This window comes from Amblyomma maculatum, chromosome 4 (assembly GCF_055883805.1).
Source record: "Amblyomma maculatum isolate TAMU_Amacu chromosome 4, ASM5588380v1, whole genome shotgun sequence".
In the NCBI taxonomy this organism is placed as follows: Eukaryota; Metazoa; Arthropoda; class Arachnida; order Ixodida; family Ixodidae; genus Amblyomma; species Amblyomma maculatum.
The window spans coordinates 15,258,979-15,373,962 of NC_139347.1; the positions used below are offsets into that span (position 1 = coordinate 15,258,979).

Here is a 114,984-nt window from a genome sequence, read left to right on the forward strand (position 1 = left end):
TATATTGAAGAAAGTCTTTCGTGAAAGTTATTTTTCCATGTTTAAGACACTGCTGGCAATTTCTAATTTCTCTTTTTTTTTGGCCCATTATGCAAAGCAAAAGAAAAACTACTGTGATACAGTGGTTTTTCTTTATTTTGTTTTGATAAAACAAAATTTGATAAAACATAAATCAGTACAATATTTCACACTACACAGAAAAGCACCATTGTGTAGAAAAATTCATAGTGGGTGAATGATAGCTTTATTTTCAAGCAATGAGGGCGCAGGGGGGCATTGTAAAGTCTCATGCACATTATAATTTTAAAACTTGAATTCCTTGTACTTCTTTGCTGCTTTGGTGGTGTCTTGTTGCTGCTTTTTCCTCTTGTTCTGCAAATGCACAAGAACAAATCAGGTAAGCGTGCATGGCTGCGTTAGCTCTTGTAGCTGGTCAAGTAAGCACATGAACGTAGACTGACATAATTGCATCACACGTGTTTTTGTGTAAATATTGCATTTGGTTTTGTTTCATCAGCTCTTTCTTTCCTTGAAAGCCTGGAATCAACAACACGGTCATATGAAAATCAAGGCAGTGAAATCAATTTCATAGTCGTGTAGCAGTGCGTGCCCTTCTAAGGCTGCTATGATGGCTGCATTGGTGCACCCATTTCTTTGCTGTCCATCATTAACAGCGTACACAGTAAGATGGAGTGCCCTTCCACATTCAAACTCAATGTGGCCGCTGTTTTTTGAAACGGGCAGTAAAGAAAGTTACAGGGTTTTCTTGCGCTAAATATTTCAAAACAGTTTCAGAAGTGGATAAGAACGTGCTCAAAGAGGGTCTAATAATTTTGTACTTGCACAATTTCGTTCACTCAACAAACCAAACAGGACAAAATTTTAGAATATATTTGCACACCTCTAGAAGCATTAGATGAATTCTGGAAATGTGGGTGGCTAGTCCGAAACATATGAAAAGTTCCCCCATCCTCCTTTTTCTGCTCACTAAAGCAAGGAACAATAAATGGCCATTTACTCACAGTCGCTCGGTCCTTATTTGGCAGTGTGCGAATATTTGAATATGAATCGAATATGTTTGTCGCTCGATTCATATTCGAAAATTACCGAATATACCGCAGGTTTCCCGCACTGTATGACCACAAGGGCTGTGCAGTGAAGCATCCTCAAAGTCGGCGCAGCACTTTCTTAATTATTTCAATTTCGTGTCAAATGCAGACAACCATCGTGCTCATCGGATAAAATTGTAGTGCGATTCAAACGGTTGTTGCCGGTTTTTGTCAGGCCTATTGGAGCTTTCAGATAATAGGGACATTTATCTTCTGGTTCCTTGAAGGCCGTATTAAAGTTTACTGTATTAAGCAGCAATATGACAGCTCCACTTAGTTTCTTGCAGGTCCGTCCTATGCGTACAACTGGTATACAGAATCTTGTATGAAATTTGTATTTGATCTTTCAGTAGGGGATGCACTTACGTGCAATTCTAGTTTACTTTTGTTTACAAATACCAATTCTGAAATAAACAAGATTTCTTATTTTAATTTTTCATTTCTTTTTTCCTTCCACTGATCAGGTAATAAAAGGCATTTGCCCCATATTAGTGTTAGAAAATTCCAACATTTGCAGACCCCTATCGAAATCCCGTGCAAAACCTTTTGGAAGTTCACCAAAACTTGAGAGAGGGACACAGAAAGGGTCTCTCACCTTCTGGCGTGCTGCATGCTCGGCCACCATGTCGCTGAGGTCCTCCTTAGCAAGGTGCGATTGCTGCTCACGCAGAGTTTGCTCGTAACGGGCTGCCATGGCTGCGGAGTCCATCTCCAGTTCACTCGGGTCCAGGGCAATTTCCACCCCACCGGACTGCTTGGCTGCCACAGCTGATCCAGCCACTGCTGTTGGCATCTTGGGGCCCTTGGCCATGGCCTGAATGGAATCGGCATATCTCATTGTACCCCAACTCAATTCTCAAGTCACAGAACCCAACATTGCACTGGTTATGGGCATGGTTCAGTGGGAATGCACTGTCCATGGACATGTAAATGGCTGTGCTGGAAAGGTACAGAGCTCTTCAGTTCAGCTCTGTTCAGCATTGATCATGCCATGCTGACATCAATCTTCTGCGAATCCTAGTCACATTTCAAATGCTTGGGCCCACATTGAGAAATGTCCTTAACATTTTTACCATTAGTTTATTTCTCTTATCCACCACTTGTGGAGAAGATTAATGGACACACTTTGCAATGATGATTCCACAAGCGTTCATTGCCTGCAGTTTTTGCTTCTTCACTATCAAAATTAGGGATGCAGGGGTCCTTGGCTGACATGTCCCATGACTAGGCACACTGCGCACCGAACCAATGATAGTCTCCCAGGCCCGTTTCAGTACATCTACAGACACCACCATTCCAACTTTTTAGGTACAAATGCTCAAAGAAGAATGCAATGGGGAATCTGACACCTGAAGAATTAAGCTCTTCCAACAACGGCTGTCACACAGTGCATGTGCAAAACAAACAAGCTCTGCAATACACTGAAACTAACCAAAAGGACACGACGAAAAACAGCTTGTGGTAAATTCAGGTGGAATGGTGCAGAGGGGGAAACATACCGCGCTCATATCATACACATGTGTTGATCCCATCATGGCAGCGCCCACCCTCTCAGTCTTCTTCTCAGGCAGGATGGTGTACAGAGCTGGGGTGTCTCCACTGCGGCCAAAGGAAATAAAAGTGCACTCTTTCAGGGAATCGCACGGCTCTAACAATGGCAGTGGTCCTCTCTTGAATGGCCTCATGTCAAATTACAGCCTACATACTAGGCAAGGCATGCAAGTGGTCAAGCACAAACATCAGCAATGCCGCTGCTGTGATTTGGCTTCTTAAAAAGAGCTCTGATGAAGCATCTTGAAAGAGGAATGAGAAGTATTCACATCCTCTGTAACTATCTTTAAATTGTCGACTACCTTTAAATTACTGAAGGTGAGGAAGCCCTTGTTGCCACTCAACCACCTCAACTCTCCCAGGCAGGTAGCTACTGTGGTACAAAGGATAGTATGCTCGTTATGCAATGCTCAAGCACGAACCTGTAGATGTGGTGAAAACAACCTCTAGTTTTAATTGCCAGTGCTAACCTTTAAGCGTTCACTTTCAGTGCTAAAAAGCCACCCTGAAAACTGATTTCGTGCTGCCCAAATTAATGCTTCTGTAGTACTGCAGTAGAAGTTTGCTATCCACGTACCCTCAAAATAAAACGTTTCTCCACCTCTGCTTTAAATCTAAGCTTAAGAATAAACATTTTTTCATGGCATAATCTGCGATTTCCAACATCTTTGGCACATTTCCTGCATACCTAATTTAGTAAATGACATGCACACTTGAAGGAAAGCCTCCCTTCTCATTATAGTTCTGTTTTTGCTTATTTCGGCCACTTTCTTCACATGTCACACACAACACAATTTAGAAAAAAAAAGTTTTACTAAGGCATTTTACTTTTAATACTGATAGTGACGCATTTGTCATTCAAGGGCATGATAGCAGATAGCTGTGACAAACATAATATACAAAAAATGCACTCAGACCATGCGCAAGTAATTCTCAAAGAACTGTGTCGCAAGAGAATGCTTCCCAAAATAAGTACTTCAGTGAAATGAGTGAATATATGGAATTTTAAAGTTACAAAATTTTCTGGCAAGCAAAGCCTAGCTGCAAACAGCAACTCGTTAATTATTCTGAACTACCACCAAACAAATGGCGCACCTTCACTCAACTTATGAAAGGCAAAAGTAATAACCCTCATTGCAAAATATAATTAAGAATTTGCCACGGAGTGTGCCAGTTCAGCATGCCATCCTTACCCTTCCATCTCGGACTCGATCTTGCGCTTTCGTAGCTCAATCATGTCGGGTGTCTCAACTCCAGCTGGTATAGAGCTGAACCCGCTGGGTGTCACCAAGCCCTCAGCCGGTGTAACCAGGCCAGTCTCATCTTCCACACCCTCTTCTTCCTCCTCGTCCTCATCTTCTTCCTCCTCGGAGGACTCACTCTCGAGTTCACCCCACAAGGTGCGGTCTACTTCCTCCTCAACCATGTTGCTCTGGAATACAGTAGGAGATAAAAAACAAACAAACGAGGTTTTGTGTTCAACACTCATACAGCACTTGTGAGATTAATGCTCTATTTAACATGAACAACAGACAGCATGTGTGAAAAGCTTCAGCCAAACAGACTCCAAATGCATTGTACAAGTCCCCTCAGTCTGATGATAAACATGAAGGCTGGTAGTGAAGTCTTTTTGGAAGGCTACACTTACACCTGTATATCACAAAATTGAGAAAAATCTGCAATATTTCGTTATATGTGCAGCTATCACGCGAGGGCTCGAAAGCAAAATGCAGAATACAAATCAAAATGAAAAATAAATGATGAAACCTCCAAGCAAATGCTCACCTAAACCATGTTATTCAAAGTTGTAAACTCAAAGAAATATATTTCGCTAACACATTGATCACGTGACAGCATCAGCAGCCACTACTGTAACTGCTATGGCTTGCACGAGTGAAAAGTCGGAAGCATCACCTCCTCCTATGCGTCCTGTTTCGGAAATGAATGTTTGCCTCGTGTCACTGGCACCAGAACCGCATGGAAAACTGAGTAATGGCCGCAGGTGTGCAGTGCTTCCTTCTGCTCTTTTATGTTGCAGTCAGACAAGAACATTTGTGCCGTTTAGTGTCACACTGCCAAAGCAAAAAGCTGTGGAGATTGCTACATTTGCCACAAAGAGGTGCCATTTGTGCCAGAACATGGTGCACTGCGTATCAAGTGTGTTTGCTCACTGTGTTCGTAGACATTCCCCTCACTGAGGTTCATGTTTTGTTGTCCAGAAACTTTCAAGTGATTTATTGAATTCTGAAGTAATGCACTGGTAACTAACAGATATCCCCTTCATGGATCACTGCCTTGTCGTGGCGGAGGGGCTTCGTGAGCTCTGCTGTGTAGGGCCACCCAAGAGTTCTGACAAAATGTGATTCACAGGAGAAGGTAATGGCAACCCACTCCAGTATTTCCTGCCAAGAAAACCCTATGGCCAGTCACAATACCATTAATGATATGGCGCCGGATGATGAGCCCCCCAGGTTGGAAGGCGTCCCACATGTTACTGGGGATGAACAAAGGGCGATTCCTAGTAGCTCCAGGACGAATGAAGCGGCTGGGCTAAAGCCAAAAGGACGCTCAGTTGTGGATGTGTCGGGAAGCGACCGGAAAGTCCGATGTTGCAGGGAGATATATCACATAGCAACATGGAATGTAAGATCTATGACGCAAGGTAAACTGGATATCGTAAAGCGAGAAATGGACAGATTGAACATTGATATCTTGGATATCAGCGAGCTCAAGTGGACCGGAATGGGAGAATTTAACTCCGGCGACCATTATGCCTTTTATTGTGGGCACAAATGCAAGAGAAAGAATGGGGTCGCTCTCATAGTAAACAGAAGAATGGGCAAAGCAGTGCTAGGGTACAACCCCAAAAACGACCGAATGATTTCACTTCGGATCCAAGGTCACCCTTTCAACATAACAGTTATCCAAGTCTATGCACCGACCACTACTGCTGAAGAAGCTGACGTTGAGAGATTTTATGCGGACCTACAATGCCTTTTAGACCGCACCCCATCATCAGACGTCGTTTTTCTCATAGGAGACTGGAATGCTAAGGTAGGGAGTGAAGAAATATCCGGAATTACAGGCAAATTCGGTCTTGGTGAGCCAAATGAAGCTGGGCAAAGGCTAGTAGAGTTTTGTCAAGAAAACAACCTGACCATAGCGAATACTCATTTTCAACAGCACAAGAGGCGCCTGTACACATGGACTTCACCGGACGGTCTGTACAGGAATCAGATCGATTATATTATTTGCCGGCAGAGATGGAGAAGCGCGATACAAGCAGTAAAAACAAGGCCTGGGGCCGATTGTGGCACCGATCATCAGCTTCTTGTTGCCAAAATTAAACTTCGATTGAGGAAAACACAGAAAACTAGAAGGCCTTTCAGGTATGATCTGGATCAAATTCCATTAGAACATGCTGTGAAAGTGAGGAATCGATTTCAAGAATTAGATCTAGAAGACAAAGAGCCCGAAGAGATGTGGACTGATGTTCGTGATATAATACAAGAAGTTGCTACTAAGGTAGTTCCAAAGCAAAAGAAATGCAAGAAAGCAAACTGGTTATCTGAAGAGGCTTTGCAAATAGCTGAGGAAAGGAGGATGGCAAAAGTTATGGGGGAAAGAGAAAGATACAAGGTTCTCAATGCGGATTTTCAGAAAATAGCAAGGAGAGATAAGAATGCCTTCCTGAACATACAGTGCCAAGCAGTTGAGGACAACAGCCAATTAAGGAACACAAGAGCTCTGTATAAGACAATCAAAGATATCAAAGGAAGCTTCTGTGCTAAGCTGGGCGTGATAAAAGGACAAATAAGGCAAGGACCTCACTGAAGCCTCAGAGATAAAGAGGTGGCAGGAATACACAGAAGAACTGTACAAGAAGGACCCGAATGTGTAAACCCAACATAAGACGGTTGTGATCACTGATCTCGAGCCGGGCATCCTGAAGAGTGAAGTTGAATGGGCCTTAGCCAGCCTTGCTAAAAACAAAGCTAGCGGAATTGATGGCATTCCAAAGATCATGGCGTCTTGCCCTATCAAGTCCTGGAGCATCAAGGGACAAGAAGTGGAAGCTGTGACAAATTTTCTCTTCTTGGGCTCCAAGATTACCTCGGAAGGAGACTGCAGCCATGAAATTAGGAGACGCCTGCTTCTGGGAAAAAGAGCAATGGTTAGCCTTGACCGGCTAGTAAAGAGCAGAGACATTAATCTGCCAACCAAGATCCGTATAACTCGTGCTATGGCCTTTCCAGTTGTGATGTATGGATGCGAGAGTTGGACTGCGAAAAAGGCTGACCGCCGAAGAATTGACGCGTTTGAATTGTGGTGCTGGCGAAGACTCTTGAGAGTTCCTTGGACTGCCAGAAGATCAAATCAGTCGATATTGTCGACTATAAACCCTGACTGCTCATTGGAGAGTCAAATTCTAAAGTTAAAGCTCAGCTACTTTGGTCATCTGATGAGAAGAGAGGAGTCGCTGGAGAAAGATGTGATGTTGGGAAAGGTTGAGGGTCGCCGGAGAAGGGGTAGGCAGCGAACGCGATGGTTAGATGGCATCCTCGAGGCACTGCAGATGAAGTTATATGATGTTAGGAAGATAGTGAGAGACCGGAAAGCGTGGCGTGACATGGTCCATAGGGTCACGAAGAGTCGGACACGACTGAACTGAACTGAACTCAACTAACAGATGGCTGGCACAGCAATTTTGTTGTATTGGTCAACCGCAGCAAGGCCTTTGTTATGTGGAATTCATGAATATGCGTTTTAACAGGGCTGATGTTTTGTAGCCAAAAAACTGCAGCACAATGATGGCACTAAAGAGCCATGAGAAATTAGTAAGTTCTGCCTTTGTTGAAAACATTATGCATAAATACCTACAACCGAACATTACGAAAGCATCGATTTACTAAGCTTCCCAAATAAATCAAATTCAACTTCTGCCCTACATGTAACAACCATAATTTGCTGTGCCATCGGATACTAATTTAGATGCTATGTATCTTGCATCAGTTAATTCAAATGAGCTCTGGCCATGTCTATGCATGATTGGTTGGCACGCCATTTTGCCCCTCCCTTCCCCCCTCCATGCTCTTTTGGTAGCATTCACTTGTGCCTGTACAGTTCCACTCTTCTAAGACACTGTAGCTACACTTGTCACACACTGCTCCACTGCACTGCACTCCGAAGTATGTGGGAAGCCCTTATGAATAGTTCTGCTTCGATGATACCGACAGTTTGCACACATTAAAGCATCGATAGCGATGTGAAAGTGGTCATTGTTCCAATAACCTCAAAATCAGGCTACCATTGCCCTAGTCTTTCAAGAAATAAACTTACCATGATGTAAGCAGTTCTTGAAGTTTTTAACAAATCATTCAATAATTCAAACATTTGTTCCAGTCCCTTGAGGTTCTTACTAACAAGCTTTTACTTTACTAGAAAGCAAGGTTTCCCGCCCCTATCCTCCAGCACCGAATTTACTGTCTGCATAATGGTGCCATGCAACATGAGTCCTGCCACTTTCTTACGTGCAGTGTAGAAAAAAATAAAACAATAAAAGCATTTCCAGGAAGACGATTTTTTTATGACACAGATGAAATACAAACGTTCATCAGTCTGACTCCACCCACTGCAGAACAAAGGCCTCCCTTATAGCATTCAAATCAACCCTATCCCATGTCAGCTGCAGCTAATTCTCGTCAAGTCTCAATTTCACCTGCCCACCTAACTTTTTTCTGTCCACTGATACACTTTCCTTCTCTTCGAATCCAAACAGTTATACTTAGTGGTTGTCATTTATCTTACCTTCACATTACATTCCCTGTCGATGTCCATTTTTCTTCTGGATCTTGACTACAGTGTCATTAGCCCGCAACTGTCTCTGACCCACTCTTCTTGCTTCCGGTCTCTTGACGTTACATCTATTATTTTCTTTTCCACAGCTTGCTGTGTTGTCTTCAATTCAGGCTGAACCCTTTTCATTAGACTTCACGTTTCTGGCCTACACGTGAGTAAGATGCAAACTACTTTTTTCTTGAAGAATACTCGTTAACTGCCACTCATGATTTCAGAGCACCTGCCAAATATGCCCTCACCTGCCGTCACTAGCTGCCCTTTGCAGAAGTATTCCCTCACCATTTCCAGCGCCTTACTATCTGTCATAAACTACTGTTCCCTTCCGAGGCTATTGAACATTAATGTTCAGCATATCAATTTTCAGACTGCTCATATTAGCTAACTTCCTGTTGTCTGAAAACATGCAAACATGCATGTGACCATGTTTCAAGCTACCATGCTGAATAGTATTAAGACCAAGGTCAGTTCCAGAAGGCCTAAATGACAGACGTGATTAACTTTGACATACCATAGAGTCTGTAGACTGTGTACCGAAGACGTCACCATACAGTGGTCTGCCCATCTCGTCAACAGGTGGTTTTCCCCAGCCGCCAGCATGGTATCCGAAGGAGCAACCCTGGAATAAAACAGGACACACAGCAGTATTTTCTCCCACGGTTCAAAACCAACAAACAGTAAAGCTACATAGTAAATGAACAATAGCCTTAGAAAACAGGAAAAGTTCAATGCCACAACTCAAGATTGTACATCAGACAAAAAACAATCAGGCAGCTTATTTCTGATTAAATTTTAGACACTGCAACCACATTACGCTCTTTGTTTTGAAGATAACTACTTTAATTAGGCATAAGGTATATGAATAATTTGGAGAGAGCATTATTTGTTATGGCATAACTGCACATGGGAATTGTTCCCCAAGTCGACAAATAAAAATGAACAGACTTCTCTACAGAATATGTAGAACCATAGCATATAAAACAAACCTCCCTGAAGCTCAAAAAAAGAGATAATGAAAGAAATCTCCATAATTGATTTCTACCAACTACATACTTACACAGCACTAACCTCTAAATACCATAACAATGATTACAGAATACAGTCGAACCCGGTTATATCAAACCCGGATATATCAAATTTTGGTTATATCGAACTCGTGGAATATCCCCTTGAAAATCCTATGTAAAAGTATAGGAAAGCCGCGTCATATATCGAACTAAATTTCACCGGTCGTTCGATATATCGAACTCCGCACGACGCACCGAAAAGTGGGCCTTCCCCAAAGACGATCGCATCACCCTTGGCCGTTTGCCGCGTGACGTTTTCGAGCCACGCGCGGAAGGAATGAGAGGGGACAGTTCGGCGACGGCTGCTCTGGGCAGCGCCACGCCCATTCCCCAAAGGCGCGCGCATCTGCAGCCATCGTTTCCCGCGCACCAGCACATGACGTTTGCAAGCCATGTGCGTGGGTGTGCCCATTCTTTTGCCGAGCTATCTCTTTCCTTAAGTACGCGCTACGCATGCGCCAAGCCAGCTCAGCCCGTTTTCAGACAGACGTCAGACGCTTTAGCGTGTGCTGCAAACCCCATGCGCGCGGCGGCTGACATGGCTCTCTCTCTCTCTTTTTTTTTTTTTTGCGAGAGTCATTCATTTTTATCAGTGTGCTGTATGGGCGGCGTAGCGTAAGATATGGCGGCTGCGGACGTTAAGAAGCGGCAGGGCTTTTTCTTTTTGGCGGGAGTCGTTTATCCTTGCATGTATGAATCAACGAAAGCGCACGGTCAGCTGCTGCGATCATGATGCCCGCTCCAAGTGCGGCGTGATAAATCGAACCAGGCTTGTGCAATCAAGCCATCACGGGCACTCTGCCAAGTTCGCTCCCTGTCACCGCAGGAGCTATCAAAAGATAAACGCAACCTGACGTTATCGCTGCGCAGCATCTTGGCACGCTGCCAAGAAATGAGCTGCGGATGAGAGGACCGAAACGGAGTGACACGCGCCATCGACATGCAAGCGAAAATGCTCACGATTTAAACCTTGTTTTGAGCTGCCGCGGTGCCTCGAGCGGCGAGAGTTTGAAAATTTTCGCTCTGTCGCTGCCGCATCGTCGCTGAGATCGCTCAATCGCTCGCATGTGAGCGAGCTGGCCTTAATGCTTTTTTTTTTTCTTCATATTCTCGGGTGCAAAAGTGGAGGGTGAGTATATTATGCGAGTGGGTTGATTACGCGACAAATGCGGTATCGTTTTTTTGCATCGTAAGTGCCGTCACAAGCCGATTTTTGTATATCGAATTATCGATATATCGAACTATTTCGCGATCCCCTTCGAGTTCGATATATCCGGGTTCGACTTTACCAGTTAAAAAAGAATGACCGTTGAGGGAAACAGAGAGATACCATATTCCAAGAGTGTACACTACGGGGAAATGATGAGAAATTACTGCATATTATATATTTTTAACAAGCTACCTAAAGGATACATGGAGTACACTAGTATCAAAGAGATGAGAAGAATGCTAAAATAGTGGTGCATGTCCATTTCATAGTGTATGTAAATTTGTCTACATTTTATGCTTGCTTTGAATTGAAAAAGAAATTAATCATATTATTCTGAATTTAGTCTTACACCAATTTATTGTATTTGTTATGCTGCATGCTGCAGCATCTTTTTTTTTAATTTTTTGATCAAATCTTGTTGTATTCTGTTATACTTGCGTTTGCATCTGCCGATCTGCCTCCCACCCACAAGAATGGCATGCTTCGGTGGGGCAGAAATTGTACCAAGAAAAGAGAAGGGCAATAAAGATTATTATTATTTCCTTTTATCCAGAAAATGTAATTCTGTATTAATAAATGGCACCAACCTACAACAAAAGTTTTGGGGACATTTACAATATATTGCTAGTGACAAGTCGACCTTTTCTTTTTTCCTTTTCTTTTTTTTTCTTTTTCGGAGAATGGCCTCCCAAAGTTTGGTATTCAACTTGTAATTGGAGTCGACCTAGGCACGGAGTCATAAATTAAACCTATATGCGGGGTCAAAAGTAGTTTCGCCCAAGCTGTGGGTATATAACGTGCATTTATGTATAATTCTACAATAGTTGTCACATATACAGTCAAACCTCGATATAACGAACACGCATATTACAAATTATTGAATATATCGAACTCTTCCGAAATTATTTTGTCAAACCCATGTATTTTTAACTTCCCATAGCGAACGCGGTTCGGCATAAAACTGATATTATGAACTTCGCGACGCCAAGCACTACCTCACTTTAAATGCAGGAGGCAGGCTTCGTTGCACTACATTTGTGTTGTGCGGCGCAGCAAACGTTCAGGACTACCTCGCAGGCGCTGACAGCGCCACAGATGCCACGACGGCATTGGGAGTTGACAGCCAAAGAAATCCATGGCCTCCAAGATTATCCCCGCGCGCCTGTTTGTGCGCCCGGAGGTGATCTCGGAGGCCATAAGAAATCGTTCGCATCTCACAATCGCTGACAGCGCCGCATCAGCAGCAGCGGCAGCGGCGCGATCGAAGGTTGCTTTTGCCTTTTTGGTTTTTGCGTCTTTCGCGTTTTTAGTGCTAGCAGCGGTGTCGCGGCGTGGCCGTCGTAGTGTTCGGCGGAGGCTACGCCGGTCGTCGTGTCGAGTGTGGTGCGCGGGTGTGCGTAGTGCTGTGATGGTGGTGAGCGTGAAAAAAAGAGCAGCACTGACGTTAAAGACCAAGCTCAAGACAAAATCAGGGCCTTCAAGGCAGTTTACAAGAGGAGACTGATTGACACTTTTCTCGTGAAGCTTCTTATAAAGCAGGACTTGATCGGACAGCGTGAAAGGCGAAACGATTGCCAACTACTTTCGGCACGCAGGTTTTGTTCCAGCAGAGGCCTGTGCATCAAGTGACGATGGGGACGATCCCGACGAAGCAGAAGCAGAGCTTCGCGAGCTCGATGAGCCTGGAACGATTTTTCGCGTTTTGTTGGTGACGTGCCCGCAGCAATGACTGTAGAGGACTTTGTAGGCAGCGACGACATCGCGGCGACTACGGCTGTACTGACAAACGCCGAAATCGCTGTGGAGGTTTCTGAACATCCCGCAGACGATGAGAACATTCAGACTTCACAAGAAGCGCTTGCTGCATTGGATTTACTGCGCCGCCACTGCAGTGCTATTGAGAGCAGTGGGTTTGCCCTTGTTGAGTGTTTGCAAACTATGAAACAGGGCGTGAACGCGATCAACACAAAAAAGCAGGCCACGATAACGCAGTTCTTTGTGCGTAAATACAGTCGAACCCGGATATATCGAACTCTAAGGGGATCGCGGAATAGTTCGATATATCGATAATTCGATATACAGAAATCGGCTTGGGACAGCACTTACGATGCGAAAAAACGATACCGCATTTGTCGCGTAATCAACTCACTCGCATAATGAACCCACCCTTCACTTTTGCACTCGAGAATTTGGAAAAAAAAAAAAAAAAAAAAGCGTTAAGGCCAGCTCGCTCACATGCAAGCGATTAAGCGATCTCAGCGACGAGCCGCAGCGACAGAGCAAAAAATTTCCAACTTGTTGGAACTGTGTCCCTCTGCCGTTCGAGCCACCGCGGCAGCTCGAAACAAGGTTTCTGTGTCGCCGCGGCAGAAATCGCCAGCGTTTTCGATTGCATGTCGCACTCCGTTTTGGTCGTCTCATCCACAGCTCATTTCTTGGCAGCGTGCCAAGATAGCGTGCCAAGATGCTGCGCAGCGATAATGTTGCGGCGTGTTATAGCTCCTGCGGCGGCGGGGAGCGAACTTGGCAGACTGCCCGTGATGGCTTGATTGCACAAGCCTGGTTCGATTTATCACGCGGCGCTTGGGGCGGGCATAGTCCACTGTCACAAAATATTGGAAAGCGTGGTACAGTAGCTGCAAATGCTGTTTGAAGTGAAAAATGCTAAAAGCCGGTGTCATGATCGCAAGCTGACCGCGTGCTTTCGTTAATTCATACATGCAAGAATAAATGACTCCCGCAAAAAAAAAAAAAAAAAAAAAAAAAGCCGCTTTGTAACGCCATATCTTACGCTACGCCGCGCGTACAACACAACGATAAAAATAGACGACTCTAAAAAAAAAAAAGAAGATAGATCTGCCGCTTGTTAACTTCCGCAGGCGCCATAGCCACATCAGCCGCTGCGCGTAGAGGGTTCGCAACACACGCTGGGGAAAGCGTCCGACGTTCTGTCTGAAAACTGGCTGAGCTGGCTTGGCGCGTGCTACTGCGAACAAAGGCCGGGAAAGAGAAAGGAGAGAGATAGCTCGGCAAAAGAATGGGCACACCCTTGCGCTTCGCTCTGTCGCGTTTTTCCCCACTCGTTCCCACCGGTTCTCTCTGGTTCATTCACGCACATGGCTTGCAAATGTCACGTGCTGGTGCGCGGGAAACGATAACTGCAAATGCGCCCGCCTTTAGGGAATGGGCGCGGCGCTGCCCTAGCCGAACTGTCCCCTCTCATTACTTCCGCGCGCGACTTGAAAACGTCACGCGGCAAACGGCCGAGGGTGATGCGATGGTCTTTGGGAAAGGCACACTTTCCAGTGCGTGGTGCGGAGTTCGATATATCGAACGACCGGTGAAATTGAGTTCAATATATGACGCGGCTTTTCTATACTTTTACATGGGATTTTCAAGGGGATATTCCGTGAGTTCGATATAACCGAAATTCGATATATCCGGGTTCGATATATCCCGGTTCGACTGTAAATGGATGTGACCCAAGTAGACACCCTCCGAGTTGCTGTGCCTTCTCTGATTGAATTTCACTGCTCTTGCGTGTATTTTCTACGAAATTTTATATTACAAATTATGGATAGAGCGAACTATTTTTCGATTTTTTAACTGTTCGTTATAACGAGGTTTCACTGTGGTATGAAAGCAGGCTGCTGAAATAACAGGGCTATATCTAGAGATATGCCCCAAATTTTTGTGTTCATGCAACAGAAATGCTGCGAAGACGAAATGCAGGCAATCCACGTAAAAACTGGCAACATCGTGTCTCAGATCCAATCCAAACCAAACCCAGACCACGTGACCAGTCACATGCTATCAAACGAGTGTTTGCAAATTTTTTTCATGTCTAGTCGCCATTCTGCCCTTCATTTTGTTGGTATCCGATTACTGATTATCAGCGGTGTGCATGATTTGTGTGCCCGATGGACACTAACATGCCACCGCAACTTCGGCAACAATACAAGCGCGCCTTTCAAACGGCAAGTGATCCTCCATGCAGAGTCGGAAAACAATGTCACGGCAGGGTGGCAGTTTGACGAGCCGGAAAAGTTTCCGAGGGAACGGAGAAGCCAAAGAAGTAAGATCTTTGCATGCGCTGTTACACGCCATTCCTTTTGTGGGCTGAAATGTGGACGATACCCGGCCATTGAAGAGCAATGGCTCAGGTGACTGCAATTGCGCCCTTCTAGCAGGGACGACGAATTGCAAGAGGCATTTTGTGTACAAATAAACATCTTTGAATGACTCGGTCCTCTGAAAACTTACTGACGAGCTATGGCCACAGCACGATTTAGTGATGACCTACATTCGGGGTCAAACTTTTTTTTGCTAAGGAGGTTTCACGAGTTGGGGGTTCAACCTTTAATCAACAAAATACCGTATTTACTCGAATCTAACGCGCACCTTTTTTCCGATATATCGTGTCCAAAAATTGGGTGCGCGTTAGAATCGAGTACGACCCTAAATCTCCGATATCATATCGCCATCGGCATTTCAAAATGGCCGCCTGGTATGCACTTCGAGCCTACTAGCTGGTCTAGCTGTCTATGCCTAGCTGCAGTAGCGTCCTTCGTGTGCTTTGGTACATGTGCTTTGGTTAGCCTACCCGTTTTCTGCGATTGACCGACCAGTATGGACGTGCCGAAGATTCGTCGAGTTCATCATGATGCCGCATTTAAAAGGAAAGTCATCGTGTGTGCAGAGACGGACGGAAATCGGGCCGCATCACGCGCATTCGGAGTTCCGGAGACATGCGTGCGGGACTGGCGCAAGCAGAAGGAAAAGATTTTCGGCAGCAAGGCTACACGAAAAGGTTTCAGTGGACCGAAGCAGGGCCGGTTCACCGAAATAGAAGAGCGGCTCGCAGAATATGTTCTAGAGCAGCGAGCGGCGCAGCGGCCAGTGACGACGGACCTGCTCAAAGTCCGGGCGATGCAGCTAGCCCTACAAACAGGGCTAACGCGGAGCGACTTTAAAGCGAGCAGGTGCTGGCTGTCTAATTTTATGACGAGGAAAGGCTTTTCTCTTCGAAGGCGGACAGGGATATGCCAGAAGTTACCTGAAGAGTACGAAGAAAAGCTGCACAGTTTTCAGCGGTTCGTTCTAAGTTTGCGCCGCAAGTACGGCTACCACCTCGGCCAGATTGGAAATGCCGATCAGACACCGCTGTACTTTGACATGCCTGCCACCACAACCGTTGAAAAGAAGGGGGCGAAGCAAGTGCGCGTGTTGTCTTCCGGCCACGAAAAAACACGCGTCACCGCAATGCTTTGTTGCACCGCGGATGGACACAAGCTGCCCCCGTATCTCATATTCAGGCGCAAGACGCTCCCGAAAGGAATCGTGTTTCCGAGTGGCGTGATTGTGCGCGCCAATGAAAAAGGTTGGGTGACAACGGACTTGGTCGCCGACTGGATCGATAACGTCTGGCGCAAGAGACCCGGCGGCAGTTTGGGCCTGCGTGCGATGCTTGTGCTCGACGCTTTCAAGTGCCATCTCGACCAACGCATCAAGGACAAGCTCGCTGCGTGCAACACCGACCTTGTCGTGATACCAGGTGGCATGACATCGCAGCTCCAGCCGCTCGATGTTTGCTTGAACAAGCCAGTGAAAGATAGGATTCGGGCGCTCTACACCGAACGGCTTGTGAGTGGCTGCCATGAATTCACTCCCAGCAACAGAATGAAGCGTGCCTCGCTGCAAGAGTTCACTGGATGGGCGAAAGATGCGTGGTGCACGATACCGTCTGCCATGGTCATCAAGGCCTTTAAAAAATGTGGCATATCGAATGCCATGGACGGCACCGAGGATGAGATGCTTTGGTCCGTCAGCAGTGACAAGAAGTTGTCTGACAGCGACGACGAGTGAACCTTGTGCCGGCATAGTGACAATCTTGGCAAGATAAGCCGTTTCCTTTTGTGTGTGTGTTTTTTAGTGCACCGAGATTAAATCTTTGCTTTTCCAAACGAGACGAAGTTGTATTGCTGTATGAAAGCGTTAGGTGCGCGGTACTCTCTTTCGCGGAGAACGGGTGCGCGTTACAATCGGAGCTTTTTTTTTTTTTCGGGGGTGGGGGTCACGAAAAACGGGTGCGCGTTACAATCGAGGGCGCGTTAGATTCGAGTGAATACGGTAGGTAAGCTCCGGTATGATAAGACAGCATTAATGGCTCCTGTTTGCGACTCTCCTTGCAAACCCTTGTCCATGTACATGCACTTTGCTGCTCGCTTAATCACTTATCCCCTAATTTGTACCTTTGTTATCTCACACATACTCTCAGTACATTTCCTCGCAACACTGCAGGGCTTTAGAAAATGAGGTTTTCTATGTTTCAAAAGTTGATATGGAATCATCTTGTTCATGGCTTCCAACTTCCCATTGAGACTGACCACCCAACTGTGACAACTAAAAAGTTAATTGGTGGGTTTTGGTAATTAGATGAATAATTAGAAGTTTTGCAGCATATTGTGTCTGCCACGGCTGAGAGCTTGTTCCTGCCAATAACACTATTTTGCCATTTTTAACTCACTATATTAAGGAATCTTTGAAAGTGTGCATTGAAACACCCAGTACCAATCCAATGAGGACTAGAAATATGAGACACAAAACATGTCACAGCAAGTTGTACAGTTGTAAACAGCGTCTTGAATGAAGATCTTGATAGCATCTGAGCACTGACAACAGCTCAAGTTAGAAATCAACTGTTGCAGCCTACTCTGTTTTCTTACAACTCAATAGACGCAATAAGCCAAGCCACCACTCTCCTCTCATTAGATCAAACAGCTGAAATTAAAATTCAAGTAAGTACTGATCAAGTGATCGCTATCAGTGTAGTGATCACTGTGAGAGAGAGCGAGCCCACAGGGCTCGCCATCGCACCACTTACATCTGGAATGGGCGCGTTGAGGCCAGGGATCTTGAGGCTCGGGTATGAAGGGGGTGGTCCATATCGTTGCATGGCAATCAGCCATGGCGGAGGACACCGGTGACAGTTCTAGAAGAAATGGAAGAACAAGCACAGTTAGGCAAAGGTCAGGCACTGAAACAGGCCATAGCTTACTTCAAACTTTTTCCTTTCAAGTTCTCATCGACCTGAACCCAAATATTATTGCTCATATCGAACAGTAAAATACTATTCCTTTTCAAAATCCCGTGCAAAGATACAGCACTGCTGACTGCATCTATCAAACTGCCGTAAACGAAACAACTGGTATATCAAATGTTATGCTGTTCCCTTGCAAGTGGTGCTTCTCCTAACGGTGGCACTCCCATGAACACTTATTGCACGCAGAGCAGTGTAGGAAGCAGCCTTGGGTACCTACTTGCCACCCTAACCACATGAACACGCCTTCAGCGCTGTAAAGTTGCGGGACGTGAGGCACATGGAACATAACTGGCGGTAACCTTCGGTCTGGCGATGTCATTTTCCATATGACACTGCCGCCTTGTGGAGAAGCCAGCATCTGGTGATGCAATGAAACTAACCTGGCTGATCGAAGGTGCAGCCGCCCTTGCCAAACTTGCTCTATGTGCCTTGCTGCCGAAGGCGTTACCATACACCACATTACCTTAATTTTATTGAAATACCAGTTTTTTGTTTCTAAGTAATCGTAGAAAAAAACTACGTTTTCTCCAAAATTTCAAATGTGGCTGAACGAACCTTCTTTGCAACGCTGCGAGTTTAACAAGTTCATCAACTGCAAGTTACAGTGGTCAAAAACATGACTGGCCAATTTTTCCTGCCTTTTCGTAGTGTCTATACAAGACGCTGACTGGATGTCAACCAGCAACTCACGGGACCAGTCGGCATTCCAAGGGCTATCCGCAAGTCATCAGTCAGGTCACCAGGCTTCTTCTCCTTGAGGCGCGTCTCAAATTCCTTGCCCTGCCACACAAGGAGAACAGGCATGACAATTTTGCAATTAAACCCTTTCCAAACAGTCACTGCTCATCTTAGTCCCCACTGCAAACAAATTCTGTACACTATGGTTCACTGCAGCAACAGTTTGAGAATGGCAAGCCGGGCTGGTTGGTCATGGTTCATTCTGGCCATAATGAGGACAAAACACTATTGCAACGAAAGAACAAAAGGAAAGAGAAAGCCATAAGCAAGCACAAGAGATATAAGATTTAATCCACAAAGCTCTTGAGAAAAGCATGCGACTTCATGTGCAATTACAAATATGGCTTGCCGACACACCGCGACCGTCTTTGCCACAATGAAGGAAAAAGAGAGAAAAACGTTTTTGTCAAGTTTGATAAAAGTTGCTGAATTCACTGGGCTGCTTCTCGTGAGGTGGACAAGAGTCCTTGACTCTCGGAGACCTCCAAAGCCCAGGCAATGGCCTGCAGTTGTACCATAGGGCCCAAGCTAGACGCTGTAGCCTCCCAGTCCAAAATGTTTAGGTGGAGTCCCGCCCTAGGCTTTAGAAATTGGGGCAGTTGCTGAGTGTCTGTGCAAGATCTGCTTTTGGAGCATTGCAATTTTTGCATTTAGGCAGGAGTAGCATATTTCTCTATTGCTTCTTCAATTAGATTCTGTATCCGCTGCTTTGTCCTTTCTTCACAGAATTCATTTATTAAAATTTTTTTTCATTGAAATCATAGTTAAGCTGTAGCACTGTGTAGCCAACATAGTATTCTTTCGTTCGCAATGTTTCTGCACTGTTTTTATGAGTGACTGTAATAGCCATCTTTTTGTTATAGATTCTTGCCTTTTGCTTTTTTTCTTGCTTCGGAATACACGGAAAACAAAAACTAAATCAAAAGATTAATGTTATACTCTGGCAATCTGCCACATTCATATCTCCAAAATCAAAGGTGGACTGTAAAGATGGATCAAGCCCAGAGAGAACTCAGCTGTCCCGTTTCTCTCACCTCGTAGTACAGGTCGCCATGCATGGTCATGCGTGGCTTGGTCTGCCACTTGAAGAAAGCATCGTGCAGCTTCTGGTAGTCGATGTCAATCTTGCCCAACTTGGGGCGCACTTTCTCACGCATCTTGGCCTTCATGGTCTTTTGGTCTTCCTACAAATAATAAAAGGGTAAGGAAAAAAAGAAAGAGAGCGGGCTGAAGGTCCAAGCCAGCAAACATTTCACTGGCAGAGAACATGTAGTGTGGTATTCAAACTTGGTGTTTCCATAGAACACCATGCATCTTTAGCTTTGGTATATAGTGAAGCAAATTTTGCCACACTTTATATGCAGCAAAATCTAATTGATCGAAACGAACCGGAGAAAACACTATACCGCAAGCTTGAAAGGCTGAGCAGGGCATTTATGAAACGCGCACTGGAGTGCGCATGAAAAGCGGACTCCAGTGCGGACATGAAAAGATGGATGAAAAGCGCATGGCAGATGTAAATGCAGATGGTGGTGCTGCTGCCTGCTGCGACACCATCTGGGTAGTACAGGTGAGGCTTGCGAATGTAACGCTGGGCAAGTCCACTAGCCGACACAAGCATCTGTGCAATGCGCAGCCACCAAAAAGCCAGACATAGCTTGCCCAAAACGGGCACTGAATGAGGCATGTCACTTGTATTCAGAGGGACGAACACTGCAATTATTCCTTCTCTCAAAGCTCGACAAAAGAATTGGAAGGCCCAACAACCTCACTTACCACTCATACGCTGCGCACACGCAAAAAAAAGGCGTGCATGATCGTGCCTATAGCAGAAAGCAATAGACAAGGGCATTGTTCACACTGCCGACAACATGGAGAAAGCGAGGGGAGGGGGGGGAGAGAGAGAGAGAGAGAGTTGGTTGTTCAAAAAGGCAATAATGGTGATGGAAAACAACAACAACAATATCGGCACAGCATCCCCATCACTCACACGCTCACTTCTGCCACAATTAAATGCGTTCCCTTAGAGCGGCCTATAAAATGTTCTGGAGGATTCTATGCATGCCAGGAGATAAACTTCTCAGCCTCTCAAATTATCAATTTTAAGAAATATACTTTGAATTTTACCGACTTTGTAACATTGAGATTTAACTGCACGTACGAGGGTTTTGACTGTTATGTGAGAACAGAAGGTGCATTTACTGCGGTTTACTGTGTAGGCATTCAATGCAGCCCACTGTGCTTCCGACAGTGCTTTGAACTGTGGCAAAACTATTTGCGCAAGTAATGCCACATGAAAATGAGGCTAAAGAACATCAATGTTTAGTTTTGACAGATTTGTATATGAAAGAAGGAACTCAAGCTTACTTCTGAAGACCCTGCTTTTAACATGCAAACACAAGCAGCCTTCAACAGAAGATGTTACTAGAATGCCGAAGCAAGATGAAATGTTACTGCAATCACATCTGACTGTAGTGACTGCAAGAAAATCAACATGACTGCAGTCAGTACTTGCTTCTAAACCGCCCCTCTCTAGTCCATCTGCACAGAATGAATGCCTCCAAAATTTTTGGTGATATTAGCCTGAAGTGTGACAGCAGGGAGCAATCATAGATATTTCACTCTCAATTACTGCACACTTATCTCTTCATCATACTGCAATTGGCACCCATATCCACAGTACTATAGGAGAAAGAAAGGGCCTGCGGGCCGTTTCAGTTTTCGATTTATTTCTAATTTCATACGGAGTTTGTAAAATACTCTTAAAACGAGACATCTATTAGAATCGAGCTGTCGTGAACCTTTTCTTGCAGGGCCTGTCGCATCTCCATGATGCCTGTCTTCTTGATGAAGCCGGGCAGATCAAACGGGGGCTTTTCAATGCCTCTCTTGCCCTGGAGGTACTTGCGCTTGAAGCACCAGTGGCGCGGGACTGGCACTGTGTTGCGTGATGACTGCAAACAAGAACACCCTTTCATTGAGGCCACAATGCCACAAACAACAGGCTGGAGTGTATTCGGCAAACCATGTTACATTACCTCTAAGGCAAGGAAAAGTACTGCACATGTACACCTTTGGTTCTGTATGTTAAAGCATAATGAAAGGCAGCCACTCTGAACCATTGCAACGATATGCTCCTCTCAACTGCTGACACTGCATAGTTCATCGCATGCACAACGGAGGGCGCAAAAAAAAGAAGGCGTCCACACCGGTGAAGCGCACACTACCAACACGCATTGGGTGAACTATGCAGTACCAGCAGCTGAGAGGATTGTGTCAACCTGCACTCAAGTTTACTGAGAACGATCTGCTAGTTGCTTGACACAAATACTTATTTCAAGGAGTGTATTATAAGCTTGTGCTACACCACAGCAGAATAACATCTTGCTATCTTCCTAAGTTTCATGCAAAGTGTGCCACATGACCATGCTGTCCCACAAGAGTCTGCAGTTTCAGCTCTGAATGAACAATGCAACGGGTAGTTTCCTTGCAGCACTATTACAGCAGCTTGCTAGACTCAGGCTCAAAGCTGCTTGTCAAAATTAAACTCTCAGTTCAGAGCTTTACATACGACATTGCACTGTTTTAAAGCTTGAAGAGGCTCGAAAGCCAACATGGATCTTATACGGCTCTGGGCACAACTCTGTATGTCAAGCACAAAATGACCGCTGCCATCATACTCCACTATATATATATATATATATATATATATATATATATATATATATATATATATAAAAGTCCGTACAAATAATACACTGAGATGAAGAGTTCGTTAACAGGCTTTAGGGTTAACTTTCAACAGCATTTCATGAAATCTAACGCTTATCCTCGATACATTAAGAGAGTTATGGTTATGTCACATCTACAAGAAACCAAATTAGTTTTTGCACTCAACTGAACACATTTACCTTTCATAACAGAGTTCAACCTCATTACAAAAGGACACAGATGCAGCTGATAATCAGAAATAACATACATTTTTCGCCCACTTCATTGGTGCCGCTATCTCTCTCAATAACTGTTTCTGGATTGCCAAAAAACAGGCGATTCTGAGGTCTTGGAAGAAATATTCGTTATAAATGCAATGTGGTGTAACATTAAGGAGACTGTAGTTATTTAAATGCTCTTTCAATAAGTGAACATTGTTTACCCTAAGCATTATACATAATTTGAAAAAAAAAGAAAAAGGCAAGTAAATAAAGTTTATTGCAAACTTTTGTGAACAGCTTTTTTTTTTATGATAAGAGCCAGAACCAGCTGTCTGCTCAGTGTCATAACTGTGATAAACCCAAATCCAGAGATCCACGCACCTTGAGGTGAAGGAGGAGGACAGGATCCTTGGCGGTGACATCATGCATCTCCACTAGCTCTGGACGAGTTACTTTCTGCAAGGAAAGAAAGAAAAAGTGAGAAAGTAATGTAGCATCTTCCACGTTTCTTTCTTTGTCTCTACCACTCTTGATAGAAACAGTAATAGTTCATTCCAACTTGCACTTGTTCCTTACAAATGCTGAGGTTCACCACAAAGCTCACACAATTTGTATGTGCACATGCACACACACACAAAAGAACAACTTGGAGGTTGCCCCGCCGTGGTGGTGCAGTGGTAAGACGCTCGACTACTGTGCTGGAGTACCCGGGTTCAATCCCTAGAGCCAGCGGCCGCATTTCGATGGAGGTGAAACGAAGTGGCATCCGTGTGCTGTGCGATGGCAGTGCACCTTAAAGATCCCCAGGTGGTTGAAATTGCTCTGGAATCCCCAACACTATGCCACCCTTTTCTCTCTTTCCACTTTCACTCCCACCTTCCCTTATGGTGCGGTTCGGCGTCCACAGAACAAGTGTGACAGATACTGCACCTTTCCTTTCCTCAATTATTATTATTATTGCTTAAGCTTTGCCTTAAGAGTGAAATGTAATAATGCCTTCTCCTTTTTTATTGTATGCCACTGCAGTACTCATGCAGCGAAATCTTGATACAATCCCATTTAATAGCTATGTTTTTCAGCATAATAAGGTTTTCTTTTTGTTTTCTGCCAACATTGTATAAAGGCAATGCATTTTTGTATGGCTAACATAGCATATTTCCATTTGGACTTGGATAATATGACTGCAAAAACGTAGAAAAATCTTGGTGGTTTCAAATTTTTCTCTAAGAGGCAGCAAAGGAGTCCTTGCAGCGTGCCAGAGATTGTAGCCTCTGTAACGGTGATGTTCTGCTTGTTAAAGCATGTGAACTGCTCGTGGCCGGTGTTTCAGTACTTGCTCTGTTTGCCTAATAACCCCCCTCTATATCATTGTGAATATACAATTCTTTCTTAAAATTTTTCTAGTTGGTCTCAGTTTTGCTTTGTTGCGGTTTGCAGTGCTGACCTTGGGAGTACGCCAATATGCTGGGCATGATGGATAACATCTTGCGTATTTATCTTTTGAGATCTATGGTGGCAATGCACTAGGCCGAGTTGGCAGAGCGCTAAGTTTTAGAATTCTCTTCACAGTTTTGTCATGGGTGCAGAGCAAGGCGATGAAAATGTGTCTTGTCCGACTTGTTCCTACAAGTTTCAGAAAAGCTTGTTTCAGGACATTGAGAAACAAAATGTTCGAGGCAAAGTGACAGGTTATTTCAAATAAAATTAAGTTCTGTGCCAAGTATGTTTCATTTGTGACCTTTCAACAAGCATGTTTTGAACAATGTGACTTTCAGATAACAAATTTCAATTTCAATGACCATGAAAAACATAACAATGAGATTCCACTGTACGTTGCACACACCACAATGCATTCTCTAGGCCCTCCTACAACACGGTTGGACCAACGAGCCTTTGTGGCCAGCGCATTCTCATTCGGCACACAGAGGAGCTGGGTTTAATCCCCAACATTGGAGATTGCACCAGTTTATTTTATTTAATTATCTACATTTTCTAAGCACCCCCATTACAGGAACCTTCTTATCAAGTCGTTTGAGCCCTCCCCTAATTTGTTAACTTATTTATAGACTAAAAATCTCGAACCATTATTTTCGCCGGACGCCCCCGGATTTTCTGCAGCAAGAACTTCTCGACGTAAATGGTGGTGGACTGCAGCATATGGCTTCCTATGCTCCAATGCAAATTGCTGCATGCCACAGTAGCAACACTGGCAAGGCCGAAGCGTAAACCATTGCTGCCCTGCAAACTTCTCAACTCACAAGAATAATGAAAATAGAGAAAACAGGTGGTCCTGCAAAAATAAACTCAAATTTCTCTGTCACCTAAACTGAGACAATTAGGCATGAATCATCTTCATCAATGCTAGTTTACTCCCAGTGCTCACCAACTGTTGCCTTAAAAATGCTCAAGAAAAATGTGGTAACATCCAGACAGTAAATATAAACCACTAAGCACGTCTAAACATCACACTAAACCCTCTCTAGGCTTGCGATTGGCAAAAAATTAAAAAAAAAAAAGTAAAATGTGACAGTGACAGCACCACCACATGACCACATATGGCAGGGGTGCCCAGAGAGAGGCAGAACAGGGAGAGGAAAGACAAGGCGACTGACCAAAAGCAAACTCGATCTGGCACAAACTATATACATAAGTAAACATAGAGAGAATGAGGGAGGGGAAGAGACCAAGTCTAGATCACAGCCTGGAGATGTTTAGTTCATAGAACCTTACCTAATTTGTTTTTTCGTACTCATCCCTGACAGGACAAACGGCCAACAACCTTGGAACAGACTAGCAGCAAAAGAAATGCATGCTGGCGCACTTTATAACTGAACACCTAGCGTGACCTAAAGCATTTGCCTATTTTGACTTGATAGATTCAAATGTCGAGTCTACTAGTATACTTTGATGCGCTCAAGCAGCCTCGCTAATTTGGAGTTCAGATTAATGGGCACATTTCTTCTCTATCTTGTGAATATCAGTTTTGATCCTATGCCTGTGCTGATAAATTTCTGAGCACTGGTCAGCAGAGCCTTCAGAAAAAGATAGATAGCACTGAAGGGTGGTCTCATTCTTTACTTGAGCAAAGCTGGGACTCATTTTTAACATCTTGGCATAGGCCCTGTATGGCTTTCCAACACTTCTGAGAAGCTTCCTAGTGACTGACACCTTGGCACGCCAATCCTATCACTGACAAAGAGGCTCGATGGTGAAGTCTTGTTTTCACACCTGAATCACTGGAACAACAATTCATGCAGTTATTGCAGTCGGACAAGTTTCCTAACGGCTCACAGTAGTTTGTGCTACCTGCTTCACTTGCTGCTCTCATTTCTCTCTCTGCCAGCGATTTAAGAGGCTGGGAGGAGGTGCTACATTACATGCACAGTGCATTTTTTTTTTTTTGCAATCAGTTTGGAGCAGTTTTGGAGCAATATTGCATTTTGGAGCAAGATGGAGTAGGGAAAGCAGTTTGGAGCAGAATGGAGCAAATGAAGCAGCACTTCCACCATTGTTGTATGAGCTATCTATCAGCTGTTGGTGTTGCCATGGTTCTCAGCATTCAGTCTAGAAATTTGGCTGCTTTCAAAACAGTGTCGGTTCAGAAAAGAAACAAAGATATCTTTCACACTGCTTAATGATCTCATGAAGTGAATATTTCTTTTCACTACCACATTTTATAATGTCACTATTCGATTTCATCTAAGTCTTGTGGAAGTACCTAATATACATCTGCACAGATAAGATGCACCATGAATATAGAATGAGAGGGGAAGAGAGGGCTTTAGTCCATGTGAAAATGAAATCTTAGTGTGAACCCCACATTATATTCCACAGCCTTAGTGCCATTTATGAGGCAATAGTTAAGAAATGCGCCCAACATAACCAAGCACAGAAAAATCCCCCTTACAGTGTTGCTGCCATTGCTAATAGTGCTTCAGGCTGTGCAGTCCGCCTCACTAGTAGATGATTAATGAAGCTGGTGCTCATGTTTGATCTCTCCAGTGCTGTGCACCCACCTGCTTCAGTTCTGCAATGGTCATCCTGCTGAGCTTCTTCAGCTTGCGCTTGGACAGCTTTGGCTTCTCCTCCATTTTGATCTGCAGCAGAACAAGGAGACGGCACGTGATCAGCAATGAACAGCCTTGAGGGTACAAGAACATGGCAAAGAAAACAGAAGGGCAATGTAACATTGCTACACTGAAGCAGGGTTGAGTGTACCATCATGAAGCAAAAGAGCCAAACTGCATGTGCACATCACCTGACAAAGTTCTTTCATAATTTTAATGAAATGCTTGACAAACTGCCCGATGAAGCCCTTCAGATGCTTTGCCCGGTGCTTAAGTAGTATACTTGTCCAAAATTCTGTGGACAGAGTCCTGCACAGAGTCCTGCACCTCTGAATAGTGAACTACAGGAAAACAAAACATAGTGTGATGCCTTACTCGATTTTCAAAGCTGTAAGCTCACAGCAGCCCCACTAAGGTGGCTCTTGATGACAATGAATGCACAGGCTTAAGATGGTGCTGGAACTAATTAATGCCATTTTGAAAATGCTTCAAGTTTGCACACAACTTACGATGAACAGGAAAGTTCACAGGTTCTGAAAACTCGGAAGGCTCAAACTCTACAAAAAAAGAAAAATTTAAACCAAACTGAATTTAATGGGAAACTCTATTCCCATCATACTAGCGACTGGCACATGACAATCTTAGCTGTTCCATGTGCAGTGAAACCCAACACAACTAAACACAACACGCTAAGTGCTTGAAATGTCAAACATCCACACACCTCTAGAAAGAAACCTAACATCAAAGAACTATCACACTTCAATGCAGACGAAATCCAACCAATTCAGTCGCTCACATCATCGTCATCCTTCTCGTCCAAGTCTGCTGGCTTTTTGCGTTCCAACAACCGCTGCTGAATGGCAGCAGGGTCGGTTACTGGTCCAGTTTCAGCCTTTGGCTTCTCAGGCTCTTGCAGCTTGAACTTCTCGAAGATGAGCAGGAACTGGTAGTAGTACGGGTCCTTGGGATCTATTGTCTCCTGAACATACCTGATGAATAGAAGACAGAGAATAAAGCTAATGCTCTCATGGCTTGCACTCTCCATCAAGAGAATAGGCGAAGCGCCCGAGTATTACAGGGAAGAAAATAAAAAAGAAACAAGGGAGAACTCAATAAAGAAGCCAAGAAAGGCCATTTCACTAGCCTCGGCCGGCCTGCGAATGCAAATACTACCGAGCCATTCTGAAACTCTGGTATTTTCTGAACGGCATACCTGCCAACCTGAAGATTTCAAAATTCGTAAAACCTCCGCGACCGACCGGGGAAGGGGGGGAGGGGGTTGTTTTTTTACTTTCCAAGAATTTATCTTTAGCGACACCCTTGCTCACTCACCCACAAGCAAAATCCATGTCCCGTAGAGTAATGAGCGAAAACACCACTGTGTCACGATTTATTTTTGCAACGCTTTTGCAGTTGCTGACTTTGCCTGCTTCAAAAACTTCTCTGTGTAGGCTTGCTTAAAGCAGGTGCCACTCTGGTGTCCTTTCACCATCAGCAGACTTTCTAGAGTTTTCTCGGAAACAGATGAGCGAAACTCCATTCGAGTTTTGTTGATAGAGCTGAACATTCTCTCACATTCAGCGTTACTGTGGGGAATGGAGAGTATGCCCAGCATAACCATTGAGATTCTGCGGAATCTGGGCGATCCGTCGACATCTCGAATGCTTCCCAATTGCGACCACTGCATGTCGCACCTTGGCTCATTCAGTATGTCTGCTGGAATCTGGTAAGCTCGTATGTTGGCAAACTCCACTTCGAGTGCACCAATTGTTTCTTCTCTTGTTTCCCCACTCTGCTGGGGCAGAATAGCAGGAAACGCCATAATGAAATGAAGTACACTGCTGAATGAAGCAGTTTCTAGAGCCTGCACTTGGGCAACTTCAGCCATCTTCAGGCTGACGTCTTCCAGCGGGAACTTGTGGCGAATATAATCACATGCTGCAGTGAAGTAGAGACGTACAGCCGAGAAGAACTGCTCTTTCTCATTTGAGGTCAGCGTCTCAACTACAGAGGAGGTTGTCATGCCAATGACGACGTCTTTATCATCTTTTTGATTCTCTACAGCTCCATAGGCAACTTCACGCAATGAATGGCATCCCTTGAGAACACCTGGCCGCACAAATCGAGTCAAGAGATCCTCGAGAAGGCGGTTCAAGAGGCCCCTGAGCACATGAATCTGAGGAGCCTGTGACTGAAGTAGGCAGTTTGCCTTCTCAAAAAGAGGTATAACATTTTGGAGAAAAAGACAGCATGCCCTGCTTAGCTCCAATGACAAAAAATGAAATAGGCGCTCTTCACGGGTCACGTGGCTAGCTTCTGCAAATGCCTCGCATTGAAGTTTCAGTTTCTTTGCTTGTGATGCAGAATGAACTCCTTTTCTTTTTAGTGAAGGTCTATCACAGTCGGTGCTTTTTTTTCCAACACCTGCAGCAGCCTTGGGAAGGTGTGCAGCAGTATTTGAGGCCGGCGCAGGGTTCTTGGCGATTTGTAGAGAAGTCTTGGGAATATGGTAAGACTCCAAAAACAAGCTCTGCTTATTGCACTGTTTTGTTTCATTCAAGAAAAAGCTAAGTAGTGGTTTCCACTGGTCCAGCAGCCTCTTCAAACACTTCCCCAAAGACAGCCAACGTGTTGGCGAATGCTTCAGCATCTTCCTGACGTCGACGTCATGCAATTTTTGAAAGTCTTTCAGTCGATCTTTCCACTTTGAGCTTTTCTTTAAGTAAAAAAAAATGTCTAACCAAGCCCTCATCAACCCTTACAGGAAGATATGCAGCTCCTTTTTGGGCGGCCAAGTTGATGAGGTGGCATGGGCAACCAACCCCGATCAAAGCTGGTTGGGCCTCCCTCAATACAGGCGAAACGCTGTTTTTTTTGCCAATCACGACATGGGCATTGTCCGAAGACAATGCCAACAGGTTTTGAAGAGGCAAACTTCGGGACTTCATTTCGTCCAGAATCAGATTTCCAATTTTCTGACCCGTCGCTTCCCCTTGAATTGTACCGAGGCAAAGGAGGCGGCTTTCAACTCTACTGGTCTCTTTAACGAAGTATGTTGCAACAATAGGGTAAAGCTGCGTATCCCTATTGTTACTTCCATCCACAGCAATCGAAAATACCTGCTTTTTTAGGGCATCCAGCAAAGGAGTCTCTGCGTTCGCGGCCATTTCTAGAACAATTGCCGTCGTCTTCGTCCGTCCACAGGCGTAGCGTTTGGCTTCCTCGCACTTGGGGAACATTTTCCGGAAAAATGGTCCAGCGTGATCACTGACACTGAGCGGTATGTTGTGTTCATCTAAAAACGCCGTGAAATGGCATTCTGCGCGAATTACACCGAGGTCGCTGTCACTACAAACAAAACTTGTCAGGCTTGGCTGGCTGTCCGCGGCTCGCACGTATCCTTGGTGCTTTTTCGAAGCGATGTGGATCTTTATGTCGGACTTGCCACCATGTGAAATGTTAACATCACAGGCACAAGTGGTACAAAATCCAAACTTCTCTCCTTTTTTAGACAGCATGAAGCACAGAAATTCGGCCGCGTACGACTTAAAAAATACTTGGAAGTACTGTCGCGGCTTTGATCCCGCCATTGCACTGCGAAACCGCTACTACTAAAACTTCAGTCACACTGAGTCGGACGCGGCCGCAGATCACGCAAAAACAGAGGTCAACACCAAAGTTGTCCAAACACGTGAAGAAAGGAACAGCCACTAGCCTGGTGGAGGCGGTATCGAGTTTTGGATATGGATTCGTGTTCCCCCGAGTAGACGATAGAAGTCACTACAACGTTTGCAGCTGCTGATGATGATATCACAAATGTGTTGCCCTCTCGTGGCCGCCAAAGGTACCATAATAGTGTTAACATGGCCTCCGAGATTACCCTTCCGCGCGTGTGGTGTTATCTCGGAGGCCATGATGTTAATAGATGTCCGCACTTATTTTTTTCCGAAAATAAAACATTTTCCGTAAAATTTCCCGCAAGATTCGTAAAATCGTAAAACTGGTCAAAATTCGTACATTTTACGGAAAATTCGGAAGAGTTGGCAGGTATGGAACGGCCATAATACCATTAATTTAGCAACACTGTATTTAACGTAAGATACAGTGCTTCCCGATTATGGACTCATTTCTGAATGAATTGAAAATGGTCTTGAATATCATTTAAGGTACAAAGAAAAATAAGGTGCTCTGAGACACATACATGCCGAAAGAAAAAACATTCAGAACAAAAAGAAACGAAAGAGAAAGGAGTGTGTCTGCAATACACTGTGTGTGTATTGCAATAATGTGTGTCTGCAATACACACGCACACATACAATAAAGATCCAACAAATTTTAAAATTCATGGTTACGCTTTTGTTCAGTTGCCATTTCTCTCGCATGCATGCCAACTCACTCGACGTCCACATCCTCCTTTTCTGCTGTGCTGCCCTCCTTTACACTGGCAGCCTTCTTGGCAGTGTCTATATCCTGTTTTTGCTGCTCTTGCCTCCGCTGGGCACGCTTCTTTTTCTTTTTTTTCTTCTTCTTGCTTTTGGACTGCAAACAATCAAAAGGCCATGATCAGCACTACACAAGACAAGTCCATCATTCATGCGTGGTCCCTGGAAGTGAAGCCAGCTGCTATGGACGTCTGTATGCAAATTACATCCTCAGTTTTAAAGGTACGGCAACAGCATTTGGTGTTATGGGGTGCAACGTCCCACAACGACTCAGGCTACAAGGAAGCCACAGAGGAGGACTCTGGATAATTTCAACAACCTGCGATTCTGCACCAACATAGCACAGAACACATGCACCTTATGTTTCCCCTGCCTTGAAATGCAGGCACTGTGGCCGCGATCTAATCTGGGTCTGCTGGATAACTAGTTGTGTGCTCTAACCACTGAGTCACCGTGAAGGTATGACAACAATAATCCACATTTTGAAGGTAGCGTGAAAAACGAGGACCAAGAGTAGAAGGACACAACACAAGTGCCTAGGTGCTCGTTTTTCATGCTACCTTCAAAATGAACCAGATTCAACTCGCTCAATTTTCTACCTTACTACTAATGTTCTACAGATGCCTAGATTTTCAAAAACATAATTTTCGACATGATGAGAACTTCATCTCTAAATGATCTCAGTACACCAAGGCACCACTTCAAAAAAATACAATAATATAGTTTCTATTCTTGAAGTGGCAATGAAAGCGCCTTAAAATTCCTTGCAGCACTAAATTTACTGAGTGAACCATGAAGCATGAGTATCTACACAAGAACAAAGAACAACTACAGTACCACAAGGCACCATCGCAGTCAAGCCAGCTTCAGAACCTGGCCCTTGCACAGTACTCACTCTGCCTTGCAGTTCGCAATGAATACTTTTTATTTAGTGCTACAAAGCCAGCCTGCATAGCATGGTTGTGGATGTGTCAGCACAAGCATAGAGGACTCCTAACACTAGATGACATGTTTTCATTACTTTTCTTCCCTTTTTGTTTTCTTTGTTGAGATGTGATGTGCACTGACGTTGGGCTGGATGCCATTAGTACCTAAACTGCCGGGGTTCTCGGCCTATTCACACACCAAGCAGAGGTTCACTAATAGGCACAGCAAATATATATAACTGATGCACAAAGCTCCTGGTAGAAAGTGGTTATTTTTACGAATGATTTACTCCCTCTTTGTAAGGCTGCTTTTTTTTTTTTTTCTTTTTCTTTTTCCTGCTAAGCGGTGACAGGTGACATCTACACATGTAGAAAGTTTTGCCATTAGGCCCTTCCTCAAAGTGCTTCTTCTGGACTGCTGGTAACTAAGACACGCTGCATTTCAATACTGTCTATGTACACTATACATGAAGTACATTATCCCCACCAATTCTACAGCTGGAAACTTCTGGTCATTATGATTTATAACAGTGTTACAGGCTCAGGAAAGCTCTTTTCTCACAGGTTGTGAGCCTGCCTTTTCATGTAATATAAACAAGGCTGAATAATGCTTTTGTCCATGTTAGAAAAATGGCTGTGTTTGATTTGTTGGTCTGGCTAGAATTAGAAATACATGCTGCCACAAACTACCCTGTTTCTGCATATGAGGTGCTTCGAATATACCGCATTTACTCGCCAAATGAACCTGCCTCCATCTATGCTCCTGCAAATTGAATAAATAAATAAATAAATAAATAGATAAATAAATAAATAAATAAATAAATAAATAAATAAATAAATAAAAAAAATGTTCGTAGTCCTTAGCACATCCGTGTTTCATGCTGTCGTCGCCACAATGGATACCTTGGCAGCTTGCCAAGATGCTGTGTAGTGATGTCATAGTGTGCGTTATCACAAAACCATTAGAATGCATAATAGAGGCATCTTTTAAAGTGAACGATGCTGATAACCGGCGTCTAATCTGCATGCTTTCATTGGTGATTGACAAATGGATGAATGTACGGATGAACCAAAGATGAAAGACGTACATAAAATTTTGACACTAGGAAAAATAAGCAAACTTTTGTAGCGAGAGCTACATTGGCCACAGTCTCGCCATTTTGCCGTGCTTGTCTGAAGAGCGAAGAAAGAAGAAGAAAAAGAAGATGAAGAAAAAGGAAAAGAAGAACACAGATAACTCTGTAGTTGGTAGAGGCGAATGACAACAGCGAGTTGCAAGGACAGAAGGTTCGTTCGAACATTGTGACGGCGGTGTGCCCCGGAGTTTGACGTAGAAATCTTCCACTAGAAGTCTTCTGCACCCAAATGAGAATGGTCAACGACAAGAGGCAAGGAATGCTCATACGTGAAGCGATTCCCCTATGGTATAAATAAAACTGAAACCATAGAGTAAGCTACTATGTGCAAAAGCCATGTCTTTACTTTCAAGCTGAACCTAAATATAGCCATGCAGATTGCTCTCGCGTAACTCCAGGTTTAACCACAAGCTAAGCCACAGCTAATTTTTTCCTTGTATAATGAACCCTTGTCCCAAAACTGATGCCAATATTTCTTGGGAAAAAAACTAAAATAAAAAGTAATTGGCGTCATTACACGAGTAAATATGGTAAGTACAATGCCCTACCTGCAGCTCTCACAGTTGGACAGACAACCTCAAGAGATGCTCCTCAGCAAAGCAACACACCTCAGATGATGTTTTTGTTCCTTCTGGTTCTTCATCATCTTCATCATCCCCTTCATCCATGGCCACGAGCCGAGGCTTGCTTGGTTGCTGTGGCTTTTTAGGTGCTTGAAGAAAGAACGAAAAGAAGCAGCAAAGCCATCATCAGACAAACTGTGGCAGTAATCAAGTATCCCTCTGCTTACAGGTTATGTCTAGCATTGGATATGTATCAATGCCCCTCAAAAATTTCCCTGCTAACCTCTCACATTCGCAGTGCAGGCTCTCTAACAGTTAGCAAGCTGTTTCCATGGGTTCTGTGAGCCCCTGCACCGGACAGCCGTTCCGCTACCAATCTCACTTTTTGCAATGCATGCAAGCCAAGCACAGTACCTGCTTTGTTGGAACTCATTTTAGAGCGATAGCGCTTCTTATTCAAGCTTGTTTCTCAGTTCCGCACGTCAGTGTCGGCGAAGCAGCACTAACCTTGGGAGCGTGCTGAGATGCTGTGTGCCAATAACACGCGGCTTATTCATATTTTGAAATTAGTGCTGGTGATTGCGGCTTGCCTGATGAACATGGCAGAGTGCCAAGTTGCCCTGTCACTATAAGTATGTTAAAAAGCTGGTGAAACGGGCGTAAGTGGTGCGCTAATGGCGTTGCCGTTAAAGCAAGCCAAAACCAAAAAGTGTGCATGTCTGAGTAGACGCCTTTCCTGGCGTTTCAATGGCATCGGTGGCGTCAGGAAGAAGTTTTGCCACTGGCGAGCCCATCTGCACCAAAAAGCCAGGACATGCCCAAATACTAGAAAAATAGGGAATGGCAGACTGCCACTGAAAGCTGGATGAGCTGCCATATGATTCGATGCGCAGCTTAGCGGGTCAAGCCAACACGTCTGACAATGGTGGTGTGTGCAAATGAGCTGGAACGCTGGGATTGTGGCTGCATTTTGTGTTCTTTTAAAATTTTACATCTGAGCATGAGTAAGAGATGCACATTTAAAGGGAAGCTGAAACAGTTTTAAAATTGCATGAAATTTGGTGGTTGGAAAGAAGGCATTTTGTTAATCATGTGTGTCAATTTTCTTTCAATTCTGTTGATAAGAAAAACAGAAATCACTTGTTAAAAACGCACCGCGGTCTCGCCTTCGTTGTTGCCGGGAGTGGCGGAGGTGGGGAGTCGAAACTGGCGAACAGGCGGCTGTGACGTCAAATTTGGAATCCCGGAGGGCCGGCCGTGCGTTTTAAACGCTTGCTTCGCTCCGTCCCACGCTTTGGGGATTTACAGATCAGCGCAATCTGCTACTGGTGCCATTTGTTTTCTCCAGTTCTAGCATTCTGCGCTGAAGGTTCCGAGTGTTCAAAGATCCCATGAGGTCAACCAGAAGATACGCAGCTGTTGCACAGTTGTGCTCCGCGCTATTCGACGCCCTCCGACTAGTGAGCCTCTTTTGCTCAGTTGTAAAATAAATGTCGTTCAATCTTCGAAAATTGTTTTCTTGTGTCATTTGAAAACAAGCATTCTTGTGAATGCGTGAAGCAACTGGTGGTTATCAGCCCGGCTTTCCGTTGTGCTAACATCGGTGGTCCAGGCGACATAGTGCTTTATAGTTTCTTTGAGGATAAGAAATTTTCGGCGCTGTGGGCCTCTGTCATGAAAAGGAAAAAAAAAAGATCTTGCCTTTGGAATCAGCTGTGCTTTACACTGATGATTTGCATGCCGTTGATGACAATCGAATCTTGGCAGTGATTGCGGCCATTTCGGATTTCAATTAAACCAGCACAACTAAGTCCACGGCCGTTCTGTCATTGTTCCCGCAGCTAATTAGGTTAACACCGCTGCTGCATGGCTGGCTTCACCGTCATTACGCTTAACCGAGAATATCGAACTTAGAACGCGATTCGCGGCTCACTATTGTTCCACAGCTTGCCGCCGTTCTCGGCTACGTCAACAATTACCAAATAGGTACAGCAAACAAAATGCATATGATCGGTAGAATGAAGCTGCATTTGCAATAGTCATTTATAACACAGTTTCTAGAGTGCCGTGCTGCTTGCGCGGCAATGGCGTGCTCAAGAATCGTCCGAACGCAGCACTGCTTCCACATGTGCATTCCGCAAGCTGTCCGTGGATCCCTTGCATCAAGAAAGCGTGCTCAAATTTATTGCTGTCTTAAATAATAAGCCCAGAGATAACGGAATGTCAAAACTGAACCCTTATTGAGGCTCGCTGACCTGTACTGAGATGCTTGTAGGATAGCTGCGATACAAGCAAGTTTCTTTTCACAGCTGTGTAGTGGCAGTTGCCGGTGCTGTCGCGGCTCATCCGATCTTCTTGTATGTACTACACATAACCTCATCTTCTAAGGCGGCAACGTGATAAATGATATCTTCATTTCATTGTGAGACAAAGTGATTTACAGTAGGCAGTTCTACGAGTAAACTGTTTACTACAGCGCTGCTCAATTTCCAATCGTCGTCTGCTGTGGCGCCGATGCAAAACAAAATATAGGCCTAGCGACGACCAGGGAGTGTGCTCGTCCAGAGCGCCCGTCCGCCGTGCTCACTGCCGGCACTGTTCTGGTAAGCTCGCTTCATCCGGCGCTGCAGGCGCTGCGAACATGTCCGATTTCATGATGCGGCTGAAGCCGGACCATTTTCGGCGTTGTGTTAAACAGCGCATCGCACAAACTAGCTGCAAAAATAGGACGGGCAGTAGCTGCAGTACGCGTGCGTTTGTTGTTACACCGTTGGGCGACACTCGAAGGTTGTATAAAAGCGCTGTCAACTAGGATTACATCATATACAATGCCTATTCCTTTTGTTGCTACTAAAACCAGCTTTAGTGTGTAAAGGGCAGTTGTTAAAGCGGGCCGGCTCTTGCACTTTTCGACGCGCAAATGTGCTGATTTTGCCTCTTGTATTTCGTAGCGCCGTTTTTTTTTTTTTTTTTTTTTTTAGCTGCTGGTTGCTCGAGTGCAGACGGTAAGTGTTCAAGGTGTTCTACATTGTTCGAATAATCAACAACATTTTAAATCGAGCTCTCAAGTCCCCCGAAGCAACGTGCACGCAGCAACACCGCTGGCGCTGGTCTGGCATATCCGAACTTGACGTCTTGATGGGCTCGGCCAATTACAGACAACAGCGGCGTTTGCTTGGAGGGCGGTCCCGCTGGTGCTCGTTTTCTTGTAAAAACTGCCGTTTGTGCTCCTTTCTGCCTTTTTAAAGTAGAATAGTCTTGTTCAGCGGACCAAAAAACATTACAATGCCACACATAACTCATTTTTTGCTAAAAGCGTTTCAGCTTCCCTTTAATAAAGAAACTGATTGCCAAACAAGAAAACAAATAAAGTAAAAGTTCGTTAATTCGACCCCCATTAATTCGGAAAATCGGATAATTCGAACAGCTGGCTTGGCCCCGCCAGTGCCCATAGGAACTATATGGAGTCGGGCACTCGATAATTCGAACGCTGCTATACTCTCTTGCAACGGTTAATTCGGCCCAGCTTCCGCGACACAGGCATGCTGAAGTGAGATTTTTACGGCAAATAGTCGCGAAAATATACTTCCAGAAGCCCGAAATGCATGATGAATTTATTGCAACGCACTTACGACTTGACAGCGGCTGCAGGGCTGCCGAACGCATAGTTTCGGTTTCTGAAAGCCCGTCAGTCAGAGCTGGCAGAGATTATTGGCTGCAGGTCAGTCAACTTGCCGAGCCGAGCCGTCGGTCGTTTCGAACGCTGAATTTGCTGACTGGGCCGCATGCACACTTCGTTGACAGCTTTAGTTACGTGGCTTCGTGCTCCACCGCACCAAGGCTACACGCTTGTCTCGTTTTGTTCGTTGAGCGTGGTTCCACATTTGCATTGTTCGGCAGGCCCATTCTTGTCAAGCACAGTTCTGCTAGAGCTCGGCAACATCATGGCCACTCCGAAGTGACCAAAATGCTGCTCAATGAAGGACTTGGCCAAAGTGTAAATCTTGAACGCCTTGAAAGAGGGGCTCTCACGCCAAGAAGTTATGCGCAAATACGACGTGAAGAAGAGCACTTTGTCAACATACGTGAAGCTAGAATCTGAGATTATGCAGGCATACCAGAGTGAAAAGTTTGACAAGAGGTGAAAGCGTCTGCGAACAGCAGCACATGTCGAGGTGGAGGACGCCGTCCAGCAATGAATTGGTGACTCTCGTAGCGCACTGCTACTCTTGAGCGGCGCAATGATTTGCGCACAGGCTGGAAGGTTTGCTCTGGAGATGGAGGTTACTACTTTTAAAGCGTCTGATGGTTGGCCGAGTCATTTTAAGGAGAAACGCGGACTTGTATTCAAAAGCGTGTGTGAAGAGAAAGCTGTTGTCGATGACGTCATTGAGAATTGGAAAGCTAGAGAGCTCCGCGAGCATACTGTTGCATTCGCGCCGGAAAAATTTTCAATGTCGACGAAACTGCGCTTTTTTTCAAGGCACTCCTGAACAAAACTATCGCATTTAAGGGGGATCTCTGTACCGAAAGCAAACGCAGCAAAGAACAAATGACGATTCTCCTTGCGGCAAACATGACTGGAACGGAGCGCCTGCCTCTGCTTGTGATTGGCAAGCACCGAAAATCTAGATGTTTTAAAAATTCAAGAAAGCCTTCCGGTTGACTATTACACGAAGCGTAAGGCATAGATGACCATGGAGATATTTAGAGAATGGCTGCACAAGCTGGACCGTCGGCTCCAGGCAAACAACTGGAAGGTGTAGATGATTGTTGATAATTGCAGTGTGCACTGCAACGTTTCGAACTACAGGCTATAAAGCTAGCCTTCTTTCCTCCAAACACTCCTGCTGTCTTGCAGCCGGTCTGCAGCCGGCTGCTGTCTTGCAGCCGAGGCAAAGTGGAGGAGGCACCTCCTGGAAAGGATGCTCCTGTGCAATGAGGCTATAAAAACGTATGAAGTATTACTTCTCAGCAACATGCACATATTAGCTTATGAGTGGGACAGTACCCACCACAGGTGATCACCAACTGGTTCCGTCACTGCGGCTTTGCTCAATCTGGAGCAGACGAACCAGTGCACGCTACTGGTGAGTGCGCCGATGCACTGTCCGGTGACGATCATTTTAAAGACTCGCTTCCTGAACAAGTGCATCTTGAGGACTATATCAACATAGACGCGGGTGTGGCCGTCGCTGGGTCATTAACGGAGGACGAGATTGTCGAAGACATGCTCGGTGCCTCGGACAACGAATCCTTGGAGAGTGACACCGCATGTGAGGAGCTGCCACAAGTACCGCGCCGCACGGAGAGAAAGGCCGTGGAGGCTCTTGCCGTTTTGGAACAACTCTGCCTCGAGGCTCGCGACAGTGTTTGCGCAGTGAAGCATCTCACAGAACTGCGCAAAATCGTACTTGACGCGCAGTTTTCACGTCAAAGGATGGCGATTATTTCAGAGTTTTCTCCAAACAAATCTGCAGTAATTCTCGGGGTCATTCAATAATTCAAACTTTCGGTTAATTCCAACTTTTTTCAGGTCCTTTGAAGTTCAAATTAACGAGATTTTATCGTAAATGCTTACTAAAAAGAAATAAACTGTAAAATAAAGCAGAAAGGGTGCAAAGGGCTCATGCATAAGCAACATCGCTTGACTGTGACGCTTGTTGTGATGATAGACTGTGATAAGGGGGGAGGTGTTCCTTGATGAAGAATGTTGGGGTTCCCTGAGTTGAAAACAGTTTCAAAAACCCCAGCCCTAGAGTATTTCTGCTTAACTAATACAGAAACAAAAAATAACTCGCAATACAAATGTAACTATCGAAAATGACTTTATACAGGATCCAAAAGCATACATTTCTGCCGAGAAGTGCCAAATACACGGGATCCCTAAGTGCGTTCCTTGATTACTCCCAGGTTCTCACAAGACTGCACCTATCGAAGCAAGCCAGCAGAAGCAGAAGCGAGCAGAAAGTGGTGCATACCTGACTTCTCGGCAGGAGGCTCTGGCGGTGCTAGAGCCAGCTCCTGTGCTCGCTCCGAAGTGTTGGCGAAAATCTCCTCAATCACCTGTGGAATTTCCACACTGGGTGCCTCTGTGGCCGGGCCACTGGTGTCCATCTTGTCCACTGGGCCGCCCAGGCCAGGTGGTGGTGGTGGAGGAGGCTGTCAGAGTGGGGGACATAAAGAAGAGAAATATCTAGGGACCATCAGTTGGAACGATCCATTTAAACATCCCCTGCCATGACTGGCAGGTGGAGGCTTCACACAGACACTGCTGTGCCAGACAGTTTTTGCCTTCATGGTACTAGTAATACAAATGCATTAAATTATGTGAAAGGTTACCGTGTGTAATACACTAAATGCCAAAAAGAAAAGATGTGTGACCTGCATGCATGTGTCTCCCTAACATTTATGAGATCAGAGTGTCAAGATGGTTAACAACTGCCGATTGAAGAATGGTGCACACCTGCGGAATATTGACATGTGGTAATGACTGTGAGCCCGAGAACAAAGAAGACACAAAAACCAGTTCCCATGGAAAGGGAAAAGCAAAGCGTGAAAAGGTTGAAATGTCTTTCTTGTGGCCGTTCAATGCCATGCACAGATGTGAGCGATACAAAAAGGAACACTTGGTTGCACATGGGAAATACCATACTTACTTTTTCCTTCAAAATTGACATTATGGGGATTCAGTGCACAGAGATCACTTCAGAAATAAAACATATGCTCTCCTTGAAGTTTAGTGAGAAATCACGACCTGCATACTGCTGAAGCGTTCCTCTTTACAGTGTCTGTACCTGTACATGTTGACTTGTCTTCGTCAAAGACAAGTCCCCATGTCGAAGTGTTGGTTTGGCCTGCAAACAGAGGTTCCCCCAGTAAAACCTCGTTACAAGAGACACTCAAGGGACCCAAAAAACATGTCTCTTGTAAGCAAGGTCTCTTATAACCAAAAATTCTAAAAGCACTATGTTGATCAGTTTACTGCACATCAGCATATAAATGCATTCACACGCATTAGCAGGAAATTGTTCAGGAAAGCTTAAAGAAGTTATTCATACTAGTATGTATTTTTGTGAGTGCAGAGTGTATTCCTTCCCAAATTCTGGAGGTAAAGCACTTCACTTTGCAAGCTTTCCTATTGCTCTAATACCTTTGAGGCACTCTTACATGCTTGTCACCCTCAGATGCTTACAGGCTCGTCACCCTCAGATGATTCACAAAAAGAAAGACATCAGGAGTGTAAGCTTTCATCTTGTGATCAAATTTTAATACTGAGGAGTTAAAAATGCTGAATGTCATTCATGCATTTCGATTTGCTTCGTAGGTAACAGTAATGCGATGCCGTTTTGACTTTCCAATCATGGGGAAGCACTCCTCAGTTCCTGACATACACAACAAAAAGGACACTGATATGGAACAGAATTTAGCTAAGGAAATCTGAAGTGCATCATGTACGAGTCGGTACGTTCCAGATGCATTGCATGAGCACACCAGGGTTGTGTCTTCTAAATAGTGAAGAATTTATTCCACGGACCTGAAAAAGTTGTCCTTAGCAACCGAGTGTCTCTTGTATGCAATGTTGTTAACATGGTAGACATAGGAAAACCAATAAAACATTTTCGAGTGTCTCTTGTAACAGTGTCTCTTGTAACGAGATTTAACTAACCCTTGCTCAGTTCTCTTTCATAGTGTGTAGCCATCTTCTTCCTCTTGTTCTACCCTGTAGCTGTAAACATCTATTTCATGAGGAATAAGGCAAAGCTGCTTCATGACAAAAACCTTGGAGACAGCCAAGACTCCTCAAGTGATGACAGCATGGTGATATGTAACTGAATGACGGAACTTAATATATCAAGAGCAACTAGCTGAACTGCACATTTTCATGAAGGCAAATAATGTGTAGAGAGCATGCAAATAAAATTTCCCACACATAGGCAAGCAGCAAGTTTATTATACAGATTGTACCTTTCAAGAGTAACTCAATATCTAAAATTCTATCACCCAATTATAGATACTAAAATAAAATAGCTAAAATTCTGCATGGGATCTGTTTAGTCCCAAAAAACAACCTGTTCCGTGCTTATACCTGAAAATGTGTAAGCTTCCCAGGAAGTTTTGAAAATCCAGCCTGCCAAACAGCTGCAGCAAAGTAAAAATGGAACAATATATCAAATCAGGAGACCTAACTTCATCAAAAGAACACATGACATGCCCGCTGCATTTTCCTTTAGAGCAACTATCAGGAGAGCACTAGTGAAGCAGCAGTCAAATCAGCAGCAGTGAAGAATCCGTAGTTTGATCTACGCTATTTCAGAGCACAAGACTATAAACAAGGCACAGGTGGGCAATAAATCATCTAAAGAAAGAACAAAAGACCCACGTAAAGTATGCAGGTATAGTATAAAGGCCACTTTAACCTGCCAAGACTGAAAGCGAGATCAAATGCATTGCTAGTCATTACGCATTTAATAAAGTGTTCTTTCCATTTCCATTACTTTGGTTACACTGAGCTTTATAAGTGCAAGTTGACAAGTCTCATCAAGATGCAAGGTTTGTGACAGAAGCATAGTCTACAATTCAGCACTAGATGCAAAAGCCAATGCCTATACTGATCAGATTTGCTGCAGACATTGGGAGACCGCACCACCAAGCATTTATGTACGAAAATTAAAAATGCCAAAGCAGACAATCATGACAGAACTATAGTCTACAAATAATTTTGTGAAAACGTCAGATTTCGCTGGGGCCATTTCTTAAAGGGAAAGAATGTGGAAGTGGTTACATTTGTACAGGACTGTAAACCAGTATTTGGAGAGGTTTCAGGCAGCTTTAAAAAGCATGTAGAGAGCTGCCAAAAACTCACTGGCACGGCATTTGCTCCTCGCTGAACCCCCATGCCGGTTGATGGACGGCTTGGTGGCGGCAGACCTGGGGGTGGTCCCCTTGGCGGAGCACCCCTCGGGGGAGGAGGCACTCCGGATGGTGGTGGGGGTACCCCAGGAGGGGGCAGCCCAGGAGGTGGGGGCAGCCCTGGTGGGGGTAGCCCAGGAGGAGGTAGTCGAGGTGGGGGCACTCCGGGTGGGGGTGGTCCTGGTGGTGGGAGATGCGGTGGTGGGGGTGGCGGTGGCACTGCCTGTGGGGGCGGGGCAGGGACTGGCTGTGGTGACACGACACTCATGGGGGCTGATGCAGAGGAGGGAGGAGGCACCACAGCCGGAAGCATGGCCACAGCAGGTGTCAGGATGGTTGTCCCCTGTGCTGCCACGGGCGCCGCACTAACCAGACTAACCTGGTAGAGGAACACCACAAAGATGTGAACAGTATGAACATCTTGTCTTAGCCCAGCTAAAAATGAAAGAATGTCGACTGAGCAAGGTCGGAATGTGCTACTCCTTTTGCATAGACCCCCTATGTGGCCACCTGCCAATGGACACGCCTGCAGCTCACCTAAAGCAGACAGCTGAGCTTGATGGCTGCAGGAAGCATGTCAACACAATAGCAGTGCTCAGAGGCAAATACGGAAGTGCCACACATGAACACAACGAATGCTTCAAAAGTTCATGATTAGTTGGTGTCAGGCATCTGTGGCAATGACAAGGTGGCCACAGCTGGCAGAAAAAAAGAAAAAAAAAGAAAGGGTTTTATATTTCGACCTTATAGGAAAAAATTTTCGCACCACTGCTTAAGGGCCTAGTCACAAGTATTATCCTCAGCAGATAACCACAGTGTCCATGTTCCATCACAATATCTCGGCATGTACTATCCACTGACTGCCTAATGTGACAGAGCCGAAATAAATTCTTTTCTGCACGCTTGTGCCATCTAATCATTTACGTTTGATAGTTAGGATGCCAACAGCTAGCAGCATAACAGCAGGTTTGGTTACATACAGTGCTAAATACAAAGACAGCAACCAAGGTATCCGAAGCTTCTCAATCATCAGTGTTTGACTTCACCCCCAGTGATGGTCTGCCTTTAGTAACAAGATAAGCACAGATAAGCGGAGTTGACAATGGTCAATTCATCAATAATTAGCTGCAGAAGATTCTCTTATATAGGTTGTATTTTTCCACCTGGTGCCCTGCCTGCCATGAAAAATTTTTCAGGCAGGGAGTTTTTCTTTGAAGCCAAGTTTCATCCAATATTTCTAAAAGTAACTTGTGGTACAAACTGGAAATCACAGTTTTTGTGAAAAATAAAAATGTGAAAGAGCCTGAAAAAGTTAGCTTGAAGCTGAATGAAAATACATGAACATGTAGTCATGGACAGCAAAACAATTTTTTGACAGCGGTCAAGAAAAATATCGCATTGTACAATGCAATATTTGCAGCCAACAGTCGCAGCTGGAAAGGGAGACTGTTGTTCTGTCCAAGGCTCTGCCAAATGAATATCCCAGCTAGGCAACAAAGCTTGGCCTGCAATGCTTACCAAGACCAATGTGAGCTTGAACTCCCTTATTTTTCATGCTTTCAGGAAGCCAAGACTTGTGGGTATGCTGGGAGTCACAGGCAGCACATGCTAGGCACGCACGAGGCACAAATGCCTGTAGAGCTGTCTTTCGAAGCGCATTTATTATTACTAGTATTTGCCAAAGTTTCACTTCTTATGCAAACCTTTGAGCCTTGCTGACCGGATGTCAGGGTGGTTCGAAAACTTATGAGCATCACCTTGCATATCTATCGACGGTGACATGGAACACATGCACAGAACCAAACACAAGCACACTCTGCTCCTGCTTACTTTATCGAAATCCCTTTTTTTTCATCACAGCATGCACAGAGATCCAAATATTGAGCCTGCACTGTACCTATGTCAAATAGATGCAGATAGGAAAGCAAATACATCCCGAGCTACCACCAGTCACTCTTACATTCTACTGTCATGATCCTGCGGCCCTACAGTCAGCAGAGGCACCTAAAGCAGCAGCTTTAGCCCAAAAAACAATTTTCATACTGTTTACACAGTAAAAGTTTATGTGAAAAAGCTCATTAAATGCTGAATTCCTTTTATGCACTGAATCTTGAAGCATTCTGATGTGGTGAGACACTTGCGAGCAATGACGATAGAGCTATCGAAGTGGTACAGCTAAACCAAGATGCTTCGGGAAACAAAAAAGCAGAAAATCTGTGGTTACAATATGTGCCGAATCATTTCTTTTATGCATTACAGTCGAACCCGGATGGGATCGCGAAATAGTTCGATATATCGATAATTCGATATACAAAAATCGGCTTGTGACGGCACTTACGATGCCAAAAAACAATACCGTATTTGTCGCGTAAGCAACCCACTCGCATAATGCCCCCACCCTGCACTTTTGCACGGAGAAATTGAAAAAAAAAAAAAAGAAAAAAAAGACCATTAAGGCCAGCTCGCTCACATGCAAGCGATTGAGCGATCTCAGGGACGAGCGGCAGCGACAGAGCGAAAAATTTCAAACTCCCTCTCGCTGCTCGAGCCACCGCGGCAGCGGGGAACAAGGTTTCTGTGTCGCCGCGGCAGAAATCGCGAGCGTTTCCGCTGCATATCGATGGCGCGCGCCACTCCGTTTCGGTCGTCTCATCCACAGCTCATTTCTTGGCAGCGTGCCAAGATGCTGCGCAGCGATAACGCCGGGGCGCGTTTATCTTTTCACAGCTACTGCGGTGGCGGGGAGCGAACTTTGCAGAGTGTCCGTGATGGCTTGATTGCACGTACAAGCCTGGTTAGAATTATCACGCCGCGCTTAGGGCGGGTGTCATGATCGCAGCAGCTGACCGCGTGCATTCGTCGATTCATACATGCAAGGATAGACGACCCCCACAAAAAGAAGAAGAAGAAGAGAGAAAAAAAAACAAAAACTTGCCGCATCTTAACGTCCGGACAGCACAACGATAAGGATGACTCGCAAAAAAAAAAAAAAAAAAAAGAGAGAGAGAGAGAGAGAGAAAGCTGCCGCTTTTTAACGTCCGCAGGCACCATAGCCACCTTAGCCGCGCGCAGAGGGTTCGCAACAAACGCCAGAGAAAGCGTCGACGCCTGTCTGAAAACGGGCTGAGCTGGCTTGGCGCACACGTAGCGCGTGCTGAAGGAGAGAGATAGCTTGGCAAAAGGATGGGCACACCCACGCACATGGCTTGCAAACGTCGTGTGTTGGCGCGCGGAAAACGATAACTGCAGATGCGCACGCCTTTGGGGAATGGGCGTGGCGCTGCCCAGAGCAGCCGTCGCCGAACTGTCCCCTCTCATTCCTTCCGCGCGTGGCTCGAAAACGTCACGCGGCAAACGGCCAAGGGTGATGCGATCGTCTTTGGGGAAGGCCCACTTTTCGGTGCGTCGTGCGGAGTTCGATATATCGAACGACCGGTGAAATTAAGTTCGATATATGACGCGGCTTTCCTATACTTTTACATGGGATTTTCAAGGGGATATTTCGTGAGTTCGATATAACCAAAACTCGATATATCCGGGTTCGATATAACCGGGTTCGACTGTATTGCGTCACCGGAATGAAAAGCGCTGGTAGAGGAATGCAGTCCAAATTTGCATCCTTCTCAACTTTATATAATCTTCCTAGCCCTCAAGTATTAGTTTCCCAGCACTGTTAGCTGCAAGATGGGAGAAAATCCCCACTCAAATCATGCTGCACGACATGAAATCATGCAGGGCTGGCTCCAGAGTTTTAGCTTTTATCATCCATGTTATTGTTTCTAGTGGTTTAAGTGCACGTAATGTACGAAAATTGTGCAGGACGTAAATGGTTGCTGTGAAATGACTGAAACAGCAGACGTGCAGCAGCCTTGTCCCTTCTGTGAGCGTCCCAAGATGTTTCCGCTAGTGCTTGATCTCTTGTGGTACACTGATAAAAAATGATTGCAGCACTGGAACTTGTTTGCCTTCTTTGCAGATGTGTTCGTCGCCTCTCACTGACAGCATTGTCATGGCTCAACACTATGACATGCAGCGTGGCGCTCCACCGCCTTGTTTTCTGACCCGTTAGCCTAGTGATTGTGCCAGCTGCACTAACTCTCAGCTGCCATCAAAGCAGCACTTTCATACAAGGTTTAACTAGCACTACTACGCATGCTGACTGGTTACTTCAAGAAAGGAGAGCAAGTTAACTGATCCAACTGCTGCGAAATGCTCCAACGAGTGAACACCATCTAGAAAAGGCAATGGCTGTTCACGAGTTCAGGTAGAGAAAAAATTTCGTAATTTCCGAACATTCAGAAAAATCAAATGCTTACAATAATTAAAATGCACTGTGAATGGAATAGCAAGTGCTATTTGCAAACTATTTAAAATGTTTTGGCATCTACAGAGACCACGACATATGGGGCAAAAGAAAAAAGTAACTTGCATCAAGCTTCCCCGACGTTTGTAGCGCCGCCACAGCATGGCACAGAAAATTGCATTTTTATCAAAATGACAATTGATGCAGCTGTCCTCTCCCCCGTGTAAACCTCACAAAGTGGTACTGAAAGCAATGATCAACAGCTTCTTAAGCGTAAGACTCAAAGTGTACAAGAATGGGTCCTTCATGGAAGGTGGTACCACCTCTTGTCTGACTGAGGATTGCCATTTGGCATCAGCAGATTATGTTGTCTCATTTTGTCAGATTGTTCACAGCATCTCTCATCATGTAAAAAATTTCAGCCACAAAATTTAATGAGGGTATCCACTGTGCCAATAATGCTTGGCGCATAAGCTTTGGCAGTGCGGAAAGATGGGTCAGACATATTGATGACAGCCAGAGGAGTATTGAAGATCAGGTTGGAAGTGGTTGCCCTTAGAGAGAAGCAAAAAATTTACTTATTTTTTATTTATGGATACCGTCAGCCCTTTAGGAGGCTTTTACAGGAATGGAAAGAACAAATTTAAGACATAATACATCATAATGCAGTAATATGAAACAACAGTTACGGGCAGCATGCAGTGAAAAAACATATAACAGGTATACAACGCTGGATTCGCTTAACTTGCTATTTGGAAAAAACAAGGACATCGCTTATACTATATAATGAAGGTTTCAACGGACGTGCACTGTACAGCAGCATTAGATAAGGAGTTCCAATCATAAATCGCTCTAGGGAGAAAACTACACTTAAAACAGTGTGGACGGAAGGAGCTGGAATGAACATAGAATGGCAATGTCGTGATGTCTTAAGAGGCCGAATTTTGAAAAATTGTGATTTGTCAATATTAACCTGATTATGAAATATTATGACCATGAATGCCAACAAAAAAAATTTTGACGTTCTATCAAAGAAGACAGGCAACTAACAATAAATGAGATCACAAGGATAGTTTAGCTATAGCATAGTGCGATTCAGCAGATAATTTAATGCTCAATTTATCTAAAGATTTGAGCCCACTGTGTGCTATGCCCATTTAACGAGGACCATAAAGCTCAATGTGACAGTATCACTTCAAAACTTCTCCAACGACATCAGAGAGAAGGTAATTTGCTAATGATTGCTGAGAAAGGTGATTAAAGCTGGTTTATCACACAGGAGTGCCTGTATTTTGAAAGCGGACTCTAGAATGGCACCGTTTCCTGAGGGCGACACACTGCAACACACACACTTTTGCAATATGCGCACCGTTATAACAGCACAAATGCCTTAATTACGCCCTCCATAGCCTTCCTTCTTGCTGCCCATCCCACAAGGAAAGGGAGCAACATGCAGGGGTGATGGGGAGGGATAAGGGAACTGACCGGTGCCAGAACCGCGGCTTGTTGGGGAATGGCGGTCGCCACAGGGGTCATGGCTGTGGCAGCTGTTGCCAGCACAACGGGTGCGGCAGGGGCAGCTGCAGCTGCAGCTGTAGCTGTAGCCACAGCCAGCGGACTGCCGGCTGGGGCCACCAGCACCGCCGGTGTGGTCACCACCTGGTGGGCTACTACCTGCTCGGTCACGGGGAACAGCTGCACGACGTGGTGCAGCAGCCGCATCTCAGACACTTCAACACATGGTTTCTACATGCAAGGATTGTATCCTTCAAGGAATACAGACACCAAACACTTGGCTGAAAACTTTCTTTTCTGAGTTCATGCACAAAAACATTAGTACACATGGTTTAGTTTGGCTTACAGGGCGCTACTGTCCCAAATAGGCTCGGGTTTTGAGGGACACTCTAGAGGAAGGCTTCGAAAATTTTGATCACCAGGGGTTCTGCAATATGCACTGATATTGGACATTATACAAGTGCCCTGTTTTTCACTTCTATTGAAAAGTAGCCACTGCAGCCGGGATTGAACTGATGCACTTGCTTTCAGCAGTCGAGTGCCCTGACCAGTAAGCCATGCATGGGTCACTGTGCAGATTTTGCCTACACTTGCCTCATGAGACGTCATATAAACTAAGAGTTCAGTACTACCAACTGCCGGCTGAAATCACAATTCATACTGTACGAAAGGAGAAATTAAATTAAGCATGTTTTTATGACACGTAGGAAAATACTATGTGGCAACCTGTATTTTTTCCAATGTCTCGCACATTATTAAATATGAAGAATATGCAGCCAAGATTTCGTGCCTGTACACTTTTAGATGATCTCTTCTGTCAGTGCTCTCCCTTTAGAGCAACACATCATCTGGCACTGTTTCACTGAAAAGGAGTTTTTATTAATTGGAATAATTACTCGTTAGCATCCAATTGAGCACACCCAAACAGGTCCACGTGAATACCCCAAGCTTTTGCAGAGGCATTGTACCTCTCTCTACAAATATTTGTCTCTATCTTAGAAAATCAATTCCACCCTGGTCATCACTGTCCTCAGCCAACTTTTATGGAACTCAAAGTATCACTATTGGCACATTCCACTCAGTGCAAAGCTTCTGGAATGCTCAGCTTCTGAAGCCAGGTCGCGAAACTGTACCGACATACTTAAGTTGTACCAAACAACAGCCTGTAGCAACCACAACATTGCTCTATTTGGCAAATGAAAATGGAAAGCACTTATGACTTGCAGACAGGCAGAACTATCCAACTGCCTGAAAGGGAGTTTGACTTATGCCACTGTAGTCATACACAAGGCAACTAACTGGGGCTGGCACAAGGCGCCCCCACCTAAAATTTTCTTTCTAGGCTCCTGGTTCTCATTCTTCATCCTAATAATTCAGCACTGAAAGCAATGCACCCAAAATAACCGTTGTGAAGCATAGTCTTAGCAAAGGTGTTATCCCACATCCTCCATTTTCAATTTTGAAAAGTCAAGGCTGAGGTCCCTAAACCTCATTCTGCATCATAGTGGAGCGTATACACAAAGCTTTATGTGGCAAGATCACCTTTAGCAGAGGCCTTTAATAAGGTTGAATTCAACAACCAAGCTCTCAATGTGATTGGCAATATTGCCCCAAGACACAGCCCCTGGTAGCGGCAGACATCTGCTGCGATAGAACCTGTGTGCTAGACTGAGTTCAATCACACTGACCTAGCTAATTATGTGAGCTGCCAGACAAGTCAGCATGATGAGCATAACCAGGGAATTTATCCTTACATCAGAGACGTAGTTCCTGTGAACACCAATGATGTTCCCCAGAATTCAATAAAGTTCCACATTAAAAAAATAAAAAATATTGCCCTGCTTAACAGATGAGTGGTTTAAAAACATCTACCATGACTTCCTCCATGGCATGCAGTCATAATCAAAGTGAATTTTATGTCCCTTTAACTTCAACTGTCCAGCCCAATATGGTTAATATTGTGCAATATATTTAGAGAGAAGAAGACATTAGTTGTAGCAGAAATTTCTGTTTTACTGAATGGCACAAGCGGATCAATCACTGACACACTGAAGTATTCAATGCATGACTAATTCAGCTTGCACACAAGCCCCACTGCCATGAAGAAGAAAGAAAGGGCCAGTCAGTTGCCTACACATAGAAAGGGGGTGGAATAATGTGCGCAAGCACCTGTCAACAAACACACTACGAGTATTCTTTGGTTTCACTAATTGCAGAGGACCCGTGAACACGACCACTGACATAGCCCCTCCTCATTTCTCTCCGAAAATTGCTCTACACTACACAACACTGCACTCATTGCATTATAATAGTGCGGCCTTCAGGACCTGTACTGATACACGTGCACTCCAAATAAGTGTCTGGGCTAGATGCAGTTTGACAGAGAAGGTAAGGTTAAAATGCTGCTGAGAAACAGCTTTCCCATACTGCATGCGAGAAAACACAAAGGTCGAATAATTTCATCATAGCAACTACAATAACATGGTATCAATACCCAGCAGCACGAATGTTGCTTAGGATGTTGCTTGTGGTGCATGAATGCTAGTGTACAAAAACAACCCACCCCAGATTTCACACAGCCCTGCTGTCTCACCTGTTGCTGAAGTCTGTGCTGCCTCTCCTCCTCGAGGATTCGTGTCTGTTCCAAAATCTGAGAGTGGCAAGGTAAAGAGAGAAACACAATTCTTACGCAATTCTGAAGGACTGCTGTACGGTACATGGGTCTGAGTCGAATGCGTTAACTACAGGGCCACCGCATAGGGGCCAAAGTGCAAAACGACACGAGATAAAGAGAGATAAAGAGAGAGAGAGAGAGAGAGAGAGAGAGAGAGAAGGCAGAGAGGTTAACCAGGAAAGCTTCCGGCTTGCTACCCTGCACTGGGGAAGGGGAATGAGGAGTTTAAAGGAGAAAGCATTACATTACAAAAGCCAGGCATGCCTGTTATAGCTCAGCGGTATAACTGCATCCTCACCTTCTGCTGCTTCTCAGCTTCGAGCATGATCTGCTGCTGCTGAGCCTTTCCAAGCAGCTCCTTTTCTTCTTCAAGGAGTCGAACTTGCTCTTTGCCCAGTACTTCCTTCTGGTGCTCCAAGAGCTCCTACAGTGCACCGCGGATAAGGGCAAAGCATGCCACATAAAAAACATGGGGAACAGAAACAAAGAGAAAAGGATGCTTCAAACATGCTGCCTATATGGCAATTGCAACACTAAGGTGAAGTAGCCTAGTGAATTGCCATGGGCTGCAAAGATGTTATCATTTGGCTCCATGAACAACTCGCATAGCAAAATTTCTTACATTTTAACAAGCACTACTAGTGAAGTTGTCTTTCTTCCAGGAACCAATGAATGGTATTTTAACAAGCAAGTATGCTTTATCTAAAACGTTATTTGTTTAATGTACCCCCATGGCTCGGGGGCATTACAGTGGGGAGTGGGGATATATAAAAGTACAATATATACAGTGACGAGAAAGAGTAACAAGATGCAAGTACATAGAAATAGGCGTAAATTATCAGGAAGACAATACTTTCAGAATGCAGTGGGGATACATTAAAAACAAATTTTAGGCAGTAAAAGGTGAATATTGACATAATAACAAGCATGAATACATAAAAAAAATCGCTTTGCAAAATGCATTATTATCTGCCATACAAACAATATTATGGGGAAGGCAACTCCAGCTGGCACAGGTTCTAGGAATGAATGAATCATAAAAACACATTCGTGAGACAAGAAGGAACACCAACTTGATGGCGGTGATCAACGCAAGCCGATATGTAAGATGGTTGTGTTAGTATTTCGTTTCTCAGAAAGTCGTTGTGGTATATTTCATGAAAAATGAATAATGACGCTACTGACCAGCGGTGAGATAAAAGTGGGAGGGAAAAACTTGATTTCATGGCAGTCACACTACTTGTTCCAAATTGGAAACAAGTGAATCAATGCCGGGGCTCCAGCAGATGCTGAATATTCTAATTTCGAGCGTACCAATTTTAATGAACTGAATGAACGAGAGAAATTTCTGCGAAGATACCCCAGCATGTGCTTGATATATTTTATGATACAGTCAACATGAGTTCTCCAAGACAGATTAGAAGAAACACAAAAATTAAAGTACATATATGATAACACGATCTCAAGAGAAACATTGCTAATCTGATAAGTATCAGGTGCATTTGAAAAACGAGAAATGTGCACATGCTTACACTTATCAATATTTAGTTTCATATTCCATTTGTTACACCAATTGAGAACATTGTTAATGTCAGACTGATAGCAAAATACATCATTAATTTCATGGTAAATAACAGTCATAAGCAAAAAGGTTAATTGAAGAAGAAATGTTAGCTGGTAAGTCATTTATATCAATGAGAAAGAGGAGGGGCACAAGGATGGACCCTTAGACTTGCCAGAACAGAGAGGCAAAGAATGTCAGTCGTTGTTTTGCCATTATGTATTGAGAATGGTTTGAAAGAAAACAGTTATGCCATGCCTTATCAAGGTATGCCATTTTATAGGTGGTATGCACTGACGAACAGCCGTGCCGCTGCGGTGCTACCACGCTGCCCGCCATTTTTGCGGTGCACATAGAAAACGACCACCATGCAGACGACCTAGCGCTACCCTACAAGCGCATTGCATGTGATGGGGGTCCCTCTATGCATGCTGCGCGTCACAGCCAGCAGGAGTCGCACGTGTTTACTGCTCATGTCATGTATCCCGAAAGGAACGAAAGAAACGGGGAGTCTTCCTTCTTCGCTTGCCGAGAGGAGACGTGTTTCTAGCTGCTCTGCGGAGCACCGGATGCACGGAGTCAAGTGGCCTCGTGGGACCAGCGCCTGAGCGGCGTTGCGAACACTACATTACTAGTGCGGGTCTCGTGGTTGAAGTGCTTCGTGAATCGCAACTCGTGGTGTGGACTGTCGGCCATGGTCCCGCGGTGGCGTTTGAACGGCAAAAACATTTGTACTGCATCATGCAGCTAGTTGGAAAACAACGATTCATGATGGTGTTCTGCACAGACGACTTAGTGCATTCTGCTGGTGCGAGTATAGTGTCTTATGGTCGCAGTGCTTTGTATGCAGATCGTGTGGCAGCGAAACATGTGCTGCCTTGTCAATTGCACTGCGCCTGATGTGTGGAAGTGATGAAATATGAGCGAGTACGTGAAAGGTCTGTCCAGCGTTGAAAGCAACAGACATGTGCCAAAAATCTGGAAATGAGGTGGCGACAACCCTATTTGTATTAGCCAACAACGAGTTGACCAACGCTGTGGAAATCACCTACGTGTGGATACAGCGAACATATACTTCTGTTTTGTCCACAGCACACGTTTTGAAGCGAAAAGCTTCACTAGGCTAGTCAATTCCGAGTCTCGCGCGTGCTCTGTCATTAGAAAAAGCCACAGCTGCGCATGCGCAAACCGCGTGACGTCACAGGAGAGGCGCAGTTGGTCGGAGCCGCTGCTGCCGCCGCAACTGCTGCTGCGACTACGCCAGTTGACCTTTAGTCGGTGCCGCGCGCTTCTGCGCATGCGCGGCTGTGGTTGGAGCTGCTGCGACTCTGTCGGTATATATATAGGAGTGCTTTGAGAGGAACGTAGGAGGCATTCGCTATGGAAGACGATGCTGAAGTGGCGGCTTGGAATTTGGCTGAGAGGCAGCGATTAAACGCAAGACGTAGGGCTCAACAAGCTGCTAAAACACCGGAAGAGCTGCAGACTTGCCTTGCTACAAGGGGAAAGATAGATGCTGAACGTCGTTTGACTGCGCCAAGCAGGAAAATTAGCGAAGATTCCGAACAGTCGTCGCGCAGAAAAGAAAAACGGAATGAAAGGCTTCTTTTCGCTTCTGATATCCAATTTCTTCGCAGTCGCGCAATTACTTTGCAAGTGGTCTGCTTAAGCAGCCAAAGGTTAAAGTGCTGCATGATGGGAACGTCGTCGTGATCGGACAGGTAAGTGTTTTCCGACCAGGCATTTCGAGTCAATCCTGAGCATGCGCTAAATTTCATCCTTTTCTGCTCTGTGCGTTTTCAGGTGCACCATTCGCAGTCATTTCATGAAAAACTGCTGCTTCCATCCATAGCTCCTTATTGAGGCTGATGGTGAAGTTGTCCACGACCACAGTAACTTCATGGCTGTTTCGGGGGAGGCACACTTTCACATTGGAGCATTCCTGTTTTTTTACTTAGAGACGGTGGTAAATCGTCAACAACCTTTCATGCACCTCCTCACGGTCCAGGGTCGGCAATCACAGACCTCACGCGTGCCCTTTCTCGACATCGTGTGTACCTAAAAAAAAACAGTCAAGCCTCTGTCGTTGGATTCCACAAATCAGCGGCTCGATTGCTACCTTCCTCTTCCATCCTCATTCCTCCCACATTTCTGCGCAAAATTTTGATTCGCACTTGTCATTTAAAGCCTCCCCAAAAAGTGCGGTCGTCTTGTAGTCTAAGTTCAAACTTGGTGCCCAGTCAGGATGCCCCTTGTCTATGTAGTATGCAGGTGGTCAATTCAAAGTTCGAAACATCATGTAGGACCAAATGCATTCGTCAGAGCTCCAAACTTGAAGGCTCTCTCCAGATACTATGCAGATAGTATGCACCACACACAGTAATGGGTCGCCGAGTCGTTCGGGCCCTCTCTATGAATTTGTTGCAGCCACGTGGCCCTAACAAAAGCGCTGTCGTCTTCGAGCAACCTCCCTGCCTTAGTTTTCATAATGAGAAGAACCTCACATGCAATAAATTTTCATCGTTGCATTCATGCAGCCGTATAAACTGCACAGAACATCATAAACCGTTGTTTCCTAACTGGCTGCAACGCGCAGCAGTTTAAACGTTTTGCCATCCAAACGCCACCACGGGACCGTGGCCAGCAGTACACACCACGAGTCACTAACAAAGCGCTGCAACCACGAGACCGTCACCAGCATGAGACACAACACCTGCACCAGCAGCTACATCCACCGCACAAATGGCGGGCGGAGTCGATGCGCCATGGCACGGCTGTGCGCTAGTGCATACAACCTATATGGCTAAAGCTAAAATTTTTTGTTCTTATTTTATTCGTCACAGTTGCCTATATGTTAAAGCTGCACTACTCTGGACATACTTTTGTCATAAATTTATAACATTTTTGAGAAGCACATATAGCACGAATAAAAAAAACAGTCATTCGACATTACAAGTCTACTTATGTACTGCAGTGGCAAAGTGTGAATGAAATCACTGCACAAACGTGAAAACAGGATGGATGTATGCGGCAACACAAACCGACACTGCGATCAGGAGAGGTAAACCCCACAATACGACTACTACGTGAAGAAGGCCCCTTGGAACCAAGAGTGTAGCTTAAAAGCGATGAGTCGATAAAGCAGCGGAACAGCATAAAGTAAATCAAAAGGCATCTTTCCCACTATGTGAAATCCCCGCAAAGCCAAAACGTACCTTTTCTTCTGGCTTTTCTAAAGATGTAGCATCTCTTTCATGAATATCAGGAGCCTCTTGGGCACCCTAGTAGACAGAAAAGTGACGTCAATCGACGAGTCTCCCAAATTTACACATGGAGAATGAACGCAGTCAACGGCACCAATAAAGGAATCGAGCTGCAACGTTACCTGAGAGTCCTCTTCGGTATCCATGCTGTCTTCCTGGGTAGGAATCACCTCCTAAAGATGCAAATTCCACCGCAATCAATAAGGAGTCCGAGTTACAGGCCTTAGTTTTCATCACGCAATACCAATATGCTGGGGTTAATGTTCTCATTTATATATCACAATTATTTGCTGATTACTTACATTTTCTTCATCTATAGCGGCCTGAAGCCTCTTCAGAAGGTCAGCCTTTAAGCCTGCGAATAAAACGGGCGAACGACAGCAATTCAACACCGGTTCTAATCAACAAATATCGAAACTTGAGTCGTGCGACATTCGCCATAACCGTACGCTGTAAAGCGAGATAACCGCACAATAATGGAACTTCCTAAATCTGAACGCATGACTACACTGCGTGCAAAAACCTTATGAGAGAGAAAAACGTTCAGGTGTTACAAGTGATGCGCAGTTCCTCCAAGTTATGAAGTTGCCGCATGCGATCGTCACAAAACCGCGCTGGCGACACAGCCTCTAAGAGTAACTAAATAGCATCATTTACTTTCCCCGTCAAGCCTAGAAGATAAACGTTATCAGTAACGTTACCTGATGTTGACAGTCCTCGCTCTGACAACTTCTCCTTTAAATCAACTACACGCAACTTCGAAAGATCCCCTCCACTGCGCGACGCCATTTTTGTTTCGCAAACAACTGACTCAGTCAGACTTGGTAAACATAGCAAAATATGGCTGTTTGGCGCTGTAGGTCAGTACTGTTTTTGTGGTATTGTGCAGCTGTCAAAAAGGTAGTTTTATAAAGCTGTATTTTCTACCACATAAAGTGAATTTTAATAGTCACACTTGAGTGACAACACTCGAAAAGGTTAGAACAGAAAGGAGGAGTGGTGAACACTGCGCATGGAAACCAAACTGGGGCAACTGTGGCACTGATGTTAAGCCGCTTCGGTTGCTTTTTCTGGTTGTATTAACTCTACATGGCTTTTCGCCGAGCGCCGAGCTACCATAGAGTTCCTTACACTCGCATAGAGTAAGAAACTCTATGCGAGCTACTGACTACAGTGAGCTGGTAGTCGAGACATCTTTAGCTGAGGTCTAAAAATTATATAGGCAGCACTACACTAGCTACAACGAAAAAAAAAAAAAAAAAAGAAATAAAAAATACACCATTTCAAATTTTATCACACGTCACACCTTGCTCTGGATGACTCGGTGATATCTGTTTCTTGTGACCATCACGTTGAACATGCGCAGATTTGCTCATAGAGGAGGTGACAGTACGGTTTTGCTTCGCGTTAATTAAAAGCTGGTATGAATCGTGCGTTACTTAGCCGGTGGAAGCGGCCCGTTATTTCGAACGGTAAACAATTGAACCATGGACGGTTATTAAAACTCGTGATTGAAACGAACAAATGCATTACTTACGTTCTGCTGGAACGGCTCCAGATGCATAACCTTGTCAACCGCGATATCTTGCAGATGACGCAGTTAAACAGGAGTCCACACCAGGTATGCCCAGTTCGTTTCGTTTGCCGGCTGTAAAGCCTGCTGCATACGCGTCGAGAGAAGACGCATGTGTGATTTATTGCCGGTGTATGCGTTCGTGCGAGCTTCTTTGGTGGCGCGGTCAGCTTTACGCAGCTGGAATCCCCACGTGTCAAGCGCACACGCGAGAAAAAACAACAAAAAAAAAGAGAGAGAGAGAGAGAGAAGAAACTGTATGCCAGACTAGGCATATAAAAAGCGCAGACAGTAGAAGCAGCTGGTTGCAGCTTGAACGGCTTTTAAGGCAGAAGTCCCGTGTGCTCAGCCTCGAGCGCTCGCTGCTTGTTCACGTGGTGTATAAATATGGCTGAAATAATATTCAAATCATCCAAGAGTCTGGCACAATTCTCATATGTCAGTGAATTGTGGCCGCAGGCCCGCAGCGAATCAGTGGGCCCTGCAGCGTGGTCCACATAATTAACCATGAACGTTCCACAATAGTAATTTATTGGCTATGTATTTTCCCTTGGATAGCGATACGGTAAACCGCAATTAACCTTATCATCTTAGACATCCCATATCTCGTCTAGTTTTGCCTAGATGTTCTGTATGCGTCTTCATGGAAAGTTGCGCCTGTACTCCATTGGTTCGTGTCCCGTTTCGCCATCAAGCATTTGTGAATATCGCACTTTAGCCTATATTGACCTCGACGCATAATCTTTCCGAACTTGTCAGCCCCACAACTTCGATATATTAATATCCAAAACAGCAAGCCGTCCTATACACAACTACCACACCATATCAGGAGAAATTTCACTGACATTGCAATGTTTCATTCGTCGTCACCATTCGCCGCCACGGCTATACAGAGGAAAGCTGTAGAGCTTCCTCAGAAACTTCGTAGTTAAAGAAAAAATCGTCCTGATTCAGGGATCAAGCCCGGGACCACCTCCTTTCAGGGGCAGTCGCTCTACCAACTGAGCTAATCAGGACGATCAGCAGATCACATGGTAGGGCGAGAGCGAATTGATCAATAACTCGAACTGGGAATGGCGTTGGTGGACCAGGACGAACCTTTCTTTAACTATAAAGTTTCTGAGAGAGCTGTGCAGCTTTCCTCTGTAGCCGCATGGCTGCTCTTGGGTAGAGGTCAACGAGTATAATTCCTCCCTTACTACAAATCTACACCACCTTGGGATTCCTCTAAATATTCGACTGTTCGTCGGCAGCAGTATGAAGAGAGCGGGCGCATGAGGAAAGAGAGAGACGTGGACCTTTGAATCATGTACGTAAAAGCATGCGGAGTCTCTAGTGTCCGAAGAGCGAGCGGTGCATAGCAGCGATGAGTCGAATGGTGGGAATTGGCTAGAATCTCCTAGAAGCCGGCTGACCGGCGCCGACGCGTCGCTTCTTACATTCTGTGCAGACCATGACGCTTATTCAGCGAGCGAAGGTGCGTCCCCTACAGCCGTAACACCGGGTAGACATGTGATGTTTTGAAGAAACATGTACTTTCTTAGATATTCTAGCGTGTGAGTATACTTGCGTAAGCACAATAGTGGAGACCGCGCCGGCGCTGTAGGGGTACGATGCGAGGGGGTTCTGTGCGGTCTTGTTCATGCTTTCGCGTTGTCACAACTAAGCAGTCTTAAGTGCCCCTGTCGAATATTTGAATTGTATAGGTGATCAACAAAAACTTTAAACAAAAATTGGAAGTGGCTTAGCAAGGCTATGCTAGGATATACGTATCGAGAGGTACGTTTCCCTGGCTGAGCTTGTGGCGTAGCCTCCTATAGAGGAGGCTATGGTTGTGGTCACTGTATGTGAAGCAATTAGAGACATTGGGTATACGGATATTTTATTCATTTTGCTTGACAGAGACGAAAACTGCGCAATGATCTGTGAAGTAGCATGCAGCAGTCTCAATTTTGTCTATACAGTATCGATTTGGTAGAGTTTCTTGGTTATACAAGGTCTATTAGGTAGTCTGGACGTGAGAAACCAAAGACAGATTAAAGTCAAACTTTTCTTTCATACGCTGAGAGAGACCTGTTTCCTGTTGAAATCACCCAAATCCACACACAATTCTGAAACCGTGCCGTAGGCTGGTATAGACGTGGCAGCCACATCAATCGTCTGCTTGATAGATGTTCCCAGTGCCACGTAGGCTCCTTGGATGGCAATGCCGTTCTTCAGAAGCCGAGCACATCAGGATTCACCATTATTCAGCGCAATCGAAGGGAAATGTCTGATGGCGGTAATGCCTTGTTTCATGTGCGCGCAGACTCCAGCGTTCTTATTTGGTTCAAGACGACTGGCATTTCGGCGGCTGTGCGCCGTCTTTTACACTCGGCAGTGTGGCATCTCCGTTTGGCAAGCCGTTCCTCTCTCTGCTCCGACGTCTCCGCTTCTCTCTTCACCTTCTTACAATCATTCTCTCTTTGTTGAGTAGTCAAGCGCCAAGCGACAAGCTCAGGTTCGGAAGAAGTTAATCTTCTCTTGTCTATACTGCCGTTTAGCAGCGGCTGGGAGCTCATCTGCCCATGTTAAACGTTGTGATACAGCCGCCTATTTCATTTCCGTCTTCTATACGCAATACTGTGCATGTGACGCGCGGTTCGGGCGATAGGAGCGGTGTGCGGCGAGGCGACGCGAAGTGCGCGAAAGTCTCTCTGGTTGACGGCGATGCGCACGCCGCACTTCCACTCCTTTCCGGTTGCCATGGCCTCTCCCGACCACCGCGAAATGCTCGACTGGTAGCCCAATGTAGCTCTCGCTACAAAAACCCAGAATTCTTTAGAGCGAACATGTATTTACCGCGTTTTACTATTGTACATAATTTGTCCTGTTATGGTGTCAGCCAGACCTCATATGTAATACCACCAATTTGCGTGCCTGTAAGGTAAAGTGAAGTGAAATGAAGACATCCAGTGATGAACGCAGTCGACCTTTATGGTGAGGAATTTACGCAGCACGAATCAGGCTTGACACAGTATTCTGGGGAGAGCTAGCACCGGCCATTCGAGCCGCACACAGGGGAGGCCGCAAACATGGCAGGGCCGCCAACGCTGGGCCGAAATCGCCTGCAAGAATTCGATGCCTTTCCGCAGAAAGATGTTTATATATGTCTGAAAAAGGACGAACATCTTCATCGTACACCATCAGTCCGGAAAGCCTGCCAAAAATAGGTACCTCTCCATCCAAAACCTTTCTCCTTTATGTCTCAGAGAAGGCGTAGTAGGGCCCTTCTAATACCCTCAGATTGAATCCTGGAGGTATGAGATTGGACCGCTGATGACTGCGATCTAATGCTTTTCTCAGCTTTCGAATAATAGCGGGAATTTCGAATAATAACTGAGTTGGAGTAGGGCGCTCTGTGGCATATACTGCGACGGTTGTTCTAAAAACAAGGCACACAATTGGTCGTGTGGGTCTTCCTTCCTCACTCCTGGCAGCTCGATCTTAGCACTAAAAGCAGCTGCTGCGCTCTCTGCACCTTTCTTGCCGCTGTGAAAGAGGGTATACAATTCATAGAACCCAAGCTTTGTAGCAAGTCGTGATTCTTGCAACACCATAACGCTTACCCCCAACCCCCCTGTTTAGTGTCTGTCCTTCCTTTTCTCACTTACACCTACTATCAGGAGGTCTTTTAGTGTTGATGTTGTTAACATCGTTTCTTTAAAAAAAATTCAATCGAGATAAAGCTTTATCGAACAAAAACCCGGCGGCATATGGCGTACCGTCTGCTTTAAAATTCGCTGATTTATTGACGGAGCGTGTGACGACATCAGATCACGTGCCTTCGTCGAGCGCTGGTTGGTCGATGGGGGTGAACGTCTTGAGACTACATGAAATGATCCAATTGGCTTGCGCACTGGTCACGTGACATGACCAAGCGTTGTGGACGGTTGAAGGTTGAGTATCGGCTGTTACATAGGCTCAGCATAAGGAGAAAGCAGTGATGACGATGAAGGAGAAGCAGGCTGAGCAGACTTCAGAATATTGCTGCATTCTCGACACGGAACGTAATTAAGTGTCCCCTTCATTTTTATTAACCGACTTGGGCCCAAATGATTTCCTGTTTGGAAGAGATTGCAATGGACTTACACTGAAAACAATACAGTGGTGGGAATGTCGAGAATGTCCAAGGGCAGCTTGAAGGATGCCTTGTAGCAGGTGAGATTTCAATTTGGTGCAGCTCCATCGTGTTTCCTTTCAGGAGTCCGATATCGTCTGGGTCACCAAATCTGTCGGAGCTACGTTCAGGAAAGACCAGCTCAGACAGCGTTGAGGTTCGAACTGGCACGTTTTATTTCCGCTGCTCGCGCAGCCGCGCCTCGTGCCAACTTCTTTCTTGTCCGGCACCGGGCCATAGCCCGCGACCGAGCGTGGCGCGAGGGACGCTACAAGAAATAAGATATTTTATACCTTATTTATACCCATAGCGAAGTCATTTATAACCAACCAAGTCATACGAACCTGTCGGCATGGCCCCAGAACAGTGTGTTTTACTGCTCGCCCAGGGGTGATGGAAGGTTCGAGTCCCACATCTCCCTTCCATCTCAAATGAGAAGTCAGAGTTGACAGCGCCTGTCAAGTCACGTGACGTCGTGGCGTCACCAACACTCCGACGACCGGCCATATGCCACTTGCTAGAGGCATTCTTGTGATTTTTTGCCCACAACGCCGAGCTGAACAGACTTATCGCCAATGCGGACGGCGACAGCGTCCGCATTGGCGCTGTCGCCGTCACGCCGTGGAGAGTGAGGCCTTTAACGCTATCGCATAAAAATAAATAAACGATACCACGAACATAGATACACATCATTCATATGATAAAATATGTCTTTGTGAAGTAATAGCACATGCAGATTGGCCGTACAAAGTTGACGTACGCAACTTCCTTACATAGCATACCTCGGAAATCAGTTGTGCATGCTTTCCCGAACACCTGCCAATTATGTGTGAAAACAAAATGATTCGCAGTTGCACTACAGACTGTGAACCACGAAACTGAGTTTGATAGGGCGGGGTTCATCAATTAGCTACACATGAAAGTTAACACATGCACCAATTTTTCGTGTTTCATGGTACACTATTCAAAGTGATACCTTCTCTGGAGCAGATCCTATTAAATTTGTGCCGTACCTTCTTACCTTGCCAAAAATAAACTTCGAAACAATTTTAGAGCGCAGCTCTTGCTCGTGACTCGAACGACATAGGCGTAACCAGTGGGCAACCATAGGGTGGCCCATGGGGCCACCCTATAAGAGTTGGCGCTGGTCAACCGAAGGCACAAGATTCTGCTCCGCCTCCCCAAACGCGCCATGGTCATTCGTATTCCGGAAAACAGAAGTGTCGGACAGAGAGCTGAATGGCAGCGTTGAAAATCAGAGGGACCTCTTAACGTATTCAGATATGTGGCCCAAAAAACACAAACACAGGAGAAGATACACAACACACGCGCACTACCAACTGTAATTAGAATTTGAAAACACTTCCTCTTCACCGCGCCTCCTCTTCTACACTCAGGCACATTTCATCGTCCTCTTCTTCTCATCTTCCTCTTCTTTGCCGTTATTTTGAGAGACCTCTTAACGCTATCGTATCCTATACTTAAAGGAGAAGCTTATAGGCTCATAAGTGTACCCGAGTAGCATAACGATGACGGATGGTACAGGAGATGATAAAAAAAAAAAGTATTTCACCTGACAGCAGAGGAGAATCGCAAAGAAGCACGGTGGCCTTCGCATACGTTCATGGGGTTTCACATCGGTCGAAGAAAAAGTGGTAAAAAGTACAATGCCAAAGTCGTCTTCAAAGCAAATAATGAGTTAAAGAAAAAATGTCCAGCACTCAGCATGCGCGTGAGCAATATGCCTAAGAGCACGAAGGGATGCAGTGTTCGCCATGATGAGGTGTTTTTGTCATGTAGAACGGGGGTAGTGTATCTAATTCCTCTGTCCTGTGGTAAGAATTACATTGGGCAGACGGGGCGATGTGTGAATATACACCTGGCAGAACACCGTGATTTCTTGGGCAAAGTAACCAGTTCTAACCTAGTTCTTCACTGCCAGAAGGGCAGAGAGTGCCAACCACAATTCAAAGACACGCGAATATTGTACGAAAATCATAATCTGGGATTGCGTGAAATGGCTGAAGCATTTTTTTTTTTACCTGGCAAGAGAGGGAGACATGTGTGGCGAAACCATCAGTTAGCCTTCACAGGAATGAGGTTGCGTGGCTGCGATTGGTGCTTACCAGGCGAAATTGATTAATGTGGAACTACAGCCTAACATGAAAACACGCATAAGGGAGAAAACACGACACGAGCATAATGTCGTGTTGTCTGTGTTGTCTTGTGCGTATTTTAATGTTAGGCTGTTGTTCCACATTAATGTGCATCAACTAGCTGAGATTCAGATCATCCTGCAGCGAAATTGATTATATTTTCGCCTCAAAGAGTTGTACTTTCCCCGTGGCTTGGAAGACTGATAATCTCAAGTGGTATCTATTTATTCTTTTTCTTGCACAAGTGTTCCCCGCTTTCTTGTGCGTTTCTGATGATAGCTTCAAGTTTTTTTTTTACTTGAGGTTTAGGAAGGACACATAGTTAACTGCGAGTATACTAGGACGCCTTCGGTAATAACAATCAATCGCTCGTATGTGCTCCTGTCAAAGGAGAGTTGGAATCTAGGCTAGTTGGTACATACTTTTAGAAATCAACAACAGTCAGAAACGGGACGAAGGACAAAAAAAGAGAAGGCCAAGCAACAAATACTGCACTAGCAATTTCTTTTATGCATCTTAGTTTTTCTTAACTGATATTCGTTTCTAAAAGTCCTGTAAAAGAGATGCGCATGCCTTACCTCTGATTTGAAGAAAAAAAAAAAAAGAAAACTTTCATGCATGCACGTCGCATATGGTGTCGTATCCAGAAACATGTTGACGCACACATAAATCAGAAACGCATAAACACAGACACGAGCACAAACGTCTGCTGCCTTCACCGCTGCTTGGTTTCATTGATGACATCATTACAGTCTTTTTATTTTCATAGAGAAAATATTAGAGCATGTCTTTAAAATCTCATGTATACATCGGTATCGGTCGACGTGTTTTTGTCGTTACTATAGGTGGCCTTTTCATTAATCTCTATCGTCAGTTATCTATTACCGCAACCAATGTAGGGAGGCTGTCGGCATGCTTTTAAGATCCTGGTATTTAAGCTTTCGCTAGGTTCTATAGCCTCCAGCTCGTTCTATTGGTTCTCTTTATCAATTGTCTTAGCACCTTGTTTACCTTTGCCAGCACGACATTGCGATGTAATGAACCTCAAGAAGGTTGGGTCCTCTCCGTTGCCCACTTGCTTGTTTTTCACTCATGGCCTCGTTCCACTTTGCCAAGCTCAACATTCCTAGGAGAACTTACAGCAGCCGGCTTATAGTTGCCTCGTGTGGTACTTCTGCAGGCACCAGGGCTGGGAAAGATGAGCGCGCAGCACGCACAGTGAGAGAGAATGCAGAACCCTGTCTGGTCGCCGACGAGAAAAGTGCCGCTAAGCTCTCAACACCCTGGGTTTTGTAGAGGAAACCATGAATCGAAAGCAGGATTTCCGGAGTGAACCGTGCTTCGTGTCTTTACAATCTGTGAATCTCGAAAGTGCACTTATTCCAGGCATTGCGAGACTGAGCGCTCCCGGTACGCCACAAGGCGCTCCCCTCGCCGCTGTCGGTGAGGTTGACGACGCTTTCGAGCACGACTCCATTTTTCATTCCCACTGTTCTTAGAGGGTGAGCTGTTTCTTTTGCTTACACCTAACAAATCGCACGCGCATGCACCGAGATTAGGCAAACGCCGGCCAGAACAGCGCTTTCTCACAGTCTGGCTCTCGTTTTGTGTTTAAAAATCAAATATTTCGTCTTTTCTTAAGGAAATCGCGAACAACCGCCCAGCACCCCCTGTACAAAGATTCTGTTTGAAACCTGTGCAGACTAAGGAGTGTATTATCTTTTCTGCATCTCCTTACGACGCCTACACACACGATTACGCAAAATCTTTAGGTATCTATTATTTTGGACTGAGAAAAAGAAATTGTTTTTTTTTTAGTCCGGATGATGGGATCGAGCCATAACAACGCATGGGTATTTGGTGTAGCAAATTATGGGAGTTGTAACGGAATCCCCGCACGCTTTCTGAGCAACCAAAAGCTGAGCACTGAAAACACGTTCCCAGCACGGTTTTTAAAAATCTTAGGCCGAGGAGCATCGCTTACGCAAAGCACTCAATCATCGGGTTAACGCGTTTCAAGACAGTCGCTTTTGTCGAGTATTTCTCAGCAGCGCAGTCGGTTTGTTTGAAAGCAATATTTCATTAGGTACTGGCAGCACAGATAAGCGTGACTGGTTAGCAGTGATGGGATCTTTTTTAATTGCGATATGGACGCCCTAAAATATAACATTATTGTCATAATATTCTTAGTCCCAGTGGAATACACTGCAGGATCAGTGCTCCAGTTCAGTGCCAGCCGGTGCTACCGACGTTCCCCATTTACCAGCCAATTTCACAGCGCCGTCACTTCGTATGACTCGGCCATTTTTTTCTCTTGATGTTCACACTGCTTGTCAACTTTGCCCATGGATTGACCTAGCTCGTTTTAATAATATGTATTCTTTTTTTTTTTTTTTTTTTGTACGCATCAGTGAAACGAGTGATGTCAGTTTTTTTCAGCAATCAGCCATTGCGACACGGGCATGGGAGGCAAACACGTACGAGGCACGGCTCAAAATGGCCGGAAGAGCTACGTAAAATTCAACAAAACCTGACAGTTGCACGCTGCAAGGACGAGTCAATGGTGAGGTCACACTTCGCATACAAGCGTCACTTATCCTTGCGCGGAATTTTAATGTGACGTTACATGTCTTGGTGCCTTACATACTAGCGGATAAAGTGTAAGTAGAAACTTGTCCGTTAAGAGCGGTATAAGCTTCTCCATCTTATGACAGAACGACGTGCAGCTGCCCCACGAGTACGCAAAGTAAAAAAAAAAAAGAAAAAAAAAAGAAAAAAGAAAAACCAACATCAGGATATGCTTTCCTTCAAACCATGTTTTTGACATAGAAAGCTGACTAATGTGGTCTGAGGGTGTGACAATATTCATGTTTTAGAATTTGGATCGAAACGGAATAGTTAGCTTTGAACATTGAGTCGAATATTAGATATCGGAGAAAATATCTAAGCGTTTATTCCTAGTACCATTTTTACCTTCATATACCGTATAAACTTCACTTATTTAAGCAATAAGTACGTAGGCTTTAAAAATAAATTAATGGTTTTAATCGATTAGGCATCACAGGCTGGAACATAACTCTGGTTTGCGAAAGCACCGTTTCTAATATGTCTGTATTGTCGTAATGAAAAAAAAAATCACCAATAGATTGTGGACGAAAATACTTCAAGTTGGACCTCTATAATTATCTGCATTATGTTTGAAACACTTACTTTTTCAAACAGAGAAATTCTTGAAGCTATTACAAGCTTTTCTGCGCCGTATTTATACTAGAATTTAAACAGGCTTCGATTATATAAGCCGACATACGAAAGTTGAAGGTCAAACAAACAACAAAGAAACCTTTAGCAGATGTAAGCCTATCCAAGAATAATGTAATTGAAAATGACAACAGCGACGAAACGCAAATGGCATTTAAATGCTACGAACCTGAGCAGTGCAGAATTTTCTGTTTTAAGTGTCCTTGAAATGTAATGCTTTCTGAACGACTGTGCGATCATGTTTTTCGAGATGTAGTCCCAATCTGCAGCAGTCCAGCTCGCTATTGCTCCTAGCGACGCAGGCTTGATTTTAACCGCGGTGTTAGCTCGTAAATTATACGCTTCAGTAAGCCAGTCTCCATACGCATTTCGCAGGCGATCTTCAAACTTCTTGTTGGCGAAGACGTCGAAAGGTTGATAGGGTTTTTTGAAGGCACCACCTGCATGTAATTTTTCGAGTTAAAAAAAAAGTGTATTATGAGCGACGTTTACAAACACTCGAATCTATAAGCTGCTCACCTAAACTTCTAAGCATTTCGTATCTCGTGCTCTTGGGTAAGGTGTCGGCTTAGACTGAAAGAAATGTGATGAAATGCCGTGCAGCGTAAAAAAAATCATATCGTGTAAGAATGATGTGCCTACAGGTCACTTAGACGTTTCAAATTCGTGAACAGACAGATGCACTCTCTTGCGAGGACTTTACACTTCGTCCTTAGCGTGGGTTCGTCAATAGTAATAGAGTCGCATGGCTTTTCAGGGGCCCTTAAGCATCCATTACCCATCTCGTTGTGCCAGCGCGACGGCAGCATCAGACAACGACCGAGTATACCTCAGTGATCACAAGATTATGGTTCTCGCCGATGGCCATCGCACGTCGCCGTACGCACCGGCTAACCGCTGGCTGCGTCGTGTATAGTCAGTATTTAGGTGTGCTCGCTAATGATCCAATTGTCCGATTGATTTTAACGGATACTTGAAAGCCGTGGCTTGGTCAGGCAACTAGAGTGAGCAATGCCGAAGGACCAAATGCATCTTAAAAAAAAAAAAGAAGATGCTTACAGTATACGGCCCCATACGTTTTGCGAGTATATGTCCTGAAATTCCAACTTAATCATTTCCGTTGCATACACCAATGTGCTCTCCTCGCGTACCCCATATTTCTTCACTGCAACACGAGCGCTTTTAAGTTCCCTCGTGCAACTTTCTCGAGAGCCTCACCCCGGGAGCTTCGTAGTTGTTCATGGTAGTTGTTAGGCTGATAGTCCGCTACGACGTGACCATAGCAGAAAAATGTGAATTAAACATAAGGCTGTGTGGCCACGTGATTTTGCCTGGCATGTCGATATAATGGGAAGAATGCAGGCTGAGTCTTTGAAATAAAGTAGTCAATACAGTCATCGTCTTTCATAAACTGTTCCCCTTGAAGGAGGCATAGCTGCACAGTTGTTAACTCAAGAATGGCTGCCGCCTACACAAAGCAAATTGCAAATAATTTGCATGCAGGCAGTGCAAAAAAAAAGTTGCCGTTTTCATGGTCTTGCCCCACCCCTGTCTATAGAAGAGTTTATGGTATTTGTGGAACGCATTCTGAAATATTACAAGCTCCATTTATGTTTCATGTTTCCTCCTATCGGGATTTACGCAGAGGTCATCTGAGTTTGTTTTTTTTTGTTTGGTCCTTCGGTTCACTGAGGCCTCCATTCGTCTTACAAATCTGGGCTACATGAGAGGGCAGCGCAAAGACAACATAGAAGATCCCGTAAATCCTAAGTACATTTCAAAGAGAATTCATTACTTCGTCTGTGCTATAGCACAGTAGCGCAGTGGCACGTTTTGTGATTATATACATATGCCTTCTTTTGCTGCAAATTTATGTCTGATTGCAAAGCAAAAAAAAAAAAAAATGTCGCTGAAAACGTCTTCAGATCGAACAAATCTTCTACCGGAGGTCAGTTATGTGATAGGCAATTTTGAAGTATTACCGTGCAGCCCAAATAATTAAAAGCGTAGCCAAAATTAGGCGTGGGTTCTTCACCGTGGAGGGAGGCTGCATTATTGTCGCTAAATTTTTAGGGTGAGATTAACCTGGATAACGTGCTGTGCAGCAAGTTTCTCGATATCTGTATGCGCTGTTATACAAATATCTTATAACCAGGCTACAGTAGTTTGCTTAGCTTGCTGGGATAGAACTTGGAATACCGGCTTTCAAATTCCAGCGGTGGTTCTAATTTGTTATTCCTTTCTTATTTGCGCCTTTATTTTTAACGCGAGAGTGCTAGTACACCTATTTAGAAAAAGGTTGTCCTCTGGTGGATCGGATTTGGCGTTGGCGGCGACGGCCGTTTGAAGCTTCGTAGCACTGAAAAATCAAAAGTGTGCCTTTTGCAGGCTGGTAACGTGCAAGAGCTTATTACTGTCATGCGGGCAAAAATTTTCAGGCAGCCTCGGCCTCTACCGGAACGTCTGAAGCCTCGTAGCCTCGAAAAATCACTAGCTTAATTGTCTCTGGAGAGGTACCAACGTGTGGGTATTTATTAACTCAATACCGGCAAATATCATCCGGCAGCATCGGCACCGACTGGGAGGGAAGTCTCGCAGCCTTGAAAAATCACGTGTGCCTGCGTCAGGCTGGTAACATGTGAGTGTTTATTGCTACGTGTGAGCAAAAAGGTGTCCGGCAGCATCGGCACCGACTGGGCAGCGAAGCCTCATAGCCTTGAAAAATCACGTGTTTGCCTGTGGCAGGCTGGTAACGTGTGTTTATTGCCCCGTGTGAGCAAAACGGTGTCCGGCATCATCGGCACAGACTGCGCAGCGAAGCCTAATAGCCTTGAAAATTCACGTGTTTGCCTGTGACAGGCTGGTAACGTGTGAGTGTTTATTGCCCCATGTGAGCAAAAAGGTGTCCGGCAGCATCGGCACCGACTGGGCAGCGAAGCCTCATAGCCTTGAAAAATCACGTGTTTGCCTGTGGCAGGCTGGTAACGTGTGAGTGTTTATTGCCCCGTGTGAGCAAAACGGTGTCCGGCATCATCGGCACAGACTGCGCAGCGAAGCCTAATAGCCTTGAAAATTCACGTGTTTGCCTGTGGCAGGCTGGTAACATGTGAGTGTTTATTGTCCCATGTGAGCAAAAAGGTGTCCGGCAGCATCAGCACAGACTGGGCAGCGAAGCCTCATAGCCTTGAAAAATCACGTGTTTGCCTGTGGCAGGCTGGTAACGTGTGAGTGTTTATTGCCCCATGTGAGCAAAAAGGTGTCCGGCAGCATCGGCACCGACTGGGCAGCGAAGCCTCATAGCCTTGAAAAATCACGTGTTTGCCTGTGGCAGGCTGGTAACGTGCGAGTGTTTATTGCCCCATGTGAGCAAAAAGGTGTCCGGCAGCATCGGCACCGACTGGGCAGCGAAGCCTCATAGCCTTGAAAAATCACGTGTTTGCCCGTGGCAGGCTGGTAACGTGTGAGTGTTTATTGCCCCATGTGAGTAAAAAGGTGTCCGGCAGCATCGGCACCGACTGGGCAGCGAAGCCTCATAGCCTTGAAAAATCACGTGTGTGCCTGTGGCAGGCTGGTAACGTGTGAGTGTTTATTATCCCATGTGAGCAAAAAGGTGTCCGGCAGCATCGGCACAGACTGGGCAGCGAAGCCTCATAGTCTTGAAAAATCACGTGTTTGCCTGTGGCAGGCTGGTAACGTGTGAGTGTTTATTGCCCCATGTGAGCAAAAAGGTGTCCGGCAGCATCGGCACAGACTGGGCAGCGAAGTCTCATAGTCTTGAAAAATCACGTGTTTGCCTGTGGCAGGCTGGTAACGTGTGAGTGTTTATTGCCCCATGTGAGCAAAAAGGTGTCCGGCAGCATCGGCACAGACTGGGCAGCGAAGCCTCATAGCCTTGAAAAATCCCGTGTTTGCCTGTGGTAGGCTGGTAACGTGTGAGTGTTTATTGCCCATGTGAGCAAAAAGGTGTCCGGCAGCATCGGCACAGACTGGGCAGCGAAGTCTCATAGTCTTGAAAAATCACGTGTTTGCCTGTGGCAGGCTGGTAACGTGTGAGTGTTTATTGCCCCATGTGAGCGGCACAGACTGGGCAGCGAAGCCTCATAGCCTTGAAAAATCCCGTGTTTGCCTGTGGTAGGCTGGTAACGTGTGAGTGTTTATTGCCCCATGTGAGCAAAAAGGTGTCCGGCAGCATCGGCACAGACTGGGCAGCGAAGCCTCATAGCCTTGAAAAATCACGTGTGTGCCTGTGGCAGGCTGGTAACGTGCGAGCGTTTATTGCCCCATGTGAGCAAAAAAGTGCCTGACAGCATCGGCACCCATTGGGCAGTGAAGTCTTGTAACCTTGAAAAATCACGAGTGTTCCTCTGGCAGGCTGGTAACGTGTGAGTGTTTATTACTCCATACGAGCAAGTGTCCGGCATCATCGACACCAAGTGGGCAGTGAAGCCTTGTAGTCTTGAAAAATTATGAGTGTACCAATGACAGGCTGGTAACATGCGAGTATTTATCACCTCAAGTTGACAAAATGTTTTCGGCAGCATCGGAATCGACCGGACCGTTTCAGTGATCGTAACCCCGAGGATTTACCAGCATGCCTTTGACAGCGGGTAGCTGGCAGGCGACCGACATTCAGATCCTTGCACCTTCCGTTTGCAGCCTCGCAGCTTCGAAGAGTTACGAACATGTCTCTGGCAGGTGGTAGGTGACATTGCCGGTCACAGTAGGTGGGAGGTGCATTGATGCGCCGGCTCTAATTTCTGTTTCGCTCATGGATGTCGCAAGATGTGCGACTGGTCGGCGGACAGTGTGACGTCATGGAACAAGGTGGCGTGGTCAAGCTGAAAAGAGCTGTCATCTAGCAACACAGCGTAGTGGGCGAGTTGGCACTGCATACCTAGCCCGTTGTTTAAGTGCGCTCTTGCGTCCTATTGAGAGGAGGTGCCATATTGATAAGCTCGTTTTATATGGAAAAGTGAGGAGAGAATAAAACTCTCCCAAGCCCTTGAACTCTAGATTTGAAGCCTCGCCGCCTTCCGGGAGGTGGCATGGGAGTGTCCACTTCTCTGACCACAAGGATATGATGATCCCCTTGAGCTCGAATCCTTTACTTAAAAAAAATGTCGACGGCTACATTACATTAAAGAGCTTTGGCAGCGGCCTTTGCCTTGCAGTGTATGTAGTCAGGATGAAGAGGACAGGATTTTACACGTGGTTTTAGCCATCAAAATTAAATGGCCGCCGTATAATACATGATTCAGAAAGGAACCTTAATGTCTTTGTCATTTCTTTACATGTATAGTCAGTCAGTCATAGGCGATAACATAATCGTACCACATGATGTAGGAAACTAACGCCTTACGCATATGCCGCATGAATCTCATTGATACAATATTGTTACGCCCTTAGCGTCGCGACGGAGACGTTCTAGTCCGTTCAGTACGCTAGGTGCACACGGCTAGCGGGAACGACACAAGTGCCACAAGACAAAGGTCGAACGGGCGCGCACACTTATTCCTCTTTCTTTCTTTCTTCCTCCGTGTTCTGTTTGAGAACAAGTCCGTAACACTTCCCCCGTCGCAGGCGAAGCCCTCCGGGCGAGTCAATCGTCAGCGCGAGGATGACAGGGTTTCAGACGCGCGACGTGGGCAAACTCAGTTCGTGAAGAACGTCGGCCACTTTTGGTAAGGCGCGCAATCCGATAGGTGAGGTCACTAATTGCCTCGAGGATAACATAGGGACCGATATAGTGCGCGAGCAGTTTCTGACTTAAGCCACGCTTCCTTAGTGGACGCCAAAGCCAGACCTTATCTCCAGGGAGGTAGGTGACGTGGCGATGGTGGTCGTCGTAGCGGGATTTCGAGCGCTTTTGTGAGGCGAGAGTTCTCAGGCGGGCTATCCGGCGGGCTTCTTCAGCCCGGCACAGGATTTCAGCAATCTCAGGTTCGTCATCTGTGGAGAACGGGAGGATGGTGTCGAGGATGTGTCGAGGAGACCGGGCATAGAGGAGAAAGAATGGACTGTAACTTGTTGTTTCCTGTTGGGCGGTGTTGTATGCGTATGTTATAAATGGTAGCACAGTGTCCCAGTCCTTGTGGTCGGCGGCGACGTACATTGAAAGCATGTTGGTGAGTGTCCGGTTGGTTCGCTCGGTCAACCCATTTGTTTGCGGATGATACGGGGTAGAATGTCGGAAATGCGTTTGGCACAAACGAAGGAGTTCTTCGACAAAATCAGCGGTGAACTGACGCCCTCGGTCGCTGATCAACACTCGGGGAGGCCCATGGCGCAGTATAACAAAGTGCAGCAGGAAGAGGGAGACTTGGTGTGCAGTAGCCGATGGAAGGGCTGCCGTCTCACAGTAACGAGCGTGGTAATCAGTGCAGATGACGATCCAGCGGTTGCAAGAATGAGACTTGGGAAAGGGTCCCAAGAGGTCTACCCCGACTTTCTCAAAAGGGGATCTTGGAGGCGTCACCGGATGAAGAAGACCAGGATGAGTGCCGGCGGGGCGTTTGTGACTCGCACATTGAGCACAGCTAGCCACATAGTTCTCAGTGGTTTCACGCATCCGGGGCCAGTAGAAACGTTCTTGGATGCGATAGAGCGTCCGCGCAGATCCCAGGTGTCCCGAAGTGGGGTCGTCGTGCATAGCGCGCAAAACAGAGGAGCGTAGGCTGACGGGCACCACCAGAAGGTAGCGGAGACCAGTGGGAGAATAGCCCTTTTTGTACAAAAGACCACTTCGTATACAATAGGGAGTGGAAGCTGTAGGTTCCCTTGCAGCGGTAAAGAATGGTTGGAGATTCTCATCTTTACTCTGCTCAGTGCGGAACGTACGGGTATCGGGGAATGGAGGTAAAACCGCAGCGATGTAATGATCAAAATTGTCGGCGTCACATTCCGTTGTGCGAAGCGGTAAACGTGAGAGACAGTCCGCGTCAGCGTGCCGGCGTCCACTCTTGTACGAAACTGTATAATCAAACTCTTGTAAACGGATTGCCCACCGTGCAAGACAGCCAGATGGGTCACGGAGGTTTATCAGCCAGCACAGGGAATGGTGATCAGTGACCACTGTGAAGGGCCGCCCGTATAGATAACAGCGAAACCGCTGAACGGCGAAAACTACCGCGAGGCATTCTTGCTCAGTGATTGTGTAATTGCGTTCAGGTTTGCTTAAGGAACGACTGGCGTAAGCAATAACATGTTCTTTGTCGCCGTAACGCTGAATCAGCACAGCACCAATGCCAACACCACTGGCGTCCGTGTGCAGTTCCGTTGGAGCAGAAGGGTTGAAATGCCGGAGAATCGGATGTGACGTTAGTAAAAACTTGAGCTGGCAAAAAGAAGAGTCACACTCTGATGTCCACTCGAAGGGAGCGTCTTTGTGGAGAAGGCACGTAAGCGGGTTAGCAATGTCAGCAAAACGGGGAATGAAGCGGCGGAAATATGAGCACAGTCCTAGGAAACTTCTGAGTTCCTTCACGTTCTGAGGTGTTGGAAACGATGTAACGGCCGCGGCAACGGGCGTAACAATATAATTATTTTTCTTCGAAATATCCGCATGCCGACGGCAGCATTGGAGTGCCATAAAGGATTTCCTACGCGGGCTGTGGATTGTATGAATGGCATAGTCGTTTTGGCCCCAGGTTGTTCGATATATTTGTTTTATTTATTTAGATACCTACAGCGCCCTTGCAGGCATTATTGTAGGAAAAAAAAAAAAACAATATGAGTGCACAGACGGCATAATACTAATTTAGCTGTAAATTGAAAGGCATGAAACGAGCAGTGAAAAATAAAACGGTACGTATACAAGTAGTTGTCTAGATATTGTGAGCCCTCCACGGATCTTCTTTCATTTGTACATACCATGATCTTCGTCTTCCTCTTGTACATACCATCATCATCGTCCCGCGGCGCCGGCTCCGGCGCGCGCTTGGGTTTTGCTCCATCAGATTAAACGCTGACACGACATACCTTGCCTTGCCTTCACGACCTTGCCGTCTGGACCTGGCCTTCTTCCACAAGTGGTGGAGGTGAAATTAGATCCCCTTGCTGCCTTGTGCCCTGCCTCTCGCTGGAGCTACGTTCCGGTCGCCGTTTAACCACTACCATCGTCATGTCAACCGAGAGCAGTCCCGACCCGGCCGGACCCTCTACCTCGGCTACACCGCCGCCTCCGATGGTGCCCACACGACAATGCGACCCGCCGCTGTTCGCTGGTCGTCGCGACGAAGACGTCGATGACTGGCTTGACACTTATGAACGCTGCAGTGCCTACAACCGGTGGGATGATGCTTTGAAATTTCTGAACGTATCTTTCTACCTTATTGAGGTCGCCAGAAATTGGTTTATTAACCGCGAGCCCCACACCACAAACTGGCCCACTTTCAAGAAGCAGTTCCGACAGTACTTCGCTGACCCGGCTGTTCGGACGGAGATCGCAAGGAACAAGCTCGCTACCCGCCTTCAAGGTCCCGATGAGTCCTATGCGTCATACATAGAGGCCGTGCTGTCACTCTGTCGGCGTATCAGTCCCACTATGCTGGAATCTGAACGTGTACACCATGTCTTGAAGGGAATCAATTCAATGGCATATAACACCCTAGTTGCCCAAAATCCATCAAGTGTTGATTCCATTATAACGACCTGCCAACGCCTCGACCAGCTACAGTCCTCCCGATTGCAGCCCAGCTTCACTACTGCCCCGACTTCTACTGACCTCGATCTACGAGCCATGATTCGAGCGATAATCCGCGAGGAGCTCCAAGCTCTCAGCCCTTTCTGCCGGCACGGGTGCGATCATTCGTCTCCTCCTAATGACACCGGCCTCCGCCGCATCATTAAAGAAGAGTTGGCCACTATCAACCACCCTGTCACGCCTGATCCTCCTGCACCTCGCCCAGCACCGACTTACGCTCACGTCACTGCATCCCCTCCTCCTTTTGTTCCCCCACCCCAAGCACCACCATACAACCACATCAACGCCATGACGACGGCTCAATCGACGCCACCCTATTACGCACCTTGGCGCCCCTCTCGCCCAGTGTGCTATTATTGTGGAATTCGAGGACATATATCTCGCTTTTGTCGCCGACGCATTCAGAATGAGCGACGTGGTTATGACGCCTTCGAAAGTGACACACCTGCATATTATCAGCGACGACCAATTCCTAGTCAACCTCGTCGATTCTTTCCACCGCCGGTATCCTCGTCTGAACCCAGTGGGGCTCATGTATCCCGACGCCGGTCCCCTTCCCCATACCGCCGCACTATTTCGCCACTTCGACCAGCAACAACTGTTCCTGTCCGTAATTCGGAAAACTAAGCGATGCAGTTTCCGGAGGAGAAACTGCACTTTGCGAACTTACAAAAAGTCCTCCTCGTCGCCCGTATAATATGATTTCCGTTTTAGCTGAAGGATTACCGGTCGAAGCTTTGATTGACACAGGAGCTCCACTTTCTGTTATTCATGCTGATTTGTGCCACCGTTTGCGGAAAGTAACGACACCATATGATGGACCTGAACTTCGCGGAGCAAATGGCGTCCCTCTGCACCCTTCAGCAAAGTGCACAGCTCGAGTTGTTATAGACGGCGTCCGCCACCATGTGCAGTTTGCTGTGCTTTCACCGTGTGCGCATTTGATGATTTTTGGATGGGATTTTTTGTCAACAACTTCAGCGTTAATTTCTTGTGGCGACCGTGTCATCCATATGACAGACAGTGATTGTTCATCTGACATTTCTGCACGGCATCATTTCCTCATTGCCGCAGCTGATACTGTATTGCCTCCACAGTGCGAAACACTTACTACCGTTTCTTCCGAACACATCAGTGACGGGGATGTACTCATCGCACCATATCATCGTCATCTTGCCCGTGGAATCGCCTTCCCATCAAGCCTTGTACGATTCCGCAGCAGCTCTGCAATAGTAGCTGCCACGAACACTTCCCGTGAATCTCTCGTGCTGACTAAAGGAACTTCCCTGCCATGCATAGTGGATGCTCACCCTATATCAATGATGGTGCTCACTGCCCCGCTACCTCCGCAACGCGATTCATCGCAAGTCTCTCTTTCCATGCTGTCGAAGACAATCAATCCGAACCTCAAGCCAAACCAACATCAAGAATTGCTGCAATTGCTTCAAGCCCACCAAACCATTTTTGATGCCCCTTCCCCACCACTGGGATGGACTAGTGTTGCACATCACCGCATCCTTACCGAAGGTAACTCAATTGTACGGCGACGACCTTATCGGGTTTCTCTCTCGGAACGAAAAGTAATTAAAGAAAATGTCAAAGACATGCTCCGTCGCGATATTATTCGTCCATCAACAAGCCCATGGTCCTCCCCAGTAGTATTAGTTAAAAAAAAGGACGGATCGGTACGATTTGGTGTTGATTATCGCGCACTCAACAAAATTACCCGCAAAGACGTCTACCCGATGCCGCGTATTGATGACGCCCTTGACTCTCTCCAAGGTGCCGAATATTTCTCGACCTTGGACCTCCGCTCAGGTTATTGGCAAATACCTATGCATGAGGACGACAAAGAAAAAACCGCTTTCGCAACTCCTGACGGACTTTACAAGTTTAATGTTATGCCCTTCGGCCTTTGTAACGCACCCGCAACATTTGAAAGAATGATCGATACTGTACTCCGTGGCCTCAAATGGAGAACTTGTTTATGTTACTTGGATGACATTGTTATCTTTTCGTCAACTTTTACCGACCATCTCACGCACCTGAATGAAGTCCTCACGTGTCTTGCTTCAGCGGGCCTTCAGCTCAACACAAAGAAGTGCCACTTTGCAGAGAAGGAAATTAAAATATTAGGACATCTGGTTAGCCATGACGGCATTCGCCCAGACCCTGAAAAAATAACCGCGGTCTTGAATTTTCCTCGTCCGCAACGGACTACAGATTTTCGGAGTTTCCTCGGCCTGGCGTCCTATTTCCGGCGATTTATAAGACATTTTGCAACTATTGCTGCGCTACTTCATGAACTACTTAAAGCGCGCAGCCCTTTCGTGTGGACTGAACAGTGCAACACTGCTTTTAACGACCTAAAGCACGCCCTCACATCAGATCCAGTTCTTGGCCACTTCAGCGACAGCGCTCCTACCATCCTGCATACTGATGCCAGTGGTCACGGTCTTGGCGCTGTACTTCTGCAGCGCGATGCAACTTCACGTGAGAAAGTGATTGCCTTCGCCAGTCGGACCATGACTCCAGCTGAGAAAAACTACACCATTACCGAGCAGGAATGTCTCGCCGTCGTCTGGGCTGTTCAAAAGTTTCGCCCTTACCTGTATGGTCGGCATTTCACAGTTGTGACCGATCATCATGCTCTTCGCTGGTTATCTTCACTGAAAAATTTGACAGGCAGACTTGGCTGTTGGATTCTACGCCTGCAAGAATACCATTTCGACGTCGTTTATAAATCGGGCCGCCAACACCAAGACGCCGACGCTCTTTCTCGCTGCCCGGTTTCGGAATCAGCCTGCTGTTTTTCTTCACAATGCATTTCCACCTCTGACCACAGCCGATCATCGCTTCCACCGACGCATATCACTGCAGTTTCTTTTGACGACTCTGAGAACAAGCAAGCTCTCCGTTCACAGCAATTAGCTGATGCCTACTGTCGGCCCATCATCGACCGCCTTATCGGCGCTTCGAGCCCACCCAACGCTAAGCTTCGCCGACAGCTTCGCAATTTCAAGCTTGAAGATGGCATACTACGCCGCTACGTGTATTATCCTGATGGAACTCGCTGGCTCCCAGTCGTACCGCGTGTGCTTCGCCCACGTATACTAGCAGCTTTCCACGATGACCCTACCGCAGGTCACCTTGGTTTTAACAAAACATACGACCGCGTGAAAAGACGATTCTTCTGGCCTGGCCTGTCTACCACCGTAGCTAAATACGTTGCTTCCTGCCACCTGTGCCAACGTCGCAAGCGGCCGACCTCTTCCCCCGCTGGTCTCCTACAACCCCTTCCCTGTCCCGCCACACCATTCGACGTAGTCGGCATCGACTTATATGGTCCCCTACCTCTCTCCAATGGGGGTAACCATTGAATTATAACAGCTGTCGACCACCTTACACGCTATGCTGAGACCGCCCCTGTACCGACTGGTTCCGTTGAAGAGGTAGCTAATTTCTTTTTGCGGTCAATTGTATTGCGTCATGGCGCTCCTCGGGTGCTTCTAAGTGACCGCGGGACGGCCTTCTTATCGACAGTCGTATCCGAAGTTCTTCGTGCGTCATCCACCCTCCATAAGACAACCTCAAGCTACCATCCCCAGACTAATGGTCTGACTGAGCGATTTCACCGCACCCTATCGGATATGCTATCCATGTACATCACACCGGATCATCAAAATTGGGATACTGTTCTACCATTCGTCACATTCGCCTATAATACTGCAGTACAACGGACTACCGGTTACTCCCCATTTTTCCTCGTTTTCGGCCGTCCTCCCACTACAATCCTCGACACTTCCTTCTTCTCTACGCCCGACTACTACTCATCATTACCAGCCCAGTTCTTATCCCGTGTAGCCAGATGCCGTCATCTTGCCCGCCTCAACACAGAAGCGTGCCAGCAGGACCGCAAGAGTCGCTACGATTCGAAACATCGCGTGGTCTCTTTTCGTCCTGGTGACGAAGTACTGCTGTATACACCACTGCGCACCCCTGGCCTTAGTGATAAATTTCAGCACCGCTATCTTGGTCCCTACAAGGTAATCAACCAAACTTCCACAGTAAACTACCAAGTCACACCTGTTGATCGCCCAGCTGACCGACGCCACCGTGGAACTGAAATTGTTCATGTATCTCGCTTGAAGCCGTTTGTGCGCCGCGGTACATCGGTTGGTTAGGAGCGGCCAGGCTGGCCGCTTCCGACCCCCCGGGCAGATTGTGTGAGCCCTCCACGGATCTTCTTTCATTTGTACATACCATGATCTTCGTCTTCCTCTTGTACATACCATCATCATCGTCCCGCGGCGCCGGCTCCGGCGCGCGCTTGGATTTTGCTCCATCAGATTAAACGCTGACACGGCATACTTTGCCTTGCCTTCACGACCTTGCCGTCTGGACCTGGCCTTCTTCCACAATATATGCATCATTTAATCACACTAGAGGACACCGGAAATACAGACATGTGAAGTTGAAAGCAATGCTAAAACCAATTAAAAAAGAATATTCTTCAGGTCCTGTATAAAAGACGAAGGGGTACCGGAAACAATTTCTTCAGGTAAACCATTCCACTCATATACTGTCTTAGGGCAGAAGTTGTTCTTAAATAAGTTTATCCGGCAAGCATATTCACGCACTTTTCGGGAATGGTCCCTTCGTGCAGATAAATATGTTGGTTCCTTTTAGATACATATCTTTATCGATGCCTGTTCTAGAGTAAATGATATTATAAAAAAGCGACAAGCGCAGGTATTTTCTTCTCGTTTCAAGCAGCGGCCACCCTAGGTATTTGGAAATATCGCGAGATCTTTTCGAAACGTCATAATTACCTGGCACAAATATTTTTGTTATTTATTAATGATATTGTGTCTGGCCTTTCAGTCCGCATGAAGCTTTACGCAGATGATTGTATATTGTACAAAGATGTTTCTTCAGTTGATGACCAGGTGTGTTTGAATAATGATCTAGAAAAGGTGATTGCGTGGTGCAACGATTGGCAGATGTGTATTAATTGTGAGAAAACCGTTTTCATGAGAAGTACACACAAGAAAAGTCCTCTTCATTTTGTGTACGGTACTAACAACTCATCATTATTGGGGGTAACAGAATATAAATATTTGGGCTTATGGATTACTAACAACCTTTCATGGACAAAACACATAGATACGGTTGTAGCTAATTCACTGCGCAAACTTTTTTTCTTGAGGCGTTCACTGAAGTCATCTCCGCCAAATGTCCGCCTATTAGCTTAAAACTCCCTCATCCGTCCACTGTTAGAATATGCCGTAATTATATGGGACCCTGTCACCTTAACTAAAATTCATAAACTTGAGCGCATACAGCATAAGGTCGTTATAGTTTAATTCATTTGGCCGTGCGTCTGTCAGCGAGCTTGTGAAGAGTAGTGGATTACCTTCTGTGACTGAGCGCAATCGTATCTGCCGATTAAAGTTTCTTTTCCTGCTCGTAAAAGGTCATTATAATATTAACACTTCCAATTATATTACTTACTCTTCAGGTTATAATACGAGACAAAGGCATGCACTAACAATAACCCCTGTGAACGCGCGAAATAACTGTTTTAAATATTCTTTCTTTCCGATGACAATTACGAAATGGAATAAACTTAATAGCGAGACTGTAACTCAGAGTTCTTTACTAATGTTTGAAAAGTGCCTGCAAATTTTATGAATTTGAGTGCGTTTATATGCTTGTATTTCTTTTTGGTTTTCCCACCCTGCTATGATCTGTACCAGGTCGCAGTATAAATAAATAAATAAATAAATAAATAAATAAATAAATAAATAAATAAATAAATAAATAAATAAATAAATAAATAAATAAATAAATAAATAAATAAATAAATAAATAAATAAATAAATAAATAAATAAATAAATAAATAAAGCAAGCAGCACGTGCCTGTATGCGTTAAAGGTCTGTTGCACTGGGTGGACGGATCCCAAGTACTGCAAGCGTACTCAAAAATGGGACTTATATTTGACAGAAAATATGTTTCTTTTAGCTTAGATGGTGCCTGATTAAAGTTTCGTCCAAGGAAATTTAACATTTGACTAGCCTTGAGAGTTATGTTATGTGTATGAGCATTCCATGACAAATTGGCAGAGAATACAACCCCCAAATATTTGTATTCTCTTGCGACCGACAGGCAGATTCCATCCATGACATAACGTGCAAGCATTGGCTGTTTTTTAGTTGTAAACCAAACGACTTTGCATTTGGATAAATTAAGAGACATCTTCCAGGTTTGGCACCACAATAAAATATAGTCCAAGTCGTTCTGTAAATGTTGACAGTCCGCCGCACTAGTGATTTCGCGATAGATACAGCAATCATCCGCGTACAATCGAACACGGCTGGTGTGGTACGGTCAGTAAGGTCGCTGATATAAATCAAGAAAAGTAGAGGGCCCAAAACTGACCCCTGTGGGACACCAGACAACACAGACACACTTGATGAGCACTCACCGTCTGGAACCACGCATTGTTTTCTCTCAGAGATGTATGCTTGAGTCCATGCTAAGAGAGTGGCCAGTATATTAAGAAGATATATTTTGTGTAACCGAAGTGTATGACAAACAGAATCAAATGCCATTCGAAAATCTAAAAATATACAGTTTACCTGCTTACCTAAGGCTGCAATATTGTGAGTAAATTCAATTAATTGCGTATCACAGGAAAAACCAGCCCTAAAACCATGCTGCATTGGTGAAAAGAAGTTAATACTCTGCAGATGATTAATTAGGCTAGTGTAAATTACATGCTCCAGTGGTTTACATACTACGCTTGTTAATGAAATAGGTCTGTAGTTGCATGTTACGTTCTTGCATGTCTCAGTATAGTATGGTGCCCCAGCCACCTGGCATTAAACGAATTGGAAGGTTGAATGGCTGACCGCGCTGCCGATGGTCACAAGAATGCCTCTCTCAAGAGGTTAGACAGGAAGGAGAAATAAAAGCTGTTTTGCAAGGGACACGTAAGACGAAAAAAGGTGAATCAGTTATGAACAGAGTGTAGATTTTTCGGAAGACGGAAGGAAGGAATGGCTCAAAAATACTTCTCCGGACAAAATGTAGCGAAAAATTTTGCGAAGACCGAGATGAGTTTAGAGTTTACGGAGCAAACTTGTAACGAACGTCACTTCAGCTTCGAGCAAAACTTGATGGCACCGAAAGATAGCAGCTCCAGCCGGCACACCAATACCGGAAAAAATCAGATCGGTTGCATCACACGGCATAGGCGGGAACGAAGAATTTCACTCGAGGCAACGGCGAGGACCTGATGGCTCAGACTACCGCGTTGAGGCAAGAGGAAAGGGGATAAATAAAAGTGCTGTTCCATGAGGGGGAAGAAATGAAACAGACGATGTGACGGGCAGAGTGCTGCGAGCGAGGGAGAAAGAGGCTTCCAGAGAAAAAAAAGAAAGAAAAAATAAAAGGCAGCTGTTCTAGACGAAATCGACATTCCACGCGTGCCGCGTACACTACTACTGGGACACAGAGAACGACAACACCAGAGGCCGTGCTGCATCCAAGAAGCTATTTGGGCCCATCCGATGTAGAGAAAGCGCATGGCTACAAGGGACAGCAAGCAAGATAAACGCACAATGCAGCTCAGAGACGTGGGTGAAAGTGGAAGGCGAAGACGGGTATGGCTTCTTCGACGGAAAGATGAAGCGAGGTGGCTCAGTCGTCAATTTAGGCGTTGCACGTGTCCGCAAAGAGGCTTTCGCATGTATCACCGAGCGGTTACGACTAAGCTGCGGTTGCTTAGTGTGTACACTGGCTATCCTGTTGAGTACTCACTCCCCTCTTCTCTCTCTCTCTCTCTCTCTCTCGCTCGCTCGCTCGCTCGCTCGCACGCACGCACGCACGCACGCACGCGCGCGCGCGCGCGCGCACACACACACACACACACACACACACACACACACACACACACACACACACACACACACACACACACACACACACACACACACACACACACACACACACACACACACACACACACACGCACGCACGCACACACACACACACACACACACACACACACACACACACACACACACACACACACACACACACACACACACACACACACACACACACACACACACACACACACACACACACACACACACACACACACACACACACACACACACACACACACACACACACACACACACTTACGCACGCACGCACACGCACGTGCCTTGAATTGTCGCCTATTACGTAGGCTGCACATGTCTGGTTAGATTCATTCCGAATTATACTTAGGCAAAGGCAAGGGGGGCACAAGAAGTGCTCGGAAGATAGGTCCCAATCCCAGTCAGCTGCAGCCGGCTGACAAAACTTTCGCGGCTGGAATAGATGTGGCATTTCTGGGAAATTCACCTTCTTAACACAAAAGAAACGGACTGTTATGCACAATAATATGCAGAGTTAAGAAATATCCCATAGCCCTACATAGCTGTCATAGCTGATCGCCATGTTTACGTAAATGAATTGCAGACAAAATGCGACAGATGACAACATGACTAAGATAATCATTTCCATGCACCCTGAATACTAGTGGTCGGACCAATAGCAATATGGCCTCCATATTAATGTTTGTTTCCGTGTGTGGAGTACCTGGCGCAGGTATAGGCATATTTTGAGGTAGTGCATAAACTCTCGAGGCAAGGAAAGTAGGGACATTTTTTGGAACAGTATACGCGGATCCTATCTAGGAATTCTAGCCAAACGCGGTTTTTCAGAGGGGAGTTGCTTAGAAACGCAATTCTTGTTCTCGCATATCATAAGATTACGTCACAACAATCAATATAAAGCAGGTCCTTCCTCGGGGCGCTTTCAGTTTTCTGATGTTTATTGTCAAAAACTCGCCCCATTTTGTTTCTATAGCAGTCTCAACTACCAGGTACTTGGGCTGGGTTCACTTTAAGAGCAAGAATTTGCTACGCGTTAGAATGCTAGGCCATTCTGATCAGTGCAATCGTAACAATGCCTCACGATGTTCACCGTTGTCTCACAGTTCAAAGTGACATCTAAGAAAGCTGGAGTTGAGTTGGTCTCCCATTCGAAGCAGGGGTGATAGCAAGAGGAAGTGTAAAAGGTACAAGGAATAAAACGCGCGCACACCGCATCCTACTCTACAGGCAAGAAAAATAAATATATTAAGCTAAAATGCTAAATGCGCCCCAAACGGTGAAGTAAACAGGGACAGCGAGGCAGCAGCGGCTCATTTAAGATTTTGCTCTCTCTTTATGCTCCGACAACTGCTTGCCGAGGCCGATGCTCAGCAGCTCAGCTCTGTTCTGGCAGTACGTATAGACAATCTAGATGGACACTCAAGTGGACCGTGTGCAGTTTAAGAGGCGTCCAACGCGAAAAAAATTTGAAAGCACAGTTTCCAGCGTTAAAAACATAAAGCCAAAAGCCATCAGCTTGAAACGCCTCATTTGGCGTCCGTGAAATGTGTCCAAAACGTTGCTGAGCAGGATGTGTGTTCTCGAGTTCTTCGCTATGACCACGCTACACGACTGAAAAGTAACTCCCACCAAGTTGAGAAATTAAATAAAGTAAAGTTAAAAAGAAGTAAAAACAGAAAATAACTCCTTGCTCTGCCGCGGATAAAAACGCGATCCGGCACTTGAGCTAATTAAGGGAAGCGTAATTCGTTTTGGGAGGTCCGGCAACTGCTTCTGCGTCTTTGTAAACAGGCGTCGGCGTCGCTCGACAGGAAGCAAATCAGGCATGGTCACAGCGGCCGGCGGTTCGCATTAGAAAATTCGTTTATTCGTTTGCTTTATTTCCTCGCTTCTGTCCTGCCCTCTTTATACCTCCTTTTTGCGTGCTTCAAAAACAGTTACGGCGCTCTGTTGAGCTTGCTGAAAACCTGCTCTTCCTTGTTCTTTCTCTTTCACGATTCCATGCTAATTTTGAACACAATAGATTTTGCGGGAAGCACAGTCGTCTGGACTGCGTGGAGAGGAACAGTGCTGCCGCGAGGGGTCACAGTCAAAGCAGGAACTGCGTCAAACGAGGCTATTCGGAGTGCATAGTGCGTCGTTTCTTCACTTAAGCTTCAAAAAAGCGCTTGCAGCTATGGACACAAACACTCTAGGTGCTTTGAATGCAGGGGGACAAAAGAGTAATTGCGATGGTTTGCTCATCACTGATGTATGCAAAGCCTTTCGTGTACACTCTGTACTTCGAGGTGGTTAAAGAAGCCTCTCCTCAACGTTCGCATTTTCGGTTGCCGTTGCCGGTCTTCTTTACACTTACTACATGCAATATATTTCCTCTTAAGTGGAGGTTGTCAGTGGAGGTTGAGAAATAGTGTAGGCGGCAGCAAAACTGAGGAGTAACAAAGTCAAGCCTCTTGTTTTGACTCCCACCTGAGTATCATGCCGTCAGTCTTCATCACACGCGTAGGCGCAAAAATACGACTTCGCTCGGCCGTGCAGTTCAGATCAGAGTGCCGACAGCACACATAGAAGAGTCGTGTATTTTTTGTTAAAGTGGGCGATTCCTCCAAGTGTTTAATGCGAGAAAGCGTTGTTTATAAGTGTTTCTCTTGGCATAGCTTCATTTTGAAGCTTTGTGTCCACATTTGAACTACTTTTCTTGTTGTCGCAGACTTAAAAGCGACTTAAAAAAGTCTGGCTCCACTGAATGTTTTACAGTGTTTTCTAAACCACTAGGCTTCTCTTGATAAATGATCCAAGTACTAAAAGATAAGGGGTAGTGTTTTCGCACTGCACGCAATTAAATTCTTGTCCACTTGCGCAACATAGCGCCAGTGAAAAACAAAATATAAAGTAACGGGCCTCTGGAAATAGTTACAAGCATGAAATTAACTTTAGGGAAGGCCTATCGAGGTCAAGGGCATCTCATATCTGCTTCGGCACATCTCCCCTCAGACTGCGCGTTGGAGTGTCCACAGAGAAGTGAGATGGTCTTGCGTAATTTTGCGTTCGTCTACTTTCGTCTTGATGTTGACGGCTTGTTTAAAGGTGTCTAGCTAGTAGAAAGATAGTCTAAGTTTTTCACTTTTGCGCCAAGAAACCAGCACGGAGCGAAGGAAGACACTTGTTAACGCGTGCGCTATTCCAGCAGCAGAGCAGCATGCAGACACCAGGGAGTTGAGGATGTTCACAGAATTTTGCGTTTTTGGAAATTTGCGAAAGTTCGTCTAGTTTCATCTTTATATTGACGACTTGTTAGAGGTGTTCAGCACGTAGAGGGATAATTTTTAGTTTTACCGCTTTTGCACCAAGAAACCAAAGCGAAGCGAAGAATACTTGCTGAGGCATGCGCTGTTCCAGTGGCTGCGCAATATGCACCAGGAGAAGATCCACGAAAGTTCTTTATTTTTCACCTCCACGTTCTCCGGTTCGGCGCCGTGTTCTCTACGGTGGTGCGCCGACAATGGCTGCTAAATGCGGTTTATGCGTAAAATTAAATCAGTATTTTTATACCTTCCTTTTAATTTCATGACAGCACCTGCAATGTTGCGCGCCTAATCACGTCTTCAAATATCTATGCTTCTTTTTGTGCAGGTCCGGCAGAAACACTTGAATGCTTCCTTAAGACTGTTTCGGCTACGTCAATTTGAAAGTCAAAAAGCTTCGGTTCTGTAACACAGTAGTGACTGCATACTCTTCTGGGTGACGAGTATCTCGGAAGTCCATGACTTTGCTCTGCGGTTGTAAAATACGAGGTTTAGCAGTCATCACCTGAGTGATGCAGCGGTAGCGTAGATGTAGACCATCCGCCTCGCGAGCAAGAGAACCGTGGTTCGAATCCCGGTACCGGGCAATTTCCCACCAGATTAAAGAAAAGCCGCGTGGCGATGGAATTGCATAAAAAGGTTTGGGGTGTCACCTATCCGGTGAACACCTCCGGAAACGCACTCCCTCACCAGAACAGGATTTGGCCACCCTGGTGCAGTAATTGGTCACAACCTCCTATGAAGACTAACAAAAACCCCCGGCCCTCAAACTCCAGCGGCTGCGAAGCAACTGACCACGGCGGCGGTCAGACCTGCAACGCAGCAAAGGGTGATATGAATATCTGGCTCCGGACATGCCGCCATTGGAAACTGACCTTGTCAAAGTTTAACGCTAGAACCCTAGCTAGTGAGACTAGTTTAGCAGTACTGTTAGAGTAATTAGAGGGTATGAAATTGGATGTGATAGGGCTTAGTGAGCTAAGGTCAAATGAGGCCTATATATGCTATACTGAAGGGCGGACATGCATTGTGTTATCGAGGTTTACTGGAGAGGCGAGAACTAGGAGTAGGGTTCCTTGTCAATAAGGATATAGCTGGTAATATAGAGGAATTCTATAGCATTGATGAGAGGCTGGCAAGCATCGTAATTAAGAGTATTATGCGGTATAAACTGAAGGTTGTACAGGCCTACGTGCCTACTTGTAACTTGTAGTCAATGCCGTGATAATCAAGCTGTAGAGAGCTTCTACGAACATGTAGAATTGGCAATAGGGAAAGCAAAGATGCAGTATACTTTACAAATGAGCGACTTCAATGCTAAGATAGGGAAAAAGCAGGCTGGCGACCAAACAGTGGCCAACTATGACATTGGCTGTAGGAATAGCAGGGGGAGTTACTAGTTGAGTTTGCAGAGCACAATAACTTAAAAATCATGAATACCTTGCTCACCAAACGGAAGAATCGGGAGTGAACATGGACAACTCCTAACGAGGGGGGGGGGGGGGGGGGGGGGTAGAAAAGGTGCGATGCAGTGACGCCAGGATGGTAAGGTCTCGAATTAGTCTAGATCTGAGGAGGGAACGGAACAGATTAGTAGGAAAGAAGTCCATGAATGAATTAGCAGTGAGAAGGAGGGCAGACGAATTCAGGATCTCACTACTCAATAGGTATTCAGCTTTAACAGAGTGTGATGACCTTAGCGTAGGAGCAATGAACGATAATATCAGAGATGTCATTACTGAGTGCGCGATAGAAGTAGGTATTTAGAGAGGATATCGGTAAACTGTCTAAGCTAGGAGACGAAATATTTGAATAAGAAACGCCAAAGTCTGAAAGGTTTCAACCCAACCGAAAGGATAGAACTGGCAGAGATGTCAAAGCTAATCAATAAGCATAAAGTGGAAGTCATAAGAAAGTATAAGATGGGGAAAATTGAGCATGCTTTAAGGAACAGGGGCAGCCTTAAAACGGTGGAGAGAAAATTGGGCAAATTAGATGTATGCGCCAAGGAACAAGACGGGAAATGCCATCACGAATATAGACAAGATAGTCAAAGTAGCCGAGGAGTTTTTTACTGATCTGTATAGTAGCCGAAATAGTCAAGACAATAACGAGATAGGCAGTAGTGAAAAACAGACGTTTCGCCAGTGAAGAAGTACGAGGTTAACAAAGCTTAAGAAACTATGAAAATGGGGAAAGTAGGTGGGGAGGATCAGGTAAATACAGATTGGTTGAAGGACGGGGGGGGATATTGTGGTAGAAAGACTGGCCACCCTGTATACGCAATGCCTGGTGCTGTCGACGGCACCGGAGTCATGGATGAACGCTAATATTATATTAATTCATAAGAAAGGGAAGGCTAAGGACTTGAAAAATTACAGGCCAATCAGCTTACTATCTGTTACATGTAAGGTGTTTACTAACGTAATTGCTTACAGAATAAAACAAAGTCAAGCAATAATTCAAGCAGGTTTTCGGAAAGGGTACTCTACTATCGATCATATCCATACCATCAACGAGGTGATAGAAAAATGCTAGGTATATAACCAGCCCTTAATACTATAGCATTCATTGATTGAGAAAAACCATTTGACTCAGTAGAAATCCTGGCAGTCATACAGGCATTGCAAAATCAGAGGATATACGAGCCGTATGTGAAAATACTGGAATATATCTATAGTGGCTGCACAACAACAATAGTTCTGCATAAATAAAGTAACGAAATGTCCATAAAGCGAGGCGTTAGGCAAGGAGACATGATCTCCCCTGTGCTATCCACAGCTTGCATAGAGTATGTGCTCAGAGACTTGTAATGGGAGCAATTTGGGATAAAGGAGGATGAAAAATACCTCTGTAGTCTGCCATTCGCTGATGACAAAATGTATATTAAGTAACTAAGGGGAAGAACGGCAAATAATGATTGATGACCTTGACAGGAATAGCAGAAAAGTAGGCTTGAAAAACAATATGAAGAAGACTAAGGTAATGTTCAACAGCCTCTGGAAGGAACAGCAGTTCACAATAGGTAGCGAAGCACTGGAGGTGATAGGCGAATATGTCTACTTAGGACAGGAAGTAACCACGGATCGAAACCATGAAAGGGAAATAACTAGGAGAATAAGATTGGGATGGAGCGCATTTGGAAAGTATTCGCAGATAATGACCAGCAGATTACCGGTATCGCTCAAGAGGAAGGTATACAAAAGTTGCATCTTACTTGTACTCAGCTATGGGACTGAAACGGGGAGGCTAAGGAAAGAATTGTACTTAAGTTGAGTACAACGCAGAGGGTTATGAAACGAAAAATGTTTAGTGTAACGTTAAGAGATAGGAAGCGCGCAGAGTGGGTCAGAGAAATAACTCGAGGTAATGATATTTTAGTGGAAATGAAGAAGGGATGGGCAAGAGCAGGAAATGTAGTGCGTAGAGAGGACAACCGATGGTCGCGTAGGGTAACAAGTTGGATTCCATGAGAAAGAAAGCGTACATGGAGCGGCAGAAAGTTAGGTGGGCGGATGAGGTTAAGAAGTTCACAGGAGCCAAGTGGATGCAGCTAGCACAGAACCGGGTTAATTGGAGGAATATGGGAGGGGGCCTTCGCCATGCAGTTGATATAGTCCGGCTGATGATGATGACCTGGGTGTTTGAGCGCGCAGGGAAATACTTATTTCGAACGTTGTCTTCTCGCACATGCCTACTGAGAGACCAGCGTATGCGAAAACCGAGGTTATTCTTGGGTTACGACCAATCCCGCGCACCCGGAGTTCAGATGGCCGCAGTTACTATTTCCACGCCGGCTGCGTACCTTTAGCTTGTTGTATTTAGTCGAAGGCAATGACAGGCTCCTACACGCTCGGTCGGTGTGAGCTGAAGTGTTATGTATCTGTGGCGGCCTAAATGTCTAGGGATTGTCCACAGGCGGGAACGCGAAACGTCTCGAACGACAGCAGTGTCTTCAAAATGGAGCACATAACTAAAGTAATCACAAATGGGCATTTAGGACGCGATGTGGTTTAGGCGAAACAATGGCTGAATAGCGAGTAACCGTGGTTGAAATTATTCCAGGAAGCTTGAGAGTGGAGTCTGCGGACACACTTGTCGGCAGCAGAGGGGACAGTGAAATCGGTACTTCATCGGAAGAATCGGTTGCTACCTGCAAAAAGAGGACTAACGGACGTCGAATGCAGCAGGGGTCTCCGTGCAGTTGTCAGCCCAGAGCAACAGTTATTTGAAGGCACACACACGGAGGAGAGCGACAGCTATAATTCTTCTGACAAATTCGTGGAAGAGAATGTTTTGGACCGAAAACGGCAACTGAAGTCCATCAAGTATATTTCCAAATGATTTGGCTCACCCGGGTGAGACCAGCAGTCGGCCAGCCATAGGTAGCGAGCCACTGACGTCCGACTGCGTAGCCGCTGAACTCCATTCTGCTTGTTCCAGCAGAGCATGCTAGTGCCTGTAGTCGTCCTCGTATGGCGGACTGCCACATCACGTAACACACTCACCGCTACTTGGAGCTTGCACCCTAGGTTCGATGTCAAGTAGCCAGGTCTTTGCCATCAAAATGTTTAACGCCGCTGTGGGAAAGCAATGTGAATAAAAAGTGGATTCTAATGCGCCACTTCCAGTCAGCGTTCAAACATTCCTCGTCCCTCGTTTTGCGAACACATTTGTGAGAAGAATAGGAGAAAGATTCTTGAACTCATGCATAAAGTTTCGTTTGGCATTCACATCATAATAAAAACCCGTAAATATGTTCAACCTCACATAATACATTAATTATATTATGCCTATATTCATAGTCACCTTAGCTATTGTTTATCTTACACGCATATTGAAGTTCTTCAATGACTACAGAATCAAGCCATCAGGCTCATTTTAGTCCGTTAATTCCAATCACACTCTTTGCCACTGTACAACAGCTTGAACATACTTCCACTTCAACATTTATTCAGCCTAAAATTGTCCATGATTATGTATAAACTAATCAATCATCATGCCCATATTGATGGCGTTACCAACCACCTTGTAAATACTAATACTACCAGGTTTAAACAGCGCAATAATCTCATTTTGCCAAAAGTCAGGACTAATTACGAGAAATTCACTACCTTGTTTGCAGGCATATTCTACTGGAATTTTTTACTTCCAGAAATTAAGGCATCACATACTGTTCACTCATTCTATTTCCGCATGAAAGTATATTTAATAGACATGCTACATAGTTAATTTGCTTCAACAGTTATAGTTCACTTTTGAATGTCTGTTCTACGCACTCAAGTTGATGATCTGTATATATATCTTCTTCAGTTTCATGGATGTATTTTTTCTAACGTTGTTTTATAGGCTGCACTTTTATAGTAGTTACTTGTTACACTGTTTCCCATTTTCTAACATTTCTACCTCACTTGCTTTGTTCTGGGAGGTCCCCCCGACAGTCTTGTACTACAGGACCTCCTTCTGTAGAACTATTAATGTATTCCATTTTTTGTATGTATGAAATAAACTTGAAACTTGAAACTTGTAGAAACGGTGTCTGCTGTCACTGGGCCTTCGAGTTGATTCGAGGCCTCCGCATCACTGGTCTTTTACATAACTCGGACTAGGTTGACAAAACGAACCAGCACTGGTTATTGGAAATTCGTGGAATGCCAAATTCTCCCATTTTACTTTATCAACACGTTTTCGGCAATGACGTTAGTACGTGAGCGCAGCTACCAAAACCAGGTCTTCATGTTCGGGGCTGAGCAAGTGACTCACACAAAATTTCTGAAGAACAATACGTCCAGCAGCTTTTATTGTTCATTTATCGGCACATGGTCGGGAACGGAGCTGCACAGGTGTTCTACGCTGTCAAAGCAGCCGCTCACTCGCGTTCCCCAAGACAAAATTTCCGGACAGCACTGGCCCGCCCCACTCATGCAAGGCGTAGAAAACAAAGCAGTTTACTATTACAAAGCCTACGGCTGGGGGGAGCACTCAGTCATGAAGATGAAATTATAGGATCTTGGAAAACATAAGAAACAAATCTTTTCAGATAGCACTAACAAATCGTGTTCCTAAAGTAAACATAGCTTCGAAGAGTGTTGTCAAGTTTTATCCACATGCTTATTGTAGTGCACAATAGAAATATCACGAAATATCTTACAACATGAAATAAAGACAATCAGACCACCTCCTTGATAACGTAGCGATACTGGGGCGTTTTTTTAAAACTTCTAATGACTATTGAGCTTTTAGCCCTGTATTCGAGCCTGAGAGCATTTTACAAAACAAAGTAGCTATTTTATGTAAACAAGGTTTAGTGAAGAACGCAGTCACGTACAGCTCGGGGCTCGAACAACTCTCGAGACACAACTTGTCGCTTGATTTGGCCCAGTGAGATGATTAAGAAGATAAACTTGCCGTTAGGTTTCGCCATTGTCAAACAAATCTCCCTGAGACTACAATAACAGCAGCAACAACAACGATGACGATTTTCGGGCGTATGACAACACTGGGAGAGGAGAGGAACATCCATGAAAATTCGAAAATGTCGGCTTGTTCTTGGTAGGTGTCCGCCAGTGGTTCTTTCTGGTCGACACGCCTCTCGTCGCATATATCAAGCGAGGGAGAGAGAAAAGGCAACCACACATCATATTACGTTCCACCACCTCTCTCTTGCGCTCACTGCTATAGCGTCGCCAACTCGTCAGAAGCTGAGGTCGGGATGGAGGAAAAGGGGAGAAGGGTAGGATTTTTGTGTGTATGTACAAGAAAGTTTCTGGCATGTTTATTTGCCCTCATGCAGTTCCGCTCAGTGGTAAACGTGCTGCTTGATAATGTTGCCAGTAGAAAGAGGAACAGTAGCATATTCATTAAACATTACGGTAGTGTAGGGCGTAAAACAAAAATCGTAACACGAAAGCAAAGCGTTCATTCTACCCACTTATAACAGAAACCTACAACAGATCTGCTTGCAGTATTATGAAAGAAAATTCGCTTTAATGATTACTCTTCTGCAAAATTAAATGAAATTTAAACCATCACGAAATTGTTGTATGAATAAATCAATAACACAACTTAATAGTGATCATCGTCGTCATTTTTGAGAAAATTATTTACAAATCTCTACAAAAATGCTTTCCTGTCTGCTAGCGACGGAGAATATTCAGTCACATAAATTAGCCTTATGTAATTACAATCTCTTAAAGCTATAATGCTCCTGTCCGTTTGCGGCGTCTTTTACCACGCGACGTTTGCTTCGTCTTCGTTTTTGTAAGCGTAATATAATCCTGCACTCTTTTCTTCTGTACCGCCAAACATCTCAAAATTGTCCAAGCAAAAATAAACACATACAAAGAAAAGCAAGGTTGCAAGCGGAGTCGACGTCGACCCCGCCGTACTGTCACTGCGAGTACAACGTCAGGCAGGTGGGGCGACCTGAAATAATTAAAAAATAATGGGTCTGCATGAATCACCGCCTAACGCCAGAATGTACTTTTTTACACCCTCCGGGAAAAACAAAGAAGCATCAGGAAGCGATGCTACGCGTGCAGCATCGTTCACATCGTTTCGAACACGTTTTGATGTAATTGTGTAAGGTGTCAGGTATCTTGTCAAGCCATTTTCCACAGCTCTTATTCCCGGCTCCACCTTTTGCAATAGAAAGAAAGTAATAATGAAATAAAATTTGTGGCGACTATGACCACTCAATGCAGCTGTCCGCAGTTGCCCTGGGTTGGGACAGGGGTTGTCTTTCAACTCTTAGCGCTTGCATTGCGGGTTCCTTGGGTTTATGCATGCTTGAATACAAGACTTTTGATGAAGTCAAGTCAAGACTAAATGAGATCGAAATTCATGATGGTTGGGAATTTTTTTTATATAAAGAAGCCAGCAGAGACAATTTCCATGCTTCGAAATGAAGCCTGTGAAGGTCACTAACAAATCGTGCAACAACATCCCTCGTCCTTCAAGAGTGCGACACTTATTAACAAAAGCTAGTGGATATTAATAGCTAATAGCTTAATGTCAATGACTTAACGGAAATTAAGCGACTATTTAATAAAATAAAATGAAAGTAGAAATATTACTGGCGTTTCAAACTGAAGACGTTTTCATGCAAGGAAATCGGACAGTGAAATGACAATCTTGTGCATGACGCCAAGTTTGGAGGAACGATTCAAGACGCTGGAAACATTAGGAAAATTGTACAGAGAAATCAGTGGTTACGGGAAGTAGCTACTTACATATAAATGCACAAGTAACTGACATCGCGGCGTGCTTTTTTTTCACCTCCTTTATTTTTTCATTGTTAAATCACTCTAACAAGGGCTCTCAACCAAGGCAGTAGCTGAAGCTCTGCCTCCAAGCTGCATTTTGTAGGAAACCTTGCACGTAACGTTGGCCGAAGGATCCAAGTCAGGCGATAGCTTTGGCAGCTATGGGCATGCTATTCTGTCGAATATATTTTAAAAACTTGATTTGAATTTGCTCTTGCATATAGAGCTCAACAAAATGAGCTATGGGAGTTCATACACTGTCAAGAATTTTAGAAGAACGAGCAAGTGGCTTAGCCTAAAATCTACCCTTAGGACTCTGGGTAGGACAGCAAGAACTTGATGTGTCATGCAACGCGGACACAATTTAGTAACAAATCGTCTTGTGGGATACAAATTTGACTTCGGTCGCATTTGATTTGACACTGATGCGACCTCCTGCTCATAGGTACTTCCCGGGGAGGGGGGGGGGGGGGGAGAAAAAAGGCCAGTTGTATTGTGATTTTCTGCCGTGTCGCTTTAAAAATGGAAGAAAAAAAAAACTACGACTTGCACATCTAACTCGCGTTGTACAACGCTCCATCTTGAGGTGGCTGACGGCCTTACTTAATCACACTCTGCTAGCTGAGTTCCAAGTTCCAGCCTTTAGAAAACAAATTTATTCTCTTCAAGTTTATTCTGTACAGCAGAAATTTGGTTCGTGAGTGCCGAATCTGCCGTGTGTGTATGAAACGGCTAGAAAACCGCCAGGTCCGTATCTTACCAGTGCTTGCAGGCGCCATTTCTAAGGCCCATTCTTTGCTTTTGATACTTCGGTAGTGATTACTAAATCGTTCGAACTCCTCATTCATTGAACTGCCTATCTGAAGAAAAGGTAGCTACGCAATGTGAAAACATGTGCAAGCTGATCGCACTGATACCAACGCCCAATTTTCAGTGTTGCTCAGCGGGCACACTTATTCCTTATTAAGGTTGTTAGACGTCGGCAGAGTATCCACTACGAGCGTCACAAATGGCGGCCCATTGACGAAACTGCCATTTGCCTCTCACTATATAGGCATGGTCACATTCCTTTCATTACTTATTCTGTCTTTTCCACCCAGCATAAAGTTTAGTTTCATAGTCGCGTTGAAGAAGAAACCAAATGCAGACTTGTACCTCTCATAGCCGGAGTCGCTTTGCGACGTTAAAGCCCATTAATTAAACCAAATGCAGACATCTTTTGCCACTGACTGCGCACCTTTAATTTACATACTACCAAGCAGAAGCGGAAGTTTGCTGGTGTTGGTATCACACTCAGCGCGCGTTCAGGTCGTCGTCACACGATGAATTCCTTTCATTTCTTAACATTCACCAAGAACAGTAAATCAGTGCAGTCCAATGCAACACTGACGGCTTATTAGGGAAGCCAAAAAAGCTGATAGCTATCTCGCTATGACCTCTGCCGCTATGACGATTGAAAACACCTAGAATATGGAGAAACAAAACACATGAGTACATCTTGAAGACTGAACTTCAATGCCGAATCCCATTTTCTCAAACGTGCATCCTTAAACTACATGTTGATTACCTGCTTCACCTCTGAATGCCCCACAGGGTGATACATTTGTCAAAGGCAACTTTTCAGCGAAATGTGAGGCGTGATTGACGCTGCGTACTCCACCCATTATGCAAGTCAAGGTAAGCGGGTCGGTCTTTTCGAAATTCTTTTTCAGTTTGCGCCCAGTCTCCCCATGCGAATGGTTTAAGCCGACTGAATTCTGCTCTTGCTAATACTTTTCACTTGATACTTATGCTGAGACAATACATACTAAAAAAGATGACTTCGCTCCTGTTTTAGAATAAGTGGTGAAACTCTCAGCCCTATAGTGTAACCCAATGTAACGCTCCGTGAGCGTTTAATTTCGGTGCTTGTCTCAGTATTTTATTGAGAGCACAAAACTCACGTCAAAGCAACTCCTATTTTTGGAGTAAATCTTCCATAAAAGACTTTGTGACATTAGAAAATAAAAGTGGCAAACTTGCAGGGGAGGGGGCAGGGGTGGCTCTGTTAGTTAATGGGGCATGCAGTGGATTAAAATGTAGGATTTGCCCGACACCCAACATTTTTATTTTTCTACGCATGTGATGCGCTTGTAATCATTTGGCTTCTTGTGTAGAAAGCTCGAAACGAAGCAAATCGTTTACGAAGGCGAATTAGCTTTGCCCCGAATCTCCCAACAGTGACGTCTGGGCAAGGTCCCCACCACAGCGGAGATAAAAGGCGACACTATAGTTTTGCTCAGGAAACGAACAGAGGAGAGGAAGACACGGCGTCGCCTCGGCCGCCGGTCGTAAAAGGGACAGGTTGGGTTTCTCGCACGTCGTTCTCTCTCAGGGTCTATTTCACAGGACTGAAGTCTCCAAAGCTTTCTTCGAAGATGTCCTCGTGGAATCCCCGCTGGTCCACCTCAGGAAACCGCTTCTCCAGGCCCATGTCGTAGAAGGACATCCGGTGGCGGCCCGAGCGGCCTCCGCGCCGTTCAGGCTCACCGTAGAACAGCGCCGAACTTCGGTACGGTACCCGGCCGCTTAGCAGGGCGTTCCTTGTGTAGCCAACGGCAGCCGCCAGGGTACGGAAGACGTGTTGTTGAAGCGGTTTGGCAACATCAGTCCGAAAAAGAAAGAAAAGAGTGGGGGAAAGGAGATCATGGTAAGGGACAGAAGGAAGAGGCGACAAGTAAATTTAGGTGAGAAAAAGGGGGAAGGGAAAGGTGAGAGCAAAAAGTAAAGATGAAAGTCAGTCATGAGAACCGAAAAAACAGCAATCATGTTAGGGATAAGAACATCTAATTGTAATCAAGCATACCGAACACTATACAACACGCCTAACATTCACTCTAAGCGTTGCCAGCTACACGCGGAAAGTTGGGGCCGAGTAAAAGCGCACCAGGCGGCGTTTCGGCCAGTACTACCCATCTTGTTGCTTAGTACGTAAGCCAGTCTTCCAGATGCCTTTTCAATTGGCATGAATTTGCTGAAACAGCTCAGAGCTAGGCAAGGGAGGGGCAAACGTGATAATTCGTGGATAAATACGAAACGCCCGGCTTCTGAAAAGAGAGCTATGCTGGCTGTTGTTGACTGCAAAATTTCGAACGCGTGCATCGAAGCTGCAGGGTGTTGCACTTCATTCCAAGTGCAACTTATTTTGCGAAAAAGTCAGGCTACATGCAGATGGCTTTTGTTTACACAAAGTTTAGAAAATCTTCTGAACTGATTGCACAACTAACCCTGTATTACTAGATGAAAAAAAAAAAAAGCCGCCAGAGTTGTATGCACTTGAGGGAGACTATACATGTCTGCAACATGGCGAGCTCCTGCTGCTGTCGATTCGGCCTCTCCTGGTTGCTATGTGCCTACGCTGCGGGGTCCAAACCGAGGATCCGGATTAGAGTCGTTGAGAATGTTCCTTGTTTAGCACTTGATGAGAGACATTACAGGGACATCAAGGGCATTTCTACCACGCACTTTGTGTTGAAAAATCTGACAGTATGACATTACTTGCTTTTGTTGTTGTTTGTTCAGTAGGAAATACATATTTTTGCTGAGATATTTCGGTTCGAAGTTGAAAAGCTTTTTGTGTTCTGCCGCTTTTGTTTAAATTCTTTTTTCTAGCATGGCGCCAAAGCGACAAATTACGCAAACTATGCAGTAAAAACGAACTCCGCGTTTACTGCAAATAATGGCGAAGGAAGAAACATAAACCGCGGTAGAGAGAGAGAGAGAGAGAGAGAGAGAGAGAGAGAGAGAGAGAGAGAGAGAGATAGATAGATAGATAGAGAGAGAGAGAGAGAGAGAGAGAGAGAGAGAGAGAGAGAGAGAGAGAGAGAGCACAGGGCCTGTTTTGCGCGTTTTCGTTCCTTCATGTGCTGAGTTTCTTAATATAAACCATATAAGCTGCTATTCGTTTAACTCTTCCTTGGTTGTTCACACCTTAGGTGGCTTACTCGAAAGTTGCCAGCATCGCTGCTCCGCAGGGATCAAGTGAAGCTAAAGTACGCGTTCTTAAGCACGGAACCAATGCTTTAGGTAGGCCTGAGTGCAGAAAGAATCGCATGCATACTGAGACGACTTCAGAATAGTGACATTTGGGAAATTTAAAATTTCTGAGGTATCTACAGGCCTTCAATTTTAATGCTTTTTTGTGCCGTAATGACTTTATCAACATAGTAGAATGAATTTCCGCTCAATAAGATCAAGTGTCAACCTGCGCTCTGTCTGCCTGCGTGGTTTCGGTTTTTAGCTCTTTGTTTGGTGACCGCAGTGGTACACTAAGGAAGTCTAGCATCAAAAAGCCAGCATGCCCATTTACAGCTTCACTCCGCGACGAATGGGTGGATGGCCTTTGCTAAACGGAAGTGGAATGTTTTTCTAGGCGATGCTTTGCTTTTCGTTTGACCCTTTCGCCATGCCACAAGCACAAGAAAAAGAAAAAAAGAAAAGGTAGAGCTAATGCTTTCTTCACAATCGCCACCTACGTTAATCTTTGCTACTAAGCTGCATCCCCCCCCCCCCTCCCCTTCCTCATACTCATTAAAACTTCACGAGCGCCGTCATATTCTGCGTCAGCAAACATCGAGATGTTGCAACGTAATGCATCTTATAGGCTACGAAATGAGGCGCGATGCAAGGAACGCAGTTTGGATAAAACGTGTGGGCAAATTACTAACACTAATAGTTCTAACAGTAGTGATAATAAATGACATCGCTAATGTGACCTCATTTAGACTTGCTGTATATTGCATTGTACTTTCGAGCATGATCGCTTGCCGGCTAATACACCTCTGCGCCTACTGTGATGAAGCTCAGTTGGACTGGAAAAATGCTCGTTGGTGGCGTAACGCAGTGCTCATTGAGAGGCCCGAGCCTGAAAACAAACTTATATTAAACTACAAATAAAAACAACATCTAAAAGGAGAACGACTACAAAAATTTTAACTTTCCTTCGAAGACAAAAAGATAGTAGTCATAACAGCCTCGGTCTGTTTGTCATCTTTCCATTCGCCCGTTCTAACCCTTCCAGTCATGAGCAGAACTGAGATACTTGCATACACAGATGAGGGAACAAAAATGATTAGTTATCGCCCGAAAACGGCAATAATCCACTATATCTTATTGTTCAGAAGGGGATCAAGTGCTAGTTGTATGCAATGGCAGTTACTTTTCTGTGTCGAAGTATTATGACGACATAAACGAACAACGACGACGACTATGAAAGCTGCCTTGACGCAGCTATGAGTGTAAAAGAGAAAAACTGCAGTAACAGCTATGTCGCCCCGGCGTCACGCGCGGACTTAAAATAACATGCACACGAAAAAAAAATATTTTTTTTTTGTATATATCTGTGTTTTTTTGACGCTGCTTGCTAGGACCGGCATTGAAACTGCGCCTTAAGTATGGCTGTAGCAAAGGTTCGCGAGCCATTTTGTTTTCTTACTAAACCCAAACCACGTGTGGATCGAAATCAAAGTATGACATTAAATTTCCTGATATGTTTTTACTGTACGCCAGTGCACACCTCTGTATTACGTATGCAGTCATTTCTGAATTGGGACAATTCGTAACTTGGAGCCTTCATGTGATTTTCGATTACTGAACGTTACTGATTTGCGAAGAAAACGCACAGGGCCACATTGATGTTTTGACACTGTTGTCAAGTCCCTCGTACCGCCGAGCTAGAAATGGAGGGAAAGGCGGCTCATCATGGATTTAACGAGAAGATTATTCCGCTATGATCCTCTACTCAACTCACGCCTTACGAAAGAAATGAAACGTCTTGGGCGGGTGTAATGAATAAAATTCTTGAGTGGGAAGCAAGTGAAGTCGCGAAAATGTTTACAAGAAATCTCCACCTCGCTGTTTCGCTGAAATCTGAGGCTAAGAAATATTCTCGTTTCCTTGCATGTTTCACAAACGACATTTGAAAACAGAGATTTTCCTAAGGGCCAATTTTTTCTGACTTATTTGCTGGTTTCTTATTCGTATGCTCTGAAAAACAATCTATTTCAAAACTGACATTTTTTCGTCAAAAAAAAGCTGCACTTTTCTTTCGTGCGTGCTAGCTTGCTGATGACCCAGCTAGGCCGTGCATTGCTGCCAGTGTTTGGAGCATCTCGCTTTAACATTGGGCGCATTTTTCTTTCCTTTTATTCTCACTAAATTTGCAATTGCGCCCTTCTCTTGGACAGCTCCTCATCCTGTACATTCTACCTTATTGTGCAATGAGACGGGCCAGTGCCGATAGTTACTAGCTGTAGAGAAGCCAGGGCGATTTTCAAATAAAGAAAGATGCTGTCCACAACCACAAAGGTGTTTTGTGACCTAATTAAAGCGCTTTTCATGCTACTTAAGTTGAAAATCTCGCCCTGTTTATTCCTTCACTTATTTGTTGCTACTTTGCTCCTTCTCGCTGCTCGTACACTCTTTTGGTAGCGCTGCTGTGGTCTTCTGACTCATCATAGTCTGTTTTTCTTGGCATTGATTGACCGCTAAAAACACTGATTGGCGAGTATTTCACTTGCAGGCCATATTTCACTTCCAGGTTGGCAAATGTTTTCTCTCATTTCTCTTGGTTGCCGTCAGTGCAACATTTGAGCTGAGGCTGTACTAATGCGACGGCGTTAAGCGAGAAAGTCGGTGTTGTAGGAGCCATCGGCGTGTCGAGAAAATTCGTATTGGTCGAGAGGGTGGAGGCGTCAAACAGAGTAGAAATAATTAAAACAACATAAAAATGATGACTACAAGGTTGAAACATTACTCAAACATCCCCATGATACGTGGAATTGTAAATAGGTGCGCTTAAAAGAAAATTGATGTAATTAGATGGGAATTGAGTGTGTGACTTTTGGGGCGCCGGTTATACACGCGACCCCTTGGTTGCCTAAGCTCCCCCGCCCCCCTCCTGCTCTTTTTTACGGGATATCGACGCATGATCGTAAAATTTGTAAAAAAAAAAAAAAAAAAAACTATATACACATTGCGGGATAAAAATAATATTAAAAACAGTGTACACATCTGTGACGTGTTATGCAAATAGGGCCCAGGCCGCTGAAGGAACCCATTGACACTATCGGGTCGCCCCCTTGAGGCGAGCCTCAAGCGGCCCTCGAACTGTTTTTAGTGCAGCAGGCTAGTGCCTTCATCGCGGGTAATTTTAATTTGATACTTGAACAGAGCGCACAGCGGAGAGCCCGGGTATTAATTTTGTCGGACGAGTGCTGGTTGTCTTACTTGTCACTGCTGCAGTCACCGAGTTTAATTCATTTAAATATCTTCTACCATCACAAGCAACACTGTTGGCTTGTGCGGTGTTTAGTAGTATAATACCGGCCGGTGCAATGCACTTCAGTGCAGTGCAATGCAGGGTGGTGTTGCACTAAAGTAGTGCATGTCAGTGCAGTTTGGTGCCGCGGTATGGATGGTTTCTAATCAACTAGTACTTGAACGTGCTCCAAATATTAGAACACGAGCGTTTTTTGTTTTGTTTTAGCAGCTGCCATTGCTAGACAGACACTAAATTTCATACGATTTTCAGGGCATAACTTCGCCCACTCAACAGCTTCCATCCAGCTCTTCGCCTGCCCGCCTGTCATCCCACATGCCATCATCCCTACGTGACAACATCTACCAAAGGCCGGAGCACTCCTGCTCGCCTACGGTGCTCAGTGTGCCGCGCGCTGCAGCTCCTGAATGGATCCAAACGCGATGAAGCATGTTGCAAGATTGCGGCAAGAAAAAAGCAAAGCAAAACGATCCACACACGCACACACAAATGCCTGGCTTCTCTTTTAATCTCCATACACGATGTGACCCTTTCGGCAAACCTAATTACGGCAGGTCCGCATAGCCATTTACTCTCAATACAGCGCCGAAGGAATAATATTTGCGCACAACGCGACAGCGGCTCGAAATATGGGCTGCCGCAGAAGAGTTCGCATGGCTCGCCTTCTGGCGTTTCGGGTGTTTGGGACCCCTTCCTGCGCTGTGCAAATTAAATGCGAGCACTTGGCATCAGGCATAGCTGGAAAACAGAATAGGATATAGCTCTTATTAGGAAAAATGAAGCACGGAAGAACAGCAAGCCAGTGTTTTAGCACAGCCGTTATCAGTCCGAAGATAAAATTTGCATTAGTTTTACATATAGATAACACTAACTATAAGTGTAAACAGAGTTAGGCTTAAGCGTGATGCTTTTTCCTTGAAATGCTTGGCGCCAGTTGTACTTACATGCTGTAGGCGTACGTACTTTGCCTTCTGAGATATCTACTGCCGATAATAGGGCCAACTGAACATCTCCGGCTGAAATCCTTAACGACCACCACTGTCATCGTACGGAGGTGGTCGACCTGCATGACGCGCCAGTTCTGAGGAACATCAAGCAACACTTCTTTGTGCATATTCTGATCAAATCCTACGTTGTTTGTTCGCATGTGAAGGATTCTGTGGCTTAATGCTAGTTTTACAATCAAAGAAACGAGAGGCTGCTTCGTTTCTTTTAGTAAATCAAGAAGAGAGCCAAGCGCCACCTTATCAGAACAAAGTTTTGTGTGTTTTCTTTTTTTTTTAGTTTTCTTGCTTGCTTACCTGGAGTAGATAACGTTTATGGGCAAGTTGATTAGCCACATGTAATTCCGAGAGCAGCACCGCTGTCAGACAACGGACGAGGCAGCTGCGTCTACTCTTTGCCGTCGTTCGTCTTCTGCGATCACTATTCTTCTAAGAACTATTTGTTCCCTTCGCATGCCACCGGTGCACAAGCTTTTCAGCGAAGAAAGGTTGAATTGCTGCCATTTGCGGCACCGGACTTGTAAGTCATGCTTCGGTGATATCTGGCTCCCGAGCAAAACTAAACTGTCTATAACAGATCATCCATTGCAACCGATGACGATGAAAAGAAATTTAAATTTATGACAAAGAAAAATACTTCGTGATAACACCTGTGCATAATGTTCTGCCGTGAAGTGAAAATGAGAGACATTCGTGGGCGCCCGAGTAGAATCATTTGGTTGGCGCTATATATACCTCCAAAACGTGAAGTACAGTTTCAAACGCCTAGAGGTCCGTGAGACAAGGTGAGAGTGTGTCTGCTACTACGATACTGCACATTCTACGAATTGTTTGTGTTGGCGGTAACGCGTTAGGTTTTTCGGTAACTTTAGTAAAGTACCCGTGACCATTTCGGAACTTTAATGGGTAACGTACTTACACTAACATTTTTTGACATGATGAGGTGTCACGTTATTAGTTACCTTTAGTTCTAATTCCCCCTGCGCAGGGCACCAAACGTTGTGTTGTAAATAAACGAAATATACAGGTGCGCTCAACAACCCTTTTTGCGGCTCGCATACATGCCAGGAAACACCAGCCCTTGACGATATGAAGAAGCACTGAACAAGGGTAAATGGAGTACGCCTCAGTTCGCAGGTCGAGCCAACGTTTGAACAAGTGGACTTGTCTTCGTCCTCTTGTCGAAACGTTGGCTCGACCTGCGAACTGAGGCGTACCCCATTTACCCTTGCTCAGTGCTTCTTCACACAGTGTAAACCATCTTCTTCCTCTCGTTATACCTCTGCCCTTGACGGCGTACACAACTAAATAAATGAAGGCGGAATACCCATAAAGCAAGAAACCCGTGCACGATCACGCATTCACAAACCAGCCTGTTGTTTAAATTCGAGAGGAAGTTGTAGTTATTATAAAGTTGTCGCTGCAATATTCTAGCACTGTTTATCAACTTTGTGTTCAAAATAAATTTTGCTTCTATCTACTTTCAACTGCGGCTACATTTCTTGTTATTGTATTTCTTAGCAAGCGAGGCTGACCTTGAACGCCTTCACATAGACACTAGCATTTCCAGCGGTAATTTACAAGTTGAATTGAAAAAAGAAAATGTTTATGCGGATAAGTGTATTTTTCTGGAACTTCAACATTTAAGCATTTCTTTATCACTATAGAATTATTGCTGGTCTTTTTTTTTTAGTAGAAGCAAATGAAGCATTTCGAAACATTATTTTCTTTTTAGAATTACTGTTCAGCTATTTTCTTTATGAGGCTAGAATTGATGATAAAGTGTCATTTTGTTCTTAATGTGATATTCAGAAAATAGCTTAACCATGTGCCACATAGTTAGAAGCCATGACATGTAACTCTACAGGCAACTTTAGGCCAATATAACATTGCTAAGCTCTCGCACCTTTGTACAGAGTATTCTCGTTAAATCAGAATTTCGGACAAAATCGTTGTTTGGGGTTGAAATTTTATGTGCGCTATGTGCCTTATAAAAGCGTTATTGTGAGTTCTTGTAGCGAAGACGCACTGAAGTTAGGATTGCTGTGTGCACTTGTATGCTACACAGGCTCCGCTGCTTATAGTACCCTGAGAAGACGGTCTCCAGAACCACGTGGTTTCCGCAACCAACGCCTCACAGAACGCGCTATTAGTCAGATATACTCCGCAGCTTTCTTCTTCTAGCATGCTTTACACCCAGCAGCGTCCCGAAGTTTGGAGCGTACAGCCAATGGTGTCGCGAGCACACGGGAGTGCCGCCAGCAGCGCAATGTCGCCCTAGCAAAGACACCTTTGGTCGGCTGGGAGAGCACAGTTGTGCATAGCGAAATTTTGTGTGCAAGCACTCCTGGTTTCCGAACCACTTCTGCTTGGTTAATAAAGTAGGTTACTTGGTCCCAAATCCTTGAAAATGTTTCAAGAATTGCCGAAGAAATAGTGCCTACAATCTTGTGCAATTGTGTAACTGTGACGCAGAGTATTGCGTGATGAGATTATTGCCGACACGTTAAAGGAGATTTAAACCTTTTCGGTGATCGTAGCAGTGCTCAAAATGGGAATATATGAACCTTATACGATGCAGCATATTATTTATGTTTGCGCAACCATTTAGAACGGCGGTGGGATCGCCGATTTAAGCCGGTATGATCTTCATGCTTCTGCTTGCGGCCCAAGTGCGGAGAGATGTGGTGGTGTATGATTTACGGTATCAATGCACATTAAAATTCCCCAGGGGGAGGAAATTATGCCGAAGACCTACATTACTTCCTATCCCATAGCCTGAGGCGCTTCGGAAAGTTAAACTCTACACAGCACAGCACAGTTAAGATCTCCGCTCCCTTCGCCCACACTCTGCCATGCGTTTTTCGGTGCCACCACACAACGTTTCACGGTATTTACCTTGGATAGCACTGTCTTTCTTTTTTTTTTTTTTAAACTGTGAGCAAGAGATTTGGTTCTTTAAATGCACCGCCTCTATGAATAAAGCTATTACGGCGCCTCGTTAATCAGAGCTTTGCGCTAGGAAGAAGCCTAGAAGTCTTCGTGGGCTTTTAATCGGCAACCAGGTTAACATTTAAAATGCTAGAAAAAAGAATTGCATGCTTACCCACAAGTTTCACTCATTTTATTCCCATAAATTGTAGAATTGAAAAAAGAGAGGGGCTGTTCAGGTATTTTAAAGTTGCTTCACGCTTTGGCGCATTTAACGAGTGCTGACTGCCAATTTAATTCCACCTAGAACCCACGTAGTATATTGCCGAATGTCATTCATATCTGTATTTGTTACAGCCGCTGGCATGCGGCTTTATCAGTGTGATTGTAGCGCGCAGATCAATGCTGTTTTCTTTATTCGATGACCAGCGAGCACGTTGGCTATTATTGCCGCCGCAGAATCGATTAGTTATTTTGCGGGCGCAAGTCAACTCAATAAAGAGTTTATTCCACTTAACTTAAAGCCTTCTCATTTGTCTCCAACGGAATTGTCGCCACAACATGAGAATATAATAGAAGACAACAAAGCGTTAGAGGATCTGGTTATTTCGGTGCAAGCAATTGGCTAATTGGCTTCATATATTTGTACTTTCTGCTCTACAAAACTTTATCGAGCGGAAAACTAAAGATGTGCAAGCATAACAAATGAGCACAACACATCCTGGTCCGCCGATGAATCTCATTTAGCATTTTATTAACCAATGGATGTTCTCTGAATGATTTCAATAAAGTAATACTACTGCAGTCACGGAAGATATCGAATAACAAACCGACTAGCTATGTGAGCAGACAGTTAAGGCGACGGTTACTTATTGCAAGGTACTGAAAGCAGTTGTTGTTTAAAGTAATGTTTACAGGAGGAATTAAGACTGCCACTTCGTATCCTTAAGTGTCCCCGTAATTTTTAGGCGGTTGTATGTTTTGCAGTTGGCCTAATTTCAACTTTCTGCTGGTCTTACCTCATAAAGATTTCTTACGACAGATAGTGACGTCGAGGTCTCGATACCTCGCTTGATAATTAAGCGGTGCCTGATTATATTTCCTTTTCCACTGAGGACTGAATCTAAGCGAACGAACGAAACTCCGAGTTCAGCTGCGGCCCTTCTGAAGGCGGTCATAAGGCCTGCGTATTCTAAGGAATAAGCTGGACTCAGATTACCATTGTGTACAGTGTGTGCCTGCGTGCGTGCATACTTAGCTCGTATAGAGCATCTCTTCGCAGCAGCACCGTTTTCCCTTCCCCAATGTCCTTGCTATGTGCAAACATGCCGTAGATCCTCACTGAATTTCAGGCTATGCGAAAGTATTTCTTTTCCCAAATCTTTCGTTTCTGAAGGCCGCCTATAAGCAGGATCGCCGTGCCATGCAAATTGAACGCAAATGGCGCGAACCACGAAGGCTGCCATGATGCATCCAGTGAGAAAAGGTTTTGCAGGTGGCGCGCGGAGCGGTGAGTTTGGGATGCGCTAATTAGAACCAGCTCCCCGGCGAGGTTTGGGCAAAGTTGTATGATGGGTGAGAGTAAACAGATGCGACAGCCTACGCTCCCGGATCGTCGACCCGGCCGCTCTGCGCACGTATGGGTGACCGTTTGTTTTAAGGGCACATACCCGGCGGGAAAGTTTAGGCTCGGTTTAGGCTCAGACGATACGTTCAGTTGCATCCTTTCGCTCCCTATCAGACGAATATACAGAAAAATAAAAAAAGAAGTAAACGAATGAAGGAATAACACAAGAAAACAAAACAGGTTGGTTGGTTGGTTTGTGGGGTTTAACGTCCCAAAGCAACTCAGGCTATGAGAGACGCCGTAGTGGAGGACTCCGGAAATTTCGACCACCTGGGGTTCTTTAACGTGCGCTGACATCGCACAGCACACGGACGCCTTGCTTTTCGCCTCCACCGAAAAGCTGCCGCCGAGGCCGGGATTCGATCCCGCGTCCTTGGGAACAGTAGTCGAGCGTCGTAACCACTGCGCCACCCCGGCAGGGCGAAAACAAAAAAAGGCACATTCAGCGTGGTTGGGATAAATGAATGCTCTAGCACTGAGCTTTTCACTTTAGTTTCGGTTTAGGACCACACATACTAATTATCATACAGTCGTAACTTTCCCATTATGTGACAGACCATCCGACATAAATGTAAAGTCCCTAATGAACCAAGCCGTACGACAGTACCTGGTATGGCTTTAGAGTAGCGCCCCCGACTCGGGACTCAAGAATAACCAGTGGGTAGAATTCCCGTCTAAAACATGGTGCCCACGAAAGCGGATAGACATCGGGGCAACCAGTTATTTACCATATTTTAGCGCGTTAGGGTTTAAGTGCCCGCTCCACCAAAGCTACAGCATTGTCGGCGATATTAGCGGAAATCACAGGTACGGCTCTGGTAGCTTGCAGGTGACATGGCCGAGCACTGATTGATCGTAGGGTTGTGTGACATCACGAGCCCACATTTTATCACAAATTCGCCAGGAACTATGTCAAAAATGTTGCGAGTTGCGCGCGGGGAAAAGTCAGATCCTGAGATAGGTCTCTCCTTAATCCCCAGAAAAGGTCCCGTTGATGCAATAAAATTGTGATAGACAGGTCGGCGAAGCCCCTGCATTATCTCCTTTTAATTTGTTTATTTATAAAAGAACACTGTGAGATAGTCTGACAGTGGCCAGTACTGCTATTAATAAAACGAATTACAGGACAGGACAAGTAATGAATCAATGAAAGCTAATGTTGAATGAAATGTTGGTAGCTACTGTTCTGCCGCCTTGCATAACATTGAATGCTCGATGGTAAATTAGAAGTAATACAACCGCGCAATACTAACGCTTGAAGCGAAATATTTGCGTACACAATGTAGTCTACGATATAGAGATTATTTTTAAAGCGAAAGCTTTCACTACTTCCTTCCTTAGTTTCTTCGCTGTGCGCGCATGCGGGCTTGTTTTTTCCCGAATCGAAGAGAAACTACATGGAAGCTATTGCATAACAGCCGCCGCCACCGCCGCCGAAACCCAGGTAACTCCCCGCTAGCCTTTACCTAGTCACATGACAATCATGACATCCCTCAACCATAGCTACGCTGGAGCCGTGGATCTCGCTCTGTTTAGATAGCCTTCGCTACCTGTTAGCCGATGCGAATGGATCGCAACATATTTCGGCAATTTAACGACAACAGTCGTCATAGATGACCCAGGCGAGACGCATCGCGAACTGTTTGTGTCTCAGAGGTAGCGGAGACGACAGGTCGAATCCGATCATCCAGTGGACGTAGCTCCCCGGGAGGCTGCGTTAAGCCTGGTAAATCTTGGCTAAACCATCTAGCAACAACAAAGTCTAGTCAAGCTTTACCAGGCTTGACTTTCAAGCTTTCGCATTGTTACTAGGTGTAGCGGGGTTAAACCTCCGCCTAGTTTTTTTTAACCATTTCGAAATTTGCATCTTAAAAACCACGAGAGATTCGTCTGTGCGATATGTGTAGATGGGGCTTATAGCACGACGGACCAGATATAAGTTGCAGAACGTAGTAAAATTAACCAATTTTTATTTTCACTTTTGGCGGTAATATAGTATTGCCGAATTTGAAGGCTGTCAACATGAAACATGAAGCTCGTTTTTAAATTTTCCTAATCGGCAGTGAGGTTTGATATATCGAATGTCAAAAATGCTCATTTGAAAGCTCATGGAAGGGGCTTTCCGGTATTACATAATTGCTTAAACACGTCGTTACACCTAGCAATGTCGGTAAAGTGATGTTAATGTTTTCAAGATTATCAACCACACAAACGGCGTCTGAATTTGCTGAAAAGTAAGTGATATAGACGCCATTCATAAAACTCTAATACCGACATGCCAACTTAAGCTCCCAATGCATATTTTTAACGTTCGTTAAATCAAACCATATTGCAGTAATCGGCCGTATGGTTAAACAAAGCTCCTTCTTGAGACTGATAGCCTTCACCTACGCAATATAATATTGCCCCCAAAAATCAAAATCAACGCATTAATTAATTAGACTTAGTTAATTGTTCATGTAATCATCAGTGCGTACGACATACATGATGCCCGCTTTACAGCCAACACCGTCTGCACACACCGCATAGAGTCCCTTCTGTAAGTTTTAAAATGCGATTTTGTAAACGGTTAAAAATCACCCTGTATGGTAATGGTCACAGAAATAGTTTATGGGGGAGAATTTAACTTCGCCTAATAATAATAATAATAATAGCTCCCTGTATGAAGGTTCCCGGTATAAAAGTTTCACGTAGCCGTTCGATCCCGAAACACGAAGCTTTTCATGCGATCATGCGATCCGGAACTGCACACATTTCATTGCATGCGATCCGAGACTCCGCGCAACCTGCTGACAAATCAGTTCCAAGCCATGTCCCCTGCTAACTCCTACCTTCCAGTCGCATGCTCGTGATTTCTCGCTCAAAACCCGGTCAACGACAATTCAGATGCCAGATTTTTTAGGAAGGGGAGTTACAACACTATCACGTTAATTATCAGGTTAAAGACATGCCTGTGCAAAATTGATAATGACCAGGAATGAATGAAAAATGTTGCAAACATATAAGAATGACTCGACAAACATGAAAGTGACTATGAATGAGTTGGTCAAATTGAGCAAATAAACAATAACGAAGAATATAAAATATGAAGAGACAATAACAGGCATAAGAAAATCAATAAAAGGAAGGAGGAGACTTAATCTTAATTCATTGGTCATTACATAATAGTAATCACACACTTGTTCTCGCGTGTGGGTGAATTCACAGCGTATATAATTTTTATAGGAAAATACGCTTGTCTACACGCTTCAGTGAGACTCATTACAGAGATACCACACTGTGGACTGTAAATAGGTGCGTCTATATATTTCACCATGAACGGCTGCATACCACCACGACGACGGCAATCAGACAAGGCCGGTGGACGCAAGCACAAAAGACGTGCACAAATGCCGACATATACCGCTTTAAATAGATCAGGTTCAATATAGCGCGCGTAAAAGCCGAGTACTACAGGGAAAGCAGTAGAGAGAACATAAAATGATAACAACATCATAGCGTCCTGGCACCTTCTTTCCCCTTTATTGGCGGTGCCGTGTTTTGACCCCTACTGTAATTTCCGCCTTCCGACCTCTGACCCAAAATTTCAGGTTTTAAGATTTAAAAATAATAGTCGACTTACGGTCGTGCAAATACTGTATTATTGTTCCTTTCTTCTATTTCTCCATTTGAGTTGACCAGGTGCCTAGTATAATAGTAAGTTCCTGTGTCATCTCTCTCTCTCTCTCTCTCTCTCGAGTTATCATTTCTATAAGCTATAGCACGTGCTTTTACTTTGATTCATAATTTTGTTGGCTGGCATGTGAACATTGCCCCTTTCTTGAAATATATTCATGGCCATTTAATCTCGACGTAAAATATTCATAATTGCCTTCTTTTAGCCATTCTTGCAAAATGCATAGGAAGTTATAAAACCGACCGCTCGGGAAATGATAAGGCAGCTTCTTTCTTTTTTCCTCCTACGAAATTTAAGAGATGCGCCGATGCACTTATTGAAGGAACATTCGAGATGTAACCGTTTAAATGGTAAAGAACAGAAGCTGTGTGAGTGCGTCCCTCTCGTTCGCACATATTGGCAGGGCAGCTCTTTTAGTGGCATATCAATATATCTTCAGCGGCTATGAAGATGCGGAAGCTCTTTTGTGCAACATGCGCGTTTGTGTTGCAGAGGTCACCAGTACACTTTTTATTTTCGGGCTTCCTTCCAAAGTGCCACCTGTTGCTTCAACCTGCTGTTTAAAATTTTAAATCTTTACGCACGCTTTTTCGATGCGCTTGCGCTCATTAACTCACCTGCCGTAGAACAGGAAAATGCCTCCCCCCCCCCCCCCCTTCCCTCTTTAATCTCCCATCTTTCATCATCGTCATCAGCCTGACTACACCCACTGCAGGGCGAAGGCCTCTCCCACATTTCTCCACTTAACCCGGTTCTGTGCTAGCTGCATCCACTTGACCCCCGCGAACTTCTTAACCTCATCCGCCCACCTAACTTTCTGCCGCCCCCTGCCCCTGCCCCTGCATCCCCATCTTTGTTCTGACTAAAAAACTGAGTCTTTCTTTTCGTCTCAATGAGCAGAAATATATATCTAAAAAATCCTAACTGAAGCTGTGGTAGCTCGTTATGTACCCGTACGCATGCTTGTCGGAGGCACGCGCAACGAGAGCTTCGATTCGCGGCCGGACTATGCTCCGGACGCTCCTTGACAAGTCGCGTTGCAAGCGGGCATACGTGTATGGATACCTGAAGAAGGCGTAGTTCCTCTGTTCGGCCGGCACAGCGTCCTGCTTGACAGGGCCAAAGAACGCTGTCCGCTCGGGAGATCCGCCCCGTTGGTGTTGCTGGGCTCGGCAGTGCACCAGGAACACGACCAGGAGGCACAGCCAACGCGGAGGCAGCATCACTGCGAGATGGCGAAATACATGAAGCAGAGCAAGGAGCAGGTAAGAGGCGCGCAGATTGCTCGAATGCAATGCTTGCTTCGTAAACTATTGCTCGTCTTTAAAGGGCTCTCTGGAGCTCCCTGGTTTGTTTAATCACTTTCCCGAGCATAAGCAACATTCAAAGACGTGTTTCGTCTCGCTGCTTTTAGTAAAGTCTTTCGGCAGTGCTATCTGCCGGAATTAGACATTGACAGTGCCAAACGATTGCCAGGTATATTCATTTTCAGGTATTTAATTGTGAATATGTATATAGGGTACAAGACATTCACCAGCTTTCATATTTTGATCGCATCCGAGCACGGACTTATAACACGACGGGGTTAAAGACCCTGTTTTCCAGAAATGCGGCGTCAGCGCTGGAAAGGCTATTTGTGTCAAAAGAGTGACAACCTTTACTGGAAAAGCAGGGAGGCTAAACGAGCTCACTAAAGCACGATGCTAATAGAAATTAAACCGATGAGGTTGGAGATTGCCCAAACTGAATTGGAGACCTACAGGTAACGTACACAAGACAACAGATTCCACCCCCCCCCCCCCCTCTCGAATAAAGAAACTTGGCTACGTGGCTGGTGTGAACGTTCACGGCATGCATTCATGTGCACTTCGCGTGGTGCCAAGGGTGGTTACATGTGCAACAGTTTAAGGACAAAGAGGGCTAAAATGCACTTTTTTGATATATGCTCTTGTTCACTCCATCTTGCTGACAGCATAGAAACAACTTTTTGTGACCAGACTGCTTCTAATGTGGTAGACCCAAAATGCGATTGGCTTGTGCAGTCAGGGGGAAGCAAAAAGCACCTCACAATCTCAGACATGGCTCCTATTCATGGCGTTGTTCTTGTTAAATTTTTATTAGATTGGTTATCTGGGCGTACTTTCAAGACAAAGCCGAAGCTTTTGAAACTTGGTTTATGCATGTGCTGCCAAATTCTGAACTCCACTGCCTATCTACTTCCTGCTGATGCACGACCTTAGTTTATTTTGCCCGATTTGTTCATATGCTGCCGACGTTCGTTGCAAGTGGTCCACAATTGCAAGTACAATTTAGAAAGCAGTGATTACGCCGCGACAAGGCACAAAATTGAAGGTTTAAGTGTTCAAGACTGCTGAATATCTTTTCTTAAAAAACAACAACAAAAACATCTTAGCAGTAAGTGCATGCAATTCCCTTGAGTGCTGTTGCACTGTCCACAGACTATATTTTGCACTTTCATTCCGCGGGTGAAACAAAGTTAGGCATAAAGCCCGAGCGTCTGCACTGTTTCTGCCACTAGCTCCGCTGCGGGATTTGGTTGGAGGATCCATCTTCTCTACTCCTGTAATTCTTCTTTTTTACTGGGTTAGAGAACTTATCGTTTTTCTAGCTGTCGACAGGTTGCAGCTCGCCTTTTTGCAAAGCTTTTCGGTTTAGTCAGAAACACTATAAGCTGAGCATACTGATTTGCTGGGGCTGATAATTTGTATTAGGTAAAAATAAAAGGATGTAAGCTCCACAGGAATGCTTACGTTATTTTATGATAAGTTCGCTACTCACGACAATAGTAGAGAGTTCCAATTTCTGTATTCGTGAAAGTGAACATATTTCTGCGTGGCTCAGGCTACAGTACAGGAAAACTTGACTAGTTTTTTTCAGGTTACCGTTAACCTTTCTCTGTGAGTCAACATTTCTTAGCGGGACGAAGAACAGGACTACGAGATTTACGGGCGTGTTTTCGCCTCTCGAGTGGCTTAGTTCTTTGCGGGCGCAAGTCAATCCATTCGAGAGTTCCCTGAAGTGAAACTCCAGCATCTTATGCTGCCTTGACATGACCGCGTGATAATATCAGATCACTGCGAATAGTTATCATTGAAACTTCTTTCTCAAC

The 114,984-nt window shown here is 45.1% G+C and overlaps 2 protein-coding genes across 4 annotated transcripts; both read right to left on the bottom strand.

The window, feature by feature from the left end:
• Positions 1-208: 208 nt before the first annotated feature.
• LOC146190333 (splicing factor 3B subunit 2-like) lies at positions 209-57,680 on the bottom strand. 3 transcript variants are annotated; one of them, XM_084600800.1, is made up of 23 exons: positions 57,466-57,680; positions 56,231-56,283; positions 56,051-56,101; positions 55,881-55,946; positions 51,403-51,528; positions 51,024-51,080; positions 48,401-48,610; positions 42,566-42,991; positions 39,681-39,861; positions 33,745-33,848; positions 31,029-31,171; positions 27,429-27,621; positions 26,582-26,662; positions 22,947-23,021; positions 21,435-21,587; positions 19,668-19,817; positions 18,586-18,675; positions 17,677-17,784; positions 9,028-9,135; positions 3,854-4,092; positions 2,609-2,708; positions 1,705-1,923; positions 209-372 (listed from the first exon to the last, which is right to left on the bottom strand). In XM_084600800.1, exons 3-23 carry the CDS (start codon positions 56,072-56,074, stop codon positions 304-306), a joined length of 2,922 nt encoding a protein of 973 aa, XP_084456926.1. In that variant the 5' UTR covers positions 56,075-56,101; positions 56,231-56,283; positions 57,466-57,680; the 3' UTR covers positions 209-303. The 3 variants fall into 3 exon arrangements, with proteins under 3 accessions (XP_084456926.1, XP_084456925.1, XP_084456927.1); XM_084600799.1 differs by lacking the exon at positions 57,466-57,680 and adding an exon at positions 56,630-56,782; XM_084600801.1 differs by lacking the exons at positions 48,401-48,610; positions 57,466-57,680 and adding an exon at positions 56,630-56,782.
• Positions 57,681-97,675: 39,995 nt separating this feature from the next.
• LOC146190334 (uncharacterized) lies at positions 97,676-113,077 on the bottom strand. Its single transcript, XM_084599787.1, has 2 exons — positions 112,920-113,077; positions 97,676-97,880 (listed from the first exon to the last, which is right to left on the bottom strand). Exons 1-2 carry the CDS (start codon positions 113,075-113,077, stop codon positions 97,676-97,678), a joined length of 363 nt encoding a protein of 120 aa, XP_084455913.1.
• Positions 113,078-114,984: the final 1,907 nt, after the last annotated feature.

Coding starts and splice junctions, on each gene's coding strand:
- LOC146190333 (XM_084600799.1), bottom strand. CDS start 56,717: ATGGCGTCGCGCAGTGGAGGGGATCTTTCGAAGTTGCGTGTAGTTGAT. Junction 51,081..51,402: donor AAGCTGAGAAGCAGCAGAAG/GTGAGGATGCAG, acceptor TGCCACTCTCAG/ATTTTGGAACAGACACGAAT. Junction 17,785..18,585: donor TTGGAATGCCGACTGGTCCC/GTGAGTTGCTGG, acceptor CATTTCTTCTAG/AACTGTCACCGGTGTCCTCC.
- LOC146190334 (XM_084599787.1), bottom strand. CDS start 113,077: ATGCTGCCTCCGCGTTGGCTGTGCCTCCTGGTCGTGTTCCTGGTGCAC. Junction 97,881..112,919: donor AGGAACTACGCCTTCTTCAG/GTATCCATACAC, acceptor TGGCTACACAAG/GAACGCCCTGCTAAGCGGCC.